The sequence below is a fragment of the Rhipicephalus microplus genome, chromosome 7, assembly GCF_043290135.1.
Source record: "Rhipicephalus microplus isolate Deutch F79 chromosome 7, USDA_Rmic, whole genome shotgun sequence".
In the NCBI taxonomy this organism is placed as follows: domain Eukaryota; kingdom Metazoa; phylum Arthropoda; class Arachnida; order Ixodida; family Ixodidae; genus Rhipicephalus; species Rhipicephalus microplus.
Window position 1 is genome coordinate 130,652,730 of NC_134706.1, and position 144,179 is coordinate 130,796,908.

The 144,179-nt window shown below is 45.5% G+C and overlaps 2 protein-coding genes and 2 long non-coding RNA genes across 31 annotated transcripts in view; all 4 read left to right on the forward strand.

Annotated features, from left to right (window-relative positions):
* LOC119184756 (uncharacterized) overlaps positions 1-3,982 on the forward strand; it is a 4,464-nt gene extending 482 nt beyond the window's left edge. The window contains exons 2-3 of the long non-coding RNA XR_012884741.1: positions 1,226-1,366; positions 3,899-3,982. This is a non-coding gene — a long non-coding RNA (uncharacterized LOC119184756). The remainder of the gene's footprint in view (positions 1-1,225; positions 1,367-3,898) is intronic.
* Positions 3,983-24,024: 20,042 nt separating this feature from the next.
* Positions 24,025-69,400, forward strand: LOC142767628 (myosin heavy chain, muscle-like). 28 transcript variants are annotated; one of them, XM_075869723.1, is made up of 32 exons: positions 24,025-24,130; positions 27,137-27,393; positions 30,152-30,292; positions 33,991-34,147; positions 35,839-35,866; positions 36,457-36,556; positions 39,152-39,244; positions 39,333-39,396; positions 40,110-40,208; positions 42,952-43,055; positions 43,741-43,998; positions 44,765-44,914; positions 46,294-46,464; positions 47,857-48,036; positions 48,469-48,622; positions 48,910-48,959; positions 53,039-53,126; positions 53,802-53,919; positions 54,869-54,989; positions 57,454-57,590; positions 57,863-57,944; positions 58,125-58,955; positions 61,188-61,244; positions 61,899-62,152; positions 63,264-63,342; positions 64,370-64,615; positions 65,109-65,305; positions 65,763-65,946; positions 66,038-66,355; positions 67,026-67,568; positions 68,015-68,359; positions 68,989-69,400. In XM_075869723.1, the coding sequence occupies exons 2-32, from the start codon at positions 27,208-27,210 to the stop codon at positions 69,268-69,270; spliced, it is 5,817 nt and encodes a 1,938-aa protein (XP_075725838.1). In that variant the 5' UTR covers positions 24,025-24,130; positions 27,137-27,207; the 3' UTR covers positions 69,271-69,400. The 28 variants fall into 28 exon arrangements, with proteins under 28 accessions (XP_075725838.1, XP_075725839.1, XP_075725817.1 ...); XM_075869724.1 differs by lacking the exons at positions 36,457-36,556; positions 53,039-53,126 and adding exons at positions 37,389-37,500; positions 50,425-50,512; XM_075869702.1 differs by lacking the exon at positions 36,457-36,556 and adding an exon at positions 37,389-37,500.
* Positions 69,401-75,814: 6,414 nt separating this feature from the next.
* LOC142767630 (uncharacterized) lies at positions 75,815-102,600 on the forward strand. The gene is made up of 5 exons (XM_075869727.1): positions 75,815-76,061; positions 76,682-76,890; positions 89,615-89,754; positions 94,146-94,306; positions 102,130-102,600. The coding sequence occupies exons 1-5, from the start codon at positions 76,016-76,018 to the stop codon at positions 102,267-102,269; spliced, it is 696 nt and encodes a 231-aa protein (XP_075725842.1). The 5' UTR covers positions 75,815-76,015; the 3' UTR covers positions 102,270-102,600.
* A 3,636-nt stretch (positions 102,601-106,236) lies between these two features.
* LOC142767076 (uncharacterized) lies at positions 106,237-114,567 on the forward strand. Its single transcript, XR_012884742.1, has 2 exons — positions 106,237-106,459; positions 110,603-114,567. It is a non-coding gene; the product is annotated as an uncharacterized LOC142767076 (long non-coding RNA).
* The last annotated feature ends 29,612 nt before the right edge of the window (positions 114,568-144,179 follow it).

Genomic DNA, 144,179 nt, shown 5'->3' on the forward strand with positions numbered 1-144,179 from the left:
TACTCCACGTATTTGTCACCATAGCAAGTGCGTTTCGTCTGAAAACGTGACTTGGTTTCGCAAAGTGTTGCCTTTCTGTAGAATGGGGTACTGTCAAATGGAATTTCGCAAAAACTGTAAAACTTTATTGTTTCTTGCAGCAAGCACTGCTATCTTTCTTGTAAATGCATGCATTGTGTGAAGAATAGTGAGCCACTTTTAAATTTACAACCTTATCATTGCAGTGTCTTGGACTGTCTTAACTGTATGCGATTTGTCTCTGCCAAACATAAACCTAGTTTTTACCATTTTTCAGGATCAATCGCCAATTTTTTTGTTTACATTTGCAAGCACACTTTCACCTATGAAGCTAAACAACAGGCTTGAGTGATGTTCCTGATTCTTGTCTATAAATTTTATAGAATACCTAAAATGAACTCTTCTACTTGTCGCAATTATTGACTATTGTGTGCACATTCTATGCATCTAGATATAAAAATAGAGAATGCAGATTGAATACTGTGTTCAGACGCTTGTATACACTGCGAAACCTTGCTGGTGCCAAAATTTGTTGTGGATGTACAGTGAAGCGACTGGTAGCTAGCAATACTGCATTGTTACAGCTAATTGCGCAATGGAGCAGTTTTCAGCTGCTCACGTAGTTCGAGCAGACGTTGATCACATTCACTGTGGTACGACATAGCCATAAAGTTCATGCATCTGCATCCTGCATACCAGGAACCCATATGTAAAGCAACATGATGCTGTGATGGCGGCAGCTAAGTGAGAACTGTGTTTCCTCTGTCTGTCAGTATCATTACACAGGTTTGCTAAATGCACTCGAATAGATTCAGCAGGCACTTGCAGCTTATTTCATTATCCAGAAACTCCATTATTTTGCGACACCGTAACGTTACAGCTTGCTCACTCATTCCTTGGGAGTGGGACATTACAAGAATTATAATTTCATATATCATGCAAAATTATCCTTTTATTTTTTATATTGTATTTTCAATTTATGCTATTCAACTGCTTCATCCTCACCTAAAGCTTTACTTCTGCTGGATTGCCTCATGGTAAAAACAAGAAACCATGCCAGGGAAAGCAATAAGGTGCTTCATTATAACAGAAGAGAGTTTTGCTGTGGCTCAGTCTATAGCTGAAAAGTTTTTTTAAAGGCACCAATGAGGATTTTATGAGAATGTTTACGGAAAATAATTGTGTTGTGCTACTTTTGTTATCACAGGAATCACCTACCAAAAGCAGTGATACAAGAATGTGAGCCACAAGTTCTTTTCAACGAACGAATCAGGTGCCTGAGAGCCACGGGCCGGCTGCTTCTGGCCTACACAGACAGTGCAGCCACCACATTAAAACTCTTGCAAAGGTGTCAGACATTCCTATGTTACATAGAGTGAGCATGTTAAGTGTCAGTTTTATAGCTTATAGGGATATATGTCTGCAAATCGAATTCCCTGCACAGTGTGTTTTGCATTATCTCAAAGTGCCATTAAACAGCTTTGGCTTTCTCTTTTTTATTTATCACCTTCCGGAACATCTTCCTAATTCATACAGAGTGCGGCAGCAATCGCATTGTGTGAGTATCACAGAAACTTCATTTCGAAAAACAGTTATGGTGACCCCTTCATGCTGGACCAGTGTATACTCTTCGCTAGTGAAGTGATGTGATTTTGCACTAACTGTCAGTTGGTTCTCTCTGCAATACGAAATAGTGTTTCGGCCTTAAAACTATGCTATATGGATTGTGTCATTGTGAGGTGTGCTGCATATTTGTTTATCTCATCTGTGCCTTACACAGTACTTCTTCACCATGCCAATGTAGCACAGCGGCACATCGACAAGGCCTTGCTTAGTTGATGGCTGAATGTTGATTTCAAGGTCACTGATGCTTTGTTGCCATGTGACTGTAGTCATGACAGTAACGTATGCGTACCCCTCTTCACGATGAGAACGATTGAGAAGCCGAGTGAGAATCTGAAAACAGCTACAATGTGTGTTTTATTGGCTGTGACTTCATCATTTCATCATGTGAACACAAAATTTGTGGCAACGTGCTCACATTTTACAATTTGGCAGTTATCAGAAATTTCAGACGGTGGGGTTGTTTAGTAGCTTTTTACATTTCAATTATGAATGGTCAATTTATGCACTGCATGGCTTTGTTGATTTATATTTTGCAATGCTCATCTGTGAAATAGTCTGCAACTTCTGACAATATTTATGTTTGACAATATTTATGTGTTCATTATACGAAACATTCTGTATGTTCAATATGTTCCATCAACAGCAAAAGTTAGCGGGACACGAAATGTTCGATGAAGCTAAATTCTCACTTTGTCTAATAATGTGAATTTGAAAGAAATAATTCATACTGCACTTCGCATTCCGACCTATGCAGTCACCAGTCTAATTACAAGTGTTAAGTACCGACGTAGCGGAAATTCGCATTTGTTGTGGATTCAACATCTACCAAGCTTTTCCTGTTGATAGTACTTTCATGAATTTTATGGCACAAGAGCCACCTTCTTTTTCTGCTTTTGCAGCTACATAGCTGGCAGTTCATTGCTTTGCTGCTTCGTTTGCCTAATACCTATTCAACCAGCGCATCTAAAATGGTGTTTCGAATGTACTTGCATCGTTAAGTGTTTAATATTTTATTAGTCGTGGAGCTTTTTTCGGTCTTTTGGCTTTTACTTTTTGGCAACTTAACTGCTGTTTTCAGAGCAATCAGTAGATATCAATATTGACTCTACTAAGAGTTCAGAAAGAAGAGCTGAACAGTTGCCAAGGTGCATGGCTTGTGCCACAGCATTCTGGGTTAACAGAAATATATTCTAGGCCCGACAATATGCGGCTCCTTGCTAGTTGCCTGTCTTGCTTTTACTTAGAGCTCTTGTCATAGTCTTAAAATTTATCTTATGTTGCTTACAGCTATGCTACCATGTGAACAACCCCCGCACTGAGTGAATTTGATCTCTAGGTCACTAGTTGCACTTTTTGAAAGAAACGAAAATGCTAGAGGTTTTAGTGCTTTTGAATTGACATTCACATTCAAAACCCCATTAATATAGTTACATAAAATAAACGAAGTGGTAATTCTAGATTATATACATATTTCCAATAGGAGAGATAAGCTGCTTAGTAGGTTGGTATTCATCTTAAAAAGGTAGTGCTTGCAAACATGGGCTTCAGAGAGTAGACAAGACACCGCAAACACTAACTGGAAAAGTTGACATCAAGCTAGAAATGAAACAAGGCAAGTGGAGATATCGATCAAGATGACTTGCCTGTTGGTCTGTGTGAGAGATAACTCCTCAGCATTTGATTTCTTCATTGAGTTATTCAATGGTTGACTCACACATGTACTACCACATGTCTCTATGCCAAGCCTCAACCATCAGATGCATTTCTTCATTTCTGTACTTGCACGAAACATCATGATTCGAGTTTTGGCATGCATTTACGTCGTGACATAAAGATAGGTTTAATGATGGGCCTCTGGTTAACTGTGTTATATATTTAGTTAGTCTGCCTTCTCATTGTTAGTTTGCATTTGAAGTGTCCTGACTCACCTGCGGCCATGTTTGCAAGCCCAGTCTTTTCAACATGTATGCACATAATGCGTAAGAAAATAGGTTATTGAGTGAGTATTGAGAAGTTAAATTTATGTCTAGTGTAAAAAGTAGTTTCTGTTTTGTTCTGTTAGACTTCTTGCTTAACAATGACTGAGAAATATTTGGAGCCTGCTAATGGGGTATAAGATATATATACACAAAGCAGCAGCTGTTAGCATGCTTTCAAGACTGCTACCTCATGAGCCGAGAAAGTCAAGTTGTGTTACATGGGGCATGCTAGAAAAAGTGAATGTTTAATGTTTTTTTTTTTGTTTTTTCGACAGACATTCTACAAAAACTGGCCCAAAGGCGGACGAAAGGCAGTACAGATGGACACACAGGCTGCTTCAGAAACTGTGACTGAGCATTACCCTGTAAGTATTTGCGAGTTCATGGTCTTGTCATGTTAGTCTGTGAAGTTGTTTCTTGACCATTTGCAATATTTTTCAAAAGTGGTGCTTTGATGCCTCAGTGTGGGAAAAAGTTCTTTCAGCCCTACTTTTGGAGAAACACTTTCTAATACAGCAGAGGCCTTTGAAACAATGTGCTCAGAAATTGAGTTATGGGAGAAAAATAAGTGACACGTGATATTCGCTTCATGCTTTTACCACATTCTTCAATTCTTTGTCAGCGAAATTTCATGGCTTTGGTATCGAAATAATTTTTGTTTTAATTTATGGTAATGTTGGTCGTGAGGAAACATGGCAAAATGGTACTCGCCCATGACCCGCAGGTCGCCGGATTGAGTCCCAGCTGCAGCGGCTGCATTTCCGATGGAGGCTGAAATGCTTTAGGTGGTCTAAATTTTTGGAGCCCTCCACTACGGCGTCTCTCATAATTTTATGGTTGTTTTGGGACGCCCCATATCAATCAAATCAAACATGGCAAAATGCAGTGTTTTTTGTATACTTTTTTACAAGAGTGATTTTTTCTTGTAGAGTAAAATTACATTGCTTGTTTTGAGAACATTTAGTAAGAGTTAAAAATACTTCTGACTCTAAAAATTGAAGACTCCTTCACACATTTTACCAGGGGTTTTTCGGCTAATAAAACAGTCATTGAAGCATAAACGTAAAGGGTGAGCATTAAATTGAGAAGAACGGCTTACTTTCCATATCTTAAAATTCTATCAAATACACATGACAGTTGTCTTATTATGGCAGTAGTTAAGATGATGATAGGGGGGGGGGGGGGGGGCTTGAATGAGGGTCAAATCATTAAAGAAAGTTTTTTTTTTGGAGCCAATCAAGATTTTTCAAAAGGAGGTCGTTTTGAATGTTTGAGCAAAAATCATTTGTCTAAGTCGTGGCAGTAACCCTGATACGGTTTGCTGCTCTGGTAAATGGATGTCCTCTTGTCGAATCGCTCATTTTTGCCATCATGAACATGGTGTTATAAAACTGTTGCCAGCCAGCCAGCATTTAGCAGCCAGACCCCTGCTAAATACCTTGTCCTCTGCAGCTTAAGTTTCGCACCCAGTATTATTACAATAGAAGCATTTGTTAAAGTTGAGGATTTGTAATGAATGTGTTCAGATGTATACCTGAGGAAAAAAAACCAATGAACGAATGTTACAGCTTGTTATTCGACAACAGAACTTTTGTTTACCGAGGCAGCAAACTGCATTAAGGTTGCTGCCACAACTTAGACAAATTCTCTTATGAAAACATTGGCTCGAACAACACACTTGCCCCGCCGCGGTGGTCTAGTAGGTAAGGTACTCGGCTGCTGACCCGCAGGGCGCGGGTTCAAATCCCGGATGCGGCGGCTGCATTTCCGATGGAGGCGGAAATGTTGTAGGCCCGTGTGCTCAGATTTGGGTGCACGTTAAAGAACCCCAGGTGGTCGAAATTCCCGGAACCCTCCACTACGGCGTCTCTCATAATCATATAGTGGTTTGGGACGTTAAACCCCACATATCAATCAATCGAACAACACACTTCATTTAACGATGACACTCATTCAAGCCCCCATCTTCATGTTAGCCCCTGCCATGATGAGATCTAGAACTGTCATGGAGTGTTTATTGGACTTTAAAAAACTACATATGCAAGCCTTGCTTCTTAATTTAATTCTCTCCATTTGTATTGATGCATTATACATTGTCTTCATAAGGGTGATACCTCCACCACGATGTTATGAATAAGGCAACGTGTGCCCATCCAGCACTCTGTCACGCGCAGTGCCAGAGTGTTGGATGAGTTGAGGCTACGGAAACGACAACGAAGACCTGATCCTCTTATCTCACAGCTCCTGTTTCTCGCTCCAAAGGTGCCATTACAATACGTTCCCTGCCGCACGTAGGTCTTTGCAGCGGTCTACAATATGATTTGTCTTGTGTAAGATTTCATAATATAATGCAAAATTTTTTTGTTCACCCCACATACCTCTTCGTGGTGTTAGTAGTTACAGAAATGGTAAGTGCCACACCATGGCACTAATCAAACAGAATTTGTTATGCTATTCTTTGAACTTTTTTGAAGTTAGAATATAGTGTGTTTAACGTTGAGTTCTTGTCTACTATAGCAATTGGCCTTCGTAGCATCTTGCTGCTTGTTCTGCATGTGGTCTGTTCTTGTCCAGAAATACCGTCTGTTTTATGATTCTTGAAATAACGGAGTGAACCGAGGTGATGTATGTAGTACACACCATAGTGGTTTAAACTCTGAACATTGCTGCTGCTACAATAGTTTCTTTGTACTTCCTTTTCAGACATACAAAAAAGGAGCCAAGTGGAGCTGTTCATGGGTCATGCACACAGTTTCATAAGCGGGCTTTCAGCACTTTTGACAATTATGCTTCTGAATACATCTGAAGAAGTTGTGTTCAAAGAAGCGTGTAGTAGTGCATTTTATTGTTTATTTGGCATGCTGCAGCAGGTATGACACACATCTGCAAGATAACGCAGCACAGTGCATACACACAAACTACCCCCAAATATACTCTCGATTTGTGGCTTAACTGTAAATTGCTTACCCTGACCTTGCACAACAATTATTAATAAAATAACATGAAAGCTTTGCCATCTATGCAGGTAGCGCTCTCAGAAATGCTGGCAATAAGTGTGCAAAGTTCAACCAGTCCACTGGTCACATATTTTCTCGTAAACCTTTATAAATAGAAGGCCGGGGTTGTTGGAAGCTGATACATGGTCACGAATGGCCTGCGACTCCAAAACTTTTCTATTTTCTTACCTTTGTACACGAGGTGACATAGTCAAATCGTTCAGGCTGCAGCTATGTCTTGTCACTCAGCAGCGTTCAGCAAGCTCTTTGTCAGAACATGTTGTATGGAAAACTTCAGCAACATCCTCTTCACATTCTTCAAGTTTCGGTGACCATTCTTCATTTGTTTTGCCCATGAAAGTTGCATCGCAGTTTTCGCTTTATACTTTACTGATGACCTCACTCAAATCTTGAGTGCTTTTCGGTATACCTTGGGATATACGTTCACGGACTGCACAGCTGCGCATGATCAGAGGAAGGTTTCTATAAAATACACTGGGGTATTGCAACGCCACTCCTATTGGCAAAATGGGCAGAAAGAGTTCAGAGGTTTAAAGACTGCAAAGGAAGGATGCTGCTGTTGCCACTAGTGCAGCTTGTTCCAATACTGAGTTTAACTGCTGGAAAATAAGCCGTAGCTTGTATATAAACAGTGCTCGAAAGTTGCTTGGAGACAGATCAGGGGGGGGGGGAGGACTTGGAATATTGGTTTATTTGTTGTCAACCATTAACTTCCAAGAACATGTTCACAAGGATGTATATTGCTAAAGAACTGGTGAACCTTCACTGACTTCTTGCTAACATATGCTGCAACTGCCACCTGCTAAGGTGGCAACACTTCTATGCAACTTTATTAATTGCAAGTCCAAGTAAACTTTTTACACCCATTATTTCACACGTAGTTTGGAACATCTTTGCATGTACATATTGGCTCAACAAAAAGAAATCTGCGAAATGGTAAAAGGGAGTATGTAATGTGAACTTAGCACGTGTACATTTTTGGCCTTGTTGGTGTATCATATTTATAAATTTCAACGTAGCACTTCAAATAACAAAGATGGGACAGGCTTGTGTATGTTTGGCCTGTCCCATCTTTGTCATTTTAGTGCCGCGATTAGCTCTATAAGCATATCATGTGCTCTTTGTTCCTTTGTTTGCTGCACACTCCATTCTTGCGTTCTTTGTGTAGAGTTTTGTTCAACTGGGCTCCTGTTAAATTCGTTGTTATGTGCATAACAAACAGGTACTTAAGGGAGCTAGCCATAAATTACAGCATTTATTCCACAAATTCATGCTACCTGTGCAAAACATATAATAGGTTGTAACCATTCTATGAACTCTGTGTTCGCTTGCAGATGAAGGTGTGCCCAGAAACTAAATTAACAGCGTGTCCAGGCCGTAGAACTCCGTCAAATAACACAAATATCTCACATTCCCAGGCAGTAATATCGCAGCAATATTACGTAGTACAAGTTTGAACTAAGATCTGGCGTCAACACCTAACGAGTTTGTGTGTTAAAGCCTCCTGCCTTTTACAAAAAGCACACACGTTAGTGTGCATACTCCCTTAAGACCACGTAGTTGGGTGCATAGCAAGTTCAAAAAGATTTCACGTGTATTTGTGCTCGTGACTAAAAGAATTCTACCAATGGCACAGAATGCGGCCATATGCGAAAGTTTCACCAACGCAAGCCACCTTCAGCTTTATCAATGAAACTGTGACAATACAGAATTTCAACTTTTTCACTAACATCATGCATACAAAATACTGTGCGCTAAATGATTGAAGTACGCGCTAGGGGCAGAATATCAATATCGTGCCGAACTTTTTGAGGTGTGACGTAAGGGTTTCGCTTTTTTTTCTGCGTATCCTAAAAATCTAATGTTTTTAGGCTTGCAAGGAAGAGCACTGAAAAAATCAATTTTATATTTCAGCACGGCGTTAAACAAGAACGGAAGCTGAAGAAGGACATGACTGCCGCGCTCCTCTGTCATTTGAGATGTTCAACAGTGTGTTCAAATAGTATTATGTATTATCAACATACCTAAGCCTAAGTTATGGAAAGATCGCATCGCTTGTCTGGGCAGTTCTCGAAAGCAGTTACAATCATTTGTGGTGAAGAAGCAAGGCCGAGTCTTTGTAGATGTTGGCTAAGGCAGTCATGCGCATGTTTTATGTACGCCTCAGTGACGTAATACCTCCAAGGCTGCAGACGTGGTGAAGCAAGAAATAGGAGTTACCAATGTGCTAGTTAACATTAACTGAATAAAAAAGTGCCAGGCCTGTGCGCAACGTGCAGCACCGTCACAGCGAAAGCTACAAGTGGCCTTTGGTTTCTAGTAATCGCCTGCAACTAAAGCATTATATAATCCAATACCTGCTGTATCGGCTCGCCTTCGTTCCCGCCTGCTGCTTCCGTACCCCTGCATCGCGTACCTGCGCAACGCACAAGAAAACTTTTTGCAAGAGAACTTTTGCGCAAGAAAACTTTTCTTGCGCAAATGAACCTCAGCATTTCTACTGCTGGCCTATAACACGTCCCAATCTACAAAGCGCCTTCCACTCTGGGAGTCCTACTTGTCTAATGTCAGCTTTCTCGACAGCACAGCCTATTACTTTAGCCTGTACAAATTATGCGGCTTGATGACAGCCATGCCCCGCCGCGGTGATCTAGTGGCTAAGGTACTCGGCTGCTGACCCGCAGGGCGCGGGTACAAATCCCGGCTGCGGCGGCTGCATTTCCGATGGAGGCGGAAATGTTGTAGGCCGGTGTGCTCAGATTTGGGTGCACGTTAAAGAACCCCAGGTGGTCTAAATTTCCGGAGTCCTCCACTACGGCGTCTCTCATAATCATATAGTGGTTTTGGGACGTTAAACCCCACATATCAATCAATGATGACAGCCACGTGAAGCATTACTGCGAGTACTGCTCCGTGCCTTGAGCTCCGTCCGAACAAGTTCAAGGAGTGTAAGCATCGGCTCCGACCACCAAAGCGCTTCCGCCAGCAGTGGCTCTGCGGGCCGGGGCTCTTGGACGCTTCGCTTTTTAAAGCGCCCTGACGTCCAAGGCTATATAAAAAATGGCAGCGAGAGGGAGGTAAGTGGAGGAGCCGGGGTAAATATTTTCGGCACGGACCTCCGAAGCGATGCCGACGCAAATGGGTGCCCCGTTCGTTGAAAACGAGAACACCTCGTGTGCTGCTTCCCGTGTGGCTCATTCGATAAACAAGCGACTGCTTTTTTCTTCTCCTCTCACCCTTTCCTTTCTTTTTTTGTTTTTTGAAACACACACGCACCTGAGGCGAGTTCCAGAGGATCCGAGACTGCGACATGCGTCAGAATGATTTTATTTTCCTCTTCTTTTGTGTTTGTCAATTTAGAATATTTCTTTACTTCTATAAAGCGAGACACCCGACGGCGAATCGTTTAGAAGACGCTTTCTATTCAGATATGATCAGTTGGAAATCTCAGTCACTTCCACTTCACATGTGATGGAAAAGCTGATATTATGGTGTGCTGTGGACTTTTTCTTATGTTTTACTTTTAGTTGATGCACGGTAAACAGTAATGTTTTCTTAATAAGTCACACCACCGGCAGGGAAACGCTCCAAATTATTTAAATGCTGTTTACATCGGCTCTTTGCACATTAGGACGTTTCACACTACAACTCCTCTCTTTAATGAATAAGAATTGAGGCTACAATACGCTTATGAGGTATATATTGAAGACTCTGGGAATCAGACCACCTTTGATCCTTTAACGTCAATAAAACGTACCCGGACCTCAAGTATTACTTTAGCCCCCACCACAATTGCGGCCGCCGCCGACCTGATTCCTTTAGGCGACCTTGTGGTCGGCAGTCGTCTACGATCACCCTTGAGCACCATGGTGGGTCTTTTTATTCAGTCTAATTGAATATTCGCATACTTGTGTCCATTGTCACATCTTTGGTCACTGGTCCCGAATCTACGTAATACACTCTCTGATTTTACACAGATTATTGAGAACCATACCATGGCCTGCTTGCATCCGCAATTCTTAAGGGGCAGTAGTTTAGTTAAGCTGCTGTTTGCGGATTTTAGCTCTCTTCGTCTCACAAACTACACAAATAAAGAGAAACGCATTTGAAATGATGGATTGGTCAATTTATACGCTCCGCGATTTATAATTAGGAAAGACTGTGCGAAAGCTGCACTAGGGTTTTCTTGGTCACACATTTCTGCCAATAACATCCCGTGAATTTTTTACTGCACGTGATCAAATATCTCACTTGCTTTTAGTTATTGTTGAAACCATCTATGCAATAAATAGATCTATATGAACTGTTCGTCTTACACGGTGACCATCCCCGCTCACTGGGTGCTGTAATTGTCTGCCTACGTTGTTAAGCAAATGTGAATTTCTCAATTTTACAATCACCGTGAACATTGAAATGTTCCACTGTGATGCAATGCGACGTAATGTGTTTCACGCGTGCATTGGCGATATTGTACATACACCACCTCCTGCATCACTCCTGCATCAGGAAATGCACCACATTACAGTGTCACAATCAATATCAAAACCATTTTGTAACAACGTCAGAAAAAAATTCGGCAGATCCGACGTACCTAGGGATCGGCGTTATGCGAAGCATGTGGAGGGAAGGTGATCATGTTGCAATATTTTTATTGAGTGACAGGTCATGAAATGACGCTAAATAAATGTACAAATGTTGCACGCACATGCATATGTTGGAGGATTTTAGATGTTTATATAACCAGTTGTTTACACTTGAGCAACAATGCCAACAGGAACATGCGTATTAGCAACACCAAAGGTGATATGAAGCTCGCTAGGATGCTGGTCCTTGGCACTGCTACATAAATCAGCTTCATCTCATGGCAACTAATCACAATTGACATTAATTCGTTATGAAAGCTGTGTCAAAACATTGCACATACATTCTTTATAAAGTTCAGTAGGCAGCATCGCAACCACTATGGACGTTTCACGAAGATTAGCGTCTATTTGAAAATTAGTTCTGAGACCTGGCGTAGCTCGGTGGTGAAATGCTTCGTCGCTACGCGAAATGCTTTGGTCCGATTCTAGCTGGGACCCTGACATTTATTCTTTGCATTCCTCGGGTAGAAGCTACCAATTTAGGGTATTTGATCACGTTGGCGCGTTAAGATTGCCCATGTGTGTTCTCGTCGTTCCTGTGTATATACGAAGTGTCAATAACCTGTGGCACATACCCGAATACCAGTAGCACATACCCGCCCATGGGTATGTGTCACTGTCTGGCGGGAAGTGTTTGACGAAGTACGCGATGGGATTATGACAATATTTATAGCTTGACTAGCGCGTTCTATTCGCCAAACCATCTTATACTCCCATCCTAATTTTGGTTCACCCCAAGTAAAGTGGGTGACGACGAGAGCACCCAAACCTGAGCGGCTAGATAGATAGATAGATAGATAGATAGATAGATAGATAGATAGATAGATAGATAGATAGATAGATAGATAGATAGATAGATAGATAGATAGATAGATAGATAGATAGATACATACATACATAGATAGATAGATAGATAGATAGATAGATAGATAGATAGATAGATAGATAGATAGATAGATAGATAGATAGATAGATAGATAGATAGATAGATAGATAGATAGATAGATAGATAGATAGATAGATAGATAGATAGATAGATAGATAGATAGATACGCTCAAAGTCATTGAAGTTCGCTTAGAAATGCTTCGCATTTAATACAGACGTTCAGCGCCGTGGACTAAATGTCCCAAAGCGGAGTGCCAACCTACAGCCCCTCGTATTTGGTACCTATAGTGTGAGACATGAGCGAATAGCAACAGAGTATTATCCCCCTCCATCCACAAAATGGCAAAGAAAGAAATGGCATGTTACATGAAATATGCACATGTCACCCCACTGCGTAATACAACTGTACTCGAGAAAGGAGTTTTAAACACAACGTAACACTGTTGTGTGTAGTGAATATAGGCTTTAGCCATAATACACATAATTGGCTGTTTTTGTGCAATAAAAAACTTTTGTAGGCAATCGTAAAAACCTGCGGAAAACGGAATAGTGGCCTAAATGATGTTACCATGTTCCTTGTTCCTCACAAAGAAGTTCCACTTATTTTTAGGTCTTGAGTTAGTTACTAAGAACATGCCTGCTCACGTTTCTAGCAATAATTCAATTATGCACTACTCAAGGCCGAACACTCAAGGGTGAACTCAAATGCGCTCTTTCTTTTAACAGCTAAGCTGTTCGGCAAGATGTTTTGTTTGTTTTTTTTCAAAAAACTGGAAAAAAGATTACCGGCATCATAACTGGTATGTGCGACTGAAAGTGGGTAAATCTCGATACACTGAGATTGCCAAGAATGAATAATGCAGCAGTTAACCTAACAGACGTGCCAAAGATATTGGTTAAAACGCAACACTCGCCCCTGGTTCACTAAAAAGAAAGAAGGCAGCAACTAAACAACAAATGGTTGCGAAGAAATGGTAGCAAGACGAAAACCATGAGTGGGTACGGCGAAAGAAAACTAAGAAACGGGAAAAGAAGCGGAGGGTATACTTGAAGACCCCCAAGCGATTACGACGTGCCCGTAGATCTATGAGGGATGTAAATGCTTGGTTTTAGCTCGAGTTTTCGTCTCTGTAGTTCAGAAGTCCAAGTCGCGTCTGCTACAGTCTGTGCTTAAACTCCACGCTCTCTGCACTGAGAAAAAACGCTGAAACAATCAAGCATCAGCTGGCTGAATGCTAGCAGCAACCTTATAAGCAACGTAAGACTTGTAGCACGTAGGTGAGAGCTTGAAGCGACCTAGAAGTTGTTATTGTGTGCCAGGGCTCGTCTGTTCTTGTCCCGCCGTGTTAATCACGATGATATCCTTGGCTACCAACAAGCTGAAGGTTTTTTTTTTTCGTTTTTCAGAATAGTTTATTTTGGCTGTTGCAAGCCATACGTGACTTAGCGAAAGCTTCCCCCCCCCCCTCTTTAATTTTGTTTTCACCGATACACTTAATGGCAGCGTGAGACCGGTTTTAGAAGAGATGGCTTATCATTTGAGGTTAACGTAACTAGCTATGAGGAGTAGTTATCAGAAGTTCGCAATCGCGAGGCCTATACTACTTCCTAATTTCATAATCGTGCTTATTTTGTGCCCGGTTGCATACCCATCAGCACAAAAACAAATGCAGCTCCATCAACCTGGCTCAAGCACAACCGACGCGTGCTGAATTTACAACTACGTTACAGTCATACAAGTCACGCTGCTACCACAATGTTCTTGAAACTGATTGAACAGGTTTAGCGAGAGTACCAGGGTCCTAATCATCTGGTTTTGGTTTGTTATAGCCTTAAAGATGATAGTCTTTCTTGGGGAGCTTCGACGCAATAATTTTGGTCTGCGTTTCTGTCCGCCCTTACCGATACCTCATGCGGCGCCAAACGATACTCTAAACGGTTGACCCCGTCCGCAGCACTCACCAATATTTCTCAAGGTTTATCGTTAATACTTGTGCGATTGTCAAATAAAAAGCAATTATTGCGCATATATGAGGCACTATAACAACACGTCAATATTCTGTATGTGTGTCTTTTTACTAGAAAAGGCATACATAAGTAATTCCAAGGACCATAGCGATTATCACGCTGCGCTGAGGATTGTTATGAATTTGCTCTGTCGCGATGGTAGCGGTGGCGAAGAGCGGCGAGCAGTCGAGCGGGCTTCGCTGAAGCCTTAGCCCCAAGGTGAAACAGGGAGGCAATCCGTTTGGAAAACAGCAACAAAAGTAGCGTTTACTATCGCAGGTTGTCGTTTTACAGAGCCGGCCAGCACGACAACGTCGGCTGGGGCAAAAAAATCTCTAACATGGGGCCGGCTCGGCCTTAAATAGCGTCTTTGGTCCATTCTCTAAGACCAGTTCTCGGGCTCGGAGGGGGAGACGTAGCCATACCCGGAACTGCAAAGTGGTCCGGCGGAGGAAACGACGTTATCCCCGGACTGCACGGTTCTTCTGCACGGAAGGCGGCGCTGGGAGGGGGGGGGGGGGGGGAGACAGTTCGTCGAAACAGGGCTCGATCCTGCGAGACGCGCTCCCGAACGAGGAACATGTCTGTGGCACCACAGCACCCCTGCCGCCAGACAATGCATCCGGAGTTTTGAGCCGTCAGCGCGGCTCGGAAGGAGGGATGCTGGTTGACCATCGGTAGCCGTTCCGCTCTCTCCGCCCGTTGAGACTTCCAAAGGCCTGCAGATGTTCACTGGAACGACGGGGTCGAACACAAAGGCGAACCGCTCCGGCCAAAGCAAGCACCCTCCAAATGCTGATCAAGTCGCCAGACCAGCAGACACCAAATGTTTCCTCGAGATTACGCTGGGCTAACAAATAGCATCACGAGCAACGAATCTCGGGAGGAATACACAGTGCTGACACTCCTTTAGCTAAGTGTCAGTGCATGACATCGCTAAACCAAACAGAATTTTTTTTTGTTTGCAAGCGATTCTCAATTGTGATTTAGGCAGAGTCTGGACGATCGAAGCTGCTGAGTTTAACTCAATTTGGCCCCGTAACTACTATTTAGAATACCAAGCAATTATGAATCACGCACATTGGCGTCACTTGCAAGCGTCAGACTGTTAAACATAACAAAGTTCGTCATCCTACAAGCAATCATTCAATGCGTGCCGCCAACGATCATCACGAAAAGAGTAAGCACGCTTGAAAAAACTAAGAAAATAAGACTGAAAATCAAACTTGCGTGGGTTATACAAAACAAAGTGAAAAGTTGACCTACATTTACGTGCATACTTAAACGTAATGCAAAACCCAGAAGGTACTTTAAACAAGAGTTTTTACACAGCCTTCTCTGTTAAAATAAAACACATTAACTGTTCCCTTTGAAATATTATGCAAACAAAATAATCAAACAAACATATCAATGCCTGCTTCTCCAATTGAAAGGAAAGGAAAACTTACAAAAATTTAGATGCACTCATAGCTCATAGGAGGGCGACCAAATTAGATAAGGTTATTCTCAAAATTTAAATACAAAAATACACTTCGTTTTAGCAAGGCGGCACTCTCTCAGGCGAACTCTGGGGAGTCGCGCACTCCACAGCTTTCGAGGATTGCGGTCTGGACAAAAGGACGACGAACCAACTTGTTCGCCGAACTTAGTAGCATCGACTTTTGTACAGCCACTTAACTCGAAGAAAAGGGCATCTGCAGTGCGTCGTTTACCCCTCCGGTTTGACCAGTGACCCTTTCGCCACGGTGGGGAATGACAGCCTCTGTTACCACTCAGGCGTACGCGATGCTTCTCCACGTGATTGCCTCTACGCGCCAGCGAAAAAGATGAGACCGGGCGAAGATCTCGGCATCCGAATTTTCCTGAAAGTCGGTTTTTCTTGACGCGCTTCCCGCCTAATGTCGATCCTCGTGATGTTCTGAGCTTCAAACATTTCCCAGAGGGCCCTGTCGCGATCCTGCGCCTAGCCGTGAACATGGCGTCTCGACGAATGATGTCATGGCACCTAACAGCAGTTTTAGCTTTCTTGGCGCCCGTCGTTTTTACCACGTTACGCTTACGCCTACGCCTCTTTCTGTCGGGACTTCTCGCAATACTGGCAGCCTCGACACACTTACTTCCAAGTGTGCTGCCTTTGACAAGTACTCCCGAAACTCCACACTGGTTATCTAGCTTATCCTCGGGCCCGTTGCTAGCTGCCTCTGCTTGGGACAGAACGGGAGTCCCGATGCCTTTAAAAGCAACTAACGCGCCTAAAGAGCTTTCGATCGGTGGAGGTTTATCGCTGTCGTGGTTAGCCCTTGTTCTCTGCCCTTCGAAGTCAGCCTCGTGCTCTCTTTTACGAGCTTTATTCTGTAGCGCTTTATCTCGCGCATCCTGCTCAATATTTTGTCGACAGGCGTCAACCTGTAGCGCCTTACGACTCGGCTTGTCAAACTCTTTTTGATGCGATGCATCTGGATCATGTGTGCTGTGAAGCGGCTCCGTCTCTAGCGCTTCGCGATGCTCCTCGGCGTCCTTAGCCGTGCGATGGACCTCGGACCCTAACTCCTCGCGGTGCACCTCAGCGTCACGCTCTCTCTGGCGCACTTCGGCGGCTTGTGCTTCGCGACGGGTCTCAGCCTCCGTAGCTTTTCGGCGTGCCTTATCTTTACGCGCTTCTCGACGCGCTTCTAGTTCTAGCGCTCTTCGGCGAGCCTCGTTTTCACGCGCCTCCACCTCCATCGCCTTACGCCGCGCCTCATCTCGCTCTCTCTGACGCACGTTGGCGTCCTGCGCTTTGCGATGGGTCTCAATTTCTAGCGCTTTGCTGCACGCTTCAGCGCTGTACTTGTATGCTCGACTTTCACAGTCGGCAGTACTCATAGCAGCAAAGTGGCGGAACAAAGCGTATTTAATCCTATCAAAGTCATGCGCTTCCTCGGCGGATAAGCACCCCAAAACGCTTGCGACTTTGCACGGAAGCAACGTGGCAAGCTTTTCCCACCATAAGTCTCGCCCAACACCAACATCGTCGCAGACCTCTTCAAAATTAACGAGAAAAGACACGATGTTCTCGTCCATTCTGAAGATTTCAAGTCGGTATTGTGCTCGTTGCCACTTAATCGCTTCAATTTGACGATCAAGCTCCTTCATTCGGAGAGCATGCTCTCTCCTTTTGCGACTCTCTTCGGCCTTCCATTGTTTGTGCCTTTGAGCTTCTTCGGCCTTCCATTTTTCGTGCCTTTGAGCTTCTTCGGCCTTCTGCTTTAGCCCACAAATAAGCTCCCAAAACTCGTCAGCTTCCTCAGCCGTCACATTCTCTGCCCGCATCACCTCGAGAATCGCTTCCTTTGTTTTAGCGGACCCGGCGGAAATCCCCATGGCTCCACAAATTTCAAGGAGGTCTTGCACCAGGTACTGCTCCATCGCGATCTCGTCCCTCGTGATGCTCTACTACTGATATTCACTGTACTTTAAAACTTATCTCGTGGTTTAAAGTAGGTGAATATTTAAATTACATGTAAAAAAACACAAAACGCTCTCCTAACATCTGCCTGTGCTAGAGAGGTCTGGCGAAATGAACAGTAAACGTTGGGCACTCACCCAACCAAAGTAGCCGACGATGGTCCAACTCGTGGCTGCCGTCGAACAGTATCAGGCCTTCCGGGATCCGGTCCAACTTGCCAATGTTTAGATCCGGGGTTGCTTGTCCCAGCTTGCCGAACGATGAGAACAGGGTAGCGTATCGCAGCGTAGCCAAACGCTATCACGGCGGTCGTCCTCGTGCTCGGAGATCCGATCCAACTTTTCAGCCGTTGAGATCGGGGTAGCGGGTCCCAGAGCAGCAAAACGTTGAGGACAGGGGTCTGATCCGGCGTGCCAAACGTAGGATATCGTATCCCGAAGCTGCCAACCACTGTTATGAATTTGCTCTGTCGCGATGGTAGCGGTGGCGAAGAGCGGCGAGCAGTCGAGCGGGCTTCGCTGAAGCCTTAGCCCCAAGGTGAAACAGGGAGGCAATCCGTTTGGAAAACAGCAACAAAAGTAGCGTTTACTATCGCAGGTTGTCGTTTTACAGAGCCGGCCAGCACGACAACGTCGGCTGGGGCAAAAAAATCTCTAACATGGGGCCGGCTCGGCCTTAAATAGCGTCTTTGGTCCATTCTCTAAGACCAGTTCTCGGGCTCGGAGGGGGAGACGTAGCCATACCCGGAACTGCAAAGTGGTCCGGCGGAGGAAACGACGTTATCCCCGGACTGCACGGTTCTTCTGCACGGAAGGCGGCGCTGGGAGGGGGGGGAGACAGTTCGTCGAAACAGGGCTCGATCCTGTGAGACGCGCTCCCGAACGAGGAACATGTCTGTGGCACAACAGGATGCAACGCTTCCGCGATAAGGCAAGTGTCCCCAACACTTTGCTAAGATGACACGGTGGTGGCACCTACCGGTCCTTTTGCGTTGTACACCTTATCACCTCCAAGACGGGCACGCACGTCGGGCTTCGTTTTTCAAGATAACTGCCAGATAGCGCCCATGTTTCACATGTGACATGACTTGATGCGCTCATTCGCCTCCACTGCACGCTCTAGGCACTCTAACGCACCGTCTCCAGAATGCCATTCACCGATTTTCTTGCGCAGAACATCCAATTAAACGTTTTGTTCACTCTCTCCAAACGCAAACGTTACACTGCAAATGTCGTCGTTTGATTACATTTGCAGTGTAACATGTAGATACGGGGCCAATTTTTGTCTGATAGGAAAACTTGACAATGCTATTCTATGCGTTACCACACGTGTCGTTATTACCCGCAACGCATGCACTTTCTCATGAAAGCACATAACTACATTTTCACCCAGTGAGCGTAATTTCTAACACTTGCAAAACACTCTTCAAGAAGTACGCATGCTCAGGGTTTTTCATTATGGGAGCCTATTTGACCACAACGCCCCCCCCCCCCTTCTCTTTCCGTGGGTGATTGCGGAAAGCGGCTTCGCAATAGATGCAACAGTGAACAGGAAGATAACATGGCGACGTACATACATCTCACAGTGGCCTGCAATATCTCCCCAACTATCGGGGGTTACAACAGATGGAAAGGGCACACTTCGATGTGCCATCCAAGAATCAGTCATGTAATGTCAGTGCCGGCAGCATTAACTGGCCGCCGCCACGGCTTCGTCAAGCTGCTGGTTGCAACACAAAGCTTTCTGTGCCCTGCAACCTGGGTGCGCCTTTGTTGCTCAGGATTTGCTATAATGAAAGAAAAAAAAACTGAAAACGACATTTTTAAGAAAAGTATTTTGATGCTTTGGTGTTTTTAGTGCATCATTCACGTTTTGCCTCAATTATACAATAAACCAAAGTTCTATAAAACTTTGAATGTTATTTAAATAGTAAGAAAAACATAAGCACCAAAGTAATGTGCGCCAGGTTTCATTATCTTCACATTTAGTTTATTTGTAGGTATCTTCATATAGAGATATATATCATCCTATCACACAGCTTGTCACAATACATTCGTGACAATAGAGATATTTTGTTCGTTTGGCCTTGTAAGTGACTTTTTTCACTAAATTATTTAAGCTCATAAAAAGCTAAATAACTAGCAAGATTCTACGTAACCTATTAATGAAGTAGAATAACTACTGCGATAAAGAAGCGCCGTATTTTTCACGTGGTAAAATTTTAGATATTGCGAAATTGGCAGAACAGCATTTTTTGCCGCAAAAAGTAATATACTTTTTTTCGGGCCAACAATATTTTTCCATAGAACTAAATTTGAAGTCATTAGTCTGGCTCTACTACTGAGGCACGCAGCGAACTTCATAAAAAATCTGGAATGGTGAGTTTTACCTCATGTTTGATCGTTTCTGGACACACTCTTCTCTATGATTTTCCTAGTTTTCAGTGCAATTCAGGCCCTAGCTCTGTAATGCCACGAAACCTTCAGGAAGGGTGAGTTGTACTGGTTTCACAAATTGGCGCACTGCGAACTTTTGGCACAATACTGGAGGAGCCAATCGGTGATGACATCGGTATGCAGCGTGATCCCCGTGGTTGCCTTTATGCTCATATATCCAGTCAATCTGTGAGAGCCCGTTTAATCTACATGAGTCAAGTGTGTACAACCGGTGCATCCCAATTGTATGGACATTCATGAAGAAATCAGCACCTGGGCGAAGAAACGGTGCTACCCGTGTACACTGAACTATTTTAGGAGCAAGTGCGCTGAGTGACAGCCCTGTTTCTTCTCAACGCAGTTACGGTTGAGCCTCGAAAGTTTCACGAATACTCGGAAAAACTTAATCTCCAACTCAAAGATATAGTTCTCGATCAAGTCGATGGCTAATGGCTACAATGCATACAAGTTATATCGTAGCGTCACTTTATTAGGACGACGGGACCTCCTTCTATTTATTTATTTATTTATTTATTTATTTATTTGGCAATACTGCCCACTATCATGCGAGAGTCTTTGCAGATAGGGTAACATAACAAAATAATAAAGTAAAACATTATTCGCAAATACACAAATTCAGGTTGATCAAGACCAAACGCTACACGCTACACTTTTACAGATAGTCATCCAAGGTCTGTCCGAATTCCGACAAATCGTTCTGGTCAACAACACTTACTGTCGATTCATTCCCCATTTTACTTGTGTTAGGGAGAAAAGGAGTATTTGATTTTTTTTATTTTATAACACACTGCAGACCAGAATTCGGTCCTTGCAGGATAACCATCGGTACGAGTGCTGTACGCTTGAATGGCCCTGTTGTGGTTGCTTCTTGTGCTTTGTTTACCTGGCGGCAGTAAGTACACTTCTTTGATAATATTTATTTGGCCATTTAGAACTTGAAAAAATAGCTTCAGACGATTTTTCTGTGTGCGTGTTTCTAACAATTAGAGGCCAGAAGAATGGAGCATTTATGTAACGGATTCCGTCCATCGATACCGGGAGCATATAAATCGCACTGCGTACCTTTGAATTTTTTCTATTTGTTTCTTTAAATAATATTGATGAGGGCTCCCCAACACTGACACGTACTCAAGAACTGACCTTATAAAGGTTTTATAAGCAGCAAGTTTCACATCGTCTGCTGCCCCTTCTAGTTTTTTTTTTCTAGAAAACATAACCTCCCATAAGCCTTCTCTACACTGAAAGGCTGTAACTTGATTTTAGGATAATAATAAAATTTTACTATTAGTCTAACAACGACCAATTCGCTGCCCGAAAAAAATGAGAATGACTTTATTGAGTTCGCTAAAAGGTTGTTGACAGATGGAATAATTGCGCCACCCAGCAGAACGCATCTCAACGACGCACTTCTATGAACGAGGACTCTGAGATTCACTTCTGCAGTGCACGAAATGCAAAGTTATCTCAAGGAATCCACCTATCCACATGAATGGCGACGAGGGAGTGCCACTACGAGACACCCAATTCAACGATAAGGGCGGCCTTCAAACTTTTGTATTCTATGTGTTTGCGCATCCTACCCAATTTATCTTGCTGAACGTGTCCCTTTAAATGTGGATCTGTCATTGAGGATTTGCTACCACAGAGAAGTGGTTGCGCGTTCTTAAGAAAATTTCCACAGCTCCGCGAAAAAATCTCGTTCCGTTCCAGAATCACAAGCTTGAATAGTCTTAACTTGTTCGTCCAGAACAGCACTGTCAACTTCGAAGAAAAGTTACGAATTTTTGAATAGTAGCATCGAAAGGTATATACTGCGTGCTTTTTTGGCTATATATTTATTGTGTATAGTGGGAACTATATTTTGGGAGCCAAAACTCACAGTACACAAACGCTCATCAAACGCTTATAATTTTATTTTAGAACTAGGACGTTAGTCGCTTGCAGGTGCTACTATTGGCGAAGTATACACGGCTGGTAATCGTACTGCAACCGGTGTGTATTTCTATCCAAAGGCATATGGCGTTAATGATTCCTGAAGTTTGATTCTTGCGGAAGTATAGTCGGTAAGTTTTGTTTACAATTGCAAGAGTATATCAGCGCTATTTCAAAATCTTCCATGCATTGAGCTCCTTAGGTACCTTATGCAGGAGCTGGAGACAACTTCATTTTAAAAAATTGCATGGGTTTAGAGGTGGCCGGTTGTCTGCGGTGACCTCTTCAGGCACATTCAGTGCAAGACAACTCAGATTTGACGGCCATCTTTTTTTTAGTTTTCCTTTTCCTCAGTACATGTACTCATTCTCCACCAGCACAGATTTTGGCGATGTGTGGTAACAGGGCTTCTTAGTGATGTGATCACGTGACAACCTCCTTAATGTCAAAGCTTGTCCATTGGCTTGTGCCGTAGCAGTGATGACGATGAAGCTGCTGGCGATAAATATGATCACGATGATGATCGTAGACAATGACTGCCTTATGCAGTGCATAACGTCTCGATATGCTCTACGACGCATTTCATAGAACCGAAAAGAGCCAACAACAACTAGGAAACCATGCAGACACCTTGCTTTCGCCAACTTCAGGCTGAATCGAATAACAGAAAACAGTAATGGCGAAGTTAAAATGAAATTGAGAACCCACAACATACCAGTTATGACCAATAAACCTTGTATATAAGTGTGCACAGCATTGTTATTCATTCGCAAGCGTGACTGGTCAATGTCACAGGTGATTTACGCTGAAACAGAACGATATCACTGCTTCACCCACTCGTCCTCATTCTCTTCCTAGATATGTCGTGTTCTTGATTTTTTCAAGAATCCTGCTGACATTGCTGATGAAAGACACCGAGAGACAATTTTCGCGTTTGATCAACCATCCTAACATTTTTCCTTAGTAGATTTTCTACTACATGCATTCTGATTCTGAATACAATTTATTTCTGTATACACTGCTCACTGGTATCAGCAAAAATAACTCAGGCCAGTGGGCATCAGCAGGAAACAAGAAGCTGTCAATCGGTGTATGGGGATCACGATATTTCAAATGGTTTCCGTAGCACAGGTCCCGCTTACAGAAGAGGCTGCCGCAACGTCGTCACTGAAAAGCTCGTGCCAAAGGGCGCCCGGAGAGGGCCAACTGTGCCATCTCGTTCGAGCCAGCTCAGGGCGTCGACCCTGCCCTCCCGGTGCAAGAGCAGCGAGGTCCTCATGCACGCCGCGAAGAATTGTGAAGGCGCGGCAGTCAAAACGGTGAAACTGGACAATATTCCTCCACGCTAACAAAGCCAATAATTAGGTGCCGTTCTGGCGGCGATACCACATGGAACTACTACGCTAGAACCGTAAGGAAGAAACTGGGCCTCTTATATGCACTCGGTCTAAAGAAGTTCGGCCACGGCTGAAACAGTTATTTACATTACTATAAACCGCTTATCACCACCTGTTGGAATGCTGGCTTACATTGCGGCCCCGAAGTACTGCGGATTTATTGCCCGTCAAACGTGTCAATGTGTTAAGTCAACGCTGAAGCTGTGCACATAAAACGGAGAGAGGCAAAATAACAATCACACCACTCCATGAAGAGTCGTCCAGATTTATTTAAACCTGTACATCAGCATTAACTTGAATGGTATATAGCGTTTTATCACCTTGTAGATAAGAATAGTTACAAGATTGCAGATAGGCTTCGTTTGAAGGCATGACTGGTACCAGTCTTTCCTTCAACACCGGTCAGTGTCCAGTCGAGGCATTCCAATAGAGTCCAAAGGTTTCGACCGCCGGGTTGACAGCCTGGCGGCCTTGCCCCGCCGCTTCTGCCGCCGCCGACGGCACCGGCTATTTTGGCGAAGCGCCTGCGACTCCCTGGTCCAAAAATGGAGGCTCCGTGCCCAAGGCGCTCCAGGCTTTGTATGGGGAGGGGAATGCCGAGGGGGAAATGGCGGCGTCCAATGGCGCGCCCCTCTCTGGTTTCGGGGGCTGGCGCGTGCAGCGGGCTCGCTTAAAAGCAGCCCGCCGTCCGGAACGGCCCCCACAGCTGAGCTTTTCCAACGTAAGTGCCCCTGTGCCTCACGCAACTTCGTGCATCTGGATACGACGTCGCCGAGGGCTACTCTCGTGAGATTCGGGATTTTTGCCACCCCCCTCCCCGGGGCCAGGTAAGGCCTCGCCTCCACTGGTGTCCGCAGGCTTCAACGTCCGCCAGCGCCATCCACTTCGATACGGATTACGCTATAGTGCAAGATAGAGCTGCTGCTTGAGGATATCGACTACCTTGTATCGTACGTAAGCCGTTGGTGAATAATGCAGATCTTAACCATTAGATACCTTTTAGGCCTGGCAACATTGGAAGCACCATGTGCCTGTAATCAAAAGTGCAAGGAGGAAGTGCTCATATTATTATGGTAAAGCGACAGCACCCTAATACGGCATCACTTTCAAGATTTTACGCTAGCTAATTTCATTTCCGCCGTTACATTGGTGCCCTTAGGGAGGTGACTTTCAAGCGACCTTCGATGCTGTGCAGAGCTTTTTTTTTTTTTCAACTGTTTCGCAATAAGCAAAATTCTCGTGAAAGTGCGTTTAGCCGAGAAAACAGGATCTCCAGCCTTGTTAAGCAAGTGATAGAATGCCTAGGAAGCAAAATCCTTTATCATTGGCAATTATTTTGCTTTTAAGCAGAAGCGTATATTTCCACCGTGCTGTCCACGAAGGGTAGGCGTAGAGCTCAAGTTAAGAGCTGCTCATTTTTAAATAGATCACTTCACGTACTGAATTGACGATGCAGGCACGATTTCATGATGCGCAACTGAACCCTATTTCATTCTCACGGTTGTCGATCCAGGGGTAATATCAATGTCACTCATTTGTCCTTCGTTGAACTTTATGGAAGTATATTGCAGTGACCATTATGCTTACCATTCGAAATATTTTATGGCACTGCTGAAAGACACAGACTAAATGAAACAGCAGTGCTGCTTCATAGACAAGAATTCTAACAGGCTCGCAAAGGGGTGGCTAAGAATGGAGGAAGCTTTGAAAGATCGCAAGGCCTTTCTGGCACAATGGTGGCCCAAAAAATCTATCCTAAGGTCTATCATTTGTGCTATAGACAGGTATGTTTCACCAAAGTATGTAATTATAAGAGTCTGTTTTCATTATCAAAAACGTTTTCGCATAAACAAGGACAAAAATTTATCTCTAAAACAACAATCAAATATTATCGCTCAATGCACTGAGCGGAATCCGAATTTTGGTTAGTTCTTGTAATATAACTGAAGCTTGTTGACGACAAAGGACTACATTGGTGGTCAGCTTTATCTGTTCCTAATTCAGCGCCTCTTCGTAGTTTATAGTTTACGGCCAAGATAACAACGCGTACACTAGCTGTGACGCATGAAAAGCAATTATATTTGCTAATGGCTGCCTAAGCTTTTTATTATAGTTAATTTAGTCTTCAAACTGATGTCGCACTACTACGAGCCATGTTCATATTGCATTTCGCTGCAACCAATATTGCTTGATGAAATCCACAAGCGCAACGTAGTGACGAAAAGACGAAAAAAAAAGGCATTTTTTCGTACAGACACTGTATGAAAGCCAACTGCGCTCAAGAGCACTGGACAAATTTTATCCTAATACAGCCGTCACAATCATTTGGATTACCTTCTATGACACGAAGTATTTAGGTAAACACATAACTGTATGCGTAAATAACTGCATATGACGCAATTTACAACCAAGTATCATATCATTGTTGCATTGTGAGTAAGGACAAAGCCTGCGGCGCCGTTTATAGCGACGGGGCGTGGCCATCCTGAATTTCCTAGAGGCCTTGGTGCATATTGCCTATTTTTTAAGTGTTTACAGTGTGATTTGTTTCTACACAAAGTGTAATTGTCATTGCACTCAGTGAAACCTATCGCACGAAGTGTTATTACACTGTTACTTAGCAAACAGCAACTGTCAATTTATGGTGGTGAAAACTAATAGCGGCCCCAATAGTGGGCCGTCATTGATTTGACAAATGATGCTCTGTGTAGCACGACGTGCAATAAACCAATACATATCTACTCTTGCTGTGCATGTCATTGCACATAGGTATATCATGTGGGATAGGCTGAATTGGTGCAACTAATATAAACGATTTCAAACGGTGTTTGTATATCGAGAAGGTTTCATTGGCGGTGCCAACTTTATTTAAATGTACTGGGGTGCACATTTGGAGGTTAAAGCAAAGTCCATTATGAGCCTAGATGCTCAGTTTAAAAATTAGTACTGACGATGTGTGTTATAGTTGTAAAACAGTGCGCAACTATGCTTGTGTTCCTTACAATGACCTAAAAACGGAAGAACATACTGAACTAATTTTTTCTACTCCGAGCATTGGGGAGAGGGGGAGGTGGGTGTCAGTGCATTGAAACATTGCGGATAATCGAAAGCAATTCTTAATCTGCACATCTCCACCTTCTCACGTTACGATGAAGTTCTGTGGTATGGAGTAACACAACGGGCGCCAAGGAGCTAACGATTCATTAAAAAATTATGCACTATGCAATATTTGAAGACACCGAAGGCATGACGTGAATAATTTCCAGGAAGGCGGCACTCGCTGTTCATATATTTGAATTTCAGTAAAGCCTCGACGTTTCAATGATACCGTTGCATAGTAAAAACGTCTTTTGAGGGGATTACTGGACGGGAAATAATACTTCTGTCAGAACTTCCCCATAAAACCACGGAACTGCACATTTTTCTTCGTGAATGGCATATAAGGGAAGCAATTCGCGTTTTAAAGGCATAACCTGCTCCATTACGGTATGAATTACAGCTTACTTATACAAACAGTACTTACTGTCCATCCGCCAATACAAAGCCAAAGTTGCAAATGAAACCGCTTTTCAGTTAGGAAGTACGATTTGCTTAATTTCATCCTCAAGACCACGTCCCATTATTTATCCCCATGTCTCACTGCCTTGTGGCTTTCGAATATTCATAGTTTCGCTGCTCGGCTGACGTCGTGAACACGCGTTGATGTGTTGCTGTTTGTCGACTGCAGGCAGGAAGGCTTGCTGAAGCGGCACACGCCGGCCGACTCCTCTCCGAAAGAAGCCCCCCACGAAAGAAGCGATGGCCGAGGACCCCGATCCCACCGAGTACCTGTTCGTCTCTCTCGAGACCAAGCGCAAGGACCAGACCAAGCCTTACGATGGCAAGAAGATGGTCTGGGTGCCCGACGAGAAGGAAGGTTTCGTCCTGGGCAACATCGTCTCTACAAAGGGCGACATGGTCACCGTCGACTGTCCCGGCGGAGAGGTAGGCGCCTACCACCACACCCGCTCTCTATTTTGCTTTCGCATGTTGCCACATAAGCCATGACCAAGTCTTCGAAATGGACACTAGATACCAGCCTTTATTAGGTCGTTTTACGAGGTGCAAACAAAAACAGACTTTGCAGTGCACTCTGAGAGCTTTCCTGCTATGAGACAGGACAGCAAACATAGCTTAGGAGGTAAAGAAGGCGTAACATCGAAAGCGGGAAATTTGGCCAGTGGGTACATTGAAGACAAAAAATGCAGAGTTGTTGACCTCTCGGCAACACTGAAAGTGGTGAAGCCCGTTTAGAAGCAGTACAGACGGGCATTAAATTTATGACTCAAAATTCGTAGGCCGGCTGCGTAGCCAACAAGAAAAGGTAAAAAAACACGTTTCGTGATGGATATAACTTAAGCTTATTACTGCTTTTGAGGCATAAAGATGCCGCCAATGTTTGCCGAAAATTTGGTAACGTGACATATTCTGTTAAAAGCACGCGGTGAGACCTCGTGAAATCAAAATGCTGAAAAATTCAGGGAGGAGTTTATGGTAACGTAAAGTTCTAGTACCACATGATAATGGCAGTGATATACGGGCAAAAATACCTACATGTGCATGAATAGATGGTTTTGTATTTGGAGCAATTATCACTGCTTAGTTAGTCACAAAGAGGAAGGGTACGGAATGCTAAATTCTGTTCGTAACTGTACGAAATCACTGGTGGATCGAATTGTCCGTAAAGTAAGCACACGCGACATTTTTTTCAATTTGCCTATTTTTAGCGCATAGTTTATTATTACATATAATCTTTTAGTAAAAGTAAGAAAAGAAGAAACGAAATCTAGAGAGCTTGGAGTGCATGTCAGAAGCGTGAGAAATAATTTACCTTGCGTCTTCGGTTTAAATGTATGGTCATTTATTGTGGCTTTCGAATTTTTGTTTATGTGTTTTTGTTCTGTTGTTGTGCTTGTGTTGACTGTTTTCCTGCCATGTTTAAAATAGTTTTTATAGTTTCATCTTAGACGGGGGCGGCACACGAAACGATGTTCACTAAACATCTTGCAGGAAACTACAAAACAGTAAGATACTTCAACACACTATAACACGGGATCGCACTGTTGTTGTTTCTTTTTTCATCCATTGCGACCACTAATTACAAACTTGCTAACACCACTATAGAAAGCCAAAGGAACTCCACAGGGCAATAGGCCAGCAATTATAGACCAAAGTTTGATAATCGTGTCTTTTTACTCGCAAAGGCTTTGACGTAAACAGCCGAAATGTGAAGAAAGCAAACTATCTTTTGTTGTTAATTAACCGGTATACGTATTACACTAGGTTTATTCAAAGATGTCAAAGAAACTTAGCCAGCGTAGCGTCGACCATGGTGCTTTAAAATGCACGTGTAATATGCTAGCGATGCAGTCCAGCGCCTCCTTACTATAACCACCAGATAGTCTCCATGCGCGATGGTTGTGCCTTGTATGCAATGAGCCACCAGACCTTAGCAAGATCGCACGACCTCTGTCAGCTCGGGTAGCAGCGGAGCCATTCTTGCGTGCATTAGTCAGCCACCTCCTCCGTGGTCGCGCCACACACTGGCGGCCGAAGAGGGAGCTTAAGCCCAAGTGGCCGGCTCAGATGCGGCTTTAAATGGGCCTGCCGGAACCCTAGCCCGCACGAACCCCGTGACGTCATCGAGCCGCGGGGCGCCCTATTTCGGGGTGAGCCAGCGGAGCGCGCGTATTTCGGGCACCGGTCGGCCCATTCCACGGCTGCCCGCCCGCCACCCAACCACGCGCGGGACGGCGGGCGAGCCGCTTGCCTGCACTGCCGTCCCAGAGCGATAAGAAAAAACAAAGATGTAGAAAAAAAAAGAAAAAAAAAACCTTGGCTTGTAGTTGGGCAGCCAGCTTTTGGCTCGGCTCGTTGGCTGTGCTACCTTCACTCGAGCTAGACCAAACTGAGCCGCGGAAGGAGCGGCTTGCGGTGGCTGCTCACGTAGCTACATACATGCCTTCAAAGATAATAAAAAAGAACAAAATGAAAATAGTAAATAAACCAAAGCTTTTGGAAGTGCAGAATCGGTGCCAGTAGTAGTGGTAGTGCACGGAAATGTATTGGGAAAGCGAGAACAGAATGTTAGTGCCCCCAGAAGGCACCATTGAACAAGACTATAGTAAGCAGATTCGCGGCTGGAAGGCTTGAAATTTGCAGTCACATTTTAAAGATTTATAGGCATTTCTCCTATAGCAGGTATCACATACTAATGAATAACATGATAGGCTCTGATAGAGCGTATAAAACTCCAGTTAGCCTCTATATTACATATTGTCCAGTGGTTGAGTCACAAAAATCAAGATGCCGCCGATTCAGTCCCGCCGTAATAGTCAGGTCGGTCATATTAAAGATGCCTTGAAGGTGTACAGCGTTCTGTTGTCAAACAGGAGTTGTTTCCCAAATGCAAAAATTTGCAATGTTTGACCAACTCCCCGTCCCTCACCCTTACCGCACAACAATATCGGTAGCATACCACACAAATTTTCACTGGACACTTGGACGAATCACGCAACTTTTGGTCACCAGTTAAGCATTCCTATTATTTTCTTGTGGTAATGTATTCAATGCGCTATTACACCCAACCCCCCATAACAGGAACGTAATGCTCCAAATACAGGACACATAACGGGTTATCTAAAACACAACCTGTCACGCGCACGTGTTGACCCGGGAGACCCGCGCTTTTCCCCTCCCACAGCGCACCATGAAGAAAGAGCTACTGCAGCAGGTGAACCCGCCAAAGTTCGAGAAGTGTGACGACATGGCTTCTCTCACCTATCTCAACGACGCCTCGGTGTTGCACAACCTCAAAGAGCGATACTACATTCACCTCATCTACGTAAGTGCGGGACCACCCGCACCGCGGCGTGCCTTGCCGTGCCTCATCGGCACTCGCTTGGATGCAGCGTGCGTTTCGTTCTCAAGCCAGCCGTCCTGGTGGCGCTGTGCCGCAACAGCGCTACACTAACCACGTTTGTTTTGTCTGCGCCTGAAATCTTTGCGGAAACCGAGATGGAAGCCCAGTGTTGCCAACATTGGCATCCATCGCTCGCGCAGCCTTTTGCTGCACTTTACTACGGAAGTGGTTCAGCCATGCACCCTTCCGTGCGGCTATCGCTCGGCTGAGTTTTCAGCGCTCATTACGGCTTTTTATTTTTATTTCGGTTTTGGAGTTGTGTGATTTATGTTTATTTTGTGCCCACGCTTAAACGCATGCCTGTCCGCTCTTATAGCAAACCGTCAAGAAGGACCTGCTGCAGCAGGTGAACCCGCCAAAGTATGAGAAGTGCGAAGACATGTCGTCCCTCACCTACCTCAACGATGCATCGGTGTTGCACAACCTGAAAGAACGATACTACGTTAATCTCATCTACGTAAGTGCGGAAAAACCCCGCCGCACAGGCCCGTCCAATCCCCTTGTGTACCACCACGCACCGAACCCCCACGGATGCGTAGAGCCCGCACTCCCAAATTAGAGACCCACCGTCCCCAAAGTGGCATTCCTCATGCACCCGGAGGTGTCAACCTCTTTTCCTTCAAGTATCTCCCTTCCGATCCCTCGCACCGCACCGTACTCGAGGCCTACGCCTCATGCCCCAAACTTTTAGATTCCCACTCCTCTCGTACACCCAGTAGTGTATTCCCTAACGCCTACAAGTCCTAGCATCAAGCCCCCCAAAGCCAACCCCATCGGAATTGCCAAACCCATGTCCCACCGGATATGCCAGCCCCACGCCCCCGTGGTGGACTACCCTTCACAACCAAAGTAGTTAGTAGAAATCCCGCCGCCCTAAAAACCACTGCGCTCTGCCAGCGTTGCTGCTCGAACTAACTTCCGTGTGATCTTCATCGCAGAGCGCCACGCACCGCCAGCGAAGACAGCGTGCTTCGGCGACGGCGATTTGCTTTGGCCTTATCCTGCTGCAGCGGTATTAGAGTTGCCGCACTGTAACTATTTCTGCTGCTTCAGACTTGGCCTTTGGCGCTTACCACTGCTTCTTTCTTTTCTCTCTTTTTTTCTCTGCCCCCACGCTCACACGCTTGCACGCATCGTATAGCGCCCCGTGAAGAAGGACCTGCTGCAGCAGGTGAACCCACCAAAGTATGAGAAGTGCGAAGACATGTCCAACATGACGTACCTCAACGACGCCTCGGTGCTGCACAACCTCAAAGAGCGTTACTACGTTAATCTCATCTACGTGAGTACGGAAAACGCTCGAGCAGCAAGACGCGACACGAAACAAATAGCCTTACTGCACCAGAATGAATATAGTCTATAGTGACACAACCCGCACGCACACCGGTTCATGAAACCACTTCCTCTACGCTCCGACCACTCGCGTGCACTGGTCAGCGTCGAAGTTGAGTGGAGCCAGCGCGAAGAAAAAGGAAATTGAGGCATTCTCAAAAAGTCACTAATGAATTTCGCACTGTAGTCAATCTTCTAGCTCTCCCATAAAGGAAAAAAATAAGCTTCCTTGTTATCTCTTGTAAACGAAAATTGATATCATGTGTGTAAGGCAGGTGTATTGTTTCCCTTCTATTTAATAATGTAGACCCAGCGGTAAAAGATGTGGTCAGATGTTCTGGTTATGTTATTTTGACAGTTTGCGTTCATTTATGCTCAGAGTATTGTTTCGTCAATCGGGAGCACTGAAGCCAAGTACGCCTAATTCTGCTGCCCAAATATTTACCTCACCCCGATTTTTATAAGCAATTTCTCCCGATCATTCCAAATTATATCACCGGAAGTGAAAAATCACGATTCAGTATTTATTTCACTTTACTTGGACCACGAGACCACAAAATGGCACTTCGTAAGAAGAGGCCAAGCTTACAGATGAACACATTCGCAGTCAGTGGGCATACCTGGTCGTTCCTAAAACCAGGCACCACTCATTCAAATGAAACCTCTGACTATTTGTGGCTTCCATGTTGACAACAGCTGCGATCATAAGTACAATATTTTGTTGAAAGTAAGACACCAAGTTACAAAAGCAACCCTTGATTTCGACGCCCAGTCACGATCCTTATCCCGGTTCATGCGTTCCACACACCACAGAACGACCCCAAACACCACCCCTTGTACCCATAGTGGCATGAGATTCACGAATTGCCTATGGGGCCCTGTTTACTTCTAAATTATCTGTACACATGAATTTGAGTTTGAATGCAATTTATTCTCAACTAAATTGTACTTAAAAATTCTTTGCGTAATGCATTGTAATGGTAAATACAGCCAGGCCCCCATAGAACGTTTTCTCCTATAGAAGTAAAAACGTTGCACGACACTTGGAATGTTCATTATTCCACCAAAGCATCGTTCAATACTCCTTCTTAAAGGACAGAGGCTACCTGTAGAACCCACCACCCCTCTGATCCGGGAACGTAGAAATCTGTTGCAGTGGATCTTGCCATGAAACAGCCATCAAGCTCCAACTACCGCTGAAGGGTAGGCTACGACGGACGCCGAAGCCAGCATGGCTCCCCTGCAGCTTGGGTCTCCCCTGCATGATATGCATGACGGCATGATTCCATCGAATTTTCCCCTTTTGATGCTTGTATTTTGATTATATTTTTGTTTCATTCAGTTGTTTTTATTGCACCCCTCAGCCTACGCCTTTGCAGGGAATCCAACTTCCCGTTAAATTCTCTTCTCTTCGTTTTGGAACATCTGCACCATCTCCTATGAAAAAGAAATGAAAAAAAGAGTCACATTTTTGTTTATGTGTACATGAAACAGTCGATTGACATCCTACAGGATTCCTTGACGAGGCGTGAAGCTGCGTTTTACTAAGAAAGTTTCGTACTTATTGTCATAGCCCACATGTCGTGTAAATTTGTGAAAGCGCTGTTACGGTTACTGCATGCTTTGCAAACTCGTGTTCAAAAACTTCGTTATCGCGTGTGCGTTCTGTCTCCGTAGACTGCCCGTAGCATACTCTGCTGCGGGTTTAGGTATTAACAACTTAGATGCGGCCTCAAACTTAGACCTTTAAATCTCTCTGAGGCTTCGTACGCGGTTGTCAGGGTTTCAAAGCGTCGCCAAGAATTCGCAGACGCGCGTAACATTTGCTTACACGACGTCAAAAACACCCTGTCACTTAAAACCTCAAAAAAATTCCCCCGACGCGTAAAAACAGCCATATTTTTTTTTATTAGGAATGCTTTCTTTGTATATTTGTTTTAGCTCCGCGAACTAAATGCAAGAGCTCGTGCTAGCAACCTCAGTCGCGAAATCAACTACGCGAAAGGCTCCCTAGCTCAAGCGCACATCTGGTAAGACGCGCGGCTGTCACAAAAAACAACAACGAAAAATATACAGGAGCCGTAAAGCGGCAGACGCTGTGGGTCACGTGATTGCCTAGAGCCTTAGGAGCAGCTGCGTTTCGTGGCGTTTCGAAAGCTGTTAAATGTTGCGCCTCTGTTGACGAACCGCACCAGACGCCGTGTGTCGTTTCGTGGCATGGGTCACGACGTGGCTAACGCAGCGTCTCTGTTCGCGTCCTTCTTTTCTTCGACTGCGCCGCACAACAGACGTACTCGGGCCTGTTCTGCGTGGCCATCAACCCCTACAAACGCTTCCCCATCTACACCAAGCGCGTCGTGGAGATCTACAAGGGCCGCAGGCGTACTGAGGTGCCTCCCCACGTGTTCGCCGTCTCAGATGGAGCCTACATGGACATGTTGGCCAGTGAGTATTGCATTTCGACATTCGCATGTGTCTTCGAATGTTTTTTTTTTACTTGTGACGTGATCGAGACGGTCACGGCTACCGTACGCGGAGTTCATGCAGTGAACAGGTTTCGTAATGTGTTCGTATATTGATGGCACGTGCCGACTAGACGTACTGGTTCGCAATCCGTGACGAACTTTACCGAAAAAGGAAGTGAGATTAGAACTCGTGCCAGAGCTTACTTGCTTGGTTTAAATTGAGGGCTTTTCCGCGGTAGTTTTCGAGAAACGCTAGCGTTAAAACGCGAGTCTGTATGGCGCATGGTAATTCTCTTTTAGAATAGGGAGTTTTCGTTTGCCATACCCTTGGTTAGCGGACGTTGAAGGCTCAGCGTTTGAGTATCCCCCGCAAACGCTAACGCACACTCGCAGCACCCTCGCTACTCGCAAACGGGCGTTGTGGGCCTCTCGCCCTGCACCCTGTTTTAGACTTTCTGCGTGTGGAGCGCGAACACTAACGACGGTCAGCGTAATGACGCATGCGCAATGGTAGTGACAACTACGAATAGCATACGCAAAGCATACAGTACTCTATTCGAAAGCTCTCTAACAGCATTCTCAAAGCTTGCGTTTGTTGTGGGCATAGCGTTGCGGTGCGTATCGTTGCGTCCTAAACCGATGTCAACTCTATCACTCACTAACTTCCAGGGTACCGCTTCGGATAGCGTAGTTAGGCTTATTTGGAGCAGCTTAACACCGTTTGCACCTATTCGTAACAACAGCGGCGTCTCTCGTTGCTCCCAGGAAATCCCGCGTGTGTCTGCTTTTAATTTAGCCACACTCAGCTGAAATAAACTTCTTCAATCTGTTTCTGGCTACAGCAATGTTATCGTCTAAACATTCGCGCTTTCTTATCAATTAGAACGTGGATGAGTTACGGAACCTCCCTAGGTGCACGGTGGTTGTACGTTCCGTACCAGCTACAGTTATTACGTACAGTGCAGCGTTTTGACCATGGCTGTACCACACGCTGACACGACGTGCGTTCTATTTGGCATGCATAGTCATGGACGAACACTGGCGATGTTGCACTGCACGCAACAGTTGGAGCAAAGACGGGAGGCACTTTCTGTGTGCATCAGCTCTTGCTGTGCAGAAAAGGTGTCTTGTAGTTTTTGCAACTCATTCACTCACAAAACCAGCATCAGGCGTAGAAGAATTGCGGGAACTTACCATATAGCGGGAAAATATTGAATAATGGAATGAATAGTTCGAAGATACGGCCATCAAAAAGCTCAGCTTTTTTTAGGATTATATTCGTCGAGTGATCAGCGGCGTCAATATGCCTGCTGATTTTCGTTGTTGGGAGTATGTTGTACATATCGTGGTCTAGTACTTGCATCAACAATTTATATTCTCATTTAGGTGCTTCAGAAATATTTACGTGTACCATTATTATTTCTTCTTTTTTCACAACCTAGTATTTTTTTAACGGCTGCATATTACTTAGCATCAGGCAACGCCCAAGCTTTTCACTAAACCCTAGATGGCGTTGTGGCAAGCTGATGTTTGTAAGAAACCAACTTTCCAAATGGCTCAACTCATGTGATACGTTGCCTTCATGGTTAACATTTTCTTAATCACTACTTCAGTACTAGCGTACCGTTGGGGACAACATTGTAACGGCATTTTCTTTCTCTTTTATTACAGACCGTGAGAACCAGTCTATGCTTATCACGTAAGTCACATTGACCCTGAAGATTTTTCAACATCTTGTATTTTCTGATTTCCTGATACAATTCTATAAATATAAGAGTAGACGTTTAGGCTACTTGTGTACAGTGGTGTGAGATCTGCAAGAGGCAATCCTGAAAGAAAATTTCTTCCACCTGTCTTCATATTGCCGCGTTTTTGGTCTCATCTACCAAACACCAAATAGTCTTGTGTCCTTGATTCCTTTGCATGAGACAATATTGGAGGCTAAAATTTGTAGCAGATGTTCGCTAGCCAACTGGATCTCTTGCAGCGAAACTGACTGCTCTTGACAAAAAGTGGTATAGCAAAAAGGAGCAGCTCTTATGCCTTTCAGGCTTTGTGTGACGTTGTTACCACATTTACACTTGTCTATTCACCAATCATCACACTTTCAGGTTAATCTGAAGAAATTGCACCCAGTTATTGGTTATTTCGTGGTAATTAATGGTAGATCACTAGATATATTTTACAATTGTGGTGGAATCTTGTTCCACAGTGTGTGAGTGTTTTCTCACGTCTTGTTGACCCCTGCCCGGTAACCCTCTCTTTCCTCCTTTCCCTCTCACCTCCCAGTGGCGAATCAGGAGCGGGAAAAACTGAGAACACCAAAAAAGTCATACAGTATTTCGCCCTTATCGCCGCCTCGGGTTTTAAGCAGCAGTTTTCCAGCGGAGTAAGTGGAAAGAACAAACAATATTCTTGGCTGCCACATCGGCGACTGCAGCAGCAGCCGATGCTTAAGCCCTAACTCGCATGCAGATGTTGCCGCCTCTTGTGTACGCTGTCGCTGCGTCTAAAGGTCACAGCCTTGTGTCCTCGGGGCAGCGTAATCGTTGGCAGGGCACCCATCTGGATGAGTTAACGTCACACGTCAAGATAGGTGCACTGGGCTCGATGTTTCAGCGCGGCGTTTCATTTCGCGGGAACATGCAGGAGGAGAGCTTTTTAAAGGAATCGAGATGTCAGATACGCCTTTACGTATTTCAAGCGATTGTCAACGCAATAAGCGTATTGCGGCGGTCTGGCACGGTAGAGTTAACCGGGGCCTCGCTTCTTTGTTGCACTTGAATTTTGACGACATCTTTACCGCTAAACGTGACGTCCAGAAGTTAGGCCATAAGTATTCAGTGTTTCAATGATCTTTTCTAGGCAAAAGGTATGCGTTGGCCTTAGGAGTGAGCTATTCTTATCTTCAAGGAAGTATTCTCCTTCGGGAAAAATGGTGTCTGCTTTAGGCAGAAGGACCCTACTCCTTTAGATGCCACGACCTCCTTACCGACTCCCACCTGAAATCCCCGCGAAAACCAGTACTAAAGAACATCTCCAGGACGTAACAACCCAGTCCAATCCCAGACTGGATTCCGCACCCGAACACCTCACCAACCTCCGGAACGTCCGTTAATAACCCGATCGATGCCTCGGTGTAACCGCGTTGCGTCAACTGTTCTCTTTCTCTCTCTTTCTTTCCCGCCCACCCTCAATTTTTCTCCTCCGGCTGCCCCTAGCGGCGAGTCTGGTGCCGGTAAGACTGAGAACACGAAAAAGGTCATAGCCTATTTCGCGCACGTCGGCGCCACGAGCAAGAAAGAGGAGGCCGCAAAGAAGGACTCCAAGAAGGTATCCACACCTGTCGTGCAAAAACCCTTTCCGCCCCCGCCCGCCCGCTGTTTACATCCCGTGATTTCCTTGTAGCCGTCCCACAATTCGTTTCAGAAGCATGGTTGCGTGCTTTGCTCCATCAGGCATTGGGACAACACGGCGAAGCAACCCGGGTTATCATGTTAGTGTCCCTTTAAAATCAGCCCACACAATGTCTTACGTATTTGGTACATTTGGTTTAGGAATAACTTCAATGGCTGAAATTTACTGGTATAAAACGCTCGCAGTTTCCAATTACGCAATGCGGTAATCACACAGCTATGCAAAGAAGGCTGTAGAATCAGTGTCATTGATCACAGCAAAACACTTTTTACCTTCAACCGGTAAACGAGCATAACTCTTAGATCTACTAAATATCTTTTTTTAATGTGCGACAGTACACTTCCCAATCAAGTGAGCCATCGGAATAGTTCTTGTTGGTTTTCAGTCTTAAATATCCGTCTTTAGCTCTGCACAGCACATGCAACACTGTAAATTTCGGAGTGGACCTTAAGTCATTCGTTAGGTTTCGGGTAGGCTTTCTATGCCTTTGTCCTGATGGTTGATTCTAGATGGAGCAAAAAGCAATTGCAAGAGTTTTCTAAAGGAAAACGGGTCATCCCAAGTATCCCACTAACGGTAAAAGCACGCGTTAGCCGACCAATAGTTGTCCTGGCAATGTAGCCCTCCGAGCTCTGCCTTTGCACCATCCGGTACCGCACATCTTGTCCTGTAAACGCCTCTTTCGCGGACTGCAGGCACGTTATCAAGAACTGCACACTATCGTGGCTATACTTCATTTTGTAGTGGCCTTGATCCTCGCAAAAACCTTTCTTTCATTTATCTTGATTGTTATTCTTGGCTGACATAATAGCATGGCTTCAGTTGCTGCTTTCTCAAGACTGCTGAACAACTAATCGGTATCCACATGAGACACTGTACACCTTCACCACATAAAATGCGACTGTCATTAAGCTTTTCTCCTTTGATTACTAATTACCCGGCTGGTCAATAATATGCACTTTTACAAAGCGTAGTGTTTAACTCTGCAACCATTGCTAGACCTACAGAATGGTTTTCCTACGCGGTAAATGTCCCGTGTGGACGTTTAAAAACAAATGATACTCTAGTTCTGTAACTGATACACACCCTGCCTTCATTTTAGACGGACATTACTGTTAAGCTTCTAACTTCTTGTGATTAAGTAAATAAATAGAACAAGACGCTTCCACAAGCAGTGTTTCAGGCGTGAGCTGCATGCACGAACATATGCTGACACTCAGAGTCACAGGGGCATTAATTATTTAATAAAGACATGTTACACGGATCGAGTATGCCACAGTATTGAAGTCTAGCAACTTCGAGGAGGTTTTGACCCTAAGAGCAAGGTTACAAACGCCTGTATTGTACGTGCTGTGAAGCTCTTGTAAGCGCGAATGAGAGACTTCGAACGGTCCTATCAGCCGCAATACCGATAACGAAATAGACAGGCAGAAGGCAGGAATGCGTAAGCTTCCATTTTGTAGACATTCACAGTGGCCGCAAGAGCAGCGGTGCAGTGTAACGTCCACGGTGGTTGCCCACGAATGTTTATGGTCCAGGTCTTCTAACAGTTTCTCACGACGCGTAGGGCAACTTGGAAGATCAGGTTGTGCAGACCAACCCCGTTCTCGAGTCCTTCGGTAACGCCAAGACCGTGCGTAACGACAACTCTTCACGATTCGTGAGTATACCTCAAACCACTGTACAATATTTGTGTAGTCTATTCACTTCCACTCATGGGGTCATCTTGTTCTGTTGTCTCAACACAGGGTAAATTCATCCGTATCCACTTCGGTCCGATGGGCAAGCTAGCCGGTGCTGACATTGAAACATGTGAGTTCGGAAGATAGCTATTGCTTTCTTGCCTGTAAACCAAGATGCCCCTCTTTACGGCTTTTCAAATCCTTATGCTAGACATTGTTCCTCTGATGTGTTTGTGTTGGTGTGAATGTTATTACTTCGCGCTAAAGGGTCTAGGCCTTGTTTATGTGTTCGGTGTACCATAAAATGACATCTTAAAGTGCTTGATATGTTGTTATGGTGCATCGTGCTTGCCGAACAGGCATATAACTCATATAGTGTTATACCACTAGAGAAGTCTGCCGCATTTCCACCTCTACACCTCGAATGCAGCTGCACCCGAGCCTGCGCCAAAGGGGGTTCACTATAAACTGACGTCGTGATAGGAACTGCTGGTGGTCTCGCCTTAGAAGAACACTATTCAGGGCATGATAGCGACTCTTTCCTTAATTGCAGACGCCATCGGCTGCCGAGCTTCGGCCGTTTAGATGGAGCTTCTCCAAACTTCAGATCTGTATGACTTTAGTAAAATACCTCGGCAGTGTTTCGGAATAGTGCGTGCTATGTCAGGTTTGTTAAATTAAAAGCATATCGCAGGTGATGTTGGAAATTGTGCTGACTCAGCTAAAACCACCCGCTACACACAGTTATTGCTTCTGATACGCGGATAATTGCGGCATCGTAAAAATTTAGAGTGGAGAGAATGGCCTTGGTGAAAGCACAATTTTTTTCTTTTTTGCTACCAGATCTACTGGAGAAGGCTCGTGTCATCTCTCAGCAACCCGCTGAGCGTTCGTACCACATCTTCTACCAGCTCATGTCAGGAAAGATTCCTGGGCTGAAGGGTAAGCCATGCATGCTTGCTTTTTGTTAGCAGATTCATATTCATACTCTTCCCAGACTTGTTCAAATGTGGAAGAAATTTCAAAAGAACGACTCTAATGAGGTATTTGTGAAAATCTAAAAAAAAGCACCTTTGTTTCTAACTAGAGGCAATCCTGAAGAATATTCCTAGTTTATGATGAAGTTTCACACGCTGATTTATATTTCTGAAATATGGTACTGTATTCCGTCGCGTAGCTTCAATCCTCGTTCGAAAGCATCGTAATCGAGAGAAAGCTTTTCAAGTGCCTATGCCGCTTAGGTTAACAGAAGAGGTCATTTTGATGATAATGTCGATGCGGTGGTTAGCGCAATTTGCTACACCTTGATATTTACTATTGTGCTCTAAAGAAACACTAACTGCGATGGTGGCATTACAGTAAAACCAGCCTAAAACAATACTGTGGGGGCATCTTCTGTGAGAATGGCTAGTGGTATGCATAGAGCTTCAGTTGGAACGTGTCCATACGCATTTCTCATGTGTGAGTAAAATATCTAGCCATCCAGATTGAACTTGCCGCGTGACGACCACGTAAGATCGGTGCGCATACCAGCTCATTGCCTACATGTAAGACCACATCTAACAATCGGTTACAAACAAACACATCGATACACCCGTTGATGTGATCTGAGCAAGGCGTTAATACATACGCACAGAAAGATTGACAGCTATATTAAGTTGCAACATCGCCAAAAAAATTTGATTTCTACGAAAATAAAATTACTGGTGCTGCTTAGGCACGCTTTACGCAGCCGCATTGCTTATTACAAGTAAAATATAATGCAAATGCTTGAAGTTGCCGTTTTGGGCTGAGCCATAACAAGTGTGACGAAACGAGTGCATTGACGGTGCATGCCTTTGATGCCATCTTAATGGGCTTTGGTGTTTTTACACATTTATTTTGTCATTATCGTGTGATGCTTTGCTTTTTTTGCGCTAAGGAAAACAACCAAGAAATTATACATAGTTCGCACTGATCAAAAACCTGTTTTCATGAAACGTTCTATGGTGAAAATTGCATGCAGGACAGCAGCACTTCTGCAGAACTGCTAGCTACATTGCACCTATCATTGCAATGCTTTTTGTCTGCTGTTTACGTAAATGTTTGCACTAACGAGTGAAAGCGCTTGCAAGCAGATTATGAAAACAAAAAAAAGTATCCTGTCAGGGTAGGCGATGTTACGGTGTGCTTGATATATAGAAAAGAAAGGTACAAGGGCAGCCGATGCTTCCAAGCTTTGAACGAACGTAATGTCTTTGTCATAAAATTTATAAATAGTTTTCTAAGAAATCAGTTCGCATTATTCAATATTATCTTCGGTAGCAGTAAGTTTCTCCATAAATTTATCTGCCAATGCGGCCACTTGCTGGCCCCACTTAATTAAGAAAGGAGAAATTTCAGCCAGTCGTGAATTTGCTTAATTTTGTTGGGAGCTGTGACCCGCGGGGCTGGAGCTAACCCGCGTGGCTTGCCAGAGTGCTGCGCCTTGAGCTGCTGCTTTGTCTAATGAGCTTTGCCTTTCGGTGCCCCTGTCGCCTCCTTCCAAACGCACAGAGAAACTGCTGCTCAGCAATGACATCTCCGAGTATCACTTCGTCGCTCAGGGTAAAACTGAGATTGCCGGCGTCGACGACGGCGAAGAGCTGATTGCCACGGACGTGAGTAGCACGGTCACTCGAGAGACACTACGCCTCACGACCATGGGTCCCGTCTCCCTTTTTTGAGCACGTTACCTATCTACCACCACTTTTATATGCCCCCCATCATCTATATCCGGCCACTTCTACGCCACCACTCTTTACCACTATTCTCCACCGCCAATCTGTACCGCCACTCTTGTCCACCACTCTCTAATGACCTTTTCGTTCCACAACTACCCGATCTTCGCGGTCATGCTCCTTGACAAACCCTCACAATCCACTTTTTTTCTGGTAAACCTTCGTTTAAAGCCTCCTGTTTACCACCGACGAACCACTGCACCTACTGTGATAGCCAAAGCAAACATACCCCCGAGAATAATACGCTCACCGGCATTTGCGTTTTCCCAGGAAGCTTTGTCGTAGGCACTCGTTCGCTGTCGCCCGTTTCGCTAGAGGAAGCCAGCCGACAGAAGTTACCGCATTTCGTTAAACACCACGGATTTCTTCGGGAAAGCATTACCATGTCAAAGTTGAATAAGGGTAATTTTGCTACGCGGATCGCAGCCTACAGCGAGGTTTTCAACACTTCTTCCATAATTAAGTTTGTGCAGGTGGGTGCAAGGCTTAACAAACGCTTCCGTAATTCGCATGAAATACAAAAATCTTGCTCGGTCATACTTGCATCACACGCGCTGCGGCACAGCAAATACAGTCTAACAGTTTTTATATTTTCGGTGCAATTGTTGTTGGCCTAGGAATTGATGCAGCTATATGTTTTCCTAAAACAGATTTTTTTTTAAGAAGGTGCGATGCCATAGTAATTGTTTCGTTTTGAGTGCAATACAGCTGAACCTTTAAACAGAAGCGAAATAAAAACACCGTTAGAACGGAGTCTAAATTTGTTCAGCTTGCTGTCTTGTCACGAACTAATGTTAAGAGCTACATAATACAGGCCGGCTGCTTTAGGCTTGCGTTAAAGGTGCAGTACCGCAGTGGGCAATAGGGAAGGTCGTGGCCAGAGTGCGACGTTGCGACCTTCCCGTTCCTGTTCCTTGCCGTTGCAGAGAAACTGCTCCTTAGCAACAACGTCAACGACTACCATTTCGTGTCCCAGGGTAAGACTAGCATCCCCGGTGTTGACGACGGCGAAGAGTTTATGGTTACCGACGTGAGTAACTCTTTTCCTTCCCTCCTTTACGTCCCGCCTCCCTTTCCTTCCATCATGTCACAATCATCAGTACTTTTTTATTTCTTCATTATTTTCTCATCCTGAAGGTATAGTGGTTATGTGTGAAGCAAAACCTGTAGATTTGATTGTTTCTTGCGCTATCTTCAGCTACCCAGGATCTGCTTCTATAGCTGTAGAGCAAAAACTTGAACGCCTCGAATTACGCAGTCTCTATTAGGTTCTATTAGCTATCTAATAGGTAAGTCTCTATCAAGTCTCTATTAAGTAGTCTCTATCAAGTCTCTATGAGTATTCTCTGTTAGGAATAAGTAGTCTCTGAACTGCATTTTCTATAGTCTCTACACGTATTTTTCAGATTATGCATACAATTTCACATTTGCATATTCTTTCGTGATTTTCAACTACAGAAGACTCACTTCGGAAGCTGCTTGTGCGTGAGAGCTCTGATCGCAACGGCTGTTGCTAACTTTATCTCAGAGAGGAGTGTATAAAAACTTCCGCTTCTGGTGAAACCAAGGAGCACTCGGGGAAGGTTAGCCTAACTTTCGTAATTATCGTTGGTCAGAAGCTAAATGTTTCCTTTGAATCGGCCAGAAGAGCTCTTAAGTGAACGAATGCAGCGTGCGCCCCCATTTTAACGCTTCTGTCGACGCGCGAACCGCAGACTGCCTTCGACGTGCTGGGCTTCACGGATGAGGAGAAAGAGAACATCTACAAGGTTACGGCGGCCGTGATGCACTTCGGCTGCCTGAAGTTCAAGCAGAGGCCCCGAGAAGAGCAGGCCGAGGCCGATGGCACCGAGGAAGGTGAGCGCGTCGCCCACTTGCTGGGTCTGAACGCCGCCGACCTCTACAAGAATTTGCTCAAGCCGCGCATCAAGGTCGGCACTGAATTCGTCACCCAGGGCAGGAACATCACCCAGGTACGCCCGTCCAGTCACTGTCAACTTCTTTGTAAGCAAGGAATGATTGACGACCACACTTTTGAAGTTCGAATTAGCCTGATAGCAGGGATAGCTTAACTAGGGCGAGAGCCATGGGGGAAGGTTTGGATGCAGACTTTGATCCTCGGGGCAGGATGAATTTTTCAAATATATATATTTCCTTTTTGAGAAATATTTATTGATTCACACGTGGTTTCAATTGGATTTGTGTTAACTATTCCTTCTTGAATTGTTCCACCTTCTTGCAGGATTACGCAGAACTCATTTGCAAAATTTGCTTTCAAGTGAGCGATCACCACGCTAACGCCATGTTCAGTGCTCGGGAGTTCATATGTCGGTCCTTTGCTGAAACGACTAGTATTGGCCGCTGGAAAATGACACTACGTGTGCGACCACTTGAATTTACCAACAACTGTTTATTGAGCATTAGAGATGCAACGTCATGCTGGCATTTACGGCATTTCAGTTGCCACAAAAGTCGACTGACGTAAACATGCCTTTCTAAGTTATTACACAAAAGCCTGCACACGTGTCGGGACGCTTTAGGTCGACATTTTGAAGCGCGTGTCACTTTATCGATCTGCATTCGAAATCAGTTTAGCGTGGAGAATGCGAACATTGTTGTGGCAGAAAAGAGGGAGCTCTTGTGGATACCCGATAGGGTATATGCACTTGCTGAATGCTGGCGGGGCTTTTGAAATGCGTAGGCGACTTTGAAACTTTTTAAACGTTTATTCCCGCACAGGTGACGGCCTCCGTGGGCGCCCTGTCCAAGGCCATCTTCGACAGGCTCTTCAAGTGGCTGGTGAAGCGTGTCAACGAGACTCTCGACACCAAGCAGAAGCGCCAGCACTTCATTGGTGTGCTGGATATTGCCGGTTTCGAGATCTTTGACGTGAGTCGGACACCATTGGCATTTTTTGTGTATTTGATTGAGAAAACAGTCACGCGGATACAGTAACGTGGAATCTCTATCTCGTTGCAGTGTTAGTGCTCTCGATAAGCGAATAGACGTATTCAGATATGACGCGTCGTAGTTGGGGATTGGTATGTTTTTTTTTCGATTCAAAAGCCCTTAGGAAGATCTTCGTTTCACGAAATGGGATAAGGCATGTTAGATTGTCGGTCAGTGTATATTCAGCAGTATGCATATCATTCAGGATTGTATTAGTGGGAAGAAAAGAAGCTTGAGTTAGTGACAGGAATTGCTGTATATCAGTTATCGTGGAGCTCAAATTCAATACCCGAGGCGTCTTGGACCTGGCTTTAAATAACTAAAATAGCTTCAAAATCCAGCTGACAATTGGATACCCTCCGTTCCCCCAAAACCTTTTCAAGTCCTGCCTTATCCTTTTTAGACTAGTACCTATACATCCCCCCTTGCTTATAGAAAGTGCCCTCAAACCTAGATATCTGCCTTAAGTATATAAGCAGGCAAGTGAACGAAGGGAACCTCTTTGCCTGACTTTCTCCAGCACCAATTACTTCAGTATCTACTAAAGCCACAACACACTCTAGACTCCTTGCGCCCGCTACCGCGGAGCGTTCCTCTAGTGTGCCACCTCTGTCTTCCCAATCTAGACCTTCTTCCTTCCTTTCCCGTCCCCTCCTCCCTCGCAGTTCAATAGCTTTGAGCAGCTGTGCATCAACTTCACCAACGAAAAGCTGCAACAGTTCTTCAACCACCATATGTTCGTTCTTGAACAAGAAGAGTACAAGCGCGAGGGAATCGAATGGGAATTCATCGACTTTGGCCTCGACCTGCAAGCATGTATCGAGCTCATTGAGAAGGTAACTAGCCGCTAAGAGACCCGCCCGAGTTATGCGGGTGCGCTCGCAAACGCAACTGTAGCCGCTACCACAGGGAGGGCCACCGCGTAACACGTCTGTCATGAGCAAAGCGACGGCTGCCAAAGCACACCAAGGCATTGAGAGCTCTTGTTTTCATATTCCTGCTGTAACTCTTTGACTTTCGTAAGCTTCAGCTGAGCACGAGTTGTACAGTATGCCTAAATACTCCACTCAGGGAACTTTTCAAGAGTGATGGCGTTCTTCAGTGCCTTGGTTGGCTTACAGTTGCCGATTCTAGTGAAACTGTGGCTTCAAGCTGTTAACATGCGGATGTTCTGCTTTTTTTTTTCATTTCTGTCTCACCCGCCCTCACACAACCGCCGCTGCCACCACTGCACTATTTTTCTTTTTGTGTCCTTTCCTACTATACACAACACCCACCATGTCAACTGTTCCCCCCAAATCGAATCCGGTCGCGAACAGTTCAACGGCTTCGAGCAAATTTGCATCAACTTCACCAATGAAAAGCTGCAGCAGTTCTTCAACCACCACATGTTCGTTCTGGAACAAGAAGAGTACAAGCGTGAGGGCATCGACTGGGTCTTCATTGACTTCGGTCTTGACCTCCAAGCTTGTATCGAGCTTATTGAGAAGGTAAAGCCACCTCCCACCAACCGCTCATGCCTAGCCCCGGTTATAGGACTTCCCCGTAGCGAGTCCGTGCCCCCCCTCCGCACAATCTCCTTCCACCGTAGCTGATGTCAGTCACAATGGCGGACACCCCATGACTGAATATTCCCTGAGCTAACTAGACACCGTGTAAACGCAAAAGGGTCGAAGCGAAAAGAGGCAAGCAATGTGATAGAGAGCCGTCAAGTCAGATGCCTCATTTTGCTTTGTTCCGTGTGTGTTTCACGAATGAAGTAAAAATAAATGCATGCGCATCGTTTAGATGTATGCGAAATAGATTTCCCAGTGATAACTATTGCAGACCTCCAAAATTACTTGTAGCCTGTTCATGATATTCCCTCCAATCGCCCCCAAATGCCCCGAAGTAAATCAACTTTTCCTTTTCTCCAATGTTACGCATGGCCACCAACTACAGCAGATCAACGTGTAACACATTCAATATTCAAACAACACACGCTTGTAATGAAGCATGTGCTACATCTACCACTCTTACCAATGCCTCTTTTGCAAAATGCATGCGACCTACCTCTCTGATAAAATTTTTTGTTAACAATTTTTATGGCTGTGCCATTTGAAAATGTCTGTTCTACATTATTGTTTTGATTTTATTAGCTATCTGTGTGGCTTTACAATTTTTTTTATTTCGAAGTGATGCGCATTTTATTATGCTTCTACAGGACATGCTATCTGCCATTAAATGCTTGGATTTTTGTTTATGGGTGCATGATTGGGCTATATTAGTCCAATTTTCAACGTTTTTTTTTCTGCTCGAAAATGCACTATTGAGAACACTACATAATTTTCAGCACTGTTTATATATGCATGGCTATTTTCTTGGAGTGAATAATACAATGGGATAGGTATATAAATATAGATAGCCCTGGTCATCTATGGTCAGAATAATAAATTTTCGATAGCCAGCAGGAATTGCGCATTCAAGTATTTTACCAGTGTGTGTTAACTGCTGATGATATACATAAATAGGATGCTACGATCAGTTGTAAGCATTGCTTGTGACGTCTCCTAAAATTTTCTTCACATTGCACGAAAATGCTTCCGAAGATGTATCAATAGGAATTCTACTTTGGATTAATATGTTTAGGTAGTATGTCAAGCTTTGCAGCGAACTGCTGACAAAAAAGTAAACAGCATTTCACATCGCAGCTCTTAGCTTGCAGTGAATCATTGAAACGAACTTTTGTCTAAGAACATGTCATTTCGGAATTTCCGTTGTACAGGAGCCGCGACTACAGTTATCATTAAATGTATTCGCTGTTGGTTTTGTTTCTGAAATGGTGATCATGATTAAAAGACATCCCATTCTCTGAGTGCCTCTTCGTCTTCTTCGCCCACCAGCCTATGGGTGTGCTCTCCATCCTGGAAGAAGAGTCTATGTTCCCCAAGGCTTCGGACAAGACCTTCGAGGAGAAGCTGAAGACCAACCACCTTGGCAAGTCACCGAACTTCATCAAGCCTAAGCCTCCCAAGCCTGGCCAGGCTGAGGCCCACTTCGCCATCGTCCACTACGCCGGCACTGTAAGCTTATCGAACACTTATTGGATACAATTGCTATCGCACTCAGTTTTTTTTTTACTCTCATAACACAATTCCCAACAGACTTCAAAACATATACGCCAAGGTAGCACAAAAAGTAGCGAAAATGCCAGTACAGCATTATTCAAAAGCTTCTGCGTCTTTCTTTGCGTCGTGATCGCGTATGGCTCGTTCATTGCTTGACTTTACTACCAACGATTGTGCTCATCGAATGGCGAGGATCTTCCATCTTTCTCTCATATTCCAATATGACTTCACCTGAGAATTTACACTGGTGTATGCTTATGTGGGTGCACTAATCAGTATCGGAGAGCAGTTTACGTTTTAGACACGGAGAAACGTGCTAGGACAAACCTGCAGACCTGAATTCCCAGCAATAGCTTAAGCCCAACTGCGCGGCCTCTTGATGCACAGGTGCCATACAACCTCACCGGCTGGCTGGAGAAGAACAAGGACCCCCTGAACGACTGCGTCGTTGACCAGTTCAAGAAGGGATCCAACACGCTCCTGCAAGCCATCTTTGAGGACCACCCTGGCCTGGGCAGCGCTGAAGAAAAGGGTGGAAAGGGTAAGCCTTTAAAGTGTTTGAATACATCATACTACATCGCAGTGAATACTTATTGCCCTGCTTTGTAAAAAGAAGGCTATATCTTTACAGACTGGTTATGTTGCCATCTATGGCTTCAAAGTAGTTTGAATTAACCTAAAAACTGAGGCGCGATTGTACTTGGATCATCTGTTGTTGTGGAGCCGACGTATTTCTTTAGATTCGCAAGCAGTGTTTAGAATCGCAGAATTTATTATAGTGGCCTGCAGCGTCATTGACACCTCATGTGTTTATATATCTCGTTTCAGGCGGTCGCAAGAAGGGTTCCGGCTTCCAGACTGTGTCTGGTCTGTACAGGGTAAGTTCGTTCAACCACGTTACTTCAGTTGGTACTTCGAAGCACCGGTGCTTTGTTGTTTAGAATTATGAAGCGACAAAGAAACACCTTGCTTTTATGGTGCCTTATGTATCGTGTGTGAAAATGTAGTTCACCAAGTAAAAGTGAAGCTTCGTACACTAGAAGGAGGCTAGCATTATGGCACGTCTAGTGTGAAAATATTGCAAGCGACGCAGTGTCTCAGAATATGCATGCTGTTTTTACAATCACTATATAAGGTCCTGTTTAGTAGGACAAGTGCTAGCAATAGATGATTGCACTATTCTTCTCTTTTTCCCGACATATAATCAGTGTAAGACACTGACCATCTTTTTAGTCATAGAAGTATTTTATTTATAGAAGCATAGTGCGTTTACAGCTCGTGTTTTGTTGTTTATAGTGCGCTATGGTGGCAGGTTCGCCGCTCACCACTCAACACGCATTGTCACACTGTAGACGTACGAAACGGCTGTGAGAATTCAGTAAGCGATGCTGCGCTTCCACAGTATCTGATGCTGCCGCTTTGCGCACGGCGACTCGCTGCATTTTGTTTGCAAGCACAATGGAGAAAACTGTCTTTGAGCTGCAAAGTGAAATCCGCTGCAACTTTGGCGAGTCTTCCACAATAGGCATTGGTAATGTCATATAAGTGATAATTCATTATGATCAGAGACAGTCGTCTTCCTCGAATTCGCTAACCGTTCTTATTTGTATGTTTCTGTAGATAATTACAGTTGAATGAAACCTGCACTTTTCCTACAAATGCACGTGAATTTTCTTAGAAGAATGCATTCGTCAAGATCATTTTCACTAATTACTTTTGAAGCCCTTTTCCAGGTTCCTGAAAAAGCACGGTCGGGCGTGCATGTGACCCAAGGTAACGTGAAAGGGTGCAATCATCTGAGCAGTTTGTGACGTACGCTTAATAGAGTGAGATAACAATTTCAAATATATCGAGAGATGAAAATTGTTTTCTGATTGACCTAGCACTTTCATCGCCGTTTAGAAAGTATATGAATGCGTTTCAAATATTTAAATCACAAATGACAGGACCTTCAATTATCTCCGCTTAAAAACTACGCCATATGGTGCGACCTGAGAGGTTCTGTGAGTAGAGCAGTGTGAAGTAACGAAGTAGTTTGAGCACCTTCCCGTGTTCTATAATAAATTCGGCACAATCGACTGCCTTTGTGGTTTGCACAATCAATCTGTTTCTCCTTTCCTTTGCCGCATAGTCATGCAAGAGGCGGTGTTGTGCCGAGTCACGCATAAATCTAATCGTACGGAAACGCCCTTGTAATATAGAGCGATTATCAACTTTCGGAAATACTTTAGGCTTTATATAACACATTCCTAATGTTAGCGTATACTGGGTCACATGCTCGCGCACCTGAACCCAAGACCAAGGCATGAACGGCATGGCTTGAACCTCTGTCTCTCTTCGTAGGAGCAACTGAACAAGCTCATGACCACCCTGCGCTCCACGCAGCCCCACTTTGTCCGATGCATCATCCCCAACGAAACCAAATCCCCAGGTACTTTGTTACCTTGACAACCACCCTGTAGCACGCAGTTTAAATACTGAACAGCAAAAAAATTATCTTATTTTTTGTTGAGGAGGTGATGGGCAATCTTCTTACCAAAACTTCACAGGTGGACTGTGAACTCGAAGCAAACGATTCATACAACCTGTGTCTGCACATATGTATCACAGCAAAAAAAAATTCATATAGGCAGTAACCTCATGTGGTAATTTCGAATGATATGTGCGATAACAGGTGCGATATGTGCGATAACTTGCAAGAACATTTAGATTACAAGAAGCACTTTGCAGTCAAATATTAACGTGCTGTTTTCAAATTGACAAAGCATTATACTACGCCCATTACAGAAGTGCTCACTTAAAACTGAATATCGACTGCGTGCTGTAGGTGTTCCTATGTGTTACCTTGCATGCTGGTTAGATACCAAACCTTTCTTTCTTCTATTCCTTAGCCTGCCATTTATTTCTTCCGAATTCCTTTTCCATATACCTCTTTTAGTGTAGAATCTACCCTAGCCACCCATACGAAGTGTGTTCCTTACAGTGTTCCACTATCTATCGTTTAATGAACTAAGTTCCACTCTACTACGAATGTACTTCCCCGAATCCTATTCCAAAGAAAGAAACGCCTTCTTGTGACCTTTTATTTTCCTCTGAAAATGCACCCTGCATATGACGACGTAATCATCTTCCCATTTTCGCGCATAGCCTTCTCTTTAAAATATGTATATCTATGCATCTTCCAATAAGCATGATTCAACTACCCTCAAACCATCCGTTGCCCAATAAATCTACGTTATTTCCTTAAAGCACGACTCAACTTCCTTCAAACAATCTGTCACTCTTATAATGATACAATAATCCCTTGACACAATTCACTGCCCCCCCGCCCAAATATCATCCTTTTTCACCACCACCCGACTCGGAAGCCTCCACATCTAGAACCAAGCACGGTCTACTTCCCTCTGCACTTTCTAGGCCCGTACTTAGCTGCCCTATGATTTTTCCCTACTTCTCAACTTTTCCAGTGGGAACGTATGAATGCGCACAACCGGCTGCGAATGCTTTTGCTTCGAACGCCGCAGTGTGTGATGATTGTACTTGCTGCCACCACTGCTGCGTTGACATCTATGATAACATTGTATGATAACTGCACGAGTATCTATAACGAAGCTGATTATGGTAAATTTAATACTGTTTGCTTGCTTAGCTTAGGTTAACTAGAACACAAACGCTTGATCGATGCTTAGGCTGTCGAAGGTGCGACATTGATTTAACGATTGCATGGGCGATATGTACAATATGTGCTGCGAGGCTACACTGCAAAACAGTATGCAATCTGCAAAGCACGCCACCGTACTTGTCGCTAATGAGATCATAGCTGTAACGATGTGCTCGTTATATTGTTAGACTGATTCGATGCTCATCAACTAATGCTGTTGCGTGGCTTTATCAGGAGCTTGAGCTGCGTATCGCTAAGATCAGTCTTGAATTGCAGTGAGAAACACCATCGCTGTGGTGTTTCTGTGCGCGCGCGAGCAGGCGTCTAACCCTTGCTTTGCTCACTTTTCTGCCACAAAGGAACAACTGAACAAGCTGATGGCGACACTGCACAGCACCCATCCACACTTCGTACGCTGCATCATTCCCAACGAGTTCAAGCAGCCACGTAAGACACGATCAACGCCGATCCCTCTGTTCGGTGACGCCCACACCAAGCAGCCCATTTCGAGCACGAACTGAGTTCCCGTAGTCCCCTTCCCCAAAAAGACACAAAACAGCCGGTTTCATTGTGTATTCTTAAAGAAATTTGACGAGAGAAACTATGTTTCACTTTTTATATTGGTGGCCCCAGTATGCTCTACTTGTGCATTCTCTTTATTTCGCCTTGTTACGCAGTAATACCGTACAAAGTGCATCTTTCCAAATTTCTGATTCTATACGTAAATGCACAGATAATGTACAGCTTGCCCTTTTGAACGGGCAACAGCAAGACAGTATTCATCGCTTTGTCGCAGTCCCTCTAAGAGCAGTGCCAAAAGTCAACCCAAAGAATTGCTAAAGAAACTGTCACATCAAGTACACTTTTGGTGACCTTTATTTAGTCCAGAATTTTACAAACGTGCGCAGGCTCGCTAGTATTACCCACCACAATCTTTGAAACCGGCTCTTTGCGAAGCATGAACCGAACCTGACATACGCTCTTCTGCCCACGCCGACTTCAGTCGGCCAGTCCCAAATCCACATGAACAAAAACATCCGTGCCCACACCCCCGTTATTCACCAAGTCCCACGCCCTCGATAAACATACCACCGCCTCGTTGACAATGAGCCCACGTCCACACCGTTCAGCGACTCCTTACCTGTGACATGATCCCCACACCTAAATCTCGGAAGCATCCTAGAACCCACCACCACGTACACCCCCCAGGGCATTCGTGCGGCCTCCACCATACGCACAACGCAATGTTATCTTGCGTCATGCCTAACCCTTTCGCCCTGCACTGGTGACCCACAGGAACAGTTGAACAAGCTGATGGCTACCCTGAATAGCACCGCCCCCCACTTTGTCCGCTGTATCATTCCCAACGAAACCAAGTCCCCAGGTACATTCATTCCCTCTGAATATTTTTTACTTGTTCGTGTTGTAGTTGAAAGTCAGGATTCGGTACGCTCATTGTTAAATAATCTTACTTGTGAATAGAGGTATGGAAAATAACGAAGTATTAGAGTAATTTTCTTGTATGCCAGCTATCAGAGCTTTGTTATTGAGCTCGCCTAACAGGCGTGTTATTGTAATTTTGTCTTGCAGAGTGCAGGAAATTTTGGTCACAGAGGCTTTAAATTACTCATTTTATTTCAATCCCGATTTTAATGTGGTAGCAGTAGTTTCTAGTCTTCAGCCTTTAAGAAGAAGTAAAGATGTATTTGCCTAAGTTTATTAAAAGCGTCAATCAGGTTCCTCCTTCGATGAGTTTAAGATCGCAATTTTAAAATTGCTCATGAGAACCCGAGATGTGGCAATACAAATAATAATGTTAAAACGGGCGAATCAAGTTAAACAGTAGTTTTTTAGTTGAACACATATTGACTGGAGTCTGTTTATAACACACAAAAAAATGCCATCTGCCCTTGATAGCATTGCGTGAGTCATTTCTGACGAGGCTAGGATTAGTACAGCCAAGACGCCTAAAAAAAAAACTAAGTGGTCTTACTTTTTTACAAAGACGCCATTTCAGTTTCGAACTTCAAACACGCGAGCATTTCTCACGCATCCGCAGGTGTCATCGACTCTCACCTTGTCATGCATCAGCTCACTTGCAACGGCGTACTTGAAGGCATCCGTATCTGCCGTAAGGGTTTCCCCAACCGCATGATCTACCCCGACTTCAAGCAACGGTAAGCAGGATGCACTATTGAGTACTGACCATTCCGTGTGTTTAAATAACACGATGATGGCCTGAAAGGCAATGAGAAATGTATTTTCAGTTATAACGTGCTGTACTTAGTTTCTCAGATACTGTTTGGTTCCGTTATTTTATGACATCCGCAGAACGAATAGGAGTCAAACAATAATGAAAGCAGTTTTAGCTCACTCTATCTGAGAGGTGCACTCTTTGCACATAAGAATAGAAAAAAATTACGTGTCATCGTCAGATAGCTTGTCCTAAAGCGTAAGACAAATCATGTGGTAACCTTTAGGCCAAGTTCAATAAATGAATTTAATGCAGTCTCCCTTCATTTAGGCTAATGATGTTTATAGCTTTCCTTGACTAGGATTCAAAAATTTCTCCTCTGAAAGAAAACGGCGACCATATATTGTCAATGCCATTTTTTTAAATCACTTGCGCTAATGACACCAGCATTTTTTTTTATTTTTATTGAAGATAGATGCAGGGGATAGATAGCTTCTCGGAACAATGAAATGATGTGTCTCATTCCTTTAGTGCTTGGAAATACTATGAAAGCTATCTGTATTGATGCATCTATTTTCTTTTTATTAACTTGGTGCGCATTGTAACATAAGCGCTTGCTGGCAACTGCAGTCTAGTGTCGATACGTCAGGGTGCGTGCACGGATTAACATCACTTACAAAATCGTATTGGTAATGGAATTGTTTTCCTTTTCATTTGCCATGTACATGCATCATGTTTCTATTGCACTGAGGCCGCTTAAAAGAAAGCCAAATGGCGTTTATTATTTGGTCAGAGCATAACTGCGTCAGAAAGGGCCTCTACGGAGCACATAACGGAATGGCTTTATTGTTTCTTTTTAGTGAAATGTATCGGGGCAGCAGCAGCAGTTGCTTGAGTTGCAATCCTTGCCCTGGTATTGTGTTTTTGAACAGATACACAATCTTGGCAGCCAGCGCCGTTCCCAAGGGCTTCGTTGACGCGAAAAACGCTTCCGAAAAGGTCATCGAGGCCATTCAACTCGATGCCAACGATTTCCGCTTCGGACACAGCAAGGCACGTACTCATGAAAAAAGGATTCCCTGCCATGGTCCTCTAATGGGCACTCTGTCGTGCAGCTCTCGGTCCTACTATTGGCGCTAGTGAAGCCTAATGGCCGATGTGAACTCGGGTAGCGGGAGGAAATTATCTCCCAAGTCTTTATGTGTGAATCAACAGTCACTGTTCATTCACACAACGCAAACTCTCTATGCAAGTGCAAATTTTTGTTCTTTTAATCTTCAAGGGAGCTGCACAACAGAGGGCTGCCTGTGTCCGAATCAGACCTACTCTCAAACCCTGCCCCATAGCCGTGCAACACCCGAAACTTTTTTGTCCCCATATCCAATCCTATACTCATATCGTGAATGTCTAGACGTCTGGCACTTTTTTCTCGATGCAAGCGGTAAGTGAGCCAGATTTAGTTTTTGTACGCCCACTTTTTATCCCATTTTTGCACACCCTTCCTCTGACTCTTGGCGCCTCTCGAAGGCATTCACAATGCCCCCTTCCCCCATCCAACGCGAGGAATTTTGTTCCTCTGACCTCATGGATCCCTGCCTTTGGAGATCGTGCAGCTTTTTTGAAGATGCCACTTTTTAGGCATGTCCGCCCTTCTTGCACGGTCCTTGTCCCCACTTGCCCCCAAGCGCTATTCACAAGAAGAACGTGACTGCACCAAAGATAATATCAAGGCATTGACAAGGTGATTGATAATTGCTGCTCTCAATATTTGTATAACGCCAAAGAGACCGTGATGCCCATGCAGTGTGCACGTACCCTTAAGCATAAAATTTGCCAACATTTAGGGAGTAGCACGATAAGTAATTCTGTAGTTGATGCTGAAAAAAAGGAGCTTTACCCCAAGCGCTTTCTGTCATTGTGCACTTGGACCTTTTGTGGTCCTAGATACGGCATCCTTGCCTGCGGTGAGCTTCCAGACTCCTTCATCGAGGGGAGGCAAGCAACGGAGATAATTATGAAACAGACCAAAATTGACGAGCTTGAATACCGCTTTGGACAAGATAAGGTATGCTGCGCAGCGACTCTTTCCTCAGCTATCGTGTTGTTCCTGCTGCTGTCCCGTAGGCAGACCCTACGCTCTGCCACGCACCATTCCTAAAGCCCACGAATCTCAACCTGCTTACGAACGCCGTACCCGGTGCTTCTTGGCTCGCCTACTAACTGTGGATACACAACGTTTGGTGACCTGACTAGAATAATTGCCGGACTTCGCTCCGCTCACAACTTCTACAGGGTAGCTGAAACAGTCAGTATCGGCTACAAGGAAGAACGTACGTATCAGAGGACACATTCTAATTGTTTTCTCTTGCAATATACTATACTTGAGATGTCCCGCCTGCAGTTCTTCCGAACCTTTTCTGACTTGCATGTCTGGCAACTTTCTCTCAGATATATGTAGATAAAACTGCATTACGTAGCAGTGAGCTAAAGTACCCATACAGTGACGAACAACTGTCAATGAACATGATCAGGCAACTGCCGGTATAGAAGTATCAGATGCGGAGCTAAGTCTGCGCGCATCCCTCTCACGCTCAGTAGTGCCCTTCGACCTGAGCCCTTGCTTCCTCCTGGTACACACCCTTGCCTCCCTGTAGATACGCCATTCTCGCCCCTAACGTGCTCCCTAAAGGCTTCGTGGACGCACGTGGTGCTACGGAGAAGCTCATGGATGCCATAAAACTGGATGAGGGCGAGTATCGGCTCGGATTGAACAAGGTACGTGAGCTCAGTGTACCTCGGTGTTCCTTCCCGTCCTCCTCCACTGCCCTTCTGTTCTTCCCTTGCGCCTGTGTTCCCATTAGACGGACCTGTTTGCACCTCTCCGATTTATTTTTGTGTGATGTACAGTAGTACGCTTTCTTTTGTAGAGTTAATCGAGCTGCATGTTTTAGCTGCGTGGTAGGGACAACCTTGCGGACATACTGCGAGTTAGCTTCACCTGAAGTATGAAGACGCAATAAATACGCCACAATTTGAAAGAAATTCACTTGGTGGACTGATTTCTGCGAAGAACTTTTACATGTTGTGCGTGTCCCAAATAGAAAACAAGTACATTTACAACGTCCTAAATATAACTGGAAAGCTGGAATAAATGCATGGTTACATTTGTTGAGACTGAAAGCTTTCGGGAACTGTTTTGGTAATGTTCTTTAATTTACTAAACTCCTACATTGGGGTATATATTACTCCTGGTCTTCCACCAATTTTGGCTGTTTTAAACTATTGCTAAATTTCTGAGATTGAATGAGCACGTCAGTCATATTCGCATCGAACAAACCATGTTCTGCAATAACGTTTTTACTTAAGCAGTTTTCTTAAGTAGTGCTTCTTTAACTGAGTTTACTTCAATGTTAGAGGAATAAGGTGAGCGTAGTATGTAGCTAGGTTCTCCGTCGTTTTAGATAACAAAGCGAACAAACTACTAAACTTTACTAAATCAATCTCAATTGTCGTACAGATCTTCTTCAGAGCTGGCGTCTTGGGTCGCCTTGAAGAAATGCGCGATGAGCGCCTCGGCAAGATTATCACCATGATCCAGGCAGCCGTGCGCTGGTACCTTACCAAGAAGCACTTCCAGAAGCTCAAGGAACAGAGGTAACATTTCATTTTTATTAGCTGGATGTTTCTACCACCTCAATAGTATATGCAATGCTGGAAGTTATCGCATAAGCGCTTGACGGCATCTTTTGCGCAAAACGTATCCATTTTGGTAGCGTGTGCTTTACCAATAAATCAGTTGCCTACATTATCTTTCACATTCCTTAATACGCAATTTCCTGTAGAGAGCAAGATTAGTTCTTTGCATATAGAATTGTAGTTCCATGCTTTCTCGTAAGATGTTTCAAATGAATCTGTTTTATCTTCAGGGTTGCTCTGCTGGTCATTCAGCGCAACCTCCGCAAGTTCCTCCAACTTCGCAACTGGCTGTGGTGGAAGCTGTACAGCAAGGTATGGAAAATGCAATTAACAACATGGTAGTTCTGTAATCCCAAATGCCAGCAAATCACAGGCACGCGAATATCAATTTGCATTGCGTATTACACCTAATGTAACTCATCCATCAGTTAACAAAAATAATAATAGTTATAATTCACTGTTCAACAACGCACGGGCACTTTTCCACTGCAGGTCAAGCCCCTGCTCTCTGTGGCTCGTGTGGAAGACGAGCTCAAGGAGCTTGAGGAGAAGCTCAAGAAGACCCAGGAGGCCCTCGAGAAGGAGGAGAAGCTTCGCAAAGACCTCGAAGGCCAGAACGTCAAGATCTTGCAGGAGAAGAACGACCTCTTCCTTCAGCTTGAGGCTGAGCGCATGGGTGCTGGCGACATTGAGGAGCGTCTCAACAAGGCTCTCACCCAGAAGGGTGACCTCGAGTCCCAACTGCAAGACCTGAACGACAGGTTGTCGCACGAGGAAGACGCGCACGCTCAGCTCACGCAGACAAAGAAGAAGCTCGAAAGTGAGGTCTCTAGCCTCAAGAAGGACATCGAGGATATGGAGCTTGCTCTGCAGAAGGCGGAGCAGGACAAGGCCACCAAGGACCACCAGATCCGGAACCTCAACGACGAGATTCAGCACCAGGACGAGCTGATCAACAAGCTCAACAAGGAAAAGAAGCAGCTGCAGGAACAGAACCAGAAGACTGCTGAAGACCTGCAGGCCACCGAGGACAAGGTTAACCACCTCAACAAGGTCAAAGCCAAGCTTGAGCAGACCCTCGATGAGCTTGAGGACTCCCTCGAGCGCGAAAAGAAGGCGCGTGCCGACCTCGAGAAGAACAAGCGCAAGGTTGAAGGCGATCTCAAGCTCGCCCAGGAGGCAGTTGCCGATCTTGAGAAACACAAGAAGGAGATGGAACAGAACCTTCAGCGCAAGGAGAAGGAGATGGCCAGCTTGGCGGCGAAGCTCGAGGATGAGCAGGCTCTGGTTGCCAAGCTGCAGAAGCAGATCAAGGAACTGCAGGTAAGGAGTGAACATTTTATTCGTCTTGTCCATCTTTTTATTTGGGCTTTTTCGAAGCATGGGCAACCACACTTGACTGCCGGGGGAGTAGAGAGCGAACAGTTTTTTTAATGTGCCTGTTGATGTGACTGTTGATGTGACTGTCGATGTTTTTGACTCACTTTATTATCTTGATGAAATATAAACTTTTCTCATGTTGAATCAGACCAGAGCGTATACTGTGGGTAACGATAGCTTGTAATTTGCTCCAACTTTTCTATTGAAGCAGGATGACCCCTTTGCTCTAATTATCAGTGACGATCACGATGGCTTTAAGTAATGGCACGAGAATGACAACTGTAGAGTGAAAACGCTTGCAAGTTTTATCCGTAGGACCATGGAATGGTTAGTACGCTTTCTTAAGTATTCCGGAGCCTTTTAATGTTGCCGTTCAGTGTTCTTCTGATGATTCCGCCAAACAAAAAGTGTTTGTGCGCGAAAATATAGGTTGATAAAATGCAACATTCTACTCGCCATAGCTGTAAGTGATACGTTAGTTGATACCTAATGTTCTCCTATTGAGATAGCATACAAACCTGGAATGCATAAAGCCCAATAGAACTACTTCTCCATAATATTAGAGAGATCAGTTTTAATTGACTCCAGTTAATAAAGTATTGCTGCCTTTTTTAACGTGTAACTGTAAGACATCTAAAAAATACTGCGCTTGTGTATTCACGGCTTTGTTAAATAAAGTAATCTGTAGTTTTTTTTTGTCTGCTGGAGAAAAAACCTGGCCCCTGGGCGATTCTCGTGTGAGCCACGTCAGAATCACAAATAATCTTCAGTGCAAAGAGTACAAAAAAAGACGTTCAGAGGGTAGTGAAGAATAATGGTAAAACATTTAGTCAGGAATGCGAAAAATTTGGCCCAAAATACCAGCGAGAGGAATTTCTGAGCTTCTGACCGACAAAAAAAATAGAAGAAAAGCTGATTGCCGTGTCTAAAGAAAGCCGGCTCACCTGTCCCCGTGTGTAAGCGAGACACCACGCCGTCAGTGGCAGCTCGGGCTCAAACTCCGTCCTTGAGAACCTCACTGCGACTGCAACAGCCCGCGCTCGCTATTCGCCAGCCAAACTGGGAGAATGCTACACCCGTCCTCGTGACCACAGGCCGTTGCACCGCGAGCGGGCCCGCCTTCGCCAGGTGAAAAGTTGACTGGGAAGTGATGGGCTGCAGACCTGAAGCTCCAAAAAGAAGACACGTTCGCGGGGTGAGAAAAACTCGAAAAAAGGCGCTGGCCTGTGAGCGCTAGCTGCCGGCGGTGAGTCAGGAGAGGCGCCCAAGCGGGAGCGAACGTGTACATATTTCGGGCCATAGGTATTTTTGGTGAGTGAACGGTGCCTGGGGCGAGGGAGACTAGCTCGGGTTTCCCGAAGCTGGTGGGGCCTCCCACCCTTTTAACGCGTCGGCAGCTGTCTCGAGCCGTCAGTACCGACCCGAGCGAACCGCGGTGCTCCTTGCTCCTCACTCCTCGACCAACCCTGCGACATGGAGAGCTCTTCAGCACTCGAAGCAGCCCGAGCCTTAACGAACGGCGTGACCAATGGAGTAGCCAGTGAAAATGGGCCGTTGGTCAATGGTGCATCGGCTCCCCCCAGGAAGCCCAAGGGCGTGGTCACGGCCGGCGATGCGCTGCTTGAGGACTCCTTCTACCCTCTCCAGAAGGGACCTTACATTTCGCCGAACTACCGACTCAGCGCTGAGAGCAAGCGGCTCGTGCGCCAGGCCCAGGAACCTGTGCTCGCGTCCAGCCCCGCCACAGTGCACCTCATCTATGAAGTATGCCTCGAGACCAGTCGTAGCTACTGATTGTACTACTGGATGTGTCTGTGATTTGTCTCGTACGTCGTCGCTTGGCTAACCGCTCTGGATTTACCGGGCAGCCAGCGCCACACCACGTGTTCGGCGCTTACGGCTGGCCCAACGCCCTTGTGCTTTGTCGTGGTTTGAGTGGCTCTTCATCAGCTTTGCATAAAGCATGCTTCTTCGGCACCTCGGGCGCCGTAGTGCTTATTCCCATTGGGGAACACGTGGCGAGCTTTGGCTGCTGATTGTAGACGGGAAATATTTGTGGGGAATGACGGGGACATGGTCGTCCCCTGGTCCGGCGCTACGCAAGTGTGGTTGCTTCTGCGAGGGTCCCCCACTCTATTTGGATTACGTGTCAAATGGTGTGGCCTTTTCTTTTAGGCCCGCATTGAGGAGCTGGAAGAGGAGCTGGAAGCTGAACGCCAGGCCCGCGCCAAGGTAAGTTGACGCACTGACATTCTCTCATGCTTTTATACGAGGTCAAACTGGATAGGAAATGTAACGTTCCAGAGCTGTCTTTGTCGACTACTGTCAGGTAATGTGCGACTCTAGCTGTAGAGGGCATGGTACTGACCAGTGCACGAGGAACTCTTAGTACCTGTCATAATAATATATTACAGTACCTATGTTCGCGAGTTTTATTGATTCTCTAAATCAGCATTACTATATTAAATACATTTTGACGAGTTGCTCTTTCACGAAGTATTTAAAAACATGCAGCCACCAGCGCTAGGATCAGCTGAAAAAAAAGTAGCAGACACAGCGATTTAACAATGAGAAAATCGCGTACCGTGCTGTTATGGCAGGCCTTGCACTACTGTTTCCTTAATTTCTAAACTTGGTTGACTTAATAACCTGGCGCCGAAGTCGGTTGATAAGCAATTAAAACAAATGTGATATATCTCATATGTTTGCGTGTGTAGCAAGCGTCATGTCTATCCTAACAGAACTTCTAAACTAGAAGGCTGCCTTTTGGTAAATATGGTGAACTTGAAAGCGCCGTTTGCCAGTAGCCACCAAACGCTTGAAAGCGTATTCCTACGAAGACGCCAGTGCGAAATTTTTCGACCTTTGGTCTTCATTCATTTCTAGGCCGAGAAGCAGCGCGCCGACCTTGCACGTGAGATCGAGGAGCTGAGCGAGCGCCTCGAAGAATCCGGAGGCGCTACGTCGGCCCAAGTGGAGCTCAACAAGCGCCGCGAAGCCGAACTAGCCAAGCTCAGGCGCGACCTAGAGGAGTCCAACCTGCAGCATGAACAGGCCATGTCCAACCTGCGCAAGAAGCACAACGACTCGGTTGCCGAGATGTCTGAGCAGATCGACCAGCTCAACAAGCACAAGGCCAAGTAAGCTGGCGCATTTTCTACAAGAGCAGATACTCCAGAGCACTGTTCGCTGTAATTGTAGTCTACTAAAATAGCTATGGGAGCCTTGGCTTCTGATCTGGCAAATATTTACGCTCGTAAAGAATGGACTTTATTCAGTGGTCCAGCTCTGGGGCGCAGCATTACAGCCATTGTCAACTATGTAATCTGCCGGGAAAACAATTTTATATAAGCAAAGGGTTACCTTCTGAGCTCATTTATTGCGTAGACGTCGTATAGTTTTACTTCAATAGCGAATATAGTGCAATGTAGTGAACAGTGAAATGAAATACCGTGCTTTTTTCATTGGGCATTTAAGACATGACAAAGCAAAGTCCAAGAAGCGCTACCTTCAGCCCGCTTTCATAGCTTCGTTTTAATGGGAAGAATACCCCTAAATCTGAACTATCAATGAGCAGTTCGACTGTTTTGATTTGAACACGCGAATTAGCAACTACTTAGTTTTCTTTACTTGTGTATCAACCTACAGTCCCAACCTCTTTTTTATTATTGGAGAAGTTGCAGGCACGAGAAACTGCATGCGAGTTCTTCGACTGGCCAAAGCAGTCGTGTACAAGGGCATCACTTTTTCATGCAGCTTTCTTTTTTCTTTTGAAAGCCCCTTCTCACCTGTCTTCTTGTCTTGATGCAATTTGAAACACCAAGTATTTTGAGCGTTTGTTTTGCCTTTTGTGCCGGAAGGCATTCTCTTCGAGCCCACTTTTTTCGCCAATTATCTTGATGGCGTGAAGATCGATTCTTCTAATGAAACTTTGGCTTGGCAGGGTGGAAAAAGAGAAGTCACAGATGAAAAGTGAACTGGAGGACATGCGCGCCAATGTAGAGCACCTTAACCGCGATAAGGTAAAAGCACCTCTCTGATAAGCCCCGATCAGCTCCTTCCCAGTCCGAGATGACCTACACCGAGCCGAAACCCGCACTGAGTCATCCCGCCTGTTAGAAATGAAAGAGACGCGAGCCTTACCCACGGCTCCGTAGGGGTTCTTTCCTGAAGTGTGTGAGCCCCCTTTTGAGCCCCACCATTTCTCTCCTTCCTCCCTCATTTTCCCCCTTTACCTGAATGCACACATAGAGTTGAAAAGGAGCGTGCTACCCTGGCTGCCGAAGTGTCCGACCTCCAATCCCTCCTGGACCACAGCAACAAGTCACAGGTAGCCCTTCACTTTGAGAATGTAAACGCTGCCCAATTTGTCCGCACACGGCGAACCCACTGATTAGCTGCTTCTTGCACTTATCTTGATATCAGTCACATGCAAGGCCGTCCTTGTCAGTGTGTTGCATGCGCATTCGAAGCCTGTTACTGCGACGTATTTGAGTCGTTATGCATAAGGCCGTGTGTCCTCTAATGCACACTCCCCTCTAAGCCACATTTGGGCTGCTAGTTTGGATAGGAAGCTGTCGGAACTGAAGGTCTGTATACAAATCTACCTTTTTTAAGCGCTCGTCTTAGGGTTAATTGCAAATTCAGCATAAATACATTACCAAGATATTACTATGATTCTAAAGTAGGAAAGCTATCGATGACAACAGAGGCTCCACGAGACGCGTATCACCTAGTTGAAAATTTTATAGCTTGTGACATGGTGACGCGGTGTGCGGGCAAATTTTGAAAGTGTTGAGCTTGGTTTATGTAGTAAAGCTGCGGTCAAGCGTCCTCCAGAGCTTCCTCCCCTCACCCACCATGCATGACACCTTTTCTGTCAAGCGCATGCATACCCGTCCCATTATTGATGAATATTATCGTTTTGCAACTGAAGTTTTGTTACAAAACAGCACCCTTGATCACATACCTAATAAGTTTTGCGTGTAACGGATTCTTTTCAGAAGGCACACAACTGCAAAACATGATAATCTTACACGGCTTAAGTTCACGTCATAACAAGTACTACACCGTCCACTAACACCTGAAACAAAGGCTTAACCCGCACTCACGTAGGTGTCTCCTACGATTATCGTTCGTGCAGTTCCTCAACGTCACTATTAAAACAGGCACTAAAGATTTCACACCAATCGCAAACAACCAACTGCTTCAAAGAATTGCGCTTTATATGCCACTCACACTGTAGACATCATACTTTCTAACTTGCAACAATGCACCTTCAATATCCATCCAGCTTTGTGGGTACCAAGCGCTAATTTTCTTTTTCATTTTCTTTCCCTCGTGTCTAACACCAAAAGGCAAACGCTGAGAAACAGGTCAAACAACTGGAGGTCCAGCTCGCCGATGCCCAGTTCAAGCTTGATGAAACGAACCGTACGCTCAATGACCTGGACGGCGGCAAGAAAAAGATGAGTGTTGAGAACAGCGAGTTACAACGACAGCTGGAGGAGGCCGAGTCGCAGGTGGCACAACTGAACAAGATCAAGGCGTCACTCGCCACGCAGCTTGAGGAGGCCAAGCGGCAAGCCGACGAGGAAGCTCGGGTGAGTGGTCACTGTTCAGCCGATGACCAACGAAGGGGTGTTCCATGCGTTTGCACTAAGCTTCATTACGAGCCGACCAGTTCATTATCCTGATGCATTTGTGTAAAGGCGACAGTGAAGCGCGACCATGATCGGTCTCACTATTGTGTCGGTATTATTGGTACTTGTAGTGCAATGCCCGAAATATTCGACTACTAGTACAAAGTTGTTTTACGGAATGTTAAGGCTAACTTTGCGCCATTGAGCGCCTTCCGGACCCTCATTTGACTCATGCTTCCCTTGAAAACTGGTCACTGATATTATCGGTGTATGTTGCTCGAAACCCCTTCGTTGGTAGGTTTACCGCTGCTTATGATTAACTTTTCCCAAGTGGTATTAACCGTGACCACTGTGAGGATTTCCCCCAATGAAGTCACGCTTCTATATGGCAATAGCGTAGTGTTGCATATCGCACTAAGCACTAGCTGAGTCACCTACCCGAATATTACTACAGGAGCGCGCTGCTATCCTCGGCAAGTACCGCAACTTGGAACACGACCTGGACAACCTGCGCGAGAGCGTTGAAGAAGAACAGGAAGCTAAGGCGGACTTCCAGCGCCAACTCAGCAAGGCGAACGCCGAGGCTCAGCTCTGGCGCTCCAAGTACGAGAGCGAGGGTCTGGCAAGGCTGGAGGAACTCGAGGAAGCCAAGTGAGTTTTCAATTTGTCTTGTCCTCTCACCGTATAACACAATGGGTGAAATCAACGAGCGAAGACGGCTATTGTTGATTTCATTATGACGTGACGTGGCATGCGATATAGTAACTGCAAATTGTCAGCGTACTGTGATTGATTGGGTCACATGGTAAGATAGTTATTTCATAATTGCCGCTTACCTACTTGTTTTTGCTCACTACTACTCCAAGTTTGTGAAAAGGAGGCTCAAAATATTTCTTATTTGGAGTTAAGAACGCCTTATAGGTAAAAAAAACTAATGACAATAAGATGACTCACTCGATGTTATTGAGCATAAACCTAGGTAATAAAAAGGTGATACGGCACCTTTTAGAAATTCTGCTGCAAGCTGTTATTTCGCGTCCCACCTGGATTTTTGTCAACTGTATGAGTGATATTCTCAAGTACAAGCAGTGCATTCACCTTCACGCAGGCGCAAGCTTCATGGCAAGCTACAGGAGGCTGAAGAGGCCATGGAGCAGCTGAACGCCAAGTGCAGCGGACTCGAGAAGACCAAGGCACATCTACAGGGTGAGCTGGAGGACATGTCCATCGAGGTGGACAAGGCCAACGCTCTCGCTGCCTCTCTCGAAAAGCGCCAGAAGTCATTCGACAAGGTATATAGTAAAACAACGTATATGAGCTTTTAATTTGGAAGGTGCGCGAAGCACGTTTACTGACTCGCGCTTGCTGCTGATTCCGGCGCAGGTCATCGCCGAATGGAAGGCCAAGGTGGACGACCTCGCCGCCGAGCTGGACGCATCTCAGAAGGAGTGCCGTAACTACTCCACCGAGGTGTTCAAGCTGCGAGCCGCCTACGAGGAGAGTCAAGAGCACTACGAAGCCGTCAAGCGCGAGAACAAGAACCTGCAGGACGAGATCAAGGACCTCATGGACCAACTTGGCGAGGGTGGCCGAAGCGTTCACGAGCTCGAGAAGTCTCGCAAGAGGCTCGAGATGGAGAAGGAGGAGCTGCAGGCGGCGCTCGAGGAGGCCGAGGCCGCGCTTGAGCAGGAGGAGAACAAGGTGCGCATCGTTTCCTTTGCTTTCCCTCCGACTTGTTGTTCCAGAAACATCAGCATTAATCACAGTACACCCCGAGTACTTGATTAGACAAAGTCGTGTGGCCACACAGTTAGGCTTGCCAAACGCACAGTGGTTCCAGACATGGTTAGGCTACCCTGTCACAGTTTGTGGCAAACAAATTGACCAGCGTGGTCTCAAGGTGTTATGTAGTCTTACATTGATTCATATGTGGTGTTTTACGTCCTAAAACCACCATATGATTATGAGAGACCCCGTAGTGGAGGGCTCCGGAAATTTTTACCACCTGAGGTGCACCCAACAATTCCGCCTCCATCGGAAATGCAGCCACCGCGGCCGGGAGTCGATCCTGTGACTTGCGGGTCAGCAGCCGAGTACATTAGCCACTAGCCCACCGCGGCGGGGCTGTGTAGCCTTACATCTCCAAATGAATGTGCTAACAGTGTTTCGAGCTCAGCCTAAGCTATATAGTAGTGAAAATCGCACGCTCCTCAATACATCATGAAAAGAACGAACGTCGCATGCGTATTAACAAGGGCAAGGTCAAGGAGGGCGCAATAAAATTGGCAATGCAGGCAAAACGTCAACGTAGTTCTATGCCTCCTTGCATGTGTCAATTTCGCTAACTAGTTTCTCTTCACTGCTGTTTCAGGTGCTGCGTGCACAGCTTGAGCTGTCGCAGGTGCGGCAAGAGATCGACCGACGAATCCAGGAGAAGGAGGAGGAGTTTGAGAACACACGCAAGAACCACCAGCGGGCGCTCGACTCTATGCAGGCCAGCCTCGAGGCTGAAGCTAAGGGCAAGGCTGAGGCGCTCAGGCTGAAGAAGAAGCTGGAGAGCGACATCAACGAACTCGAGATTGCCCTGGACCACGCCAACAAGGCTAATGCTGAGGCGCAGAAGAACCTCAAGAAGTACCAGCAGAACGTCAAGGACTTGCAGACCGCCCTCGAGGAGGAACAGCGCGCCCGCGACGAAGCCCGTGAACAGTACGCCTCGGCTGAACGTCGCTGCAACGCTCTTCACGGCGAACTGGAGGAGAGCCGCCAGCTGCTGGAACAGTCAGACCGCGCCCGCCGCGCCGGCGAAGCCGAACTCAGCGAGATGCACGAACAAGTCAACGAACTGTCCGCGCAGACCGCCTCCCTGTCTGTGGCCAAGAGGAAGCTCGAAGGAGAGATGCAGGCACTTCAGGTAAATATTCTGCTTAGCAATTGAATTAAATATAGGATTCTTTCTCGTGCTGGCCTTCGACGTTACATACCGTTTGATTCTCGTCTTACTACCTATATAATTTGGTGGAGTGAAAGTAGCGTGTTTTCATAGCGTGTCCACGTTCACCAATTAATTCACTACCCAAAATTTGTTAAAAGTGAAAGTGAATACAGTTTATGCAATTCATCAGTGTTTATCCCTACTTAACATGTTATTTCATAGTGCACTAAGGGTCCCAGATTAAAAAAATTGAAAATAAAAATTTGTCACCGTTATCCTAAAGATATAATGATTAGGCATCAAACAGATCAAAGGAAATATTTTGGTCGAGTACAGAAATCGGTTTTATAGTACGTTAATATAAAGCCAGTTTGACATTACCAATAATGTTGATAAAAATGTACTTACGCAATTGTTTCCCTCAGGCCGATCTGGACGAAGTGCTAAACGAAGCCAAGCAGTCGGAGGAGAAGGCCAAGAAGGCGATGGTGGACGCCGCCCGTCTTGCCGACGAACTCCGTGCCGAGCAGGACCATGCCCTGCAGCAGGAGAAGCTGCGCAAGGCGCTTGAGCAGCAGATGAAGGAACTCCAGGTGCGCCTGGATGAAGCCGAGGCCGCTGCGCTCAAGGGCGGCAAGAAGATCATCCAGAAGCTGGAACAGAAGGTGCGCGAGCTCGAGAACGAACTGGAGAACGAGCAGCGCAGGCACGGAGACGCCGCCAAGAACTTCCGCAAGAGCGAACGCCGCATCAAGGAGCTCCAATTCCAGGTACGTGAACTAGCACAAAAGCGAACATTGTTTCGCAACACAGAGGCTCTTCACAAGGGGTCGACTGCCGCCTCTCGCGTGAGGCCATGTCTTATTGTTTCAATACTAGTGAGTTGCACGGGCCCTATGTTACTTAGTTCAGCATAACACGGCAATGCAAAAGATTGTATCCATATATTGCAGCACGAAAGCCCAAACGATGAATCTTGTATTTCGATACATTCCGACTCGAGCGTCAGCGCATCTCACAGTCATCGGAAGTTGCAATCGCGATCTTACCAACGCAACGCAGACAGATAAACGTAGTTCGTAGGAACAATATGGCTCACAGTGACTGTAAATGATAGAGTATAAACGCAAAGCACGTGTTTACTTAGCGGTATCTGCAAATATAGTAGTGTCAGGTGGTTAGTATTACCCTGGAGTCACAAGTTGATGACCTGCTTCAAATTCATATACTGGTTTAAGTACGCAGCCTAAAATTTTCTCCCCTTTCCTTTACCACTTGAAAAGCTATAAATTCACTAAGGCAATAATCCAAGAAAGCTCTGAGGCTGCGTGTTATATGGAATACCTTATATCTTGGCTGACATGCCTGACTGAGCCGATTTATGCTCGCTTATCCACAGGCCGAGGAGGACCGCAAGAACCACGAGCGGATGCAGGACCTTGTCGACAAGCTCCAGCAGAAGATCAAGACGTACAAGCGCCAGATCGAGGAGGCCGAGGAGATCGCCGCCCTCAACCTGGCCAAGTTCCGCAAGGTGCAGCAAGAGCTCGAGGACGCCGAGGAGCGCGCCGACATGGCCGAGAACACGCTGGCCAAGCTCCGCGCAAAGAACCGCAGCTCTGCATCCGCCGGCCGCGCCATGTCTCCCGGTCTGACCTCTGCCCCGCCCCTCAGGACCTAAGCACGACGACGCGTTCTCTACCTGTCTTTCTTCTGACCCCTGCCACAACGATATCACTACCACTATTACTATATAAGGCCGCTCGCAGAAGGCGAGCTAACGACGGAACAATAAACGACACTTTCCAAGATTTTGTCTCGCCCTCGTGCATTGGCTTTCGGCTATCTGCTGATCTCCGTGCATGCAGATGCTGAAGCGTTCCAACAGACAATGAATGCTCGCTATTAAAGCTTTGCCGCGTCATCACAACGAAGCAGGGAAGGAGGAGGACACAAACAAATAAGCGCGGACTGGAACTTCGATTTATTCGCCTCAAAAGTTATTGCCACAAAAAATAGGGTAAAATACAACAAGGAAGACGCGTCTGTATACCAGTCTACACCAACTAGCCGACTCATCAACCCACATGAAAATAACTACTGTTCAGTGAATGAAACATAGAAAAGCGATGAGCGTTTCTACTGCTAACACGACACCTATGCCGGTGACGCCTCAAAGCACATCTGGCCGGTCACACCTTCCACACATAAACAAAAGAACGCGTGTTACAGACGTCAGCAGAGCACTCTGGTAGAAATGACAAGAAAAGATAAATGAAAATTAAAAGTTGTGTGCGCGGCATACCTTAACACCAAAGCCCAGTGCTCTACCACTAGTCCAAATACGCTTGCCTCATATAGCGCAATAGACCTGCTAATACTAATAAATGAGATTTCTAGCATTAATGGCACCTACAAAGAACCAACAGCCATTGCGAATGAATTTAATAATTATTTTACAGTTAATAACACACCCGTTTCCGACAGCTTTGAAGGTACGCTTGAAAGGCAACCACAGTCCTTTTTTCTATATCCTACCATACCAGAAGAAATTCACAATGTGATCAAGAAATTAAAATTAACAAGCGCGGGTCTTGATGAAATTCAACCAGTTCACTTGAAATATGTCGCTGATATCGTCGCTGATCCCCTCTCACATGTAATTAACCTTTTGTTTAAAAATGGCACATTTCCATCTGATTTAAAGAGAGCCAAAATAGTTCCTGTCTTTAAAAAAGGCGATAAGGGTTTGGTTTCTAACTATCGCCCCATTGCAATTCTGTCTGTGCTCAGCAAAGTTATAGAGAAGTGCTTTGAAAAGCGACTAACAAATTACTTAACTAAATTTAGCATTCTGTCTGCCTCGCAGTTTGGCTTTCGTGCAGGCTACTCTACCAACCTCGCGCTTCTTTCATTCACGGATACGATTAAACACTATATTGACTCAGGTAAATATGCTGGAGCAGTGTTTATTGACCTCACGAAAGCGTTCGATTCAATCCTTCATAAAATTTTAATTACCAAGCTAAACGCGGCCGGTGTTGTAGGACCTGCCCTGAACTTCATTCACAGCTACTTAACTGACAGAGAACAGGCTGTCAGCATATCCAATCATCTTTCTAATTTTAAAATAATCAATCGGGGAGTACCTCAAGGATCAATTCTAGGCCCAATACTCTTCACTGTTTACATTAATGATCTAACTTCTCACCTATCGCACTGTCTACCTTATCTGTATGCGGACGACACTACGATTTTAACTGCTTGCACCTCGATCGATACTGTTACTTTTAAACTAAACAGTGATCTTGAAAATATAATTCGCTGGTGTCGTCATAATTCACTGGAAATTAACCCTAGTAAAACAGTTTTTGTGCTATTTCACCCCACTCAAAAAAAGGTCACTGAATATCCGTCTATAACGGTCAATAATTATCCTATCAAAGCCTCCAGTCAGTGTAGATTTCTAGGAGTGATTCTTGATGCAAATTTAAAGTATACTTCCCATGTCTCACACCTAAAGCAAAAAGCAGCTTATGGCATCCGGATTCTCATCAAAGCACGTCCATACTTTGGGCCAAATACCTTGCTTTCTCTTTACTATGCCTTCGTTCACAGTCACTTCACTTACTGCATTGCATCCTGGTGCAATACATATAGCACTCATCTTGCTCCTTTGCAATATGTTCAAAACCAGGCCATTCGCATTATCACATATCAACCATCACGATGTAGCGCATCTGCTATTTTACAAGGGCTTCGTATTCTAACAATTCATAAACTTTTTCTTTTCAACATGGCAACCCTTACATACAATTCTCTTCACTCAAACATGCCTTTCATGGTCTTCAATAAAGAACAACTCATTAATCAAAATATAACTCGATTTGCATCAAATAATAACCTCCTGTTACCGAAAGTTAGAACTAACTATGGCAGATTCACTTCTACCTTTACAGCTATTTCCGTTTGGAACGGTATTCCAAGTGACGTAAAAATGTCTCCAAACATAGGCAGTTTTAAAAAACGCTTAAATTCCTATTTACTTAATGTTTAAATAATCTCGTTGTTTATGCTGTTCAATTCGGAACTAATCGTTCATTATGTTTGCTCTGTTTTGTACCAAATTAGATGAATAACATGTGTCTGGCATTGTTGCCGCTTTGAGACATACCACTTTTAACTTTTCTTTTTTTTACCTATTACTACTCAGCACATGTGATATTTGTATCGATCGTTTATCATCTAACATGCACTTAGGTGTATATACAATTCAAGTTTCATTTCTTCTGCTGCCAGGTGTTATTGATCATTTGCTGATGGATTTCATCTGCTATCAAGTGTTTCGATTTGACAATAATTGACTGTTTGTTTCTTTTGCAATGAAATGTACTTGATTCCTTTAAACTTATTCTATTGTTTACCGAGTTGCTTTACATGTTTTGTTTTCTTTATGTAACTAGCACAGGAGGTCCCCTTGCAGCCTAGAGCTTTGGGACCTCCTTCTGTATAACTTTTTTCCTATGTATTATCTTTTATTGAATAATAAAAATATTATCTATCTATCTATCTATCTTAAGCAATGCCCTGCGACTGAGCTAGCTACAATTTAGGGGCTTGGTGGGTTTAGCGAGACAGCGATGGTTTTCGTGGGCCAGCGCGTAAATATTCTTGGCACGTTATTTCAAAGTGAACAAAGTGTATCCGATAGGTCACTACGCTATTCGTGCTGACTGTCATAATCTATAGACACACGTGAATTCCTATTAGAAGTTGCAGTAGAACCGCAGCGTTCATAAGCCTAGCTATATTATGGGAGAAGCGAGTAAGTTATAATGAAAACAACGCATTAAAGAACGATGTCACAAGGTGGAAGACGATACACTGAGCACTGACTTGCAGTAAACGTTATTTGTCTCATGGACCACGGGACGTCGTCGAAAGACAGCCATTGTGAAATTAAGAGCTGCATTGGGACGCGTGTTTGTGCATTCACCGTGTAGCTGGTGCGCTATAGCGATAGGACTTCTCGTGACGTCTCTGAAGCATTCCTCATGCACAAGACGGGGGACAATTGTATACGCGCAGCTATAGTGGTACCGACACAATAAGCTGATATAGATCTAGCGGCCATGCCTTAGATGCATACGTCATTGCGCCTATATACTTGTTTGTTACAGGCCGTCACGTAACATTCCAATACATGCCTCGATTGATTTTGCATAAACTTTAATATGCTTAGCTAACGTGAGTGTTCTCAGCTTCTCTGTGTGCTCGTTTCTTCTGCCTGTTTTTTTTACAACCTTCGCAAATGTAGATTTTTTTTAGAGTGCGTATCTATAGAACACCACTGTGGCTAATAAATGCGAAATTTAAGCATTAATAGGGAAATGCAGTGGCTCTCAATTAAGACCTTGAACTTTACATTCAGACTTTGCCTCAATGATTCATTCTTTTAATGAAGCTGGGATATGTGGATATTCCAGTAAAAGATGGTGAGTTTCGGGTCGCTGTGTTGTAATCACACACATAATTAAACTCCGTGGCGCTTCTGTACCTATTTTATTGCGAAAGCCGTCATTGACCAATGGCGGCTGTGACATGAGTCAGTAGCCACAATTCTACTCTGCCTGCACGCAGTCAATATTACACCTTTGATTTCAAACGAAAGCAAGCAGCGTTTGTAGAAAATGTGCGCACAGAAAACTGACTACACGAGCGCTAACTGACAATTCACCCATTCTGAGTGAGAACGGAAAACACCCCCCCTCCCCACTCAGAAAAAAAAAACGCTTCTGACGACGGGTGGCAAGCTCCTAATGCCTCCACAACGTGGTCATTTTACGCGAGCAACAAGACAATACAGCTGTATTTTATGAAAGTTAACGACAGCCTAACGACACACTTATCATCCGTTTTAAGAATGAAAAAAAAAAGAAGCTTGCGCCATCTCACGCACTAGCCCCATTTCTGCAGTTTGGTGTATTTTCTTATATTGGAGAAATCTAGCATGAAAAGACAGCATAGACAGTATTTTCAAGAGTTTATTAAGGTCTTCAACAAAGGTTCTAAGCTTATCGACACGGATTAAGCATAGTCCAGGCATTACGAAGAAAATGCAGCCCCCTTAACGTAACATAAATGATTTACCTAGCATATTTCTTTGCGGAAATCGAAAATGTTTAGCACCAGCTGTTTACGACCGATCATAATTGAGCAAATAAACACTTATATGTGTTTTAAAATGGGTAAAAGTACCCACTCAAACCTTGCGGTATACACCACACCCAGCGTAACATGAGCGTTACACAACTGAAATACCATCAGTTTGCGCCCTTTTTCTTAACCCAATGGCTCAGAAAATAAATTTGTAAAGATTTCACCGAAGCCGTATCGCATTTTAGTGTGTCTCTCTATCCTAATTCACTAACTAAAAAAAAACAATTTTAGGTGTAAGCGCTACGGTTTCACACCTCATTTGAATCCATTGGATTTCAGGATGTAGTTACCTTACAAAAAAATCTGCCGAAACCGGTATCGGCAAGCCTGTCTTTTTAAATTTTGATTGAACTAATGTAAGGAGACGTTGGCGCACAAATATAACGAACACTTTCACTGCATGAAACTGATTCACTCAAATTTCTACCGCTGGACACTACATATATATATATATATATATATATATATATATATATATATATATATATATATATATATATATATATATATATATATATATATATATATATATATATATATATATATATATATATATATATATAGATGCACACATACAAACGCACACCCGAAGGTACCTAAAGTATCGTTCAGCAGCCACCCTCCCCAGAAAACATTTTTCGCTACTGCAATGACTGAACAGCTTATAAGCTGTTTAGTCATAGCTGGGGTTGCTTCCTGCTTGCCTTTTCGTTTTGCTTTATTTTTCTTTCTTCCTATTTCTCTCTCTTCTCTGTCCTTTAACTCTATTATTGTCTTTGTTTTTCTCTCTGTCCATTTCTTGCTATATCTGTGTTGATCTCTCTCTCTCTCTCTCTTTCTCTCTCTCTCAGTACTCGTCTTCTCGCCGACCATAGTTATTGCATGCTACTCTGAAAAACATGGCTCAAAATGAAGAAAAAAGTAGATAATGAAGAAAAGGCCGCCCAGAACACGTACCTGCTGAATAATTACGTTTAGCTCGCGCTAAGAAGAGAAGACATAGGGGCTGGTAATGGAGATGATAATTTTTGGGAACGAGTAAAGGCATGGGGATAAGCATATGACTGCTCCCTCAGCGAAAATACTGTTGCAAGCGGATATATAAAATATGCGAGAAATGTTGTGAAAAGCTGATCATTTGCGCTCGCGTGGCGTTTTTTTTTTTTTTTTTTACTCGCTAAATAGCTTTTATCACTTCCTTTGCGCAACAGCTGAATTCTGAATGAAACCACGACGGCGCCGCAAAAAAATTTGTGGTTTTCCGAGCAGAATTTTTATGAATACGTTCTCCTTCTAACGATACGAATAAGAAAGCAAGAGGGAAGGAAGGAAAGAAGGAAGGGGGAAAGTAAAAGAAAATAGAGACAAAAAAAGAAAGAAAGAGAGAGAGAGAAAAGAAGAAATAATTAAAGAAAAAAAGAAAGAAAGAAGGAAGGAAGGAAGGAAGGGAGGAAAGAAAGAAAGAAAGAAAAAAAGAAAGAAAGAAAGAAAGAAAGAAAGAAAGAAAGAAAGAAAGAAAGAAAGAAAGAAAGAAAGAAAGAAAGAAAGAAAGAAAGAAAGAAAGAAAGAAAGAAAGAAAGAAAGAAAGAAAGGAAGCGGCAGCTGTGACACCTGGCTCATGAGAAAACACCGAGCAAGCAGTGATCAAGGCGGAGGCTAGCGCCACATTGGGGCAATGTGCTCCGCTCCGTGTGACTATAGTGCACGCACGTGCACGTTTGAAGCACACGCAACGCAGTTAGTACGAATTTTTGCAAGCGCGCTTGTCTCTGGTTTTGTCGTAGCAGAGGAAATCACCCTTGCACGGTGATTTCCACGCACTACGCCCCCTTGGCCGTTGCTCTTGTTTCTTCAGCTGAGGGGCAGAGTTGTGTAGGCAGAAACATTCAGGCTGCGGCGTCGATCAAGCTGCGCTCAGACTGGCTGGCTACCGTCTACTTTTGAACGCGGTAGTCTCAAGTGATTGTTTTTTGTTTTGTTTTGTGTTTCGACACAGTGAGAGCAAATCCTTCGGGTGTCGCAATGCAGATGCACGCTTCATTATTGCGACAAGGCGGCAATACTTCGTTACTGCCCTGCTCATTGATAGCTTCTCTAAATGTTGTCCATTCGTGGTAGCCGTTTGACCAAAAGCTGCATTTGAATCGAGTCTGTTACCACACTTATGTTTATCTACTGAGGCGAAACTCTAGCATGGTCAACAAATCATGGTGCTTCTAGAGCTTCAGCTTCTCCTACAAATCTGCTTTTCGGGTGAGTCAATTATTTTTTGCCACTCACGGTGTATTTTGTCATAAATTTTTATGCAGTATGGCGTTATTTTTAAGTGGCACAGTAGGCGCAACACCCGCAACGCGTCAATGTGCTTGTGTGCATGAGGTAGACAAGGTTAATACTAAAAAGTGAAGTAAAAGCAAATTATGGATGGCTCTCTGACTACAAACCGCATCTGCGTTGAAATTCTCAGGTTACACTATTAAGAATCGTCATTTGAGATGATCCGTGTTAGCAACCCATCAAACAGCTACACGCAATCACACCATCACAGTGGCTATAGACACAGTTTTTATTATTATTATTATTATTATTATTATTATTATTATTATTATTATTATTATTATTATTATTATGTGGGGTTCTATGTCCCAAAACCAGATGATGATTATGAGACACGGCGTAGTGGAGCACTCCAGAAATCGTGATAACCTCGTGTTCATTACCATGCACTAAAGTCGCACAGCACGTGGACCTCTATCACCCGTACTCCATCTAAATTCCACTACCGCGGCAGGGATATATGCATGCTGTGATGCCACACACGACATCACAGTGCGCATAGCCTCGGTTATGGTGACAACCGCATTCAAACGCAGGACTGCCGATGTCTCAAGCCGGTGCGGATCCAGTGACTGGATTGAGTGCTTACGACGATCCTGTGAAGCGCGCCAACCTGTACTTCGACGAGCTGATGGCCGTAGCGCTGAAGGAAGAGACGGCAGGCCTGGACACACGACCGCTTCCTGCGTTCGCTTTCACCTTTGGACGATTGCAAAATCACGTGGCCAACTTCACGCGCATCAAGGTATAGACTATTGTTCATGCCTAAAGGGGGCCCCTCACCTTCCTCTAAAAAAAATTCGGCAGATCCCACATACCTGGGAATCAACTTTATGCGAAGCACGCGGAGAGAAGTTGACCGTGTCGCGTTTTTTTTTTTTTTTTGAGCGACGCGTCATGGCGTCATGAAATCACACTAAGTATATGTACAAATGTTGCACGCAGAGGCATATGTTGAAGAGTTGCAGATGTTTATAGAACCAGTTTTTCACTTGCACAACGATGTCAGCTGGAAATGGGTTTTAGCAACACCAGAAGCTAATATGCTGATATGCTTACCAGTGGCACATACCCGCCCGTCAGTATGTTCCAGTGTCTGACGGGAAGTGTTCGACGATGTACGCGGTGGGATTGTGACATTATTCATGCCTTGACCAGCGCTTCATATTCGCCAAGCCATCGTACCCTCCCATGCTAAATTTGGTTCACGCCAAGTGAAGGGGGTGACCACAAGGGCACCCAAACATAAGCGGCTAGATAGATAGATAGATAGATAGATAGATAGATAGATAGATAGATAGATAGATAGATAGATAGATAGATAGATAGATAGATAGATAGATAGATAGATAGATAGATAGATAGATAGATAGATAGATAGATAGATAGATAGATAGATAGATAGATAGATAGATAGATAGATAGATAGATAGATAGATAGATAGATAGATAGATAGATAGATAGATAGATAGATAGATAGATAGATAGATAGATAGATAGATAGATAGATAGATAGATAGATAGATAGATAGATAGATAGATAGATAGATAGATAGATAGATAGATAGATAGATAGATAGATAGATAGATAGATAGAAGTGGCCAAAGTGGTCAAAGTGGCCAAAGTTCGCTAAGAAATGCTTCGCATTCAATACGCACAATGAGCGCAATATACGCTCCTGCCATTTCTTGTCTTTCTGGCGCACTTCGCGAAGCATGGAACAGTATGCACTCTGGGATGTCTAAAGGGTACATACTCTCAACTTGTTCATTTACAATACCAGATATGACAAGTCTCCTGCACTGCTTCGACATGCAGCCGCCATCCTTTTTTTTCTCGTCTCTCAAGGTTATCGTGCGCGATGAGCGGATTCCACCTAATTTTGTGCGACTGCGCAGGCGGCGACCATGACGTGTAGCCGAAAAAGACGAATTTTTGATCGGCTCAACGTTTAGTGCGGACTTCGTACACGTGTTCTTGAGAAATTGGTGGCTTTGAGAAGATAGCGCCTGTGAGAAGAATAGCGGAGGCGATGAAAAAACCACTCCCTCACCTTTAAAGTGTGAAACTCCCGCCACCTTCGTTGTATGAGGCCAACGTGTGCTCCATTAAGGGGGTGATGGAACGGTCAGTTATCGCGACAAATATAAATGAATAAATAGGGTAATTTTATTACTGAAAAAAATCAATGCAGATATAACTTGGAATACACATGACCTTCGCTTTCATGACCGAACGCGAAAGTGTAAATCGGGCCTCTTGCTTGTCGCATTCTCAATTACTAGAGTGCCTCAGGCTCTCTCGGAATGCCTCAATGGCATACCGCAAGGAAACAAACGTTTGCGCATGTAAGAATGGCACGTTTCAACATAATAATAATAATAATAATAATAATAATAATTTTTGGATTTAGTGTCCCGTAACCACTGTTTGATTATGAGAGATGACTTAGAGGAAAGCTGCGGAAATTTCCACTGCATGGTGTTCTTTGACGTGCAGTAAAATTAGCGACATGGTCTTGAAGCACTTCCGCCTCCATTGAAAATACGTCCGTCGCGACCAGAATTTCATCCGGCAATCAGCGAGCCAGCAGTCTAGCACCATAGCCGCTAGGGTAGACGTACGCTTGGAAGGGGGAGGGCGGAGCCAAAGTGCTTCCCCGCCCCCTGCTCCCGGTCACTCAAGTAGAGGGGCGACCCTACGACAAGCTATCGCGGACAACACTTACTTTTCGTTCACATCCAACAACCCTGATGCGCAACCTGCATTTCTACAAAACGAGCACCTAAACGCTATCTCTTTATTGAATAAATAAAAACTTCCACAGTTCTTTCTTCATTCGCTTAAGATGCTTCAAAGGCCATAGCCTTCCGATGTGGCTATCTTACGATGCATTTTTTAACACCAGAATGCCGCTATTTCGTATTTTTGCATATTTAGAGATAGCCTAATTAGCCTGACTTGAAATATTCCGCAGAGGGCATGCTCAGAAACCGAAACGCTTCAACCGATCGCATCCGCGACTGAAGAAATAGTCCCGCTCATATTCTCGCCAACGTTCTCCAAAGGCGTGGTGGCAAGCCTTCCGGCTCATGACGTCACTCCGGAGTGCGCACCCGGTGGTTCGTGCAAGCTTGTGGGCATCAGCCTTTGAGCAAAAGATGCTGCGGACTTATACGGCTATTTGCATCTGGATGACGCACACACGAAGGGAGGCTGCAGTTGGCATGCCACGAGGCGCGTGCACATGTTTGGCCGTGTCACGTAGAGCGGGTTCGCTGATGAAAGGTGCGTGAACGCGTGTACGTACGGGCGTGCGTCTGTGTGTCTGGGGGAGGGGGGTGGAAGGGGCGGGCAAAGGCGATTATTCGAATGCGCGCTGAACAGGTAGAGACGAAATGATCTTGAGCTGTATTACTGCGTAACACTAGACAAGCATATAAGAATAAGATGGAAACGATCGCAGCGCTCAATCTCGACTGATATTTTATTGAAGTATGCGTAGCTAGTACTGGCGCACGTAACCAAATTTCTTCTCAATGAAAAGCGACTGAGCATTCACTGATGCAAGTCTCGTGCCTAATTAATTATGTTGCAGCCATCAGCAGTTTATCTTGCCAGTTCGTCCATCGGTTTAAAAATGACGGTGGTTTCGTTAACGATGGGAGAACCACCACATGACCTTAAGTGCTCCGGCACATCAAGTTGCACAATCCCTAGAAGTAATAAATCATTGTTTCTTTCTCTAGCATTCACAGACTGTTTCAGTTCGCATTGCATACTGTCTATCACATTATTGAATGAAACGCACAGAAAATGCGATATACTTGCTTCTATGATTAACAGTGGTCCTGTTAATTACGAAACATGAGGACCTGAATAAAAAAAAACATCCAGGAACGTAGAGGAAAAGTTACAGCAAGGGCTTTAACCGTCGCTTTTCACGATGCTCGTTGTTATTTCGTTGTTTCGCTGAAGCGCTGGATAAGGATTTGTGAGCGTGGAGCGTACTTTAAGGGCAACTAGTATGTAAAGCGAAGTTACTGGTGTTCATTATTAGACAGATTAAGTTCCGCGTATGCAGCAGCCGTACGGACGTATCCCGCCATCATTCGCAATTGGAGGCTGCGTCCGCACGGCTGCTGCGAATGCGCCACTATAAATCTGTCTAATGATTCTGGCCTTGCGGAAGTCTCTCAGCGAGGCGAAATAACTTACGTCAAGAATTTTTCACATAGATTTCATACCATCGTGCTGTAATTAGAGTGACACATCAATTAGATGGTATAGCATTCTCTGGTGACAGCTATTTTAAGTATGCCCACTCCCGTGTTACAGTTTTACCCATAAGACATTACCAAGTGCAAAAACGTTACGTTTTTTTTTTTTTAGCTGAAAAAAGAAAATATCCATTGAATAAGTGTCTGGTGCTCGCCTTCTTTAGAACTCGTTTTCTGAACTTCAGACCACAGTTGCTGCCAAGTGCGATATTTTTGGACCAACTCATATGCTTTAACAAATTTGTGTCAACATGAAAATTGGTGTTATTATGAAGTTAATTATAAAGCTTTAACATCGGTACCCTCAGTCATTGATGATGGCTATCTCTGCGGCTCTTGCTGTGACCCGCATTTGTAGATCTGGAGCAGAGATGGGCAACAGGGTCTCCCACTGATACGAACCTACATGTCTCAGCATTCTGAATCTTCTGGAGCCGCGTAGTCAGGAATGTTCCTTGTTGGAGGGGGTAGTGGGCTCAACCAAACGTTATGCATATTCGTGGGTGTCTAAATTTGATCAGGTGGGGAAGGTTAATCTTACACCCCGTCCAACTCTCACACCACTTGGCGGTGCATCTGCCATGTATACTATAATTGCAACACATGTATTTCATTGTGACTATCTGTCCAAAACTTGAGCAATCAGATGCAGTTAATTCTGACTGCATTCCTGAGAGTCTTTTTTTTTTTTTTGTAGTGGGGCGCCTCTGAACTCCTCAGGCTTGGTACGGCTTATGCGAGTGGGTGGTAGCGTCTGTGTAGTTATTTTAAAGTGATGGGTCATTTCCTCCAAACTAATGAGACCTTCTTTAGTGCGTTGTGTGTCTCTGGCCTGCCATATTCTCATATGAAATCGTTAACAGCCTCGTTCCCAGTGTTTTTCAAATGACGTGGTATCCAGATTATTTCTGCAGTTGCCCGCTTTTCGCGGTAGTTTGGTGAGATTTCGAGAGATGCCTATCATGTTCTTGCCCAGTAATGGTAGTTTTAGAGCCACATAGAACGGTTTCAATGTTCGGTTCGGCTAAACCTGGCCACTTCCTTCGCAACGTTCGCTTGTGTTGCTTTGAGAGTAGTTATCGTTTAGGTTAGAGCCGAAATGTAATCTTGAAACAATTTGTTTGAGAAGAACTCGTCTCGCAGCGCCGAGCCGGCCACGTAGTTTGCCGCCCCGCGGACTGCGTTGCTCCGGTTCTCTGTACTCTCACAACGTCGGCTTTCACTCGACTCCTTACCTCCCATGCCTATATATTTCTACGGGGCGTTTATTTAGGGAAACGAGAGAGTGCGCTGGGCTGGTGGGTTCACCCGGTATGCAAGCGGTTTCAGCTCACGCTCGAGCACTGTTGCTGATTCTCTGCTCGTCTTCATGATGCGCTTGTGAACTACTTCGCGAATGCAAGGTGTTTCACTACGAAGGAATGCTTGGTGAAAGGGACTGCACATTGGCGTAGATAATTAGAGATAGCGCCCCACTGTGGTGGTCCAGTGGCCAAGGTTCTCGGCTATAGAACAGCAGGTTGCGGGATCGAATCCCAGCCGCAGCGGCTGCATTTTCGATGGAGACGGAAATGCTGTAGGCCCATATGCTCAGATTTGGGTGCATGTCAAAGAACCCCAGGTGATCAAAATTTTTGGAGCCCTTCACTACGGCGTCTTTTATAATCATATGAAGGTTTTGAGATGTTAGGCCCCGCAGATCAATTAATAATTACAAATAACGACTATTGCTTTTTGCTTGTATATAAAACGTTTGCGATAGGAATGTGGCATTCAACACTGTCGAAATTTGGGCTTGTTGGTGCATTGTGACGACTGAAAATACCGCTAAGAAACGAGGACACAAGAAGAGGACACACAGCACAGGCGCTAACTTCCAACATAATGTTTATTACCACCGCACGCTCGCCTATATGACAAAAAAAATATCACATGACATGAAAGATGCGCACAAAAATTAATTTCTTAGAAAATACAATTCTTTATCACTAAGCGTAAGAGAGGGAGTGCTGACGCACTTAGACCCCAGTGAAGCGATAGCCTCAGCCTCAATAATCTCTCTAGTAAGCTTATCAAACATTCTCTTGATAACTGTGCATGCATTGAATATCGGCGCGCAGCCGCAGTATTTACAATGTATGGCCAACCAACTCCCCTGGCCGTTTTTCACATTATTACAATGTTCTCTTAATCGATCATTAAGGCAACGGCCCGTCTGTCCAATGTACTCCTTACCACAAGAAAGCGGGATACGATAAACAACGCATATGATGCAGGGAACATAAACAGTTCGATGCTTCTTACTACACCCTTTGGGTTTTTCGTCACGGTTATGAAGGCCACAAAGGCTGACCAACTTCTTGGGAGCCGAAAAGACAACCCTAACTTCAGAGCGCTTAGCTAATTTCTTTAGGTTGTGCGATATCTTGTGAAAGTATGGTATGACGACTAGGTGCTTCGGTTTCGCGGCATCACGACTCGCTGTACATCCTGGGTTGCGAAGCGTACGAAGCAAGCCTTCTGCAACTGAAGTTTGGACGTGCATAGGATAACCTGCTTTCAACAAAAAAAAAAAATCGCCAATAGTTGAAATCGCCAATAGTTTTTTATAATTAGTCAGACCGTTTGTTGAAAGCAGGTTATCCTATGCACGTCCAAACTTCAGTTGCAGAAGGCTTGCTTCGTACGCTTCGCAACCCAGAATGTACAGCGAGTCGTGATGCCGCGCGAAACCGAAGCACCTAGTCGTCATACCATACTTTCACAAGATATCGCACAACCTAAAGAAATTAGCTAAGCGCTCTGAAGTTAGGGTTGTCTTTTCGGCTCCCAAGAAGTTGGTCAGCCTTTGTGGCCTTCATAACCGTGACGAAAAACCCAAAGGGTGTAGTAAGAAGCATCGAACTGTTTATGTTCCCTGCATCATATGCGTTGTTTATCGTATCCCGCTTTCTTGTGGTAAAGAGTACATTGGACAGACGGGCCGTTGCCTTAATGATCGATTAAGAGAACATTGTAATAATGTGAAAAACGGCCAGGGGAGTTGGTTGGCCATACATTGTAAATACTGCGGCTGCGCGCCGATATTCAATGCATGCACAGTTATCAAGAGAATGTTTGATAAGCTTACTAGAGAGATTATTGAGGCTGAGGCTATCGCTTCACTGGGGTCTAAGTGCGTCAGCACTCCCTCTCTTACGCTTAGTGATAAAGAATTGTATTTTCTAAGAAATTAATTTTTGTGCGCATCTTTCATGTCATGTGATATTTTTTTGTGATATAGGCGAGCGTGCGGTGGTAATAAACATTATGTTGTTGGAAGTTAGCGCCTGTGCTGTGTGTTCTCTTCTTGTGTCCTCGTTTCTTAGCGGTATTTTCAGTCGTCACAATGTGGTATTGTTTTCTGTACACATGTGACCTCTATTTACAGTCATCAATCGGGTGGATTTTAGTTACATGTATTGTTTGGTTGTTTGTTTGTTTGTGAGTACATATAGGTGTATTCCAATGGGGTTTCTGTGTAACAAAGCTTGACATTGCGATGCTTTATCAAGACGAAAGCCTTCGATATCGCATCTAACGTGAAAAGTGACCGTGACGCGAAGCGTTAGCAGGTATGCTGTTGTAGGTCACCATCACGTGATCACGTCACCTATTGATCAATATAACGAGGTGAACGTGACGTCCCAGATATTTAAAATCGGTGAAATCACCAAGGCTTTTGTATGCCTCTACTGATAATTGATGTCAGCTGAAGGCGTCATCTCATAACGTCATCGATTGATGAAAGGTAGCCAAATCTTGAAGGCAACACAAAACCACGTAGGCTGAATCGAGCTTTTTATGAATGCGGCGATGGAGGAAGGAAAAAGAAAGGAGGGTGCATAACGTCACACGAGTGAAGCCAAGTGGAGCCCACCGTGTCGGCCTAAAACGTCAGAGCGTGCAGTAGCTGTCAATATTCTCGGTGGCGTTCCGTTTTCTTTTGAACCTCCTGCGTCAGCCGGCCTCTCTACCCAAACAGGCGCGTTCCAATTAACACCTACCAGGGGCTACACTGTGATGTCTCGAAAAGTCTCGTTGCTCTCGCGATGTTTATTAATATATTAACGTATTGGGCCAATACTGCTGGCTTCAAACTGGATCGGCTTGCAAAAGCTGTCACCATGACATCATTCTCTCTCCTTTATTTTCTTCCTGCATGGGTGTGAGAGAGCGGATGCGGAATCATTACAGTAGACTGGGAAAAAACAGAAGATGGTGGTTGTCTGAAGCGAATGCATAATGGCACGAGTGAATAATTTGCAACACCCCATTATAGGCTTAAGAACTTGACAATGCACTTAGCAGCTGACGGCTTACTTGATTCCATTTTGCCGGCAATAGATTAGCTGTAACACGAGCGGTGGTATGCAACTTTATCATTTGCGGGCATATGCACTAGCACAAAGCACCAAGATATAGTTACTTTTTTTCCCGCACCACTCATTATGGGTAACGATTGCACGTATTCAAGGAAGTTGACGTCTCGAGTAGCACTTTTTCTGCTGTGCTCTAAGAACTCCCAGCCAGCGGAATATGACGCATTCCATTACCGATATTGGGCCTCGAAATACCCAACTAAGGCGAGGCTGCAATACTCGTCACTGAGGGCAGAAAAATTCATACTTTATGGGCACTCATAAAAGTTGGAAAGAATTTACTGGTCAAGCAAATACTTCACTGTGTGAGAATGGACGAATTTTACTACACATACGTAATTTGGTGTTAAATTTATGCCATACTCTGGAAGGCCCAAACAATAAACGTACAACACTACTAAAGCTGCATTTTTGGTCTTCCACTTAAACATGGTACCCAAATCATGAAATGACATTTTACCTCTGCCGGCAAACTATATACCTTGCTACAGTGCCGAAAACACCACATTCACTGCGATAAAAGACATAGCTAGGAAAGGGTTAAGACCGACTCATGGCTATCTGTACCTACTCCTGTGGTGAAGATTGCTTCATCTCTACCATAACGTAAATATATTTTAGGGCTCGTTTTGCCTATAGCGTCTCGTAAACTGTTAATCGGCAAACGTATGGACGATTCTCCGTCGCCAGTCTGTTTTATACAAATTATAGATAGCATCATCGCAACACGGGGGTCTCATATACAACATCGTCTGTACATGAGAGGTTACGCATTCGCTTTTTACTTACAAACTACGGCAAATAGGTATCCATAGAGATGTTGTCAAATGGATTGAAAATTTCTTATCGGAGCGCCGGCAGTGTGTTGTTTTTAATGGCAAAAATTCGAGTTACGTGAACGTCACCTCAGGATTCCCTCAGGGCTCTGTATTGGGACCTATATGATTTTTTATATACATAAATGATATAAATTTGGGTATCACGTCCTCCTAGCGACTGTTCGCAGACGACTGCGTTGTGTACCAAAGTATATCTTACGACGAAGATGCGACAGCGTTATAGGGAAATTTGAACAGATTATATGATTGGTGTAAACAATAGAACATGTGTTTAAACGCGAAAAAAACGCATCCATATGTGTTTTACTAGAAAGGAAAAACCACTGATAAATAACTATTTAATAAATAAGGAGGTTCTTACCACAGTTATTGTCTCTAAGTGGCTAGGCGTCATGTTTTCTGCTGACTGCTCATAGAATGAGCACATCAGCGAGAGAGTTGGTAAGGCTGAACGGGCGCTGAACTTTGTTCAAAGAAACCTAAGATGTCACGAATTTGAATTAAAGCGGAGTGCATTTGCTACATGTGTTAGAGCCTTATTAGAGCACGCCTGCCAACTATGGGATCTATCGGAAGCCAGTCTCATTTCTCAAATAGATGGTATTCAAAACAGATCAGCCAGTTACGTACTGGGCAGGTACCGTATAATGGACAGTTTCACAATGGTGAAAAAAGAATTGAATTGGTAATTGTTGTCTTCCCGAAGACAAAAGTTAAGGCTAAAACTGTTTTTTGTTTCAGACATATATAAACAAGGTCGGCATAAACAAAGATAATTATTTAAATACACTTTTTTATGTTTCTGTGCGTAATAATCACAAACACAAAATCCGTTGATATACCGGCCCAGAACGTGCATGTTTGCGAATTCCTTTTTTTTTTCCGAAGTGTGTAGCCGAATGGAACAAGCTCTCTGAAGTACAAGTCTGTTGTGTAAATGAAGATATATTTGTATCTCTATTGTACATTCCCCCTGCTGTAATGCCCAGGGGGCATGCGGGGTAATTCTTGAATAAAGAAAAAAAAAGCAAGCAGGGGGAAGCGCTGGAAAAGTCAACATGGGGTCACTTGCAGATGCTGCTATACTTCTATTTTACTTCTATGTATTCCTGCACTGTGCGGCCAACAGTACGCACGCGTTTATTCGTCTTATATTTACGTCCTGAAGCTTCGGAAGCAATGTACTCGTCGGTATTTTGCCACGTTTTCAAGATTCATTCTCAAATCGTCGAAGATAAGGCTTAGTAGGTATGGCTAAACAAACACCACTAATCTGAGCAATGAATACAAAACATACCGGATGCTTTGTCCCCAGCGTGAGATGACTGAAGCGACAGCTGATTTCTCCTTTTATTTATGGCTGTGAAGACAATGGATCGGCAGCAAGCGCGAGCTCGGATCGAAGCGGACCGTCCTGTCTACATGGGCGCTGTCTTGTTGGCTTCTATAAGCCTTGCTAAGGCCTTGCTACTGGCGCGTACGCTCACGGCCGCTTCACCTGCCCTATGGCGGGAAAAACTGGCTGAAAAAAACTCGGTTATGGTCACGTGATCAAACAAGGTAGCACTCCTGCACCGCTGCGATACATCCTGTATACGGAAGCATGCCCCGATTGAGCTGATAAGAATGCGATTAAAGCGGGGGGAAAAGCCGCTTTGTAGTTTGACGTCGTGCCGCAGTCATAACGTTGCGGTTTAAAGACGAAATACGCAACTATGATTATGTACTTTCATACAGACCTAGAATTACTAAATTAACAAAAATATAGTTTTGAAAATATCTCGGTAACCCACGCGCAGGATTAGTGGGTAGGAGGCTCGGCGGCTGAACACAAAGTGATGGTTTTGATCTCGGCCGCGCCGGTCGCTTGTCGATGGAGGCGCTACGGTAGAGACCCGTGTACTGGGCGATGTGAATGCACGGTAAAGAACACCAAGTGGTCGACATTTCCGGAGCCCTTCTCCACGGAGTCTCTCATAATCGTGTAGTGGTTTTGGGACGTAAAACGCCAGATGTTATCATTCAATATGTTTCGCTCTTTAAACTCGTCCCAAAATTTCTGTATATATTTTAGCGAAACTTCAGTGTTGTTTTTATGCTAGAGACATCTGAAGACCGTCGAGACAAAAAGGTGTAGAAGCAATTCCGCACAGGCGAGAGATCACAAGTCGACACGATGTTTTCGGGCAGCACTCATTGGGGGTTATTTATCTAGTACAACTTAAATTTACACAATGCATTAAGTCGCAACTACAAAACACGAAAATGATGGCATACCCCTCCGCTTGCATGGCTGGTCTCCAGTGGTGAGATGCACTGTTGACCCCGAGTCCGCTCTCTCCAAAAGGGGGGGGGGAAGAGGTTATGTTATAAAAAAGAAAAGAAAAGAAAAGTGAGCCCCGTAACTGTCTGGTTCAGGAAGCGACACCTCAACAGTACCTCACAAGGGATGGGGTTGAGGAGGGATTAAAAGGATAGAAATAGAGGTGTAGAGAGAGAGAGAGAGATGAGGTAAGCCAGAGAGTGACGACATATCGAGGGGATAGGAGAGATAAGAAAGATGAAAACACGGTCACAGGAGTCCGAGGACGGGGCACCACTTGCGAGAGCTCTTGTCGGCGTCAGGAGATGTCGTAGAGCAAGCCCAGTCGGTCAGAGCTACGCTATCGTCAGAAATCGGCGTCAGGAGATGACGTAGGGCGAGCCCAGTCGGCCAGAGCTATGCTGACGTCGGATATCGCGAGGGCACAACCGGTCGGCACGGAATCCAGCGAGCGAGTCCCCCCTCCAAAAAGGGCCCTAGTCGCTGCTTAAATAGCGTCTTCCAGCATCCACGGGTGCGCAAACCGCGCGGAAGACCACTGTTTTGCACCAATTGGAAAACGGCTTATACAGACCAATCAGGCAAGCCGAGGATAACCAATCCCAACACGAGTTTTCATGGTCACGTGAATTTTACCTCGCAACAAAACTGTATCAGCTTTTTGAAAAGGTCACATTCTCTAAAACAGCCTTGACACGCAAACAAGTGCTCAAATTTTGATCCCCGATTGCCCCGGAGGACCGAAGTGGCGACTCGCTCGTTTGGGGTGGTGGTGGTAGTGGTAAGAAGAGGAAACGGAACCTAATTTCTGCAGCCTTGATCGGGCGCACGGCGTAGTGCCTGGTTTGGGGCGCGGGGCGCACAGTGACCGACCGGATGCAGCTTTTTCTCCTCTGACTCTCATTCTTCCTCGGGGCTCCCTCCTGGAGAAAAGTTATTAAATAGTGCCTCTAACAAGAGCATCTGGCAAAGAAAGAACTCCAGCTGTAGCTGAAAAAGAAAAAAAAAGCTTTCCGCAAGACATTGCCTTCTCGACAATATCATGTATGCAGTTATTGAACTAGATGTGCGTGTTATGTTTTTCTTTCCTGTTGGTATACCCTGCACTGTGCCTGATAGGCGGCTTGCATATGCATGGACTGGATAATCTCAATTTACCTTTAAAACGCTGTCTGTCTTTTTATGATATTTGCTATCCATGGAGCGCTAAGACATCTTTAATGAATACGGATTTGAACAACGTGCTACACGACGAAGTTGCCGATGTTCTCGTAGCTGTTACTTTCGTACACCGACTACGCCTTTGCTATCCGGTATGCTTTATTTATTTATTCTTTTTTATTTATTTATTTATTTATTTATTTGTTTTCGTTCATTTATTTATTTTTATATAAAATACAAAAAGCACAAGGCTCAAACAGTGAGGGCAATAAAAATGGTACAACAGTAAACACGTTAATAAAGAAGTTAAAATAACTATATTACAGAAATAGTCAATATGTCCAACCAACCGCTATATAAGGCTTTAAACTTTATTGTAGTATGGACAAAAGACACACGCGTTCGTGCGAATGTTCTTCTTCAGAAGTGCGAGTGCATCACAGGTAACAGGGCTGTCGGGTGGCGTCAAGCGGTACGGTGATGCGAGCCCACCGGGATACCTCCGCGGCAACTTGACCACGGGCTCATACGTGCGCTTCGAGGATGCGTCCGTGCAGTGCGCCGGACACGTGCGCATACACAGGTGAGCTGTCTTGAGTCGTTGTCATGCGACGCAGTTACGATATCTCGAGACATCACAGGGATTTAAACGCCCGCTCTCTCCTGGTTCTTAGATACACAGAACGCTTACTCGCCGCTGGTCTATGCAAAGCATTACACTTGTGTACGCTTCGCATGACTTCTCTATCGAATAACGCAGACCAACAGAAATTCTAAGGTGTTCTACTCAGAAGCTGTAAATAACTAGGCCAAAACTAGTTTGAGCAGCCTAACTTAAGATGAAGAACGAAAGTAAAGGAGACAAGGACGTAGCGACCCTTCTCTATCTTCCTTTGAACTCTCGTTTTAAGATCCACTGCTCAAACCACTGTTATCTTCGAACGAACTAGCTCCTGTGAATGCCGTTCTGGTGTTCATACAACCAGACCATTCACAACTCTGCGAACAGTTACCCATTCAAGAGGGCTTTGTGATCATCATGCAGGGTATTTGCCTTTATAATAAAACAAAGTGATGCTGGCCACCCAGACCGAGCTCAAACGGGCACGGCAAACTGAGTGAATCGACAGACATGGCATAATATAGCTTCGCGAAGTGTTAACAAGTCAACAATTACGTTGTCAAGAGAAAACACTTCGCGAAAATCGGTCGCATAAATTTCACACCGCAATAGTCACCAGTGAAGAAAATAAAAAATTCAAGGCTTTCTTTTTTGTATGTGTTTGACAGAATGCTATTTGGAACTAACAGACAACGATGGATCATTGTTTCTTGGCTCTCTATACTACTGAACACTATACACTGAACCGCAAAAAATAAAGAGTGCAAAAAAGTTACAGATAGGTAAATTAAAAAGTAAATAACAAATCAGGATAAAATCTGTGTAAATACTTATTAAATAAATATATTCTGTGCAACACATCTTCGCTGTTCATCCATCTTCACGGACTGAAAAAGCGCGGGTAGATTAATTGCATAGTGACCTTACGCTAGGCAACCATACCAACCATTCCTTTTTTTTTCTGGTAAAATACAGAGGGCTTCAAGGCTTTGTGAATTTTGTAAGCGTCATTTTGAATAAACGATGCAGTCTCAGACAATAAAACACGGAGATTCACTGCACGCAGAGTTATACATTCAGTTTTCACATATTTAGAAAGGCAGCAGTACCATGTCATTCACAATTACGCCATACAAGAGCATTAAGTGGTGAGTACAAAATTACCTATAACAACAATGTTAACGTTACTGAAATCAAGGCGGTGTCCTTCATTAAATGGATGCTCCAAAAGGCCAGCATCCCACCGCGTGATGCGCTGTTATAAGTACATACAAATGTCGAAGTGTTTATGACACCCCTCAATTGTTGACAAAATTAAGTATATTAAAGTGAAGCAACAGTTCACCATGCTGCTCATATCTTTATAAAGGGGCGTAAATCTCAGCAAGAATATATATTGGGCCTCTAAAAAATCTGTCTCAAATTTTCAAAACACAGAAAATATGGTATATGTTCGATGTCATCAGAATCGCTTCTCCTGTAACCACAGGCATCTTCAGACGGCTCTTGGTACCCCAAATAAAAATCTTAAATATTTAAATTTTCATTAGTGGAGTCAAGTGCCTGTGTCAAACTGGAGAATGGAAGATTGATGCGAAGAAACCATTCCAGCATTGAGATGCCGGAAAGGCGGCCTCCTGTTATATTTACGAAGCAATGAATTTCAGCCAAATTTATCGGCGCAACCGAAACGCGCCACAGCGCTACCATCATATACTTCTGGGACGTTCAGAATGAGTGGGCTTCATTATATCAACCATCAATCAACTTCACTGATTGGGTGTTCGGGTTGCGCTTACAATTATATATAGCACTCATGTTCATACGTTAAGGTAGAATTTCTGTTGGTGGCGAATTTGCACGAAATCGGCAGCTTTTTGACTCTGTCTAAAAAAAAAGATTTGAGGTTCGTGCCATGGTATACTTTCAAGCGAAATTGAGTTTATATTTTCGCGCTTTTACTGGCCATTTCTCTCGCTATTTGACAATACAAATACCGGCAAGTCTAAACAATAAACATTATTCGCAGGAATTTTTCTTTCATGTTGGCCTACGTGCGCTCACATCTTTGCCCCTCCCCCCCGCCCAGCAGACCCATGCACATATAGAAGCACCCAAGCAGCCTTCCTTCGTCTTCTCAGACCGAGGGACGCGCGCAAGTAAGGAAGCGCATGGCTACTTAGTACAGTGCTCCCGCCAGATTCTATACATGCTAAAACACAGTACGTCTAAGAGATATACGCTAGAAAACGAAGCTAAACTGTTTATCTTCGATCAGATATCGCTACTTAAAGCTGCTCTGATAATACTATACCTTAAGTACAAACTGTTCATCTTCGATAAGATATCGCTACTTAAAGCTGGTCTGATAATATTGTACCTTAAGTACCAATTGCGGAAAACGGCTTCAAGAAAAAAACTGCTTCGCATGCGGTGGGAACAAACAACTTTCCTTCCTTCCTTCGACGTTTTATGTTCCTGCTGAGTTGCTCACCCAAAATTGTTTTTCTTTCAAATTACTAGCTTTTGTAGACAAACAGAGTGCAGGCGCACACAGTTTGTCCAAGCAAGGAGACCAAGCAAAAAAGAAAAGTATTAGGCTCATTACACTGCACTTTTCATATAAAATCATAAATATTTCCTCTTAAAGTATGAATAGCTCTATACATAAAGACAATTTTTTTTTAACTTGGCCTCAAATTTGGCGTTGAAAGTAAATTTCGTGACTACTTTGACTATACATTTAGCTTGAGTTTTGTCTCCTTTTCAAGTGTACCAACGGCTATCCTTCGTTAAACAACATGGGAGAACTGCGCCTGCACGATCATTGCATACAGTGACGTCATTTTGGTCACCAAATTGTTGCTCTGGTTGGTGCCTTGGTTCTGCTTTTACAGCTGAATTCGGTTGAATTTCATTACGCTGCAATGTTGGCCTATGCGCTGTACTAGAGACCAATTTTTTAGTATCTTAATGCAGTGATACCATTTTCACACTTGACATAATTCTCCCATTTGGCATGATTGATTGATTGATATGTGGGGCTTAACGTCCCAAAACCACTATACGATTATGAGAGACGCCGTAGTGGAGGGCTCCGGAAATTTAGACCACCTGGGGTTCTTTAACGTGCACCCAAATCTGAGCACACGGGCCTACAACATTTCCGCCTCCATCAGAAATGCAGCCGCCGCAGCCGGGATTCGAACCCGCGCCCTGCGGGTCAGCAGCCGAGTACCTTAGCCACTAGACCACCGTGGCGGGGCCCCATTTGGCATGCTTGCCGGACTACATTAGTTAGCATGTTTATGAAGTCAACTTTCCTAATTACGGACCGAAATTATGGCCCTACCTCATATATGAAGACGCCTGCCGCTACAGTTAAAGCAGTTGGTAAGGAGCATGTAAATGATGTAATTTTCCGATTTTTTTAGGACTGTGGACATTTGTCTTCAGACTATCTCTAGATATACGTGGTGGGGTGATTAAAGCTGTAGTTTCATAGTTAGGACAAAATTTTAAGAGTTGCTTTTTTGGGCGCCTTAATTTTCATTTCGCCAACATAATTGTTCAGACTTCATCGTTCTTGGGGGCACGTTAAAAAACCCCAGGTGGTCAAAATTTCTAGAGCCCTCTACTACGGCGTTCCTCATAATCATATGGTGGTTTCGCGACGTTAAACTCCACATAACAGCAACAACTTCATCGTTCTGCTCAAATTAGTAGCGACATCTTCGTGGGAGAAAAGAATGAACAGGAGATAGAGAAAAAGCGAACATTACCAGTTTACAAAACCTGGTATGCCACCGTACACTGCTGGAGTAAGACACAGGCCAGTTTAAAAACTAGCGGTAGAGAGAAAGATGGAGGGGAGAAGGGGGTAAGGGGGACATACTTGCAAAATCCAACTCCTTAAAGTCACAATATGACTATTTGACTATAGCTGCCACCGCCCTGTCTACTAATTCAAAAGCTAATTATTTGAATGGCTTTATTAAATATCACAATTTTCGTCCTTTAGCCATCTCAAAATGTCGGCTGTTGCATTAACAGTAATGTATGAAGGTAAATAGTTCCTTTTTTGATAATTGAGCATTTTGATACATATAACTAGAAACACACTGTATACTGTTCAGCAACACCAACTTTAGTGGAAGCATAATTTTGTAGCAATTAGCCTTCATGGCAGCTTCTCGCTCCTACTGTGAAAGCGATGACACGCTGAAACACGTGATAAACACCCCTTTTTTGCATAAGTCATTTTTTTGCATAAGTCATTTTAAAATATTTCTCACGGCACATCAAAGCGTCTTTGCAATACGACCGGTAACCGTGCTTCCCTGTATGCGCAGCGCTTTCCAGGCTCAGTTCGTGGACTTGCAACTGCTTCTCAAGTTCACCGTGGCGTTAGTCGAAGTGATGGGTTTCCCTGGGGAAAGGCCCAATTTGCTCACCTTCCAGTTCACGTCAGGCGGCGTAAATCTGACCGCTGTCAGCCCCGGCAGACCACTTGGTATGTATGCAAGCTCTCTGTTCATGTTTTGTCATGAAATTGTTGGACTGGCACACGGATATAATGAAGGGAATGCACCCACTACATGGCCTTAAGGGTTCAGTAGTGTGTGTGCCTTTGGTAGTGGGTGACTGGATTTAAACTATAAAGTCATTATGATAATCCTTGCTCTCCCTGGGATCTTTGGCACTAGGGCACTGCGACTGGGTCATTTACGAGGCTACATTTATCATTTTAAAGGAATCACAGATAATGCCATCTTAAAAATATCAGATCAGTACTTTTAAAACAAGAAGTTTCATCTATCCTGTCACCTTGATTACATCAAATAATTAGTTAATATATTTAACTTTAAGTAGCATTGCATTGAAAGACATCAAACATATATAACAAATATTTTTATCCTTGTTTAGATCATCTTTTTCACATATATTTGACCTCTTTTTTCCCTCTTTCTATTCTTTTTTACTATTTTTGTTTATTCTTATTAAGTTTTTCACAAAGTCTACTGTTGCACGCCTCGGGCTGATACCCCGTGGCGGGTAGTCCTATCTTCCCGGAATCATCATCTTCATCATCACCCATGTAGTGACACCTGATGACAATGTGCGATTGAAGCACGCACTATAATGGCAATAGTTTAAGTTGTATTGTGAAGCATGTAGGACGCATGTATTTGTAAAGCATGGAAGTTACTTTGAATGCATTTCCAAGCAAAGAAAGTTATTTTGACTGCATTCACTAGCATAGCCGTGACTATGTGGTAGAACACCTGCTAGCCACGCAAACAACCCGGTTTCGATGTTCACTCAGAACCAGCTTTTTTTAACATCTTTTTTTTTATTTGCATCTCCCCATTTCTCAGTCACGCAAAGGTGATTATTCGCTCACAGACAACCACGCCCATGCCGGCATTCCTGCGAGACGAGCTATTTCACGCTGTCTTGTTAATATATACTCTACAGGTCTGTCCCTCGCGGTCGTCAAGTGCTTACGGTGCTCGTCTGTTGGCCCGAAGGCCATGGGTTCGGTCCCGGCAACAACGTTTGAATTTCAGTGTAGGTGAAGCGCAAGAGGTCCCTGTACTGGGTTATCTGAGCACGGATTAAACAAGGCCACATTATGAAACTTCTCGGGCCCTCCAGTAAGCATGGTGTACCTTATAACCATATAGTGCTTTTCGCACGGAAAACCCCAGATATTATATTTTTTTCCGTTCCTCCCATGACAACACCCCTTTGTGTTACTCAAAGTTTGAACCATTTTGATACTCAGTGCACTGCCTATTCGTCACGCTTTTGTTAAACAACTGATCATCAATAAAGTAAAAAGGCAATACAATGTCTGTATATGCTGATGACGAGGAGTTTTTCTAAGACCTTGCTGTTTTCTTTATCGGCTCGAGACAGGCGCATTATCAAAGTAAGTCAGCTCGACTCCTTGCATAAGAAATCAGGACAAATAATTCATGAACAACCAATGTGCGCGAAAGGGTGGGTGAAAAGGTACATACAATCGATTGAGAAACAAAGGAGCAGCTTTTGTCTTAAAGTCTTTTTAGGCATCCACTTAACAAAGAAATGAACATTTATAACTATTATTTCACACCATATTGATATTTCTTGTAAAAGGCATATCGCGTTAAGTATTTCCACACCATCGATAGATAGATAGATAGATAGATAGATAGATAGATAGATAGATAGATAGATAGATAGATAGATAGATAGATAGATAGATAGATAGATAGACAGTAGATAGATAGATAGATAGATAGATAGATAGATAGATAGATAGATAGATAGATAGATAGATAGATAGATAGATAGATAGATAGATAGATAGATAGATAGATAGACAGTAGATAGATAGATAGATAGATAGATAGATAGATAGATAGATAGATAGATAGATAGATAGATAGATAGATAGACAGTAGATAGATAGATAGATAGATAGATAGATAGATAGATAGATAGATAGATAGATAGATAGATAGATAGATAGATAGATAGATAGATAGATAGACAGTAGATAGATAGATAGATAGATAGATAGATAGATAGATAGATAGACAGTAGATAGATAGATAGATAGATAGATAGATAGATAGATAGATAGATAGATAGATAGATAGATAGATAGATAGATAGATAGATAGATAGATAGATAGATAGATAGATAGATAGATAGATAGATAGATAGATAGATAGATAGATAGATAGATAGATAGATACGCGGAGATTAACGTCCTAAAACCAGCATATGATTATAAGGGACGCCGTAATGGAGGGCTCCACAAATTTCAATGACCTGGGGTTCTTTAATTTTCATCCCAAACATAAGCACACGGGCCAACAGCTTTTCCGCCTCCATCGAAAATGCAGCCGCCGCAGCCGGGATTCAATCCCGCGAGCTGCGGGTCAGCAACTGAGTACCTTAGCCACTTGGCGGGGCGCCTTCAGTCCGATCCTAAAGTGCATTAAAGTTAGAGTCTCTAACCATAACAGGACTTTTGCGAGTCACGTCGAACATTTGCGACACCGCTTTCTTATTTATGCACAGCTGAACGCATAAAATATGACAAAATATTAGTAGCGCAATAAAAATTGTGCTCTGAACTCTCCCTCCGTCGAGAGGTTGTATTGGTGGGAATTCACGAATGGCAATGATGACACGTATGCGCATACTGCAATTGTCGCAATTCGTTTTCACGTACATGGGACCTCCTTGTTATAGGCAGCCTTCGTGTGGCTCCGGTCTCTCCCGTCCTGCTTCGCTAACACCGTGATCGGCCCCTAGTTCACCGAGTGACGATATCGTGTGATGAGGTCTCGAAATTACGTCATGGCAGTGACGTCGTTCTATCACATCATGATGACGTCTCGAAATTACGTCATGGCAGTGACGTCGTTCTATCACATCATGATGACGTCACTTTTTTGTACTTGTGATGTCATTGTGATCTCACACAATGACACAAACGAGCGACTCGTTCTCCACAAGCGTCTCCTTCGGACGACGAACACGTGGTCTCCCCAGCTGAGCTCCATTGAGCGGTTCTGTGGCAGGAACTTCCAGCTCATTGTTGGTCATGGGGGTGTAACAAAATTTTTAATGGCACACTCATCATGCTGAAGCACAAACATAAAAGTGGTTCGTGAACTCGCAGGAGAATCCTTCCTCAAAATGGTGGGTAATATACACCTTCCTCAAAACGGTGAGGTGGGTTACCTTCCTCAAAATGGTGGGTAATGGTGGGTAATACGCGCTGGTTATAAACTTGCACTTTAAACAATTAGGGAAAAGATCCGACTGAATAAAAGTTTGGGTAGACATGGCGCCTCCGTAAGATGATAATGGTGTTGCCACACCCTCCGCGCGTCCCCCTCGTGCACACGACTATGATCTGAACTCAAAGCAGATTATTTGATCATGGTCTCAGCTCAAAGGAAGTTCTTCCTAAATTCTTTGCTGCGTGCCTATAGGTAAAATCTGCGCTTCATAGTTAAGGACCAAAAAAAAAAACGGCACTACACAGAGAAGTACGCTTTGTCGGTCTAGTCCAGCTTTTTTGGTCCCTAACTTTCACTGGCTGGCTCAATTACGCTAATCAGCAAAATGCCAAGTTCGTTCAGTCGGCGTGGTCGTTCGAGGATTCTGTTGAGAATTTCCGCAGTAAATGAAAGAGGCATAGGGATGCGCATTTCCTTAGATATTCCTAATAGGTAGTTTATTTCGCAAAATAGTAAATCATGGCCTAATGGACACATCGTAGCTGTAATTGCCGCAGGTACCCTGCGAGACTTCGCAACGGCAAAGGCCACACGGACAGTGGCATTTGCATAACTGCGTGGCAGTAATGAAGCGTCCATCGAGAATAGAATTATGCCAAGGGGATTAGAAAGTAACGCGAACAACGCTCAATAATGGCGCCGGGTTCTCTCTCCTTCACGGCGAAGTTAATTCTTCGAAACACATTGAACGTCATAATGCACTCCACATGTTTTTGCTATTCGTGTCATCTAGGGGCAAAGAAAACGCAAATACGTTTGAATGAATAATAAATGCGCATTCAATTAACTTGATTCTACAGGTTAGGCCTACTGTTAAATATTGTGAAATAGACGAAGGCAGCCGCCATAAATTCTTCCATTCATCCATCTGCCATAGTAGACAAGTCGACGAGCTGCTTCCGGCAAGCCACTGGCACAATTTTTCATTGGTGAAGATGAACATAACCGCCAAAAAATATGCACCGAGTTTTTAGCCTGACATGTGATTATATTTACGCAATAACACAGCGCGAATAACTTGATAATATTCGATATTTCATTGAAACTTAACTCAGAATATATTTAGCAACGCCGTTGATTCATTACCCCCAAAAGTTATGAATGAACTAGCCCAAAATGTTTGCCTAAATAAAGTATTAGGACACCATTTGCCTCAAACAATATCGCCTTTAAATGACACCTCAACATAACGCATGACCCCTTCAGACGTCACCTTCAATGGTGACGTCTGAAGGGGTCATGCTTATTCGAAGTATTTCTTTCTTTCGTGCCAAAGCTCGCTGGGGCATGGGAAACTCATCATGGGACTTGCATGAATAGGGTACTTTGTCGGTGAAGTTTTGCTTTCTTTCATCATTCACTTGAGCAACGAAATGGGAGATTTTTATGGGCGTTACACAGGAGACGGCTACTCGCAGTCCTGTCTTCAGTTGCGGCTGCATTGGGGTACCGATGCGACTTGCGGGTGCAGTTTGGCGGAGTTCCAACCACCACGTGCGCTACTAAGTCAAAACATATATTTTCGTGGTTCCCCTGGACACTTTATCTTACCGTGACATCGTTAAAAAAACGATCGCGCAGAGACAAACGTAAACATTCATTAGTGCCGAGCCGGTTATAAAGATGACGCGGATGTCATTTTGAGAAGAGCAACGGTTTTCAAGTACTGGTGACTTCCTACGCGAAGTGAAGAAGCAAAATTTAGCTCGTCCACTGGGCTGCATTTTCGTCATTAGGGGCCGCGTGTCAGGGCCTTTAGCATGGAGATGAAGCCGAGACCTAAAATAACTGTTTCTCCGCTACGTGCCCTATCACCGAGACATAAACCTTCCTACTTCAGATGGAGATTGGAAGCTTCTTTTCGATGTTCTTTCATATAGCAAGTTTTTCTCTGCCGCTACTGATGGCAGCATTATTTTTAAATGGTGGGCTTCAGCCAGAACGCACTGGACTTGGCGATACACCGTATTACAGAGGTATAGCGAAACGACACAGCTAAAACAGCGCTTCTGGCGACATCTGGTGCCCCTTCGTTCAACTAGGAGCAAGGTAAGTTTGATATGAAAGGTTTAACGTCCCAAAACCAACCACTATATGATTATAAAAGACGCCGTAGTGGTCCAAATCTACAACGCTAGGCAGATGAGCTGCGAAAAATAAAGGTCACCCTTTCGAGCCTGTTTTTTTTTTGTTCACATTTACCATGAGTTTTTTCGCCGAAATAGCAGTGTTCCTATTATTTTTGAACTGTACTTCTCTGTTTCCTCACAGCTTTCTCTTAAATTAAGCACGTTAAATGTGACGTGAGAAGGACGTCATTCCGACCAGACAAAAGCTAACGTCCTCAGGTTTCCAAATATGTAGAGCACTCGCGGATTATAATGCGACATCAATTTTTTTTCAGTAAAACGATTAGTACACAAGCATTCACTCGAGATAACCACGTCATGATGTGATTAACCTGGCCTTTAAAAAATTGTGTTGGCTGTGATCAGCGCGTTGGAGCCGAAAGCATGCCTATATATAACCCGAACTGAAGATGGTGAAAAAAAAAGTATGTATTCAATTCGTCTTTGATGTTTTTTATTCTGTTGGCACTGTAGGTGCAGTCAACATTACTGTCTTCATGCGGTCTGCGTTTTGATACCATCATGAATCTGCTAAAACTCCCTCGCATTCCGTTCCCATAGTTACGTTCCCACTTATATGACTTCATGAGGTACAATCGTGCCCGGAAGCCATATCAACTAAAGTACGCAAGGCAATGCGTGTGTTGATTTGGGTTGTTTAAGTGTATGAAGTTGACAGTGTGTCAGCAATTTATTACTCTGACCGAGTTGCCCGACTTGTCAGACGCTTTTTTTAGAATATATGATTTCTCCTTTTCGCACCTTCCAGATTTGCTAATAGACAAATGACCTCGGCAGTGTTTGATTTCTTTATATGTGGGGTTTAACGTGCCAAACCACCATATGTTTATAAGAGACGCCATAGTGGAGGGCTCCGGAAATTTCGACCACCTCGGCAGAGTTGCATTGTCACCAGCAACGCAAGAAAGTTAACGGACTGCTTCATTAAGTCACCCCTTAAACAGCAGACAGATCTCTGTGGCCATTGTAGCAAATGATCTTCACCAGTTGTCTGTGACCTGCGGCCCACATGGGAGTATCGTATTCTTTCCGGTATGATGACGGACCTCCCTCTCTCTCTTTCTCTCTGTCCTCGCCATTTTCTATTTGGAGGCTGACAGCAGCTTTGATCTCACATGGTGTTTTTCGCCTGTAACCTATGTTTCTTATTTCCGAGCTTATGACACGCATCCTGAGAGTGCACAAGATTTATATTTCAATTTTTGCAATTATTTCAGTGATAAATTATTGAATATTTATTTCTACTTCTCACCACTTTCCGGGTGACTATGCCGCCCCCGCTGTGCCGGGTTCAAACTACTCGGCCTTCTTCTTCAAAAGGCTGCTGATCCCAAGGCTACCGATAACATATCCCAAGGGCTTACTATCAACGGCTACCCCAGTCGGGCTATCTCGTGAGAGCGATCAAACACGTTCTCTGAACTCACGCAGCAAGCACATCTTGCATGTCACCTCTACTCCTTCCTCACACCGCCTTTCCCATACCTAACAAATGATTTGGAAGCGACTTCCAACTAGAACTCTTCCCATTCCGCCCCATTTCTACAGAGTGTACACAATGTGTAGAGAGCTTGCAGCCACCCTATAGAGCACGTTCTAGCTGGGTAACGCATCGGTGCAAAATGCAGCGTGTCGCATTTCGCGCCCGTTGCCGTCGGGCCGTGCGGACGGACGGACGCTGGTTGCGCCTGGCGTCAGACTATAGATTGCTGGCGCTTTGCTAACGTAGCGTCGCTGTGCCCAGCGTGCGCGCGCGTCAACGCTACATTGGAGTATATTGGGCCCTTCTTGATGCACTCGCGGCCGCTTTGCAAGCTCCGCATATACCAAATTTGGTGTTACGTGACGTCAATGAATGACAAACTATATGACTGGTGCAAACATGATAATACTGTTACGCGTGTCATGTAGGAACATGACAACATACCATGCTCATAGCGTGCTCGCGGCCGTTTTGCTAGCTCCACACAAACTAAGTTTGGTATCACGTGACGTGAATAGATGACGAAGGTAAACGATGCATCCAAACATAATAATCATGACACGGAAGTCATGTACGGCATCATTTACCTCCACCTTGTAACGTTGTGCTGATTTTAAAGTGACATATCAAAATTTCTCATTTGTGCTTCGCATGTCATCGACTCCCACTGTACGTGAAATATGCCAATTTTTTTCTCTTCTTTTTCCTCCCAACTCCACACAGTCAAAAGGGTAACGCCAGTAATTTTAAGCGCTTACATTGTAGATAATTTACTTGTCTCGCTCAAGCACATGTTCACCTCTATTAGACCAAATCCAACTGCAGAACACCATGGACACAAAGCCACAATGCCGAGTGGTACAACTTGTGTGTCTGTATTGTTGCTCATTGCAGCGGTGAACGAGGAGGAACTCCGCCAGCTCATGGAGTCCGGACGTAGTGCTGTGCGGGCATCTACGGAAACCTTCCTGAACACCGAGTTCCGTGCTGCACTGCAGAGGGCCGTGGCACGAAAACCTATGCCCAAACCCTGAACCAAGAATTTACAACAAAGTCAAGCGCCGTGAAACAAACATGATGCCTTTCTCATATTTGTCAGAAAAAGGCAGCAGGGGTGCACTCTATTCCGTTGCCGCTGCTGCGGCTGTTTACAGGAACCTGGCGTAATATGTAGCTTTAAGTAATCATGCACTCAAACGTAGGAAACTCGAGTCAGCGTGAATTATATTTTATCAAGGGTGCAAGCAACCACACCAAACCGTGTTGAGTACGATCACGTTGGGCGTTTGTTTTCACTTGGTGAGTAACAACTATGAGTAACAACTATGAGACGAAGGAGAATAAAAGTACTCACTCATGCCAAAATCACCGACATTATGGCCCACAAATTTGTGCGTGGCCATTATATATACGTGAAAACTTGTTTATATTCTGCGATCAATGCACACACTTGGAGTGTGTGGCATGAAACACTAAATCAAAGCCGGAAGCATAGGCCGGCCAACTCATGAGTAAACTCATTTGGGCTCACTCTGACTGGTTGGTGTTGTTGGTACCTTTCAAGAGTGCTTGTACTACCTGGTGAACGTTTGCAACGGGATCTATAGAAATGCCACTCTTCCAGCTTTCGCTGTAACTACGCTACGCTTTCCACACAAGGCTGGCGATTTTTGTCTAATGTGAACCAAATGGCCCAACAGCTAATCCTGACATACCGTTATGAAAATTGATAAAGCACACTTATTAGTGATATCTGTTTATTCCAACCCGGTGCTTCTTCTTCGATAAATATATCTAATGGTAAAGCCGTTTTAGGATTAGAATTTACTACTTCAACCAGATTTACTTTTTCGTTCATATTCGTTCACTACGAGTCACCTATACGAAACAGTACTATCATGATTATCGCTTAAATTCAACGTATAATTCCATCTTTAAAAGAGATTGTTTGAAGTTCGCGAACAGTGTTACTTTCCAGCTGATCAAAACATCCAGTTGGTTTTGCGTTGGTTGTTATCGAACAAATAATGAACTTTTAATAACGACGATGATATTCTATTTCTGATGGTGGTAACTTAAAAAAGGAGTATGTAACTGACTAAATTACACTTCACTATGCCTCGAGAAATTCGGTATGCGACAATGTCAGAAATAAACCGGAAACAGCGGTATAGCTTCTCAGCACACTTTGTCTCTAAATAGCTTCTTTACCTACCACAAGTGAGGCATCAATAAAACAACAGTGGTATTCTCAAATGCAGGTTGTTTGCGTATCATATGAACAAGCATAGCATAGTTTTCTTATAGTTAGCAGTGTTTAGTAGAAATCACGATGCATATCTCTCTATCGTAAGTATGATTACCTCACCCAATGCCCCTTAGCGGGTAACAGCCAGAACAGAGGAATAAGCAAGCAAGCAAGCAGTAGAAGACGAGGTATACGGCCAGCGGCGTAGCGTCAGGGCGGCGGCGGTCATGGCGCTCCCACACCTCCAGCTGCGCCGGTGGTTGTCGTTCATGGCGGAAGTGCTCTTCCTCGCCGGCATCATCTGGCTGCTCCTGCTCACGGTGGCGTCGCTGCTCAGCGCGGGCAGTCAGAAGACGAGCGCCGCTGAGCACGCTGGTGGACTCCTGGTCGGCCTGCTCTTCGTCTTGCCGGCCCCGATGCTCTTCCTCGTGGACGCCATCTGCCGGAGGGTGCCCAGGACGTCGCAGGTCAGTGATTACGCCGAAGTTCGATGAAATATGGCCATTTTATGTGCATCTATACGGCAATGGTTGTGTAACTGTCTGTGCGCCACGAGTCGACAACGCGAAGCTTTGTTGTTCAGCGACATGCCATTATCATTGAAGTCCCAATAGTTAGCACCATAGGTCAGTATCTTTTCGCAAGCCACCACAGTTCTCAATGACGAGGCTTCTTCTCAGAAAAGTGCTCACACATGCTGCTTGTATGTCTTTCATGATAGGCGATTACTGGGAAAACATGGATGACGCCTTCGTCATAGAAATCGGTAAAGGGCAAAAATTTATCAAATTTATCGTGTCTTCACATATCTAGTATAGCCTGTTCAGCATTTATTCTGCATTAATATATCAGCAGTTCTAAATGTGTGTGGGTGCGTGGCAACTGTAGTATACGATTTGACATGGGGGCACAAAGCCCTGATGTTTGTGGTGTTAGACCTCAATACAGACAACAAACCCTTATGGTGAAGACTTAACGACTGTAGTAGCTGAAATTAACATATAACTGGACACATCATGTCATAGACACTGCGCCTAGATGACATAACGAAGCACATACAAACGTCTGTATCAACCCTGGGGTGAATTAATGATTGCTGCCCCGCCGCGGTGGTCTAGTGGCTAAGGTACTCGGCTACTGACCCGCAGGTCGCGGGTTCGAATCCCGGCTGCGGCGGCTGCATTTCCGATGGAGGCGGAAATGTTGTAGGCCCGTGTGCTCAGATTTGGGTGCACGTTAAAGAACCCCAGGTGGTCGAAATTTCCGTAGCCCTCCACTACGGCGTCTCTCATAATCATATGGTGGTTTTGGGACGTTAAACCCCACATATCAATCAATTAATGATTGCAATAGCAACAATAAGCAATGTCAACCAAAGAATGGCGAGAAGCGCTATACCTGCAACGGTCTGCCCAACCGCAAAGCACACACTAAAAGAACACAGAGACGACGAGCGTAGACTAAGAAACCTCACAGCTCGACCTTTTAAGCGCGCTGCGCACACACGAAGAAAGACGTTTGAAACGAACGCTCAAGTATATTCAGGACGAGAGTGAACAATGGTCACAGTTGCCACTTTTTTTGTGTGTTTGAGCAGCGCGCTTCTTTCAAAAACGTGGCCACTGAAGCGATTAAAGTGAGTTTCGTGCACTCTGTAACTTCAACGCGAACTTTCCGGTGAAATCACAAGGCGTGCAAACCACTGCCACGAGACAAACACACGTTCGAGCCTTGTAGCCTGTAGGTCAAAGCACAGATGGTAGAAGTAGGAAGCGTACGCGCATCGCAAATAGCGTGGTGACGACTCTTAGGACACACTCTATGCACCCTTCGCAATATTGCATTGAGGATGACGAGAACATGCTGCAGCTCGTTCGAGGTGTACGTATACCAGCTGCAGTAAATTTCGCCTAAATAAAGCTGGTCGGTAGAATACTGTTAAGGACGTACGCTCTGTGACCGATTTAAGTGACCGGCGATTCGTAGTGACGGGTCACGAGATTGATTCACGGTGATGGAGCTTTTTTATTCTAGTTTTGTGTTTGTCATCAGTTAGCGCATATTTTACCACATGATATCTATAAACAAATACGTTAGTTACCTTTGGTGGGTTCCGGCTTTAAGAACTTACATGTTGAAACAAAGTCGATTGAATACAACAATGCAGGCACGAACAAAGATTTCGGTTATACATATCTTAGTGCACTGCAGAGTCCTCTTTTAGTATGTGCTTTTGTAAACTGGTCATCACTATAACAAAGCATGCCCTGGTGCGATGGTACTAGAGATATGTTTGCAAAGGCCAGTACTGCAATGTAAAGACAACTAGCTCAGCAGAGTGCCCTCACAGGAATGATATGACAGCAAGGAGACTTGGAAAACTATCCATATGATTGTTACTGCTGGGAATGTATGTGAGTACTCAATCGAAAGCAACTAGTTAATAACATTGCCACTTTTTAAGTGTCATTTATGATTGTTGACACACATAGCGAAATCACGAAAAAAAACGGCAGCAATAAGCACTTATTTGTGGCTACGTGCTACAAACGGGTGGGTGTCTTCTTTCCCTTTCTTAACCCTTCCGCCTCATTGAAGGTTTCCGCAGGACTCCTCAGGACTATTTGTGTGTTTCTTCTTAACTGTTGTTTCTTTTTTTGCTTCAATAAGTTATTCTGATCCTGAGCCAATTCACCAAAGCAGCAGTTTTAGCTAAGAGTAAAGCTGGGATTTGGTCTCCAGGATGCGACACTGTGGCCAGCTGCTCGCCGGCGTCGGCCGCCGCCCGCGCAGCGTGAGCCGAGCCCGCCGTCCAGCCCGGAGTTGGCCGAAGAAGGAGGCCTGATGGCGTCCTTCCCGTCCACCCAGACTCCGTGGTGGGCAGAGCGCCCGCCCACGTACGAGGAGGCGATACGGATGCCCAAGTTCGAGGGTCTTCACACGCCTAGGGTGCACCAGCCCCGAGTTTACTATCAGGCGGGTGCACGCAACAGCGAATGCTAAGCGTTGGCTGTCTTAAGCATGACTTGGACTATCGCTCATACTGGATAGCTTCGTAGGGCCCATCACCAAGTCATACAGTGACTTGTATTTGCACGCTGGAAGTTGTTGCGTGCCAAACAACGGTCATTATGTGACAGGAATCTTTCAAACTCGTTTGTTACGAGCTGCAAAAACCAGTATTTTTAATCGGAGCGAAACTGTGAAGCGATAAGGTGAGATTGAATTTCTTGCTACTCGCTCCATGAAGCCTTCAAAAGCGTAAAACCTTCTCTTTCCTTTTTAACTTTTTAACTGTTTTATACAGTTACACGCAACCACCTTAAGCGGACTAGGCGCCAGCGCTAGTGGGACCACATGCGCTTGAGCAATGGCAGTTGCGTGTGGTTGCTCCCGCTATATATACTTGCACAAGATTTCTGGCAATGGTGTGCGGCCGTTCTATGCGCTATGCCGCATCATTTCTTATGACGCCGTGTACCTTTTAGCACAATGTCTGCTTGTTAGGTAATAGATAACCCGGCGAAAATGAAGCTGATGAACACTTCAACATTACCTGACAGTCTATATGCTCACAAGAGCTAGGGGGGTCAACACGTGGGCACAAACGTCACTGATGACGTCACATGGCCATATAATTTCATTTGCACAGTTTAGTGAGGCGTTCGGTAAGTATCTCTACTGAGTGAATGTCGGGGTTTCATCTGTGGCATTTGGGGGGGGGGGGAGATATTACCTTTCGCCACGCCCCTTCGTGATATTCAATATTTTTCTCCCTTGAGAACCATAATTAAACAAAACGTATACTGCTACACAGCACCCGCTTTCCTCGTTCCTGTGGGACTGCTCCTCTCCTATTTTGACTTACTCAACCGAGCTGGCCGGCTCCTCCTCATGCTCCAACAATCATTTTCGCTTGTGCCCTTTATTACTCCTTTGTTGGAGTGGGAACAGAAGGTACGAAACATATACAGAGTCGCGCTGAGGCCCTGAAGGAGATAGGTCTGCTTGTCGAGACGCCAGCTCCACCTCCCACCTGTTTGCGAAGTATTCATTCACCATTGAAGAGCTACGTTAAGGTTCTCTTTTGGTGGCGTAACGCAGAGTTTTTGATATATAAATGCTTTGTGCCACATCTTAAAGGCCTTGGCTTGTGTTAATCTATTCCTACTGCGATATACCAATGTTTCGTGACTAAAAAACGGGAAGAAACAAGTACCTAAACGCAATCTACTTTTAAACCTTTGAGTATACAACGAAATGGCATGGTGAGAGACATCTCAAACGATGAAATACACAGCACGCTACCACTTTGGCACGTGCAGCTTTTAATACTTCAAACTGAAGCTATCTAGGATGTTTCGAGGCGTAACGTGTTCAGGGGAGGTGAGAATAAAAATAGTCACAACAGCATAGGGTTTCCGGGCATGTCACTTAAGTTATTGGAACAAAGAAAACTATTGCTTCATCAAGATGTTAGGCCCCAGCTGGCAAACTCTGTAGAGGAACTAAGCATTGACTGGTGTACTCAGTGACATGTCTTCTTTGTTTTCGGGGGTGGGCAGTATTTAGACACGCTCAATTTTAAAAAAGCTGCGTAGAAATAAAACGGTTGTAGCAAGCATGAGAATGGAAGCGTAGATATTTCAAGCTATTCACTTTCTTTCATATTCATAGTCACTATTTCGAAATTAAATTATCTGAGCCTCCTTCGCCTTCGCTATGAATCCACACGCCGTAACGATTGGCTGATATCCCCCTCTGCGATAATTACTCGCTATAGAAAGTTACGTAGGCGAAGAGCACATCGTCAGCTAAAAAAAAAAAAACTTCATGTCTAAAGTGGGGCCCCGCAACACTTTCTAAGCATGCCCAGAAAACGCTGCCAATCGGTATTGGAGGACTACGACAACATGCCAGCAAACATTACAGCGCAGTACGGGATCTGGAATTCGCCATCAATTTTTAAAGTCGGCTAGAAAACACTCCTTCATATCTCTACAAGTGATGCCATACACCCCAAATATTGATGCATGTGCCAAATGGCAACGGCTTTGACTGATTTGAAGAGCGAAAGAAAATATTACTTCATACGCCTCGCTTCAGTCAAGGGTGGATTGATTGATTGATTGATTGATTGATTGATTGATTGATTGATTGATTGATTGATTGATTGATTGATTGAATACTTTATTGGGCTATATACAATGTGTTCTCGCTTGTTGGCTTCAGTACCTCGGTGCTGTAAAGAGAACAAATATTGGCAGATCCACGCACAGAGGGAATCAAGATATGCCAAGCACGAATGAGGAAAGTTGTTATGCAGCTTTAAAATCAGCACAACATGACGAGGTGGAGCTAAATGAAGTCGTACATGACTTCCGTGTCATGATTATCATGTTTGAATGTGTAGCTTACCTTCGTCATCTATTCACGGCACGGGATACCAAATTTAGTATATGTGAAGCTACCGAAACGCAGCGAGCACGCTATGAGCGTGATATGTTGTCATGTTCTTACATGACACGCATCTTATGATTTTCAAGTTTGCACCACTCATATACCTTCATCGTTCATTTACGTACCGTAATGCCAAGTTTGGTATATGTGAAGCAAGCGAAACGGCCGCGAGCGCATCATGAGCGTGTCATGTAGTTATGTTGTTACATCACACGCATGTCATGATTTTCATGTTAGGGTCTGCCACTTGTGTTCGGCATGCAATCATGTCATACCATACCAGTTTTGCAACATGCGATGTGAATGAAACCACCACAAGGTCTGCAAGACCATGAATTGTAAATCATTACATTTATGACATACATATCTTTATATTCAGGTTATGACCAGCCAATTATGCTCGTCATACAGTCATGATATGCTATACTAATTTTGATATCGATACAATAATTGAAACGGCCGGGAGAGCTAAAACTCATAGGCATATAGATAGATAAATAGATAAATGGATATATAGATTAGATAGATAAATAGATAGATAGATAGATAGATAGATAGATAGATAGATAGATAGATAGATAGATAGATAGATAGATAGATAGATAGATAGATAGATAGATAGATAGATAGATAGATAGATAGATAGATAGATAGATAGATAGATAGATAGATAGATAGATAGATAGATAGATAGATAGATAGATAGATAGATAGATAGATAGATAGATAGATAGATAGATAGATAGATAGATAGATAGATACGCTCAGTCACCACAGTTCGCTAAGAAATGCTTCGCATTTAAAAAAGACAGATGATCTCAAACTGGTGAGCGTGGTAGGACTGGGCAGGGAATAGCCATCGCGCGCAAGGCACCGCACCACGTATTCAGCCTTGTTCCGATGAGTAGATTTTCGGATATCCTGAGGGTAGTCTCCTCCATATCTTGCTGCAGCTGAGGAAGGGTACGTTGGGCTTTCTTCATAAAATCAGCTCGGCTTGATTCGTGAACTGGTGGAGCATCGTGGGATGAACAGTTACGGGGGCCGCCGCTGAATTCTGCCACGTGTCCGCACGCTCGCGGCTGCACTGAAAGTAAGCCGCGTGCTCGACCGAACAAAAAGGAAAAGTACTGCAGGTCCTTCCTTACACGCACTGACGAAGAGATGCATTTTCTTGCCCCTTCCTGCGTAGTTTTCAGCATGCTCTGTAGTACGAGAAAAGAGAGAAAGCAGTTGAAGTAAGCGTCGCATTCTTGTAACTGCACTCCTACTTGACGGATTCTAAATATGTTTGCCTCATGTGATCCACGAGCTGTCATGCGCAAACATTGCAAGCTTACTTCACTACAGCTCGAAAATGTGTTACAGGGTCCCTTTAAACTGTCAGTTCAAGCGCACGAATAAACAGAAAGGAAGATATATATTCTTCCCTTTCTAATAAATCGTTTAGTTGCGATAAAACGCTGGTACTCTCTTCCTTTCTGTTTATTCGTGCGCTTGAACTGACAGTTATACCATGCATATCGAGCTAGCCCAACTCTTGATTCTGTTCCCTTTAAACTACTTCGCCATATCGCGGTTGTTAAGTTCCTGTGACTCCAAGTTGGAAGCGCTTGCTGCAACGTATAACAGACGCACCCCTTTCGGCGTTTCATGCAGGTTCCGTGAACGGGACAAGCCAGACTCGCCGCCGCCATCGCCGCATTTTCAAATTTTCGCAACCACGTTCGCATAAGGTGAACCGCTTCATGGATGGTACCGATTGTCCAAATTGAGTTATTCACACAATTACAGAAAAAAGACAGCCCCATGCCGTCCTCAGGCAAACGGATGTGTCCGAGATGTAAGCTGCCAAGAGCTTGCGCCAAGTCAAAAACGGACAGGCAGAGCAATCCAGGCGCCTGTGCTCATACGAGCCGAATCGAGGAACCATCGTGTTCCTGCGCCGATAGGCTCGTATAAAACAATTCAGCGTCAATTCAATTTTCTTTATTATTATTTCCACGTCACTCAATCAATGTGATGCGTTTTGTTGTTTCAGTGCATGTATGCGAGCAGAAGCACGGATGTTTCAACATTCTTCTTGTGAGTGTATTTTTGGCATATGTTCACATTTATGTAATGATCTATGCAAGGCTAATGCTGGATTTTATTTGACGGTGAAAAATTTAGCCTTACTTTTTTATAAAATACGAAGTACAACAATATTTTTTTATCGTGATGCCTCGCAACATTGACTTAATTCTCTTGCAGCGACTTGCTCATCGCATGATAATATAAAATAGTTACTGGTGAACGATTTCAGCAGCGCATAATTTATAATGAGACATACGATATATTTGTCACGTTCGAGCTGCAGCTCGCACTTTGTGTGCCTTATGTTCTCAGCCTTTTGTGATCAAGCAAACATTTACACTTTGGGGTGGTATGGTGTGGTCCAAGCTTTCAAAGCACTTAGATTCATTAGAGCATTTTAGGGCACAATAATAGTGATTTGTCGTCCACATCTGAGTTTTTTTGTTTTATTCATGTTCACTGCAATGTTTCTTTGTCATGTAAAAATTTTTGCATATAGGTAATCTAATTTTATTCTTGTTTTATAAAGCAAGGTGGACATCAATTATAGGTGTTATAGCAAACAGCAGGGAATAACAACATGCAGTGTAGCCATAATTGCTGCTTTGGCACGCTGGTACATATTTCTGTAATGAAACCTGTCACGTCCTCACCTTCCAGATTTTCATAAGGCATTCCTAAAACAAACTTTTGAGTGCCCACTTGAGGTTTCGAGTTTGAAAATAGATCTGTCATATTTCGAATGTATTTGTGGTGTGTTTCGGTTTCTGTTTCATGCAACGCTAGTTTCGGTTTCATGTAAAGTGTTTTCATCCTTAGGGGGCGTTACCCTGTGTATATATGCACGGCATTTTATAAAATAAAACAGTTCCTGCTTGGCTACCGGCTGCTGCAGACTCTTGTTGGCCGGCGCTTCAGCGCCGTGCCTTGTGTTCTCCGTGCGTCACATCCGACGCACGATACTACAGGTTGGCGACGCGGAGGAGATCAGCGTGCAGCCCGCCAACATGGGCATATGACTATTTGCTACTAATGCACCATGTCCAGCACCCTGGACACAGCCTACCAATACTCCACTTCTGTGCATCCCCAGTTCGCGACCACGGAGACCATACATACTGGGCTATGCGTCTGACTCAGTCCCCCGGTTCGGCTACCTTCCTCCTCAGGGATGTACGCTGCGATACCGCCACCCGTGCACCTGCAGTGCCCTGGTAGGCCTCCTATTCCATGGCGACAATGACATCCCGTTCTTCAAGTTTACATCGATGCCGCTGCCAGGGACACCACGCCGGAGCACAAGAAGGCGTTGCTACTGAACGCGCTGGGCGTTGAAGGTTTGAACTCCTAGCTGCTTGCTGTTGAGGTTGAACCAATTCCGGCAGTAGAACATGCAAGCCCGGCGAACACCGCGCAAGACGCGTATGCTGCAACGCTCCAGCAGCTGGACGCGATTTTCAAGGAGCAAGTCGATCTGATGTGCCTGCGTGCCTCATTCAAGACGCTACGGCAACAACCAGCCGAGACCGCAGTGCAATACATTCTCGAAGTTAAATGACTTGCTCGACTCTGTAATTTCGGTGCGAGTACCGACACGCTGGAGTTCGACCAAATTGTAGCAGGAATCGCGTCCCCGAATCTGCGGAGAAAAATTAATGAAGATGGATGCGGAATTCTCCATTCAGAAAGTCCAAGATCTTGCCGTAGAAGAGAAACGCGTCGACCACACGTTAAAACAGCTGAATACCCTTTCAAGCGACGCTGTTTCGTCGCGTCAGGCGCAGCTTGGCGACCTCCCTTCAACCCTTCAGAGTGTTCCCCCTCCTCCAGCTGCTTGGCAAGCCAAGTGGCTTTGAAAGAGGAAAAGGAAGAAAAAAAGCGCTGTCCCGTTACTGCCTCTCTCAATCGAGGGCACCTCCACAGTTAAGCGCAGGGAAGGGGGAATGGGAATGAAAGAGACAGAAGAGAAGAGGTAAGAGTAGAGTGGTGAAAAGCATTCGCACCGCATCACATAGCGTGCGTCCGAAACCGCTGCGATGATCCGCAACCATCAGGAAAAGCCGCTGGGAAGGCCGGAAAATTAATTAACCGAAGAAGAAGAGAATGAGCCTAGGAGGCGCATAAAATGATGATCGAACACACTCGCGTGACCACAAAGTGGAAGCACGAGAGAGGGAAAGAAAAAAAAAAGAGCCGAGCCGGCGCTGTCTGCTCACCGACTGCGACTGCTCCCGGGCTACCGGCGCGTTTGACACCGGTTCTCCGGCGTCGCCGTCGACTCGCGTGAGCGTGCTTCCGCTGCGGTTCGTCGCAGCACTGAGCCGACGCTGCTTCTTGCCCTACAAGGACCCGCACCTGTGTGCGTTGCGGAAGGAGAGGACACTACGGAAGTGTCTGCCTATTCACAAGGTATGTATGTACCTACTGATAGATCGGGCCATACTTCAATTTCCCGTACTACGACAATTCCGGCCCAGACTGAGAGCGTGTTGACTTGTGCTACACCTGTCGGCGTCTCAGCTGACCATGCTACTGATGTGCCTGCTCCTGTCGTGTGTCCCGCGGTTTATCAAACGTGGACTCTACTTGCTTCGACCGGGAGTACTTCTACTGTGAGGACGGCAGTTCCGGTCGAGTCTACTGCTGCTGACCATACGTTACCTGCTTGCGTCTCAGCTTTCCATACTTCGGCGGTGTCTACTGCTCCCATTTTGACTGCTGCTGCGTCAACTCCGGCTGTGCTTCTACCGACTGGTGATGATTACCGGGATACTGTTTCTGTTTGCCGTCCACCGGAGGTGCACATGCCAAGCGTAACAGCCGGGATTCCAGAGCCAGCCCCTAGTCCGCGCGCTGCCGAACGATTCCGCTGGTCGCGTCTACGCTGACCGTACTCGTTCTTGCTCTCTGTGTGGCTTCTGCAATGATGGCGCCGAGCCAGGCTCCATCGGAGCGTCGTTACCCGCTTGTTTCGGCCCCTACTGTGCTGAAAGTGCACTGAAAAGAGAGTTCAAGGGCCTATTTTCTCGCTCCACTGGACTGCTGCGGGCGGTGAATCCAGCCGCCACCTGTAGAAATGGCATCGGTACCGGTGTAGTCACGGTAGACACAAAGAGGAAAGTGAATATGTGGACATCCTCTCTCGGGTGATGTGATGATAGGGTGGTAATTTGGCATTGTGCCTTGTTGTATTGTTGGTCTACATGCTATACATTTTTAATACTTCATCATTAGTTGTGCTACGTGCAGTGTGTGTTTGTGTTATGTGTTATTCTTTCTCAAGTGTGCATTGCCTTTGTAATTGTGTGTTTGCAGTGTTATTCCACGCTGCTCTGTTGTTCATTAATTACGTTTCCGTATATTCTGTACATTTTATTCGTATTGTGCATTGGTTGCGTGGAGGACCCAACATAATCTTCATTTTAAGAGGGGTGATGTGGTATCGGGGTTTCGGTTCCGGTTTGGGAACTTGTTTTTCCCACCAGAGGCCGTTGTACATATGTATATATAGCGATGCTTGGTTCATATAAACCGAGTTCCTGCTTGGCTACCGGTTGCTGCATACTTCTTGTCGGTCAGCGCTTGAGCACGGTGCCCTGTGTTTTTTGTGCGTCACGTCCGACACACGATACTACAGTATTCACGAAATTTCGTTTCACGAAAGTGAAAATATGAATTTTTTCCTAACCATGTACTAACACAAAATAGGTAGTACAAGTTACTCTCATTGTGATCAATAAGTCATTTTAGCTGCTGATAATGTATGAATAATACTGTTTGCGAGTGGCTTAGTTCATGTTTATCACTCATTTTCACCCGCAGGTGTCTTCTTAATAAGGAAGCGAATAGCGATTCCAGTAGTTGTAACGAACAAGCGAATGCTGCCCGGAAAGTTTTAGAGCAGGAATGTAAATATTTTGAAAGCACCCTAAACTCAGATTTGGGCGCACGTTAAAGAACCCCAGGTGGTCGAAATTTCCGGAGCCCTCCACTACGGCGTCTCTCATAATCATATGGTGGTTTTGGGACGTTAAACCCCACAAATCAATCAAAGCACCCTAAACGTTGCAATGTCCAAAACCAGTTGAGACAAATACGTACTATTTAGATGAACTAATTTTCCCTCATTGAAGTGCCATTGGAACCAGCGCCAACGCATTTCAGTTTAATGAAGCTAGTGCAGGGTGCATTTGAGTTCTACCAAAAAAGTTCGTAATACCCAATGCCTCTAACGTCACACTAAACAGAAACTTTAAAAGGCTGGATACACAGAGCATTTGGCTTTCTGAGGACTACGCCACCTGTGGCTGTCGTGTTTATGCATACGGCACTTTGTCTACAGAAGCAATCGTAGCGTGCTTCCGACTCCAGGAAGTAAACAAGAATTAGGATTAAGCCCTTTTAAAATAATCACTGATAATTGCACCATAGAAACATTGATGTATTTGGAGAAAGTGAAATGTTTCGGTGCCCAGCAGAATGTTGTGCCAGACGTGATTTTTGAAAGCTCAGACAGTGCTTAATTTCATGATCCCTGCGACCTTAAAGGGGGCCAAGACAAGGTCACGCAATTATTCGTGGTTTCAAGCAGACATAGAAGTAGGGGTTTTATTATGCCTGTAAAATTATGAAACGCGTGCCGTAAAAGAACATTTTTGTGCAAAATATGTCGTACAAGTCACTGGCGGTAAACTCCGCTGACCGCCGGTGACCGCCATTTTGCATTGGCGCGTGTGACGTCATCAGCTAGAAGGATCGAAGCTGCAGTCTTCTAACAGATTTCAACCGCTGCAAACGGATCAATTTTGCTACCAAGCTGGACAAAGCCAAGTCGTCTCGATTCGACGCACGGCTGACCACGGACCTAAATCATTTGCTGAAATAAAGACGCTCGCTACGCTAGTCGCTCATTACGTCACTGTTCGCGAGTGCACCGTAAAGCCAGACTCTCAGGCAGCCCACATGTTTTTAAAAATGTTCAATTTTATATTTGGTGTTAGACCAAGTGTGCTCACCTTTCGCCAGCTTGTTTGTGAACGCACAAGGTTTAACCCACGTAACACACATTATAGTCTAAAGTTGGGTGTCATGGCCCCTTTAGGTACACAAGTGCAGCAAAAGAGGACTACAGTCTTCAAAACGTGCTCAATGAGTGGAAATTCATATCCATACAAGCAGCATTGCAAATATTATTTTATTTCATTTCAACAACACATTTTAATTAGCTCATCATATAAATTGCAGCATTTCATCAAACCTTCGTTTTAACAAGCACTTTTCTGGGTTCCTTCAAGTTCGTCTTAGTGAAGTTTCGCAGTACTCAGAAGGTTTCAGAAAAAATTAGAGCACTAAATTTTAAAGGAGCAGTGAAATGAAATTTATGCATGCCAGTATACTTTTTTTTATTACCACCAGTTTTTAATTACCTCATAGAAGAAAATCGTGGCTCAAAATGCAATGCAGGGACAAATATCTGTGAAATTATTCAGATTAAGATGACTACTGTCGAGCATGAATTAAAAAGGTTGGCGAACCCGTCGAATATTATGGCAATAGCATTACAGAGCTGGTTTTGCAGAATTCTGGCGCCAGCATTGGTGTCGGCGTCTTTTCTTCTCGGCTCATAATCAAAGACTGGTCCTGAAAAAAATTCAAGGAAGATTCGAAATCAAAAAGAATTAAGATTTTCAGTCTGAAAAATAATCTTGCCCAGGCTATCCACTCGTCAAGCAGTTGTTTTAGTCGTTTGAAAAAAACAGACACACACACACGCATATATATATATATATATATATATATATATATATATATATATATATATATATATATATATATATATATATATATATATATATATATATGTGTGTGTGTGTGTGTGTGTGTGTGTGTGTATATATAATTATTTGCCCCGCCACGGTGATCTAGTGGCTAAGGTACTCGGCTGCTGACCCTCAGGTCGCAGGATCCAATCCCTGCTGCGGCGCCTGCATTTCCGATGGAGGCGGAAATGCTGTAGGCCCGTGTACTCAGATTTGGGTGCACGTTAAAGAACCCAAGGTGGTCGAAATTTCCGGAGCCCTCCACTACGGCGTCTCTCATAATCAAATGGTGGTTTTGGGACGTTAAAACCCACAAATCAATCAATCATATTCATATGGTGGTTTTGGGACGTTCAACCCCACAAATCAATCAATCATTTATTTATTTGTATATATACATATATATATATATTATATATATATATATATATATATATATATATATATATATATATATATATATATATATATATATATATGTGTGTGTGTGTGTGTGTGTGTGTGCGCGCGCGAAAGAGAGAGGCTACGATGACTGGGAGACGTGGCTTGGCCCATACGTCACGTTTATTCACTTGTTCCTTAACGACCACTACCAACCATCAATACCTTCTTACGTCATAGGATTCCCCCTTCCTCGAAAGAATCCGCTAGCTACAATCAACGCCGACTAAATTTCAAGGCCGAAAGGCTGCCGCAGTGACGTCAGAGGTTAGGGGCCCAGTTGCCCAACTGAGCATGCTCAGTAAGACTTTTTTTTTCCACATCTTTTATTCGGCCCAATCAAGCCGCAGCAGCTGCGAGAGCGGGAGCGTTGGTTCTCCTAAAACGTGAACGAAACACAGGCTTTCCGCCGCGTTCGCGGCGTAACTGGGCCCCCCCCCTCTGACGTCACTGCGGCAGCCTTTCGGCCTTGAAATTTAGTCGGCGTTGCTACAATCAACAAAACGACGAAAAGCGGAGAGTTAAAACGAAAAATGTCCAAATGTGCGGTATAGTTCCACTTCAGATGAAAGTTTCTTCACTCGTATAAAAAAATTAAACCAGAGAAAAGCAGTCCGGTCTTATTTTGGGTATATCTTCTGGGCGAGGCTGACTGTGACGTTCTGGAGATGATAACTGCGTCCTGCACAACTGCACTGACCGTGACACCACTTGAGCAGCTGCGAGGAACGAACAAGCTTGGAAGTCCTTGTAGCATTTTAAGGCCGGACGTTGTAGGTGCCGAATTCTTTGTCGTAGGCGCTGTATTCTGTGTCATGGCTGAGACAGAAGCAGCGCTTCCATCCTTCGTGAGCAAGAACCGAAGTTGATGATACGATGTCGGTATTCCTGCGTTGAACAAATGGTAGTGTTCAGTCTGTTTTTTGTTTTAGTTTTCTGTAGTGTTTAAGTTAATGGGATTGTATGCGATGCCTTGATGTCGTGTGCAGAAGACATTCTTGTCGTTTTTTCTTTCTTCTAAGATGGCTCAGAAGTTGACTTTCTTTTTCCTTTAGTTGGTGTCTTTTTTTTTTACGATCATTTTTACGGGATCGAATCCCGGCTGCGGCGGCGGCATTTCCGATGGAGGCGGAAATGTTGTAGGCCCGTGTGCTCAGACTTGGGTGCATGTTAATGAACCCCAGGTGGTCAAAATTTCCGGAGCCCTCCACTACGGCGTCTCTCATAATCATGTGGTGGTTTTGGGACGTTAAACCCCACATATCAATCAATCAATACGATCATCCTTAAGCCGCAAATTCGCTTGTGATGTCATTTTAGTCCGTCGTCAAGCTTGTTAACGTAACTGCCGTAGTTGCTGGGGTTCTTCACGTTCTTGATAAATTGTGATTACCTGCGAAATCAGGTTATGCCGATTAGTCTGTGCACTGTTCACGCACTGCAGCCGAACAAGGTCGACGGTCAAGGTTACAGTGGCTTAAATAGGTGATGTCTCGCTGCCACGTGTAGAGCAGCAGCACTGGCTGATCACGCCTTCCTATGGCGGATCCGGTGATAGCAGGCTTGAAAAGTATTCGAAAGATAGTCGTTCCACTGCGAAATGAGAGTATGCCGAATAGTCTGTCCCGTTCACGCACTGCTACCGTACAAAGTGAGAAACAAAAAATATAGAGAGAAAAGGGGAAGAAAGAAACAAAAAGAGAGAGAAATAGAAATAAAGATAAAGCTACAGACATAGAGACGAGAAATAGATAAAAAAGACAAAAAGATCTAGAAAGAGGAAAAATCGATCAAAAACGAAATACTAATAGCCAGACAAACAGACATTAGAGAAAAATTGGCAGATTCCACGTACAGTGGGAATCGACGATATGCGAAGCACGAATGAGAAAGGTTGATATGTCACCTCAAAATCAGCACAACGTTACGAGGAAGATGTAAATGATGCCGTACATGACTTCCGCGTCATGATTATTTTCTTTGAATGTGTCGTTTACCTTAGTCATCTATTGACCTCGCATGATAAGAAATTTAGTATATATAGAGCTAGCGAAACGACCGCGAGCACACTATGAGCGTGGTATGTTGTCATGTTCTTACATGACACGCGTGTAGGGATTATCATCTTTACACAAGTCATTTACTTTCGTCATGCATTGAGGTCACGTAACACCAAATTTGGTTGATTGATATGTGGGGTTTAACGTCCCAAAACCACCATAAGATTATGAGAGACGCCATAGTGGAGGGCTCCGGAAATTTCGACCACCTGGGGTTCTTTAACGTGCACCCAATCTGAGCACACGGGCCTACAACATTTCCGCCTCCATCGGAAATGCAGCCGCCGCAGCCGGGATTCGAACCCGCGACCTGCGGGTCAGCAGCCGAGAACCTTAGCCACTAGACCACCACGGCGGGGCTACTCCAAATTTGGTATATGTGGAGCGAGCAAAACGGCCGTGAACGCATCATGAAGGGCCTCTTTTACTCCAATATAGCGTTTACGCGCGCGCACGCTAGGCACACCAACACTACGTCAGCAAAACAGGAGCACTGTCTGACCCCAAGCGCGACCGGCGCAACCAGCGTCCGTCAGCGCGGCCCGATGGCAACCGGTGCGAAATGCGACATGCTGCATTTCGCGCCGATGCGCTACCCTGACAACACTGCGTCTCCCTCTTATCGCGAGAGAACAACGCCGGATGCGCTTAAACGCGCATGCGTCAAAGCAACGCAGCGCGGTGCACGCATGCGAGTATAGGGCAGAACCGGTGCGTGGCGTGGCAACGCCGGCGTGACCCGACCAAATGAACGCCGGTGAGCACGCGCACCACGTCACGTTGAAATTTTTTGGCACCTTGACTGTGGCATGTAGTCACTTTCTCACATAACACGCATCTCATGATTATCAAGTTTGCACCAGTCACATACATTCGTCATCCATTGACATCACGTAATACCCAATTTGGCACATGTAAATCAAGCGAAACGGTCACGAATCCATAATGACAGTGGCATGTAGTAATGTTGTTAAATGACACGCATGTCGTGATTACCATGTTTGTATGTGTCATTTACCTATGTCGTCTGTTCGCGTCGCGTAATACCAAGTTGGTTGCATGTGAAGCTATCGAAACGTCTGCGAGCGCATCATGAGGGTAATATATATTCATGTTACATGACACGCATCTCATCTTTATCATGTTTCCACCAGTATCATACCTTGGTCATCCATTAACGTACGTAATACCAAATTTGGTAAAAGTGAAGCTAGCGAAATGGCCGCCAGCGAATCATGTAGCGTGGCATGTAGTCATGTTGTTATGTGACACGCATCTCAGCATTATCATGTTTGCACAAGTCACATACTTTCATCATCCATTCCCGTACCGTAACACCAAATTTGGTATATGCGATGCTAGCGAAACGCTCACGAGCGCATCATGAGCTTGGCATGTAGTAATGTTGTTACATGACGCGCATGTCATGGTTTTCATTTTAGGGTCTGTCGCTTGTGTTTGCCACGCAATCATGTAATACCATACCAGTTTTGCAACATGCCATGTAAACTAAACCACCGCAAGAGCTGCAAGACCTTAAATAGTAAATCATGACGTTTATGACATCGATATCATGATTTTTATGTTATGACTAGTCATATATGTTCTTCATAAAGTAATGTTATGCCATATTAAGTTCGGTATCAATACCATTGTCGGAACGACCAGGACAGCTAAAAGTCATATAGGCGGCTAGATAGATAGATAGATAGATAGATAGATAGATAGATAGATAGATAGATAGATAGATAGATAGATAGATAGATAGATAGATAGATAGATAGATAGATAGATAGATAGATAGATAGATAGATAGATAGATAGATAGATAGATAGATAGATACGCGTAATGTCGCCGAAGTTCGCTAAGAAATGCTTCGCCTTTAATTGAGAAAAGAGGGGAAAAAAGATGGTAAGAAAAAAATGCCACTCGCATAGTCCCATGGGGCAACTTGAGTAATTGCGTCACAGAATGGGGGGGGGGGGTCGCGTGAATTTGCATAATTCGGTATGGTTTGGGAACACCCAATTTTTTTTCCCCTTTATTACTCCTATTTATTGAATGAGGGAGAAGCGTTACCTTCAACCTCAAACGAAAGCCAAGTAAAGACGTCCTATACTGAATTCCGAACGCACGATCCACTGCCTATATATACGGGGTGGCGAGTGGCTCCGCCGCGATGGTCTAGTGGCGAAGTACACTCGGCTTCTGACCCGCAGGCCGCGGGATCAAATACCGGCTACGGCGGCTGCATTTTCGATGCAGGCGCAATGTTGTAGGCCCGTGTGCTCAGATTTAGGTGCATGGTCAAGAACCCCAGGTAGTCAATATTTCCGGAGCACTCCACTACGGCGTCTCTGATAATTGTATGGTGCTTTTATGACATTAAAACCTACACATCAATCAACCATCTTTTCCTCGTCAATATCATTACCTCAATACATCTGGTGGAGGTGTGGAGTGGCAGTAGGCTTCTTCAAGGTGAAACGCCTTATTAGACATAACTTGTGTCCGGGAAGTCAAATCACTGCATTCAGTGGACGCTGTGCACCGATATCGGCGAAGAGAGTGTCGACCGGCGATGAAGCTGATCTTCGTTGTGAAGCGTCGTTTTTTACACATCACGTGTCAAACTTTCCAGCCTTACCACTCGCAGTTGCGCAAGCTATCAAATAGGCTTGAGTGTTCGCGTTGTCAATGCAATATTAACCAAATTATCTGTTAATGTCGTGAAGCTTCTCGAACATTGAGGCACGTTGTGCGCCGAGCATTGCTGGCAGTCTTTCTGTGCGTAAATTATATACAGTGATACTGAAACCAACGCGTATGGCAAAATGTTGAGGCGAATGCACTTGCAATGACGGCACGCACCTCGGGATCCTATCCCTGGTGGCGTTGAGACTTTGTTCGGGAACCTTAGGGAGTCTTTATGTGAGAGCTGCCTCGGCGGTGCGAATATTGGGGCTCTCTAGGGCACCTCCTTCAGCAGCGGCGGTAGACGAGGCACTTCTCCTAACTGCTGCGTTCATTGTTCAGGAAGAACCGGCTGATACGACTTCGTTTAGAGGTTGCTCGTTTATATTGAGAAGAAAACGGCGTGAGTATTGCGACTGGTGTGGACAGTTTTGAGCAGCCCATTTCAAATGAACGCTGCAGACAGACTGCAATCTTCTGCCCTGCGCCGCGCTCCGTGTTCGCCCTCGCGTACTCATTCCCTGTGTCGATCTGAAAAATGACTAACATCTGGACACAGATTCTAAAAAACTGAAACAGAATTTTCGTTCCACGGTTGTTTCAGTACATGGGGACGGCAGAAGTGCTTCAAGAAGAAAATACTCCAGATTATTACGACTGCGTTCTTGCCAGAAGAAAGCGTTATAAATAATATCAATAGGAATATGGGAGAAAGTAATGTGAGTGTCTCTTACAATGCTTCGCGCTTGAGTTCCCAAATTCATCTTAAAAAGAAAAGCTCCTTTCCTGTGGAGCAGGATGAAGGGCGTAGCACGGTCACCCAGTGATTCACGTTCTCAGAGTGCCCACTTATCCGTTTACCAAGTCGTCGATAAATCAAATGTATGAAGCGAAATATACGCAGCCTTACCCCAGCCTTGAGTAGAATTTTGCTAGGAAGATTCTCAAACTCGATTTGTTGATGAGCAATTTTTTGCACTTAATCAACTTGTGTTCATTACGGCAACTGAGACACCCGTCGTGTGAAACAGCCTGACCTTCGTCAGGCTGTTTCACCCATCAGATGTAGCGACAGAGCGCTGGCAAAAAGCGGGCGAAGGGAGGGGGGGATTAGCCCACTCAGCCCTGCAGTATCGCTGTCTCTTGCACGGCCCTTATTTAAATATTGCCACTGCTTCAAAGTTATTTCTGGAAAATCTATTGCAGACCTTAGTCGTTCATTTCGACCCGGATTTCAGCATTTGCATATTTGTTATTTCCGTTGTTGAGCGATTTACTGTGAGTTGATCACGCAATATGGGGTGCTTTTTGGGAGACAAGACGGGCTTCTAAATTGCACCGCCACAAATTGCTTCGCACAAGACCAGGCGAGGACAATACAGTCATGCGCAGGCCGAGCCACACGTGAGGGCTCAGCGCACCGCACGCGCTTCACGCGAGTGAGGCCGTTGATTAACTGTAACGCTGGGACAGCATTAGGTTTTTTTCTTATACTTGACATGTTGCGAAGGTGTGGTGTATAGAAAAAAAATGGCAGCATATCCACGGAGTGAATGATGGAGAGTGGGGCGAAGCATCCGTCCATCCATTCGTTCTTGCTTCCGTTAGTCCCTGCGTGCGTCTGTGTGGCCGCTCGTGCGTCCATCCATCCGTCCGTGCGTGCGTCTGTTCGTACGTCCGCACGTCCATCTGTGTGTCCGTCCTTGCGTTCGTCCATGCATTCGCTCCTGCGTCCGTCTATGCGTCCATCCGTCTGTGCAGCCATCCGTGCGTCCGTGCATGCATCTGTCTGTGTGTCCGTTCATCCACCTATTCAACACTCCAAGTACCACCATCTCGCATCTTTTCATCATATATTCCTCATATAGAAGCACAGCCATCCAGTGGTCATTCCAAGGACTACACGAAAGGAGGCTGTTATGCCTGCGAGTCCACACCGTACGTCCATGCCTCTGAAAAAGGCAATCTGTGTCAAGGCCAGCACACGATCCCGCCTGACGCGAACAACTCAACGTCGTCATCACGCGGTGGTGCCTTTCTCTCGCGCACGCACAGCGAGCCCGTTGCAGCAATGGGCATCTTCCTCTCTGGCGAGTCTTACGCAATGCGTGGCGACGTCACTCGTCCTTGGCTGCCCCAGATTCAATGAGAATGACGCGGCCCAGTGGCGACCCCATTGGAGGATTCTGACCTCACGGCCAGCGGCGCTTCTGCTTGGGCTTTTGGTTATTCAAGGAATCCACCCGGTGCACATAAAAGAAGCCCTGTGGCGCGTCGCGAGCAGTAGACCTAGGTGTCAGAGTAGAGTGCTCGGCTCTTCCAGTCTCTAAACTGTCGGCCCCAATATATGCTGTATAAGACCTCTGTATATATGCTGTACCTAAACCTTGCTTAACCCACCGTCGTCTCGTCCACTCGTCGATCAGCTCTGCACAGAAGCAGTCGTGAGCTGAGAAACCTACGCTACCAAACGGCTGGTGACCGTGTCGGCGGATATCGGAGCACTGGCGCCTTCGGGACCGTGTTGGCGTCGCCGTGTTTCGTAACAGTGGTGGTAGCGGTGGTATTCGTGGCGCCCTTCGTAACGTGGTTGGAGGCGCGCTTCGTAACAGTGGTTCGCAGCTGCGGGATCGGCTGGCGTTAGCTACATCGATGCGGTGAGTGCCTGACGTTTTCCACTCAGTTCACCAGACTACTCTAGCTCAGGTTACTGTAGTTTAGAGAAAGGCTGTGTGAAGCATTAAAGTGAGCTTTGATCGTTTCAAGCCATAGCGCTTTGAAACCAAAGTTAATGTGGAGGGTGTAAACACAGCAATGTTAAAATTGCTCGCGTGTCTTGCTGGTAGACTTATAGTGGGTCTGTCAAGTAGATTTCTAACAGGGGCAAACAGCAAGCGGCTAGTGTGATTGATATAGAACCTTAAAGTGAAGGAACTCATCGAAATTCGTGAGGAACTCGGCATTACTTTGGACCGTGCGAAATGAAAGCAAGCGATCATTGAGATCATGAAAGATGAAGGAGTGCCGACTGAGGAAGTCGATGAAGCCTGGGTGGATACCAAAGCACGCCGCGAGGAGGCTGAAAGGCGAGAAATAGAAGTTTGCGAGTGCGAAGAAGCTGAAAGACGAGAAGTTCGCGAACGTAAAGGAGCTCAAAGGCGCGAACGTCGCCAGCGTTAGGAGGCTGAGAGACAGGAGTGCCTCGAGTTGAAACGAATAGAATTGGCAATCCTACAGTGTTCGCAGGCGCCTAGCGTAGCTTATCCGACAGTTCAGGTCAGTGGTTATAGAATTCGGGACCAACTGCTACCGTTCGTAGTAGGCAAGGACATGGCGAAGTATCTCGTCAAGTTTGAACACGTCTGTGTGCGAAATGCTTTAGAGCGATCTCTTTGGGTGCAGAACCTGTTAGCTCTTCTTCCCGGCGAAGTGTCCGACGCGATAACTTGCTTGTCGAGGGAAGCGTTTGAGAGCTTTGACAAGGTTAAACAAGTGCTCTTGAGACGTTATAAGTTGCCACCCGAGGCTTTCAGGCAAAGGTTCCGGTATGCTAAAGATGGGAATGAGTCACACGTTGACTTCGCGTTTCGTCTTAAAGTCGACTTAATTGAATGGCTCAAGGGCGAAGGTGTTTATGACGATCACGATAAAGTGGTGAGATGCATTGCATTGGAGCAATTCTACCGCTGCATCGAGGAGAATGTCAAGCTTTGGCTGCAGGACAAACTTGGCGAAGTACAGCTAAACAAGGCAGCAGAGTTAGCTGAGGAGTATTATACTCGCTGAAAGTTGCATAGCAGGGCAGTGTGCGTTGAAAAGGATGAAAGGAAAGGGGGCTTTTCAAAGAACTCTGATCAACGGAAGCCGCGAATCTGCCACGACTGCAGACAGGAAGGGCACATCGCGATCAACTGTAGGCAAAAGTTTGTTTTCGCAACAATCTGAGAATCGGAAAAGAACATGTGGTTGTTAGAGCCCTATCTCCAAGAAATTAGTGTGAATGAGAAAAGGTGTCGAGCACTTCGAGACTCAGCGGCAACCATGGACATTGTCCATCCTTCATTGGTGTCTCCGGATGACTTTACAGGAGAGTGTGCGTGGATCAGGCAAGTCGCCGAGGAGCAGAGTGCTTGCTCACCAATCGCTACGGTTGTCATTGAAGGCCCGTTCGGTAAGCTTCGCACCGAAGCGGCTGTGTCTGCCATGCTTCCTGATTGTTTTCATTATCTTTTCTCAAACAACTCAGAGCAGCTTCTCAAAGAGCAGGGTAAATCGTTCTTCTCCAACTTAGCGTACATGGCCCTCACGCGATCGCAGGTGCGGAAGCTTTCGCAGGAGCTTGATCTCATTCAATGTGGTGAAGCATCAAGTGACCGTGGCGGCAAGTCAACGGAACCTCAGAGAGGAAATTCTTCGTGTGAATCATGTGAGCAGTCACTCGAGCGGCCCATCACTGAAGCGACTGGCGCGGTTTCCGTAGCAGGGGGAGACGACAAGGCGCCATTGAGTCAGAACGAGAGGGGTGCAACGCTCTCGCCTGTAGCGGAAAGTGTGACTAAGCTGTCGAGGGTTTATTGAGAAACGCTCATTCGAGAGCAGCGTGAGAACCTCTCGATTAAAGCACTAATAGAAAGCGTAAACTTGGGAAAAGAGAAAAAGAATGTTTCTTTTTTTGAGAAAGCAGGGCTCCTGTATCGGAGCTACACAAATGTGCAAGGTCGCAAGTATGAGCAGCTCTTGGTGCCACAAAAGTATTGTCACCAGTTATTGGAACTGGCTCATAAAAACACGTGGGCCGGGCATCTCGGCATAAAAGAGACCAAGGCTAGAGTTTCCCTTGAGTTTTATTGGCCGAAATGCTGGATGGATATCAAAGACTTTGTACGCTCATGCGACACCTGCCAGAGAGCGTGGAAATCCACGGACAAGTGGAAGGCACCCATGAAGCTTGTTCCAATTATCACAGAACCTTTTCGGCGCCTAGTAATTGATATCGTCAGGCCATTGCCCGACGATATCAATTACTAGGCGCCGAAAAGTCAAGGCAAGGTTGTCGGTACATCCTGATGGCTCTCTGTGTAGCCACGAAATTTCCGGAAGCGATACCACTTAAGGAGCTCAATTCCCCTCATGTCGCGGGTGCACTGCTATCTATATTTGCACGCGTCGGATTTCCTTCTGAAATTCAATGCTGCGATGGTAGTGTCTTCACCAGCTGCCTTACTTCTACCTTTATAGATAAATGTGGAATAAAAGTAGTGCACAGCTCGATCAATCACGCGCAATCTAATCCGGTAGCGCGTATGCATTCTGTTCTGAAACGGATACTGAGAGCTCTTTGCTACGAGCACAAATGGGACTGGGAAGAGTGTATTCCTCCCGCTATGTTCGCTTTGAGATCAGCTCCTCATAAGAGCACTGGTTTTAGCCCTGCAGAGCTTGTGTATTGCAAGAGTTTGAGAACACCATTGCGAATGCTACGCTAGGACAGTGAGCCCGTTGCAGCAATAGGCGTCTTCCTGTCTGGCGAGTCTTACGCATTGCGTGGCGACGTCACTCGTCTTTGGATGCTCCGAATTCATTGAGAATGACGTCGCCCAGCGGCGACACCATTGAAGGATTCTGACCTCACGTCCAGCGGTGCTTCTGGTTGGACATTTGGTTACTCAAAAAATCCTCTTGGTGCATATAAAAAAAGCCATGCAACACGTCGCAAGCAGTGTCAGAGAAGAGAGCTCGGCTCTTCGAGTCACTAAACTGTCGGCTCCAGTGCCAAATTTGTAACGCCTCTGTATATATGCTGTACATAAACCTCGTTTATCTCACCGTCGTCTCATCCGCTCGTCTATCAGCTCTGCGCAGAAGTAGTCGCGAGCTGAGAAACCTACGCTACCAAACGGCTGGTGACCGTGTCGCCGAAGATCAGAGCAGTGGCGCCTTCGGGACCGTGTTGGCGTCGCCATCTTTCATAACAGTGGTGGCAGCGGTGGGATTCGTGGCGCCCTTCGTAACGTCGTCGGAGGCACGCTTCGTAACAAGGCACACGCACACTTTATTACGGCTTGCGCTTCGTGTGTACTTCCCACCTTTAACCACCTCGAGTTCATGATATATACTAGTTCACTGTATTCATGGCGCTGTGGCCCAACACTCGCTAAACCTTTCTAAAACCAAGAAGGTTACGCCCAGTGAGTATAACGTAGCAACCCTTTCTTGTCAGATAGTGCTGAATGTACATGCCAATGGCTGCTAAGGGGGAGTGATAGACAGGAGAATTCGGCTTTTAGTTAACGCGAACGTTGCAAACTTTTCATTGTTCAACAACGCAAAGAAGAAATCTCTCACCGGCACCACCTTGGATGTCAAAATGTAAGACTGGTTACAGACTACGACTACTACTACTACTACGAGGGACGAACGGGTGCCGATAAGATAAAAGTCCGAGCAAGCCGTTTTACCGCGCCAGTCGCAGAGCTGAACTTGAGGCCACGTCACGCTGACGTTGCCCCTCCGGTCCCCTTCAAGGAAAAAGGAAGCAACCTGTGGCAGAGACGTCACGCCCTACCGCGAGTGGCCGCCACCCCCTAGACTCAGGCCTCCCGCCCGGAGCCCCCCTCCCACCCCCATGCCAGGCATCGCAAGGTCCCCGCACGCCGTCTGCTGCCCCGGAAGCCTTCTGCCCTGGTGCCACCTGACGCTGAGCCGTCTCTGAGCTGCCCTGTGCACTAGAGTGCAAAGAAATTTGCACATTACCAGACCAACAAGTCGCCCTCCCTAGTCCCGCCGGCCTAGCGCCCGCGTGACCAGCGGACACGCCCCCTTCAGGCATGGCAAGCCCAAGCAACCTCCCGGTGAGGGAGAACTGTTTTCTGTTCACCGCCCCCGATGGGGACGTGTCTATTGACGACCTTATAGATGCAGTTGAAGAGACAGCCGGACCTGATAGTGTGTTAGTCTTGCAACACATGGGGGGCGCGAAGTTCCTTGTGTGTACCCGAAACGCGAGTCAGGCCACAAAGCTTATGGTCACAGAGGGCTTCAATGTTAACCGGGAGCACGTTACAATAGAAGCGGTAGGACCCCCAGTTACGTTTGTTAACGATTACCGCTTTCTAGCATATATACCAGACGAGGTCTTGATTAACACTCTTTTACAGTACGGCAAGATAAGAAGTATTTCCTTTGCATCAGTTCCTAACCGGCAAAACAAGCTTAATGAGGTTAGAGTAGTGCGCATGGAAATGAGCAGGCCAGTCCCAAACTTCACAACCATTGTGGGGCACCGTGTCATGTGTGAATACCGCGGTAAGCGCAGAGTGTGCGCAAGGTGTAACGAACTGGGGCACATGGCCACGGCGTGTGCAGCCGCTTATTGCAAGAGATGTGGTGTTTTTGGCCATGACACCGAAGGGTGTGTTGAGGAGTGTAAGAGATGCGGCGGGCGGCACAACACATGCGAGTGTTTCCGCAAACGCTCGTACCTTGCGGCAGCGCGCGGCCTTCCACCCGAGACGTGGCCAGTTACTGGTAACAACCACCCCAGCGCCTCTCGCCCGCCTACCGGGACTGAACCGACATCAGGGCTTCAGGTCCGAAGACCCAAGACTCGGCCCCACACGACAACGAATGTCCCGGATCATTGGCAGTTCGAAGAACTCCGAGAGACGGAAGACGCCCGCACCGTATCAGCGACCCCCGCTCCCTTGAACGCAGGCTCCGAAGTGGGGGACGACACGAGCAATACTAGTTTAGATGGCGACCTGGACAAGTCGAGTGGCGTTGAATCCGGCTCTCCGGAATCCACCCGCGACTCCTGGGATTTGTCGCAACCTGCAAGCGAGGAACAAGAAGTGCGAACACAGGTGCCGAGCCCCGAGAACGACGAGCCTGCATTCTCTGGTTTTGACGACATTAGTTTCCCGCCACTTCCACCCCCGACGGCTCTCCCCCCCCCAACCCTGAGGAGGTGCCCATCGTAAGCTCTGGCCACTACGTCTTGCCGAATACTGGCCACTTGAGCACGGACCAGTGCAGCTCCAAGATGCAAACTGCCGACGCAGCACCGACCGATAGGCGCGAGCGTTCGAGATCAAGGTCCCCTTCAAGAGGCGAGGACAAGTCACCCGGGTGCCGTCGAGCCTACCCACGAACCTTGAAAACAAGCCTTGGCGCTCCAAAGCAGCCGTCTGTTCCAGCGACAGCGATGCCCCTCCCATTGCGAAGTCGCCGAAATTGGACGCAGTACCGACAGCGAAAGGGCACTTACCCTCAAGCGCAAGCGAAAAAAGATAAACTCTTCGCCAAAGCACCCTCCCTTTCTTTTCTTCTCCGTGTTTGCTTCAAGGCGAACACAAGAGCGGGCACCGCGACACGGCACTACGGTCCCCCCCATCCACCTCCTCGCGCACGCTCCGCTCTTTCTAGCATGACGCAACAGCCCCCCCCCCCCCACGCTTGTTTCTGCTATCAGCGGTGGCCGCGCCACCTACTCCCTTTCCCCTCTGCTTCTTTCGCCAGCCGAAGCCACGGCAATGGTTTTTGTTTATGCTTATCTGTTGCACAGCTGTCTGCTGCGCTTGCGGCTAATCGGCACCTTGGCTCCTATGACGCATCACTTAAACCACGGAGGGCTTCAGCCCAACTAGCAACCGCGCCGCCCGCGCCTCTACGTAAGCTCGGCTCTTTCGAGCGTGCCGCCCCTGCCCAGGCGGTCGCCCCCCCCCACCCCTTCCTTCATTCCAAGTCGTCTCCCCACGCCCACTAGAGCAGATCATGTCAACTCTCAAGTTTGCCACCTGGAACGTCCGCGGGTTTCGTGACAAATCGAAACAGCGAGACATTCTGACCTTCGCCCAAGCACAGGGTATTGATGTGCTCTTTTAACAAGAGACTAACTTCCGGTCGCCGTTAGAGGTCTCAACCTTCAGACGCGAGTTCCAGGTGGACACTTTCTTCTTCCCAACTAAGTCAAGGGCCTGTGGAGTGGGAGTGGTCTTTACTACGCGACGCTTCCGGCAAAAGGCGTTCAGCATCTTCGGTGCTGACGGCAGGTCGCTCATCTTGGACCTCTACATCAGCGAAAGAAGGATTCGCTTCGTGAACGTGTACGCCCCGGCGACGCGGGAGAACTCAAACACCTTCTTCCAACAGCTGCACGACCTTCTTTCGGAACCCGTCCCGCACGTCCTGCTGGGGTACTTCAACTGCGTCGTGGACTCGCAGCGCGACGTCAGGGGACCGGGCCGAGGGGGGTCCACGTACTATGCTAGGGAGCTCGTGAAGACTCTTCGGCACCTTCGGTTATCCGACGCATGGCTCATCGCCCACGGCGACCTTTTTGTCGCAACTCGAGCCTCTCCCCCCACAGCCAGTCGATTAGATCGGGCGTATCTCCCCGACTTTCTCCTTTCCTCGCTCGTGCTTTGCGAAGTCCTTTCCCCTCTGGCAGACCTAGCGAGTTGGTCAGATCACCTCCCCCTTGTCACTACGCTTAGCGGCTCTCCTGCACTCCGTACTGATGACCATGGGTGGCGAGTGGACCAAGCGCTCCTGCAAGACGATGATAGCATCGAGCGCATTAGGGCGCGGCTGCGGGCCTCCGTGCCGAACGCCCCGGACCTAACCCCACGCTCGTGGGAAACCTTGAAAGTGGAGTGGAAGGGAATCCTTCAAGACGAAGGCAAGGCCAGAAAACGCCGCATAACCGCTACACTGAATGAGATCCTGCGCAGAATACGCATCGTCAGGGGGGCGGAGACGATGACGACTTGCATGCGCGACTACCTGAACACCCTGGAGGTCGAGTATGCCCGGCTGCTCCAACTGCGCGCGCAAGACCGCCTGGAGAGCGGGGCGCACCCATTAACCACCTTGGAGCACACCCCAGTGACACAACTGGGAATGGAAGCATACGAATTACCCGAGTGAAACGCCCGAACGATTCTTTCGCAACTGAACCAGAGGGAATCCGCGATGTCTTCTGCGAGTACTTTTGGGCCCTTTTTCGGGACACCGACCGCGACAGAGAAACTGGCGGAGAAGATAAGATTAGAGAGGTCTGCCAGCACCTCCCACGGCTGGGAGGAGAGGAGGTTGCGTTACTGAGCACGGAAGTGTCTGCAGAAGAGGTTAGGGGCGCGATAACAAGCATGCCCCCGAACTCGGCCCCCCGCACGGACGGTCTCACAGCCAACTTTTACGCCACTTCTTTCGACGATCTAGAGGGAGTGCTTGTCGCACTGTCGAACATGGTGGTTACGAAGCAACTGAAACCCGCATCCTTTGGAGAGGGGAGGATTGTCCTCCTACTGAAAGAGGGAGCCCCGCAGGAGGAGCTGTCGGCATGGCGCCCCATAACCCTGTTGAACCTGGACTATAAAATGGTTGCTTCCATCCTTAATAGCCGCCTTAAGCTCCTCTTGCCATCCATCGTCGCTCCCTGGCAGTCCTGTGCGGTTCCAGGCCGCTCGATCTTTGCCAACCTTACCGCAACAAGGGATGCCTTCGAATACATGTCTGCCAAGTCCCTGTCCGGAGCCTTTGTCTCCTTGGACCAGGCAAAGGCGTTTGACCGGGTGCGCCATGGATACATGATCAAGGTACTCCGCCAGATCGGGTTCCCGACATGCTTCGTAGACACCATCGCCATCCTGTGCAGCAACCTCACATGCCACGTAGTAGTAAACGGCACTCCGACGAGTAACTTTGTATACGAGAGAGGGATCCGCCAAGGGTGCCCGCTAGGGCCCCCCTCTTCGTACTCTCGCTTGAGCCGTTGCTGGTGAACATCGACCGGAACATGCACGTCAGAGGCTTCCCGCTAACGGGGGAGCCCAACATTAAGGTCCTCGCTCACGCTGATGATGTATCCCTGTTCGTCAGGGACCCGGCAAGCCTGCAAGCGTTTTGGCGAAGATTCGCACACTATGCTGAAGTCTCAGGCGCGGCCTTGAACATGAGGAAGAGCAAGGCCTTACCATTTGGAACATTCCCTCGCGGCGCTCTGGGTGAGTTGGAAAGGGTCGACGCCATCAAGGTGCTCGGCATATACTTTTGCTGCGGCGGCGTCGCCGACCTAACCTGGCAACGAGCACTCGAGCGGGCACAGGATGCAATAGCACGCCTCCAACCGAAGGATCTCACGCTTCGTGAGTGGGCCATAGCCGCAATGACAACCATCTGCGCCTTTCTCTTTCATGTAAGCCGAATAGGAGTGATGCCTACCAAGACTGCGACGCAATTGACAAGTATGATCGGTGCCTACCTGTGGGACGGCAAACCCGCGCCCTTACGTCGAACCCTCCTGCAACTCCCAGCTTCAGAGGGCGCCCTCGGGCTCACGCATGTCCTGACGACGAGCAAAGTGCTTGCCTTGAAGACCGCAAGGGCCTTGTTTCGCGCACCTGAATACGTGGGGAAGCCCCTAATGCGTTACTGGTGCAGTACAAACTCATCGTTCCTGAATGCCGACCGGCGGCTCGCCCCACTCGCCGAGACTCCCTCCGCGTTCTATAAGGCAGCCGCAAACACCATGCGGATGCTAGAAAAGGAGGCCCCTACGTGCGACGTAGATGAGACCCCACCTGCTCGCATTGTGGAAGAAATAGCCAGCAACCAGATAACCCCCGAGGAGAGACGACGGTCACGGAACTGGAAGCGGAAAAGCAAAACAGATGGGCGTGCCATCCCTTCCTCCGCCCAAGACTTCGCATGGAGGAAAAACTGGAACGTCTTCCCAACCCGCCAGCGCCTCCACAAGTTTGGCATCACGCCTACACCCCGCTGTCCCGATTGCCGCGCGGATGAGACCCTGGCGCAAGCCTTGTTTGAGTGCCCAGCGGTCAAACCGGTTTGGCACCTGACTGCGAGGGATTTTAAAATCCGTCCTCCCCCAGACCTGAACAGAAACAAAGGCGCCTTTGCAAAGTTGGTGGCCCTCTGCACCATGTTCGTGGTCTGGAAGTGACGGTGCTTCGCCGAGGTTAGCCGCTCTCCGGTCACAGCGGCCTTCCCGACCGTAGCTCGTATCCGCCACATAGTGTGGCGGCACCTCTCAGACCAACTTGAAGCCAGCGGCGAGGAAACGTTTCTCCGCCGCTGGCATACAAGGTTTTTTCTCCTGCAAAAAGGCAAGTTACGCCTGCCGATAACCTTTTTTAAGCGCACGCCACCCACTGCGTCCCACTGTTTCTTGACCGGCAAACGGAAAGTGCCAATGCCCTCCCCCTGTCAATTGCATAATTATGCGTCTCGAATCTGTTCCCTGTACAAATTAACCCCTTAATTCTCTGGAGCCCGAACAGCGGCGACCATTATTGCATCCTTTTTCGCCTGTAAACGGAAACGGGCTATTTTGCGCGCGGACCGTACAGCGCTCTTATAGACTTTGTATAACGAGTGTTCGAATGATCGCGCTTCTGTTGTAGTGTACAGTCTAAACGTGTTTTTGCTGTTCATCGGTGTCTTTACCACGGGTGTCCGTGATAAGTGTCGGAGAATGATGTATTTGATTACTTGTCAGAAGTGCAATAAACTTCCCTTTGATTCACCCCTAAAAACACAGCGTATCCTTGGAGTGAATGAGGATGACTGGGGCGAAGCATCCGTCAGTCCATCCACGCTTCTGTCCGTCCATGCTTCTGTCCGAGCGCCCGTCAATGCGTCCATCCATCCGTCCGAGCGATTATTCGTAGATTTATGCGTCCAGCCATCCGTCCGCCCATGTGGCCGTTCCTGCGTTCGCCCATGCATTCATCCGTCCCTGCCTGCGTTCGTGTGTCCGTCCGTCTGTGCGTCTGTCCATCCACTTACCAAATAGACAGACAGACAGACAGACAGACACACACCCAGACATACGGACGGACAGACAGACAGACAGACAGACAAAAAGGCAGCGGATGATTCAATAATGTCCGATAAAACCCTCCTAAGCTTCGTCGCACTCATCATCATTCATTCTGATAATATAATGATAAGTGGAGTTTACCGTCCCAAAACCGCCATATGATTATGAGAAACGCCATAGTGGAGGGCTCCGGAAATTACCACCCCCTGGGGTTCTTTAACGTGCACACAAATCTGAGCAAACGGGCCTACATTTCCGCCTCCATCGGAAATGCAGCATCCACAGCGGGAAATCGATTCCGCAACCTACAGGTCAGCAGCAGAGTACCTTAGCCACTAGACGACCGCGGCGGAGCATCATCATTCACTCTGTGGATATGCTTTGGAGTGGTTACTAAATACATGCATACATGCAGGTGACGGCTGACCCACGCCTTAAAGGGGTGCTGAAACACTTTTCTGAGTAACCATGGAAATAATTCACCAGAAAAGCGTATTGCCTCACAAATTGAACACCGAAAAAATGTTAAGAATCCGTCCAGTACGAGCGGAGTTACAAAGATGTGTCACACGCTGCAATCGCATTTTCTCTTCTCTCGTTCCGGCGAAAGCGCTGGAAGCTAACGAGGGAGGAATGGGAGGGGCAAACAAAAAACGTCGCTGGCGCCTCGTGACCTTGGGCACTTTTTTTTTTCTTCGAATACGTGGCTTTCTCAGTGCGATTGCGCGTGCGCTCATGGAGAAGTGACGGCCTCTCGCGGTGACTATGTAAAAAACGAGCGCGCCATGTTCAAATCCGCCGATAGCATAGCCGATCTAGAATGTAGAGCTAATGAAGAACTAGAAAATATTTTTAATTGGTTTACAGTGAACAAATTAACACTCAATGCAAAGAAAACCAAATACACCATTTTTCACTCCCGTTACTGAAATGTAAACTGTGAGTCATTTCGACTTACAATGAGCAACTGCCAACTTGAGCATGTAAAAGAATTTAAATATCTCGGTGTAGTGTTCGACTGCCAATTACACTGGAAAAAACAAATTAACTCTGTTTATACTTAGGTAGCATCTCGCTGCAGTATGCTACTGGCTGCTAGAAATTATTTTAGCAGAAATATTTTCAGAGTCCTTTATTTTTCGTTTGTTCATAGTCATCTATCATACTGCTTAGACTCATGGAGATGGACCTTTAAAACTTACCTTGATCCTATCCAAATATTACAAAAGCGTGCACTTAGAATAATAGATTATGCGGCATATAATAAACCCAGTGCGTCTTTGCTCCAAAGTTGGATATTCTACCTTTTGATTACTTACGGCAGCAAAAAACCGCAGTCACCATCAATAATGGTATTGCACACAGTGTACCTTTCGATGTATCTATCTTTTCTTCCTCGTCCCGCGTCACTAGATGCATGACATTGCGGAATTTTAATCTTCCATCTACTAAAACGTGTATGGTGAACGCTTAATACAGTTCGTAGGGGCTAGAGTGTGGAATAACATACCACTTCAGATTAAAGATTCTAAGGCTTTATCGAGCGCACTGAAAAAATATTTGCTACATGTAGATCAATAGTAATGACCATGTACTAAGCCTTACACAGAGTTTGATGTTTTGTCTGTTCTTGACTATTTCATTATTTGCGAACAAAGTGCAACAATGTGTTCTATATACATTTCTGAGCATCTACTTCACCTTAAATTCCAATGATATCTCTTGTATTTTTGTTGGTTTTTTGAAAAATCAACTTTTCTGATGTTCTGATTTTTTTATACACAAAGTGTATTCTGCTTGTATACTTTCTCCCGTTAGACCCCCTACTAGCCTATGGCTATGGGTCTAATCAGTGTTGTGAATTTCTAGAAATGTAGTCATAACAACCTCAATAAAAAACGTGGGAAATCAGCCAATGGCTGATAGATGGGCTTACTACGAATAAGTTTCGAGCTTATTCCATGATTTTTCGAGAGAAAAGGGAGCTATTTTTAGGTGAATAGATAAGTTATTGTGAATTCCAGTCCATATGCTGCGCTATATTATTTGGCTCGCGTGTTGTCTGGCACCTGTGGTACCAAACGTAGGGCGTTTTCTGACCATTCTCAGAAAGTGTTGCTGGGCCCCTTTAGAATCTTCTCCCCTAAAGAGTGTTTAATGATCCAGAGTACGTGGTACGCAAGCATGGGAGAGCAGGAGGCCATCCCAGTCTGAAGTGTTTACAGCGGTGTTTTAGAACAGTTGTTTAACGATTCAGAGTACGTGGTACTCCTCTATGGGAGAGCACAAGGACGTCCCAGTCTGAAGTGTTTACAGTGCTGTGTTTATAATAAGTGTTTAACGACTTGGAGTACGTGGTACTCTCCTTTGATCCCAGTCATGTATTTACAAATAGTGGTTAACAATTTAGAGCACTAGGTGGGAGAGCATAAAGCCGTCCCGCGGCGTACGAAGTGAGTCTACAAGGTATTACATACTTCCCATGGAATCGAAAGAATGGCTGCTTTGTTTAATGTCTGATCTTTGAAAACCACTGCTTTTGTTCCAGGAATTTCTGCAAGTCGGATCGGCGTATGTGACTGATGGTGAGCAAAACCATACAGCTCGAGAACCATTAGAGGTTTCTTTCTGCTTACGTCATATCCTTTAAGCACAATGGATATATATAAAAAATGTCTAAATATTAGAACAGCAAAAACTGGATCATCACGAAAGTAGATAAGCACCACGAAAGATAGCGCTCAGGCAGACTTTACAAGAAAACAGAGGTCTAAAATCTAGTGAACATTCGCACAGTGGTATAAAACGACGTTACAACTCATCTGCGCAGCCTTATGAATTTTAAAAAATTCACACCATTTCAACGGAGTGAACGATGAGTGGGGCGAAGCGTTTGTCAGTTCATCCGTGCTTCCGTCCCTCCGTTTGTTCCTGCGTCCGTCTATCCATGCGTCCATTCATTCGTCCTTCCCTCCATGCTTGCATTCGTGCGTCCGTCCATGTGTCCGTCCCTGCGTTCGTCCGCTCGTCGATTCATCCGTCAATTCGTGCATCTGTCTGTCCGTCCATTCATCCGTACGCCTTCTTGTCTGTCTACCTATCCGTGCATCTGTCTGCTTGTCTGTCTGTCTCTCCGTCCGTCCGTGTATTTGTCCACCTGTCGTCCGTCCATCTAGTGAACACTCCAAGTAGCGTAACTTCTCATCTTTTCATCATATATTTAAAAAAGAGATGTACCACCATCCAGCGGACATGCCAAGGGCTAAATGAGAGTTGGCTACTATTACAGACTTCGCAGACGCACAACCCGTGGCTTAAGGAGCTTTGTCCTTAAATTTATGGACCATCTCCCCGAAGCCGCGAAGGAAACTCTGATGGAATGCGAAGCAGCAGCGGTGCGCACGCGTTGACCTGGTTGAAAGGGGAGTCGACGAGGGTGCTGCAAAAACGGTTGAGCTCGGGAAGTTCCGGTGGGCGAGGCAGATAACGGTAACCGTGCGTGACGATCATCGTCGGAACCTTGCCCGACGTCAACGACTCCTTGCAAGGGGCGCAGACTGCAGAGTCCGATAATTAAGCGATGAACTCGCGTCGAATCGCTTCGGTCGCCTTCTCCAGTTGCTTGCGGTTGCGCTTAGAACCGCCATTGGACAGGTGGTTGTCGAACCACAGTCGGTCGCACGCGTGGCAACTGTGACAGAAGCTACGCTGGAGGAACTCTCATCGTAAGCAGGCGTCGGTTGCGGCGTGGCTGGCAGCGTCGAGAGCGGCTCTCAACACGCACGGACGCGATCGGCGCTTTGGCGGAAGGACGCCTTGTGATTGCCGAGCGGCGCCTGGTGCTTCCACGTGGGCGCTTCGGCGGAGGGCGCGCGACGCTTTCGAGACGTTGCCGACGACGGCGACATCGAAGATTCACCGGCATCGGCCTTGCACTGTCGGCGCTTCTATTCGGCTTCTTTGGCTCGCGTCTCGTCGGTGTTACCCGGGCGCCGTCTCCATTCACGAACGCAACGGGCGTGCTTGACTAATACCTCAAGGGTGGCGTTGTTCTCCCACTGCTGAAGCTTGTTTGCAGCTACCTTGGCTCGTGCCTAGTTGGTGTTGCAAGCATGACGTTGCCATTCGCGAACGCGATCGGCTTTGCTAACCCTCGCAAAGCTGGAGACGGCCGAGTTAGGCCAAACTGCTTCGCCACATACTTCTGTGGGCGAAGCAGCTCCGCTTTCGGGCAAGCCGAGAGATTTGAGGTTTTTAGCCTGTTTAGTATTCCGCTAACGCAAAGGGTCAGTGTATTATGGAGATTTAGAATACCGTTTGCAAGCGCTGCGGGCATAGCGGGCGTCATATGAGTTTTAGAATAGCATTTGCCCTGCTGCGATCCGCAACGCACGATCGCAGCGACACCGTAGCCTCGAAACCAGCGCTTGCGGCCCACATGCGGGCCGCCATCACCACACGCGATTTCGGATTTTTCGCGTGCGCTCCACGAACGCGAACGCCGACTCGCGTTACGACGCACGCGCAGTGGCAGCGACCGCACCCCAAGGGCTCGCGGTGCGCTATTCTAAATCTCCCTATTATCGGATAGCATGCCGCGTAGCTGGCACCACGTCATAAGGTGCCATCTATGAAAGAAAGGAGACAGCTAACAAACATGTATTTTACGATCTCTGAGATTCCGGGAACGTAACTGACTGTTACGAGCTGCCACTCTAGCGTCGCCAGCGCGAAGTCGGCGACGGGAATAACAGCAGGTTGGTTCGTTCCGTACGCAAGCAGAGACAGTGAAGAGATCAGAGACGTGAGAAAACAAAACAACTTTACTCTAGTGATATTGCAGCACACGGGATCTAACACAACACTTCAATACAACCAACAAAATACATCAACACTTGGTACAAATAAAAAAATATATAACAAACAATAACTCAGCTTACGAGAGAGAACTTATTAAAAACTACACAAACTAACACCAATAGAACGACGGAGGAGAAAGTTCGAAGATATAAACAGGTGAAGGCATACGTGTGATGACCGGCAGCGTTGTGTCCCCGACGATCGGATGCGAGAAGTCGAAGAGAGTTCTGGCACGACCGCGATGTCGGCGGTGTTGCAACGCTGGTGGCTCCGGGAGGCTAGTGCTTGCAGGTGACTTCGAGCAGGTTGAGCTAACTCGAGGCGAAGTCCCGATGTCTACGTTGCAGACGTTAATATCGCGCCCCAACTAGAACGGCTAAGTTTAGGTGGCCAGCCGATACAGAACCACACTAAAAACTTCTAGAAGAGATGCTTGTTGATCTGTTTCTACACCATCTTGGTCAGCGACTAGTCTGCCTAGCAGGGCAAAATCCTGCGCTTAAATCCCCCTCGTGTCTCCTCGCTCTCTTCCTTGGGGACAAGAGACCTCTACCTGGGTCCAATCAGGCGCGCTTAATTGAGGGGAAACTCCGCCCCAAAAATATTTTGACCTCACCCCTTTTTTAATTGGGAGAGGGCCCGCAACTAGCGAGTGTGACAACCTGTCGGGTTGTTGTCATACGGCTTGGCCACCAGAGCGTTTCCCACGCTTTTCCCCGTGGGAACGGTCAACCACTTAGCTCTCAGTCGGTACGTCTTGTAGTCTAATCCTTTTTCGGGGTATACCGCGGCCTTCTACGACCTTGCAGACGTCGCCACAGTTACAAAAGGATTAACTGTCGGCGGCGACGTTCTGAGGAGAGCACCCCATTTTGCACTTATCGGTTCCCTTTCATGTGCCGCCGTTTCTCACAGTCAGTCGGGGAGTACGGCGCCCGTTAATTGCCGTGACGCGGTGTCGCCGAAAATAGCCGTCCGTGATATTGCCCCCCACTTTCAGAATGTTATTCATAACATTTGTTCGCACGGAGGGGAATTTTTTTCGACAACAAGGAACAAAACACCACCAACAAGGGAGGCACGATGACTGTCCCTCTCATACACAACATAACTAGGCAGAGTGCATCAAAGTAACAACAAAAGGAAAAACAAACAATGGTTAGAGTACCAGCTTCATTTACACGCAACAATATCAATGCGCCATACAAACAAGAAGAGGAAATAGCCGTGTACGGCAGCCATCAATACAGAATACACTGCACGAATGTATACTACAAAATAAAATGGAACAGGTGCGCTCCTCAATTGTAGTGCAATCCTTCAATGTGCATCACAGCAAGTAAAAACAACCAATGCACCAAGCAAAAAGAAAATAACTCAAAATACACTTCTTATACAATGAAATACGTACATACAAACAGAAAACAACCGACGGAAGGAAAAAAAACATGCTCATAGACCTCAAGTCTCAATGCGCGCAACGACAACTGTACCGGGTCACGCCAATCTTAATCAATTTACGAAATCATTCGGTTCGTGCTAACATCTTCCTCAAATGCTCATTCATGCCACATCCCCATGGCAGTGGAGGCGTACGATGAACTTTTGAAAAAACTAGAAATGTGACACATTTTCTCGGTTTTTACCTTATGCAAATTTTCGCACTCCTGATTAAACTAATTCGATGCTAACTTTCAGCTTTTGGCTCGGCGGTTTTCCTTTTGAAAACTTTACTTCAAGTCTTGTAACCTATACAAACTTAAAACGACTCAAACATGAATCTCCAATGTTGCCCTGAATAATATACTTAGTACGCGCGTGCAACAATTACTCAACTGACCATGCCCCCTTTTATACAATAGATTCGCCTGAATCGCACCCGATGGGGTCGCGGTCCCGGCGGTTTTTTTCGAACACGCCAGAGGATACAAAATGCACAAACTCTAAGCAGTGCACTGCCGTCACACCCCATTTTCCACTTTGGCCTGTTCCCCTCAGGAATTTGAAAGGGACGCCAGAAACAGGGGGAAAACTGGGGCCACTGTTCCTTTGTGTTCGCCCCGACGCGGTTTGTAGCTTTTGTGATCTTTCGACGTTGACCCTTTGGACAAGGTCGCCTTCCTGAAGTTGTCGAACTAAAACGCGCCTTTCGTTTGGGTGATGCACCTCCTTTTCCTATTGTCTCAGTTCGGCGCCCTCGAGGCCTAACTCTTTACCTTGCGTGATCCACTTATCAAAATCCATACACTGCATACTGCAACTGTCACTATAACGCCACTATAAAACCAGCGCAATCTTATGCAGGCTGCAACCGCTTCAACTGTGCGGCTCTATCACCACGCTGTCCACACGGTTCTCGTTCACCCCTCACCGTCTTACTCTTGTAAGGAACGTCCTGTCTCGCGGACGCCAGTTTTGTTACAAGCTGCCACTCTAGCGTCGCCAGCGCGAAGTCGGCGACGGGAATGACAGCAGGTTGGTTCGTTCCGTACGCAAGCAGAGACAGTGAAGAGATCAGAGACGTGAGAAAACAAAACAACTTTACTCTAGTGATATTGCAGCACACGGGATCTAACACAACACTTCAATACAACTAACAAAATACATCAACACTTGGTACAACTAAAAAATATATAACAAACAATAACTCAGCTTATGAGAGAGAACTTATTAAAAACTACACAAACTAACACCAATAGAACGACGGAGGAGAAAGTTCGAAGATATAAACAGGTGAAGGCATACGTGTGATGACCGGCAGTGTTGTGTCCCCGACGATCGGATGCGAGAAGTCGAAGAGAGTTCTGGCACGACTGCGATGTCGGCGGTGTTGCAACGCTGGTGGCTCCGGGAGGCTAGTGCTTGCAGGTGACTTCGAGCAGGTTGAGCTAACTCGAGGCGAAGTCCCGATGTCTACGTTGCAGACGTTAATATCGCGTCACAACTAGACGAACGGCTAAGTTTAGGTGGCCAGCCGATACAGAACCACACTAAAAACTTCTAGAAGAGATGCTTGTTGATCTGTTTCTACACCATCTTGGTCAGCGACTAGTCTGCCTAGCAGGGCAAAATCCTGCGCTTAAATCCCCCTCGTGTCTCCTCGCTCTCTTCCTTGGGGACAAGAGACCTCTACCTGGGTCCAATCAGGCGCGCTTAATTGAGGGGAAACTCCGCCCCAAAAATATTTTGACCTCACCCCTTTTTTAATTGGGAGAGGGCCCGCAACTAGCGAGAGTGACAACCTGTCGGGTTGTTGTCATACGGCTTGGCCACCAGAGCGTTTCCCACGCTTTTCCCCGTGGGAACGGTCAACCACTTAGCTCTCAGTCGGTACGTCTTGTAGTCTAATCCTTTTTCGGGGTATACCGCGGCCTTCTACGACCTTGCAGACGTCGCCACAGTTACAAAAGGATTAACTGTCGGCGGCGACGTTCTAAGGAGAGCACCCCATTTTGCACTTATCGGTTCCCTTTCATGTGCCACCATTTCTCACGGTCAGTCGGGGAGTACGGCACCCGTTAATTGCCGTGACGCGGTGTCGCCGAAAATAGCCGTCCGTGACACTGACTAAGTTTACAGCATTATTATTTGAGTAAATCTCTCGAAAACTTTGCCGGATCGACACAAATACTTTGCTGTAAAAGTTTTAGGTGATGAATCTCAAGGAAATAAATGCATCTATTTGAAACTAGCAAGCTACAGAGCGCGCGACGGCCACTCGATAGATTCGCGGTCGATGGCAATTACGTTCAGTGGCGCGGTCATGTTTTGCAGGCACGCGCGTGCACAGTTCACGCCCGGTGTTCCAGTACACTTGAAGTATTTTGCGTATAGTGGTGGACCGGACAGACTAAAAACCTATATTATCTAATCTATGTGCACTCGAACGTTGTGAGTGGCGGAGAGGGTGGAGCTAGAGATAGGTGTCATGCGGCGAGCGCGCGGCAGGCGAGGAAGAGAGTGACGTCACCGCACACTGCGAGTGAAGGCGTGGGCTACTTGGCACCGCCCCAACATCTGCGGTGAGGTGTGCACGGTACGGCGCGTTAGAATTAATACACGGGCGGACAGCGTTACACAGGCTAGTCAAAGAGCTGCTTCGCATCTCAAAATGCCACTCATCAATCGGCCAAATGAACGTGCGCTACTGCAATAGACATAACTGCTTAAAATTTTCATTCCTCCACCTGGCAATTTGATTGAGGCATGCGCTTCTACTATTATCACTATGTCAAGCTTCTGCCATTAGACGCGTTTCTTCGTTTGTATAAAATGACACAGTTAATGCGTTATACCGAAAATTTACAATTCTAGCCATGGAAAGAAATAATCGATGGAGATGTTCCCGTTAACTATATTTTATGCTACAATAAGATGTGGTTACTACAATGGTGCAGCTACCCTCATTGAGATGACTGCAGGTCAAAGAAACTTTCTAAAC

Bases quoted from the DNA above. Each gene is read 5' to 3' on its own strand.
- LOC142767628 (XM_075869724.1), top strand. From the start codon at position 27,208: ATGGCCGAGGACCCCGATCCCACCGAGTACCTGTTCGTCTCTCTCGAG. The intron at 61,245-61,898 runs GTAAGTTGACGC...ATTCATTTCTAG, and splicing joins AACGCCAGGCCCGCGCCAAG to GCCGAGAAGCAGCGCGCCGA. The intron at 62,153-63,263 runs GTAAGCTGGCGC...ATGCACACATAG, and splicing joins CTCAACAAGCACAAGGCCAA to AGTTGAAAAGGAGCGTGCTA.
- LOC142767630 (XM_075869727.1), top strand. From the start codon at position 76,016: ATGGTGCTTCTAGAGCTTCAGCTTCTCCTACAAATCTGCTTTTCGG. The intron at 76,891-89,614 runs GTATAGACTATT...AGTGCATCACAG, and splicing joins CCAACTTCACGCGCATCAAG to GTAACAGGGCTGTCGGGTGG. The intron at 94,307-102,129 runs GTATGTATGCAA...TGCTCATTGCAG, and splicing joins CAGCCCCGGCAGACCACTTG to CGGTGAACGAGGAGGAACTC.